A 144,179-nucleotide genomic window follows, 5' to 3' on the forward strand; every position below is an offset into this window, starting at 1 on the left:
CACTAGATTCTATCACTTTCTCAGTTCACTTGACACTTTATCTAGTTAAAAATTTACAAAACCAAGAAACATAAGATAAGTATGCAGCATGTCCAACAGCCAAAGAGGCCAGAGGTCATAAAGAACCAGGCCAGCTCAAAGTATTTTTCACCAAAAGTATATCCTGTTCCTCTACCAGATAACATCAGAAGATAAGAATTATTCTACTCTTAAGATGTAAAAAAGAATTTTAGAGAGAAAGCAATTTTGTTTTTTAGAAGGCAGTAAATCAATCTAGATTCCAGAGTTTTAAAATACAAATCTCCACTTCTCACCCTAGGTCCATCCTTTTATTCATTTCCAATTTTGTAAATGCAGTGATTTTAATATACAAAGAACTCAAACAACTCAACAGTAAAAAAATAATAATTCCTTTAAAAAGTGGGCAAAACACATAAATAGACATTATTCACAAGAAGAAATATAAATGGCCATCAAGCATATGAAAAAATTCTCAACATCACTAATCATCAGGGAAATACTAATCAAAACTACCATGAGATATCTTACCTCAGAATGGCTGGTATAAAAAGACAAAAATTAACAGATACTGGCAAGGATACAGAGTAAAGGGAACACCTATATAGTGTTGATGGGAATGTAAGTTAGTACAGCCACTATGGAGAACAGTGTGGAGAGTTCTCAAAATACTAAAAATAGAACTACCATATGATCTGGCAATCCCACTCCTGGGCATTTATCCAAAGGAAGAGAAATCAGTATACCGAAGGGATATCTGCACTCACATATTTATGGCAGCACTGTTCCCAGTAGTAAAGATATGGAATCAGCCTAAGCGTCCATCAAAGGACAAATGGATAAAGCAAATGTGCTATATATACACAATAGAATAATATTCTGCCATAAAAATAATGTAATCATGTCATTTGCAGCAACATGGATGGAACTGGAGGTCATTACATTAAGTAAAATAAGCCAGGTACAGAAAGACAAACAAGCATGTTCTCACTCATATGCGGGAACTAAAAAAGTTGATCTCTTGGAAGTAGAGAGTAGAATGGTAGACACCAGAGACTGAGAAGGGTGTGTGGGTAGGAGGGGCATATGAAGAGAGGTTGGTTAATGGGCACAAATATTAGATATAAGATATAAATTCCTTTTTTTTTTTTTTTTTTGAGACAGAGTCTCTCTCTGTTGCCCAGGTTGGAGTGCAGTGGCGTGATCTCGGCTCACTGCAAGCTCCGCCTCCCGGGTTTACTTAACGCCATTCTCCTGCCTCAGCCTCCAGAGTAGCTGGGACTACAGGCGCCTGCCACCACGCCCAGCTAATTTTTTGTATTTTTAGTAGAGACGGGGTTTCACCGTGTTAGCCAGGATGGTCTCCATCTCCTAACCTCGTGATCCGCCCACCTCGGCCTCCCAAAGTGCTGGGATTACAGGCGTGAGCCACCATGCCCGGCCATAAGATATAAATTCTTATGTTCCATAACAGAGTAGGGTGACTACAATAAGCAACAATGTATTTTATATTTCAAAGTAGCTAGAAGAAAGGACATAAAATATTCCCGACCTATAGAAATGATAAATACTCAAGGTGACGAATACCTCAAATATCCTGACTTGATCATTCTGTGTCTTACCCATGTAACAAATACTCACCTGTATCACATAAATAGGTAAAATATTATGTAGCAATTAAAAAAAAATTGTATCACAAGTCTTGAGAGTGTAGCCACTCCCACGTTCTTTCTGTTTTTTAGCATCTTATTCCTTCTCTACAAACCAAGCTTCCAAAACTTATCAAATTCTTGGAGCAGTTTATAGAGCAATTAGGAATATAGCATCTCAAGTATTGCCACAGACCTAAGTGCATCATCATCTCTGTGGATGAGGCTCAGGAAGTCTTTGTTTTAAGATACGGAAACTGCTCTTTCAGGCTATTTTTTAAAGATACAAAACAAAAACCCTCTAGGTACTGAAAATGTCCTCTTCCTATAAAAACTATATTCTTTGAATCTCATAGCAGATCATAGTGCTGGAAAGACTTTCCTAAATAGAATTGGCCCACAGAGTTGTGGTTGGGTGAATCTCTATCGAGCATGTCTGTTGGTAGGGCTGTTTATCAGTATGAGTATGCTATTAATGCAACTGCCTGTGTTCACAGATAGGGGAGTCAAATTAATTTCTGAATTGATGAGGTTTTCTAGGCATTTTTATTATTCTTCCACATATTTTTCAAATTTGCTAGAGGATCTCAAAAAGACATGGATGGAAAGAAATGGAAAACAGCCAATGCTCTTCTTCAGTTACATTGTTTTCTGAGTAAGTTAATGAATCTCAGAATTTATCTTTGTGCATTATTCCTCACACTCATATTCACTTTAATTTGTCTTCCAAAAGAATAGTTTTAGAAAAATGATTTATTGCACAAAACAAAAGTCAGAAAGAGACACAAACAAAGTTTTATTACCAAGGTAGGAGAGGGTATCTGGGCAAGAGGAAGTAAAACCATGAGTCTGCATGAAATGAAAAACACCTCCCTTATTCTCATGACTCCATCTTTCAGGCAGCTCCTCTAGTCCACCTTCCCACAGGCTAAGAGAGGCTCTTGAACAGGGTGTCACGTTTTTACACAAGCCCAGGTGAACCCCAAAAGGAGCAAAACAAGATATAAACCGGGCTGTCAAGAACATCCACTAAACTTTAAAGCTCTGTACCTTCCTTCTGTCTTGGGGCCAGACCAAACTTGAGGCTTGCAAACTCCAAGCATCTTTTAATCTTTGCTTTCCAGACATTAGAGGCAACTCACCAACATCTAACCACAAACCAAACTTGAAAATACTTAGCTCTGACCCAACCATGTGCCAGAGTTCCAGATGTCTTTAAAATTAACCTGTTCTCTGAGTCCTCTTAAAGGTCAGTTTCTTTTGCTACCAACTTGCCACTGTGCAGCAATAGCGCCATCTACAGAGCAATGTTAGGAAAAAGGACACCTGGTTAGGTGGAGGTCAAATTTGGGAGAAGGGAGTGGAATAATACATATATTTTTTGAAGTATAGCCCTTTACAGTCTATTTTCCAAATGCATTTGATAGAATAATAATGTCATCTTTACATTTAAAGAGCGGCTTGGTATTTTTCACTTTCGAGAGTTTGTTTAAAAATGTGAAAAAGAAGAGATATAACAATAAACTAGAGAGGATAACAAATTTGGAATTAACAAATCACAATTTATGTAGTACATGGGTCATGGTAAGCTATATAGGGTCCTAAGGCCAGCAATTGTGGTGGTAGCTCCTTGATGCCTTATCTTCCAGATTGTGGCAGAGGAAGTGGCTTCTTATCAGGGCAGTTACATCTCATGAGGGTAATTCCTGCAAATTCAGCCCAGAGCCTACTTCTCCAGCCCTTTTAAAAATCTGATGAGTCACCCCAAAACTGCTAATTAACCTCTTTTTACATGAACTGACTAGAGGATATTCTGTAGCCTTCAACCTAACCCTGACTCTATATGATGACATATTAATGAAATAGATTACTAATGGAATTGAGGCATGAGTCAAGGGGGCCTCTGCTACTGCTGCCACAGAAAACCAAATGTCTCCTTGGGCCCACTTTCCTTCAGAGGCAGCACAAGCAGCAGAAGATGGGCCTCCTCCTCTGTAAGTTTCATTTATGTTCTTAAAAGATTAAAAGTGACAGCTAACCTGTATTAGAACATAGGTGTGATGAGTGTGTCTCCTAGATCTCAAGCCAGTGCTAGGTCCTTGTGGTGGAGCCAGATCTCTTAAGGCATCTGGGAAATGTTGTCTTTAGCTTCCAGTCTGGCTGTCTCAGTGGTAGAGAGCCAGACTTCAGTACTGGCCGTCTCAGTGGTAGAGAGCCAGACTTCAGTACTGGCCTCACATGCTTTCAGCCTGAAAGTTCTTTCTGTAATTCACTAAACTCTCATTTCAAAGGCAGTTGGTTTAGCAAGGGCAGCTGGTAGTGTACAGCAGGGGTCCCCAACCCCCCGGGCTGGGGACCAGTACCTGTCTGTGGCCTGTTAGGAACCGGGCTGCACAGCAGGAGGTAAGCAGTGGGTAAGCGAGCATTATCACCTGAGCTCCCCCTCCTGCCAGATCTGCCGCAGCATTAGATTCTCATAGGAGCACGAACTCTATTGTGAACTGTGCATGCAAAGGACCTAGGATGCGTGCTTCTTATGAGAATCCAACTAATACCTGATGATTTGAGATGGAACAGTGTCATCCCAAAACCATCCTCCACACCCTACCACCACCTGATCATCAACGGAAAAATTGTCTTCCGAGAAACCAGTCCCTGGTGCCAAAAATGTTGGGAACCACTGGCATACAGGGTTTTCCAAACTTCAGTCATTCTTATATCACAGTCAAGGCTAATATTTATAAGATGTTCAACTGTCACTGCTGAGCACCCAGGGGCATGGGAAGAGGGCAGGCCTTAGAGACAGGTTTGACTTTAGATGCTGCACCTCTGTTATCCTGTTTCAGCCTCCACCTCTGCAAATTAAGAATAAAATTGCCTCTCCAGTCAGCCAGTGACTCTGAAGATAATAAACTGGTAGGTATTTTCTAATTTTTCAAAGGTTCTAATATCGTCATTGGGCGCTCTGGAAGTTCAAAGATGATCAAGTTTTGAGGCATTTAAGTATATGCTATTTGATAATTATTTTCAATGGTATATAAAGTATGAAAATATGGGATGTAGTTTATATAATAAAGCCAACATTGGCGTCAGTATAAAAAATGCCAAAACTCCTTTCATTCTTTCAGTTCTATGCTTATAATTTTTACACTTTTCTCTATGTATGTTATACTCCAATAAAAAGTTTGCAATAAAAAATGCAAACTGCAAAGAGATTTTATTAAGATAAACCTGGGACACAATGAGGTGGATTAAGCTAGAGACAAATATATTCCAGAAAAGAATGGGCAATGAATGTAGAGTAGGTATTCAGGTAGAATGAAGAGAACAAGTAAAAGATTTATATAGTTGTGTTCTGAGAGTCTCGGCACAGAGTATTTTTTTAAATCCAAGAGCTTTTTATTTTACGCCATAATACAAATGGATTTAAGTCAAAACAGAAAAATGTGCAATTGTTGGAAATTACCCTTCAGTCAGGTTTCTCAGTTGGCTATTTAACCTAGTGATTTGAGTAAAAATTATAGTTTTTTTCCCCTTTGTTGTATAGTGTATTTCTTTTCTTTTTGTCTTCAAATAAATATTTAATTTTATAATATAATATCATCATAGTTACAGGCATTTTAAATGTAGGTGTTCTTTCAAATGGTTGGAAAACATAAGTACTTTTTATCTCAGAAATATGCAGTGATGGTGTAGAGAGGGGGTTGAAGTGATTTTTAAGTCGAAGATCAAAACATGCAAATACTAGCAGTCATATCACATGAGTTGTATGAAGAAGAATATAATAGAAAGTCTCTAAAAACATAAAAGCTGAAAGAAATAAGAAACATATTTTAAATGTCTCAGAGTCAGATGTTTTCATCTAAAAAGAAAATTACTCTCAAAGTTCGTTTACATTTCTAAGTGGCTCAAGTCATACTGACTAAAATAAATTCTAATTTTAAAATTAGTAAATCTGAGCATGCCCCAGCAGTATTGTCTTGAAATGAATAAAACCAGGGTGGGTAAAAACCTGGATTCTGCTGGTAAAGACAGTCATGGAGGCCGGGCACAATGGCTCATGCCTGTAATCTCAGCACTTTGGGAGACCTAGGCGGGCGGATCACTTGAGGTCAGAAGTTCAAGACCAGCCTGACCAACATGGTGAAACCCCATCTCTACTAAAAATGCAAAAATTAGCTGAGTGTGGTGGCGGGTGCCTGCAATCCCAGCTACTTGGGAGACTGAGGCAGGAGAATCGCTTGAAACAGGAGGTGGAGGTTGCAGTGAGCTGAGATTGCCCCACTGCACTCCGGCCCAGACAGCAGAGTGAGATTCATCTAAAAAAAAAAAAAAAAAAAGACAGTCATGGAAAGCATTTGGCTTTTCCATGACAGCTGTAGCAGAGGTCCCAGGGCTGGCTTCCTCATTCTCCAATGTTGAACAGTGGAACATGGGACATCCATTCTCCTGGCATGGATCATGGCAGAAGTGATCTGGTCCTGGAGCCAGCAGTGGGGATTGGCTCTCAATTTCCTACCCATCAATGTTGGATACTAACTAGCTGGAATAATTTTTTTAAAAGTCTGTTTTGCTTGAAAACACTGGGCAAGGGTATATGTGTCCCGTTGGAGCAAACCGAATCCTAATTAATGCAGGATGATAGAGCAAAAAGTGTTTGAGGAAGAATTGTATCCCATTTTCAGAGATCGAGTATAAAATCAACAATCATGTGCTTTGAATGTCTGAGTAGACTCTTGCCTATTGCTGAGAAACTGAAGGAAATATTACTGCATTTAGTTTTATATGTCTATATAGTAGAATGGCCATTACTGTGAATTTGCAGAGATAAATAAATAAACAAAGCATAATGAGGGAATACTATGAACAATTGTATATAGCATACAACAAATCAGAAAACTTAGATGGAATTAACAAATTCCTAGAAAGACACAAACTACTGAAACTAGCTCAAGAAGAAATAAAAAATCTGAATAGATATATAATTATTGAATAAACAGAATTAGTAATCAAAAAAGTTCCACAAAAAAAAAAAAAAAAAGCTCAGGCCCAGATGGCATCATGGGTGAATGCTACTAAATAATGCAATTTATGAGGCCAGTATTACTCTGGCATCAAAACCAGACAGAAATATCACAAAAAAGGAAACTACAGACCAATATTCCTTATGAATACAGATGCAAACATCTTCAACACAATACCAGAAAACTGAATCCAGCAGCATACAAGGATTGTATAACAAGACCAAGTGGGATTTATCCCAAGAATGCAAAATTTGTACAACACATGAAACTTAACCAATATAATACATATTAATTAAATAAAGGACAAAAAACACATGAACATCTCAATAGATACTATAGAAATATAAGGGAATGTATCCAATTTGATAAAAGACATTTATGAAAAACCCACAGCAAATACGACACTTAGTGATAAAAGACTGAAAAGCTTTCCTCCAAGGTCAGAAACAAGACAAGTTGTTCATTTTTACCACTTCTATTCAACATTGTGCTAGTGGTCTAGCCAGGGCAATTAGGCAAGAAAAACAAGTAAAAGCCATCCAGATTGGAAAGGAAGAAGTAAAACTATCCACAGATGGCATGATATTATATATAGGAAGTTCTAAAGAATTCTTAAAAATCTACAAAAATGTAGCCCAACTTTCAATTCTTTTAGTCAAAAGAAAGTTTGTAATTTGTCTCTTTTATATTTATTTAATTGTGTGTCTAACCTGTCTTTTAAAAAATTTTTGATGTTCCTGGGAAAATCTAGTTCTAATTAAGAAGACATTTAATTAAACCTATACAAGGTATAAATTTTCATAACAGCAAGATATAAATAAATAGATATTGGCAGTAGGAGTAATGAGTGATTCCATGTTTAAAAACTTCCTACCAGCCTAGCACAATGGGCACTTGATGGTTAGATTTACTTTTATTATTTTTTAAATTTAATTAAAGTCAAATAAAGTAATATAGTATGCTTTACTTTTTTAAGTTTTAGGTTTTAAACATTTAACCACCACCATCTTATTGAGCCTTTATATTATAACATCATTCTATACAGAAAAAATATAAGATTCAAATAGATGAAGTGACTTGCCCTAGCCAATTCAGCAAACAAGCGGCAGAGGTGGGAACATGAACCAAGGATATGACCTTAGCCAGTGTTATATCCACTACTCCATGAATGACTAACTAAATAGGGAATGGGAGGGGCACAGGGAAAGTATTCCAGGCCATTGTGAACATCCCTCCACCAAGATTAGCAAGTCCTGCCTTCTTGGAATAAGTGCCCAAGTAATTATCATCCCTGGATAAAGCCTTGGTGATAACCAGTTAATTAATCAGGGCTTCTTCATTCTTCAGTGCTTCCCACACTCCGTGTTGGACAATAGTGTTCATACTCTAACCCAGACCTTTTGTTAATCTTCTATTCCATCTTCCCACTCTCACTACTACAAATGTTTCATTAATGGAGGCCTTCCATCTGAATTTTCAAGAATTTCATGATAAAGAGATATAAAATGTTAGACAAGTTGAGAACTTATTATAAAGTTCTCAAAAGCAATGATTCAAGATCACAGTTTATATATATGTACAATCTTGTTTTCCTACACAACATTCTTTAACAAAGCTTTAGTAAGTATTGCGTGGACTTTAGAGCTGCTGTATTTCTACTGAGCTATATGACTGACATTATTTATAAATACAGAATAAGGATAAACTCAGTGACCCTTTTGGAAAAAATTAGGATACATGTCAATTTAAGTCAACAAATGTTGTACCACTATGTTGTACAAAGCACTGTGCTTTTTTGTATCTCTCTCTTACACAGGTATATATGAATAAACTTATACTCTTTTCCCTCAAAGATTAGTTGTCAAGATAAGACATAAATGCAACTAACTCAATATTGAGCATAAAATAATTAAATAGCATTTTCCTAAGCCATTTGGTAAAGAAAATATTTAATGCTTTTACCAATACAGTCAGTTGGCTTTTTGGGATCTCTTGGGAATTTCAGTGTTCCTGTAGTGAACCTTGATCTAGAACCAGCTTGCTTTTTCTCCCTCCTGTGCCTCACTTTGTCAGCAGAAGGCTTACTGTTGTCACCAGTTGACAGTATTCATAAGATGGCTGCATCAGCACTTACCTAGAGTCCAGAAGGAAGGTGAAAACTTTTCTATCCCAAAGGTGGCAAAAACATCCTGAGACTAATTTTCTTTGGTCAGAATTGGGCCATGTATTTAACCTTAGACTAATCACTATGGCTTACACTAATCATGGAAGATTCCTGGAGCTGGGAGCAGGGACACTTCTAGTCAAACACTGTGGTCTAAGTTGGGGAAGGGGTGATATTCAGAAGGAAATTTTTTACCATAAAAAGGATAGACATTATCAGTATGTAACAAAATAACAAACCACAATTGCCCACTACAGACCTTTAATGCCTTTTAACTATTGCTGAAAGGCATTAAAGGTCTGATATCTACAGAAAAACTTGCAGAAATAGTGCAGTCAGATAAGAGAAATGAACTGTAGCATATCCAATAGCCTTCAGTGGTCCAGGTGGCAGTGTTAAGACAAGGTATTAAGATATAGAACTCAATATTTAGAATAAAAAAGATAAAACAAAGCCCAAGACCTACTAATAAGGGCCTCAGAATCAGAATAGGAAGCTTCGATGGACAAGACAATGAACCAGCAGCAACAATGCACAGCACAGAATCTTGTTTCTTTACCCACAATGGATAAGTTTACCATCGATTAATGAAAATATGATGAATTTCTAAAAAATGCTACCACATATACTCATATATTCATATATTTATGGTTATCCAGATTCTGGTATCGAGAGTAGGCAACATAAAGGTCAGTAGCCCATCCACCACTCATTTTAACAGAAATATGTCTGTATATACACATGCTGTAGGAGGACACAGAAACTATCAAGGTCTAAGACAACAACAGAAGACAGAGCAGGACTAATCAGTAAAAAGAGCCTTAGGACTTTGGTGAGAAGTCGATTCAGGCCAAGCTCTTCAGGAAGAAATGCAGGCAATATTGTTGTGTCCTTCACATAGGAATATGACGTAGGAAACATAAAAATATGTATTTTTACTTGCTTTTCTCTCTCCAATAAATAGTAACATCTTGAAGTGATTCAGCTATATATTTTTACCCTACCCCTCTTTTGACATAGTCATGTATTTATGAAAGATGTACTGAGGACAAGGATGCTATCTATAGTCATGGAAACACAAAGCTTTAATCAGTTCCTGAGCAATCTTAGGATCTAACATTTCTCCTCCTGTATTTTGAAAGCCCCAGTGAGTTTACATTCTCAGAGGACCTTATTACCAGCAAGGCCCGGAGTCCCAAGAGTGAAAAACACCTTCCTCTCCTCTGTCAGGGGTGATGAGGGTAAGGTGGTGTCTAGAGGCCCAGCCACACCAAATTTTCAACTGGGACAGTGATATCAGATGCCCCTTAATCTCCTCTATTTGCAAACGTCTGCCCTACCAATGTGTTCTGTGCTACATCTCATACTTACCTCCTACTGTGTCCAGCCCTATTATCTGTGCCTTACAACATAGATTAACCCATCATATTTACTCATTCCTGTCCATATTCGTTCTCATCTTCCCCACTATCTCCTCCTGTTTTCTCATCATTTTCCCATTATTAAAAACAGAACAACTGTCACATTTTCTGGACAGCACCTCTTATTTCAGTGTTCCTTTTCTGTTCGCCTTCTCTGCTGACTATATTTCCCAGACAAGCCCATTTACTCTTTGGTATTGTTAGAAAATGTTATTAAGATCACATACCTTGGTTGACCACTAACTTGTGAAATCTTACTTTAATCTGGCCCAACTGTCCACTCAGAAACTCTCTCAATCATCCTTTATTTACACATTTCCCATAGTTGACTGTTGTGGACCATTTCTACACAAGCTAACTTTCTAAATACTATCCTTACTCACAGTAGATGATGTTGCTTAAAACAATCTTATTTGAATTTCTATAAAATACTCCCTACTACCTCCAGAAATCTTTTTTACACTATTCTCCTTACCGGGAATGTTCTTTCTTCTCCAGATCATTCCAACTCCACAACTGGTCTAAATCCTTCAAATTTACCATTTCCTTATTGTCTTCTTGACTGTTCCAGGATCTTCTCTAAGTATTCACGGAAATATTTATAACTCTCATTTACACTTATCCTTTGCTTCCTAGTGTTAATTATCTTTTAAAATTTTAAAAGAAACATCATAAATATCCTCCAAGAAATTTTAAGGAGGATTCTGGTGACATGAAGAGGAAATGGAAAGTTATATCAAAAAACCAAATGATTTTGATATAAATAATACAAAATTTGAAATGAAACTATTATGAATTGGGATGAAAAGAGAGTGGATACAAAAAAAAAACAAATTACTGAGCAAGAATATTATATTTCAAAATTCTCCCAGAAGAGAGAAAATTAAAATTCTCCAGCTTTCTTGATTTCATGTATCTATACACATACATGCAAACACAAAATAAAACAAAAATGTAATAAAATAAAAAAGAAACTTTCCCAGAAAAACATTTAAAAAGTTTAAAAAAATGAAAAACTAAGTAAAATGGAGAGAAATATCAAGCCTGTTTAATAAAAATTCCAGAAAGAAAAATAAAATAATTAGAGGGAAGAAAATATTTTAATAAATGGTAAAAACTTTCCAAAAATAAAAATCAGAAATCTCAGACTAAGAGTTCTTACAGAGTACCAAAGGAGCAAAAAGATCAACAACACCTAAACACGTTAGTAAGATTTTATAGAATCTGGAGATTCAATACAATTTCTTTCAAAAATCCAATGTCATTTTCCACAGAAATACAAAACACAATCCTAAAATTTTTATGGACTCAGAAAAAAACTGAGAATACCCAAAGTAATCTTAAGCAAAAAGAACAAAGCTGCAGGCATCACACTCCCTAATTTCAAAGTGTATAATAAACTACCATAATCAAAACAGCATGGTACTGGCATAAAAATAAACACATCGACCAATGTAATAGGATAGAAAGCACAGATAATTGACATATTTACTGTCAATTGATTTTCAACAAATGTGCCAAGAACACATGATAAGAAAAAGACAATCTCTTTAATAAATGGTGTTGGGAAAACTGAATATCCACATGCAGAAGAATGAAATTGGTCCCTTATCTCACACTGTATACATAAATCAACTCAAAATGGATAAAAGACTTCAGTGTAAGACATGAAACTGTAAAGCTACTAGAAGAAAACAGGGGAAAATCTCCATGGTATTGGTTTGAGCAATACTTCTTTTTTCTTTTTCTTTTTTTTCCTGGGCTTAGCTCTGCTGAAGAGGCAATGATTCCTTGGATAGGACTCTAAAAGCACAGGCAGCAAAAGCAAATATAGACAAATGGGACTGTATCAAGCTAAGAAGCTTCTGCAGAGTAAAGGAAACAATTAACAGTGAAGAGAAAACCCAGATTGGGAGAATACATTTATAAACCATACATTTGCTAAGAGGCTAGTAACAAATATATATTGGATAAAACTCAATAGTAAGAAAACAAATAACTGGATTAAAAATGGTCAAAGAATCTGAACAGACATTTTTCAAAAGATAGGATACAAATGGTCGGCAGATATATTTAAAAATTCTCAACATCTTTAATCATCAGGGAAATGCAAATGAAAACTACAGTGAGAATGTCAGAATGGCTATTATCAAAAGACAAAAGTATTGGTGAGGATGTGGAGAAAAGGGAACCCTTGTACACTGTTGGTGGGAATGTAAATTAGTACAGCCATTTTGGAAAATAGTATGGAGTTTCCTAAGAAAATTAAAAGAACTACCATATAATCCAGCAATCTCACTACTGGGAATGGAATATGTCCAGTATGTGGATGAGACATCTGCACTTCCAAATTCATTTCAGCACTATATTCACAATAGTCAAGATATGGAAGCAACCTAAGTGTCTATCAACAGAAAAATGGATAAAATAAAAATGGTGTGTATATGTGCAATGGAATACTATACAACCTTTAAGAAGGACAATTTGTCATTCACAACAACATAGATGGGACTGGAGAACATTATGCTAAGTGAAATAAGCCAGGCACAGAAAGATTAATACTGCATGATTTTACTTATATGTGGAATCTAAAAAGTTGATGTCATAGAAACAGAGAGCGAAAGGGGGTTACCAAAGGCTGGTGAAGAGGGAGAATGATGCGGAAAGGAAAATGTTAATCAAAGGATAGAAAATCTCAGTTACACAAAAGGAATAAGTTTTTATGATCTATTGCACTGCATGGTGACAACAGTTAATAATAATGTACTGAATACAGTAATCCCCCCTTGTCTGTTGTTTTGCTTTCCAGTTTCAGTTACTGTGGTCTGAAAATATTAAAGAAAACTACCAGATGAAAAGAATTCATAAGTTGGAAATTGTTCTATTTAAATGTATGTATACATTTATTTATAATTGTTTTATTTTATTGATAGTTGTTAATCTCTTACTCTGCCTAATTTATAAATTAAACTTCATCATAGATATATATATGTAAGAAAAAGCATGATATATATATATAGGGTTTGGTACTATCTGTGGTTTTAGGAATCCACTGGGGGCCTTGGAATGTATCCCCCATGGATAAGGGAGGACTGTAGTATTTCAAATTTGTTTTAAAAATAGATTTTTAATATTCTTACCACAAAAAATAAATTGGTGAGGGGATGAATATGTTAATCAGCTTTAATCTTTCTACAAAGTGTACATTTTACCCCATAAATATACACAATTATTATTATCAATTAAAAATAAATAAATCAGAAAAAATATAGAATCTAAGACAAACAGCAAGTTTTAAAAGATATCAAAGAGAGGATGTGGAGAAATAGGAACACTTTTACACTGTTGGTGGGACTGTAAACGAGGTCAACCATTGTGGAAGTCAGTGTGGCGATTCCTCAGGGATATAGAACTAGAAATACCATTTGATCCAGCCATCCCATTACTGGGTATATACCCAAAGGATTATAAATCATGCTGCTATAAAGACACGTGTACACGTGTGTTTATCGTGGCACTATTCACAATAGCAAAGACTTGGAACCAACCCAAATGTCCAACAATGATAGACTGGATTAAGAAAATGTGGCACATATACACCATGGAATACTATGCAGCCATAAAAAATGATGAGTTCATGTCCTTTGTAGGGACATGGATGAAGCTGGAAACCATCATTCTCAGCAAACTATCGCAAGGACAAAAAACCAAACACTGCATGTTCTCCCTCATAGGTGGAAATTGAACAATGAGAACACATGGACACAGGAAGGGGAACATCACACACTGGGGCCTGTTGTGGGGTGGGGGGAGGGGGGAGGGATAGCATTAGCAGATATACCTAATGTTAAATGACAAGTTAATGGGTGCAGCACACCAACATGGCACGTGTATACATATGTAACAAACCTGCACTTTGTGCACATGTACCCTAGAACTTGAAGTATAATAAAAGAAAAAAGATATCAAAGAGAAAGAAGATATCTCAGACTGACATCAGAACTCTAAATAGACATGTTGGTATCAAAAAGACAAAACATCACAGATTTAGATGTTTTGAAGGAAATAAACTTAAAACTTATACTTTTTTTTTTTTTTTTTTGAGACAGAGTCTAGCTCTGTCTCCCAGGCTGAAAACTTATACTTTTATATGCAACTAAACCACCATGGAAATATGAGGGCATAACTAACCATGATTAACATATGTTCAGGCACACATGCACTGGATATTTTCTGTTTGCCCACCCTTTCTGCACCACTGTGCTCCGTGTCTGAATCAAGGAGCACCTTTGTCTTTTGATTGTGCTTGAGGAATGAAGACTGCTAGCAGATCAGAGGGAGGAAGGAGTTAGGTCAGCATATTAATGTTTATGAGACTCTCCATGAGGGGTAGCAAAGGTTGGTGGCATTCTTCTACCCAGGACAATAGCACTTACAGGCAGTTCTTTCCACACAATTCTCTCTCTCTCTCCCTGTCTCTCTCATTTTTTTTTTCTCTTCTTCCTCCTCCTTTTCTTTCTTTTCCATCTTCTTGCCTCCCCTTCAGGCCCAGGGGTGGAAAGTGTGCTTTGTTGTTGTTAGCAGCTAAGTACACTAATCCTTTTGTTTTTCTGTATCCTGCTCAAGCCTTTGTAAGGAGTCCCTTTATTTATCTCTCTTCAAATTACTCAGTTTGAATGTGTCATCTGTTTCTGGACAGCATGAATGATAAACATAGCCTCAAGAGGTTAGTCATGTAAGCATACATTAGAAAACATTTTTGAAGAAAGTTTTGTGAAGGTTCCTATTAAACATACAGGCCATAAGGATGAGTAAATAATCTATTTTTAATTTCAACAATCTATTTTCAATTTCCAAAAGCCTTATTAATCCAATTCTTCCTTTTTGTAGCATGCTTTATTTATGGTTTTATAAAGGGAATATCTTATTAAATCTCTATAAGAATACCAAACAATTCCCTTCTAATTTTTTGTCACCTTGAATTATTTGATTATTCTAGTTAGTTTTCTATCTCTTCATCTTAGTTTTTTTCTTCCATTTTTCAGGGTTTTCTAAAATATCAATGATCCTTTAAGAGTGCAGAAATATGAAGCTGACCAAAACCTCTGTACATAGGTTGAGGGTGGCAAGTGGCTGGCTTTGACTTACGGTTATTGTGAATCTGATCATCACACTTGGGCACTACAGTATTCTAGAACACTGAGGTGTCTGCCAATATCTCCCCAGACTCCTTTAATTTCCTTCAAGAAGAAATGCATGTGTATGTTTGGGGTGGGAATGTTAAGCACTGAGAAATAAACACCTTCCTGGTAGCCATTCAATTTATGGCAGAAGATGGAATAGACCGTGATGTCTAACTCTTCTGGAGACATATCATTAATTCTTCCACTACTGTGGTCTGCTCTGGGCAGAGCCTGTGACTTTCTCTCTTTTTCTTCATGATTTCAATGCTTTAATCAACATCTAGGTTTTATCAGGATATTTATTGAAAATTTGTATTCACTGTGGCTATCCTCTCTTTTTCATCATGTTTGTGGATCTGTACATTTGCTATTCCTTTAATATCATTTTGATAGGATCTCAGTAGGGAGGAGAAATAAATATGTTTACATAGTCTGCTATTTTAAGTAAGAAATCATTCCTTAATTATTTTTGAGCCACTCAGGCTGTTGGAGTTTAGAGAACATCTGTTACACTTGAAACGCCTCCTCCCTACAGACAAGAGATATAACTGGGTGCTTCTCAGATGTTCCTCTTCCTTGAAACTCCTTCATTAAAAAATCACCTTTGCCAGTTCATTAAAAATTAATTTTAAAAATAGTTTATTTATATATAAGTTTTCTTAATGGTTTTGTAAACACGGCAGCAGCCAAGGATTCTGAGCCACAGGACTCAGAACACGGGAATCCATTTAATTCTGTCCTCTGGTAATTCTAATGATTCAAATAGGGTCATTTTTTGTCATCTTATTTCATTTGCTTTTATTTTTTTTCTTTTTTTAGATACATCATAATCTCAGTTCTAGAAAACAAAAATTTCTGTGAACAAAGGCAGAAAGGGGCCTGAGATTTAAGCCAGGAAATCCATGTCTGTTTTTAAAGCTATGAATCACCTGTTTTATATGACTTTTGCCAGCCAACCCTTTTCAGTCTGTTCTAGTTCAGAATAGAAAGGATTTTCTTGATCTTGAGATGGAAAAAGACTGGCTAGATCTGACACACAGCAGGAGCTCCAAAAAATATCTGTTGAATAAGTCAATGAGAACAACATACTGTCAGTTTACACTTCTTAATGGATGGGTACGGTGTTTGTTTTTTAACATGTAAAGGACTCCTGTACTCTCCATAAAACCTACAAATATGGCATTTGAAAAGTAGGTGAAGTGCTTTTTTACTCTACTAATAGCAATAACTTTTTTAATATTGTATTTAAAGAGCATGCTAGTCTTACAGATAATTGAATTAAATGGCTTCAGGTTAAACTTTAGGGCAGTAAAGCAGAAAATCATCATAAGCCTACTTTGGCAAGCTGAAAATGTAAAAATAACTCTTTATGGAGTGATAAATAAAGGAATTTTATTTTTATAGACTATATGGAGTAGACCAGGTTAAGCATTAGGGGTAACTTTCTGAATGTGTAGTTTTCACATTTTATTAGCATGACTTCACCTGCCACACATGGCGATAAACATTCTTTGAAAATATAGATCATATGGAATGTAATATCATTTATTTGGTTACTCCTCTACTGTCAGGCACTCAGAATTTTTTCCTATTGTTGAATTATTGTTTCTATTATGAACAACAGAACACATAGTTTTCAACAATTTATTCAATACATTTAAAGGACTTTTGATAATGCACTCTTTGAAAACTTCCCCATTGCTAAAAGATAAGAAAGAACAATTCATAATGATAAAATGGCCAATCATAAAGGAAGATCTGAGAATCCTATGTGTACATGTACCTGATAACATAGCCTTAACATGCTAGCAAAAGCTGGCATCTTTAAAAGGAGAAATAAGCCAATATAAGGCATAGTGGAAGATTCTAACACACCTCTCTCAGTAACTGACAATCTAGGCAAACATGGGACCACAGGTGCAGGAGTGCTGAGTAATGTGGAGCTATGTGCTACCTGTCTGTGCAGTTTATCTGTGCCCTCCTGATCTGTGGGATTCTGGATGTACTATTTCCATTTTATTATGAATTAATTATTTCTGAGACTGCCCATGCTTAACACTCTTTGGGTAAGACAGTACCCAACACATGATAAGAAGTTTTGGCTACATAGTCACTTAATAGTAGCTCACTTGGTCTCTATAGGGGCCAGTAGCATTTCAGGCACTACCTTTTGATGATAAATTATTTGCTGCAAATAGCATGGACTTGCTTCAGAAATACAGTGATAAGCACTATAACTTCTTAACTGGGACCTGTCAGAGGCTCCACATTGCATCTTTATCTAACATAGATACCTTAGTACTATGGAATTTTATGGATCATATGATCCAAGTAACAGACTTTTCTCCCACTACAACCTAAATTATTGAATCTTCTAATTCATATGGTTCAAATGACAGAGCTGCTTTGATTACAACCTTACTGGCTGCAGAGCTCTTTCTAGCTCTGGGATACACTCATATCTAGCAGCCTACCATTTCACCAATAAAATGATCAAAACACGGTTCTCTAGAAAAGAGTATCAAATACAAAGAGGCCTCCCAAGAATTGTACTTCTTTGTTAGTGGTAGGAAGTTCAAGGTACAAAAATATGTAATTTTCTTTGAAAGACCTCTAAAAACTTCACCAATGTGGCATCCTCTAAATCTGTAAGTTTTATCACTGTTATCTCCCACTTTCTGGGGTACATGTTTCCCAATAGCACAGAGTCCTCACTATATACATGTAGCAAGTGTGTGTGTGTACACACACACACACACATACACACACATATATATACACCATATATATATATATATATATTCATAGTATCAGATACAAGTAGTATAATGTCATAGAAGACCAATATTATCTTCTGTGGAATGTCCAGACACTTCATGTTCCTTTGGGCTATCCTGTAAGGTAACAGACAGATAAACATAATTTTTGTTAAGACAATAGAATATACATTGTTGTTTATTCCATGTGAATGTAGATTACTGCTTATTCTCCTTCTTAACAGACATTGAAAACAAAGCATTGACCAGATCAATAGCTGCATAGAGCATACTAGACGCTGTGGTAATCTGCTCCAGTAAAGATACCACATTCAGCACAGCACAGCACTTGGGGCTACTACTTGTTTGTGGCAGTCTACATCATGTATTGTGATTCATTTAGGTTCTGCAGGAATCAATCATATTAGTGAATCCAATGAAGATATGATGGGTATATATGCAGTATCATTTAAATCTCTGAGTGCAGCACCAATCTCTGTTGTTCACCTGGGGCCAAAATATTATTTTTAATTCACTCTCTTGACTGGTGGTGGTGGGTAGCACAGTTTTAAAAGCCTCCACTAGGCTTTTCCTACTATGGATACTCTTATTCTTCGGGTCAAGGAACCAGTATGAAGAGTTGTCATTTTTACATTGCAAAATGAAATTCCTTCATGAAATGTACTTTAAAAAATCAAACTATAACTTGTATACAATAAATTCAGCCTTTTAATGTATGCAATTTAATCAATTGGACAAATGTCTAAAGCCAAGTAACCATTACTAAAATTAAGAGATAACACATTTCTATCATCCAAAAAAGTCACTCTCTTGTATTCAATTGGCTAAACTTAACTACTAACCCATGGCAACCACCTGCCCATTTTTCATTCCTACAGCTTTGTCTTCTCTGGAATTTCATGTAAATGGAATAATAGAGCACATAGTCTTTTTTGGCTGGCTTCTTTCACTCAGCAGAATACTTTTGAAATTGATCCTTGTTGTCCCATGTATCAACAGTTAATTCTTTTTTGTTAGTAAGTCATATTCAATTGGATTGCTTTACCACAATTTGTTTATCCATTCACCAGCTGATAGACCTTCAGGTTGTTTCCAGTTTTTAGTGATTATGAATTAAGCTGCTATGAACATTCATGTGTTTTAATTCCTCTTGAGAAAATATCCAGGAATGGAATTTCTTTTCTTTTTTTTTCTTTGAGATGGAGTCTCGCTCTGTCACCCTTCTGGAGTGCAGTGGCGCAGTCTTGGCTCACTGCAACCTCTGCCTCCCAAGTTCAAGTGATTATCCTGCCTCAGCCTCCGGAGTAGCTGGGACTACAAGCACCCGCCACAATGCCCGGCTAATTTTTGTATTTTTAGTAGAGACGGGGTTTCACCATGTTGGCCAGGATGGTCTTGATCTCCTGACCTCGTGATCCACCCACCTCAGCCTCCCAAAGTGCTGGGACTACAGGTGTAAGCCACTGTGCTTGGCCAGGATTGGAATTTCTGGGTTGTAGAATAACCATTCAATTTATCAGCCAATTGTTTCCCACATAACTATGTCATTTTATATTCCCACAAGCCATGGGAATTCCAGTTGCTCAACGTCCTTGCCAACACTTTTTAACTTTAACTATTCTAGGGGATGTGTAGCACCATCTTACTGTTGTTTTGTTTTGCCATTTGTAATGACTATTGATGTAGAGCAGCTTTTCATATGCTTATTGATTTGTGTTTCTTCTTAGGTAAAATGTTTGTTCAAATAATTTGCCAAGTTTATTACTGAGTTGTGAGAATTTTTTATAAATAATGGATTTGTGGTTTTTACCAGATGTGCTTTGCACATATTTTCTTATAATCTGTGGCCTGCCCTTTCATTTTTATAGCATTACCTTTCAAATAGCAGAAGCTAATAATTTTGACAAAGTTAATTTTATTAATTTCCCTTTATGCTTCCTGCTTTTAGTGCCTTATGAACTCTTTGCCTAAGTTATGGTACAAGGATTTTCTTCTATATTTTATTGTAGAGGTTTTATAGATTTAGCTCTTATGTTTAAGTATATGGTGCATTATGGGTTAATTTTTGTATGTAGTGTAAGAATCAAAGTCCTATTTTTGGTACTTGAATATCCAATTGTTTCAGAACGTTTTGTTTTAAGGCTGTCATTTCCCCCACTGAATTATGCCGCTACCTCAGCCAAAATAAGTTGATTATATATTTGCGCCTTTTCTTCTGGTATCTTTATTATTTTGCTTTTAGCTAAATATCTATCCTTAGGCCAATGACACATTTTCTTGATATTTTAATTTATTGTAAGCCTTCAAGTAACATAGTATAGGGCCTGAAACTAGGTTTCTCTTTTTAAAATGGTCTTGGGACTAGTAATTAATCTTTAATCAAACTAGTATGTATAACACTGGTGTTCTGAACCACACCAAACTATGGCAAAAAAAAAAGGAGCTACCCTTCATAGCATAATCAAAAGGGACATGAACTGTGAATATTCCTCAGAAGGCCATATCTATTTATAGAGTGGAGAAAAGATACTGACCTCTTTTTGGCACAATGATCCATAATGAAATAAAAGGCTTAGAGGTCTGAGCGGTGAAACGTACTTTTTTACTGCTTTCACAAATGTTTTACCTAAATGCTAATAGATGAAAAACAAGTTTTCTGTACCACTCCCAACCCTACCTCCTGGATCCAACAAAACCTTTTCAATTTTCACTCCAAGCACCAGGTAAAGGAAAACCAGATGGATAAAATGAGTGACAGGCAGCCTGTGGCAGAGACAAAAGGGGAAAAAAGCAGATGGCTGAGTAGAAGACAAAGGGAGTAAAAGACTCAAGGGACTGTAAAGTCAGGGAAAAGAGAACAAAAGGCAGTAGTCAGTTTACTTTTGCAAATCCAAGGTGAACTCTCTATGCACTCACAGGCTGTGTTATATCAGTGTCTGGTCTCAACATCCAGATGAGACTCACAGCTTCTTTGGCTAATGGTAGGACATTTTCAGGAACAGATTGGACCACATTTACCTTTTGAACCTTTATAACAGAGCAAAGAGATTATATGTTTAAAGGACAAAAACAGTGTGCTATTACTACTTCTGTTTCTAAAACAGCTTTAATGCAATGTAAGCAAATTTTTTTTAAAAAAAAACCTTTCATAAGATGTCTGGAAATTTTACAGTAAATATTTAAGTTATTACCTAATATCTAAATATTTAGGAATTAAAAGAAACTTCTAACCTTAATAATTACATGGTCAATAACAGTGCTGATTTATCTGTTTTTCATTAAGCCATATTTAGAGCATGTATACACCAAATGTAGAAAGGATTATATGAATATTTACCGACTAAGGATAACCAAAATCCGTGAATCCAATTCATTTTTAATGGTTTAATGTTTAATGATAATCATTGTTTTGCCATAGGGTAACTAGACATGACAGGCAGTTTATATAAATAACCCATAATTAGTCCACTTCAGTAGAAACTAAATAATCAGTCTCTCTCTTTTCTCTTTGTGAATTTTGCAGTGTCATATTGACAGTTTTTCAGAATACTGCACACTGCTTCATCTTTGTCTTTTTCAGGCATGCTTCACTGACACATGTAAAATTAAATGTCTGTATCTTGAAGATCCCAATAGTTAGTTCCTTGGTTACCAAATCTTAAAGCTTTACCTGTAAAATGTCCTATAGGCTCTTAAGCTTCTCTTCCTTTCTATTATCTGACTGGGAAAGTAAGTGCTAGAAAACTGAAAGCAGAATAAACACTTTGGCTGTGAGGTTGCAGCTGGACTTTGGGAAGCTTAGCTGTTGAAAGGAAAATGACAGGGTGCTGTGATGGTGGCCTCTGTATCCATGACATTTGGGAACCAGAGAGAAGATTAAAGAGACAAGGATTGCACTTAAGGGAGGTTGGGGGAAGGAATATGGGTGGGGAACTCTATTTTCTTCCTGACCTAGCTCTTGAGGGTCAGCCTTGGGCACAGTACAATTTCATGGGCTTGGAGTTGATTCACTCCCTCATCTACTAACTACACAGAAAATTCCTTTTATGTAAGAAATCCCATCAGTGAAAATAAGGGGCTTAAAAAGATAACCCTATGAGATAGTTTTGTCTAAATATATCACAGAAATGAGGCTCCCCAAACTTTCTTGTTTTGATTAGAGAAACCAGTTACAACACAGATATGAAGGGAAAGTTGGGCAGGGGTTGGGGAGAGTCTCAGAAAGGAAAAGAGAACACAAAGGGGAGATGTGAGACAGGGGGAGCTTATGCCTCAGAGCTTGAGGCTGCTTTAGAGTACAAAGGGCTTGTCTGCTCATGCCTCATTTTATTCTGGCAGCAACTCCATGAAGTGGAGGGGGCATCACCTCCAGTTTACACAGGAAAACATGAAGGCTTAAAAAGGCGATGTTACTTGCCAGTCATACAAAAAGGCAGCAAGGTAACTGGCAGAACCATACAAAGCTCCAGTACAGGCATCTTCCTCTAAGTCTCATTCATCCGTCACTTGGCTGCTTCTCCCTTTGCTTTGACTTTATGATTGTGGCACAGACCTCATGTGTAAGAGACTGTATTACCTAAATTCAACAGTGGACTAAAAATCACATTACAGCATTGAACTATTAACTTAATTTTCAAGGAAGAAGATATTAGTTTAAGTTATTTTCTTATTCAATCTAGCAATACATAGAAAGTCACATTACAGTGTCTGCGTGGGAGAAAAACTGTTAGCTAAGAACCCTGATTTCTGTACAAGATTTTTAAAAATCTACTGAAATAACCTTAAAAGTATGGTTTACGAATTTTTCAAAAAGATTTTTTTGAGACAGGGAGTATCGCTCTTTCGCCCAGGCTGAAGTGCAGTGGAGCGATCTCGGCTCACTACAAGCTCTGCCTCCCGGGTTCACACCATTCTCCTGCCTCAGGCTCCCGAGTAGCTGGGACTACAGGTGCCCGCCACCACGCCAGGCTAATTTTTGTATTTTTAGCAGAGATGGGGTTTCACCGTGTTAGCCAGGATGGTTTTGATCTCCTGACCTCGTGATCCGCCGCCTCGGCCTCCCAAAGTGCTGGGATTACAGGCGTGAGCCACCGTGCCTGGCCTTCCGTGTCACTTTTTTAAGGCTAGTCAAGTGAAGCAGTGGGAATGAAAAGGAACACAGAAATCTGTTAAGTGGTTGTGATCAATTGGTTGTAAACATCACTGCACTTGGACTAGCCTCGTGTCATTTTTTAATGGAAACATGATTTGTTTTCTTCTTGTCATCATCTTAAGAATAAAAAGAGTATTTGACCTTTGCTCAAAATAATTTTCTCTTTGGGTTACAATCTGAAGGGCATTAATTATGAAGATATTGTTATAATTAATGCCCACTGTCTAAAGGAGAATTCTCAGCCAGTTCAGACCTAAAGAGAGCAAGATGTCGTTTGAGCTTTTTCTTCTCCTCTGTCTGTTCACACAATTTGACTTCAATGTTGCCATCACTGAATGCTTCTCCTTTGGTTTCCTCCACTGGATTCTCTCTGAGGGAAAATTTTGCTTTCTTCTGCATCATCGTAATTCCTGAATTTCCATGCCTTTGTGCTGGAGAGAAGGTTTTATTTACTACGCAATAACAAACTGCAGACAAAACATTTTTTTTGAAGTTTTCATTCATAAATGCATAGACAATGGGATTACAGATGGAGTTGGAAAATCCAATAATTTGCACGATAGCAAAAATCATCTTGATTGTGACATCATCATATTCCTTTTCAAAATTACCTGAAATAAAGTAATATTTTAGAATGTACATTTATTTTAAGGAGTATAAAATAAAACTTCTGTTTGTCACCTGTCAAAGACTTAAACTTGTACAAGTATCTAAAGATGTGAAAAGTTCTCAAGATCGTTTTGGGAGAGGCATCTGATATCTGAATAAAAATAACCTTTGCGATGAGTCTTCACTTAGAGAATCTAGGCTTACATGCATAGCCTGATGTCCAGCATATAGTAGGGGGCTTATAGCATTGCAGCTTGATAACTCCAAGCTTCATGTAAACTGGAAGCAGCAGTAACCCTTCAAATGTTCACTTGCCTTACAGAAAGAAAATCATACTGAGAACCATGGTAAGTCCTGGGTTATCAGAAAGAATATACTGCAGGTCTGACTGTTCAAGTCAGGGTTCTAAATGGGAAATGCTCATAGGATGTCCCAAAGTTTAAATAGCCTAGGGAGAACAGAAGGAGTAAGATGGGAGAGGAATCTCAAAGCTTCGATCTTCTGTAATTATTAAAGATTTAGTCATAGTCATACACAATGACCTACCACATAATGACCTTGTGATCTTGAAGACATGAAAGAAACATATGAAATATTAGGTATTTGATTATCCAAGTGAACAGCGACACATTTCAAAGATTCATTGTCTATTCTAGCAGGAAATGAATGAGAATGTCTACCAAATGAGAATGACAAGCACTCACTGTATTCAGTCATCATATGGACAACATGGAATGGTGCCCAGCACACAGCAAAGAGGGCCACCACTGTCACCATCATAATGACAGCTCGTTTCTTCTTCCTAAACCCACAAGGAAACATTGTATTAGTTAACTTCTCCTTGGCAAATGTGCCAGCTTGATAGCAAAGCTATTAAAGTCTGAGCTTACTTCACTCAAACATAATTTTTAAATTAAGTTCATGATAGGTTATTTGTGGGCTGATTATCATATTTTCCTATTGATATTACCCTCATATCATAAATGTTCTTTGAATGTCTGCTCATTATGGATCTGGCACTCTGCTAGATGCATGACATGGATAATGTCATTAATTTTCCCAATAAGGCATTTGATAGATGCAGAAATCGAGACACACAGAAGGTTAATTAATTTGCAAAGTTAGATGGCTAGTAAAGGCTGTATCTTGGATGTGAATTTAGGAAGTCTAACTTTTGTGACTTCAATATGAAGCTCTTACTCACTTTATATTGAAGACCATTCATGCCTGTGGTAGTAAAATATCAATATTTATAAAATATGGGCCAGGTGCAGTGACTCACGCCTGTAATCCCAGCTCTTTGGGAGGACAGGGCAGGAGAATTGAGTGAGTCCTGGAGTTCAACATCAGCCTAGGCGACATGGCAAAAACACATCTCTACCAAAAAAAATTATGAAATATGGGAAGCTCCAGGGATATAATTAAAATGGATATCTATACGATATATCTTGGGTTTCGTTTTTTGTTTTTTGTTTTTTTTTTTGAGACAAGGTTTACTCTGTTGCCCAGGCTGTAGAGGAGTGGTGCAATCATGGCTCACTGAAGCCTCAACCTGAGCTCAAGAAGTGATCCTCCCACCTCAGCCTCCATGTAGCTGGGACCACAGGTGCATGCCACTACACCCAGCTAATTTTTAAATTTTTTGTAGAGACGGGGTCTCACTTTGTTGCCCAGGCTGGTTTCAAACTCCTGGGCTCAAGCAATCTTCCAACCTCAGCCTCCCAAAGTGCTGGGATTCCAGGTGTGAGCCACCACACCCGGCCTGATATATCTTAAAAATATGATTAACCAGGGCTTCAAACTAATTTTCTCCATGACTTCTGTAAAGAGGATTTACATCTGCAAGAGCTCTACACATTTGCATGGTGCTTTAAGTTTATAAAAACTCATACTCATTATCTCTTATTCTTCTTCTTATTATTTTTATTATTATGGAGATGGAGTCTTGCTCTGTCGCCCAGACTAGAGTGCAGTGGCGTGATCTCGGCTCACTGCAACCTCAGTCCATCAGGTTCAAGCAATTCTCCTGCCTCAGCCTCCCAAGTAGCTGGGATTACAGGCACCTACCACCAAGCCTGGCTAATTTTTGTATTTTTAGTAGAGACAGAGTTTCACCATGTCGGTCAGGCTGGTCTCGAACTCCTGACCTCAAGTGATCCACCCACCTCGGCCCCCCAAATTGCTGTGATTACAGGCATGAGCCACTGCACCTGGTCCACTATCTCTTATTTCAGCATGGCAGCTCTTTCTTTCAAGGAAGTGGGAGGAACCAACTTAACAATAGGTCCCAAGGTGCTGAACATTCTAGGAGCCCCTGTACATTGACAGGAAGGGTTTCTTTATTCAAACTGAGCACTAGAGCACTAGAGATCACTACACACTTGGAGAGATGATAAAATCCCACCAAATCACCAGACTCCTCCATTTAAGGCTTTTTTTGCTTTGTTTCTAATAGTCATTCAGTGTAGGTTATTAAATAAATGATATGGACTACAAGTATCATAGCAGTAAGTCGTGTTTTAAAATTTCTATTAATGAATAAATTCAGAAAGCAAAGCCCTTAGGTAAAAAAAAATCAATAATAATAATTTAAAATAAATAGCATGCTTCAGTTTCCATAGGATTTTCATACAGATCAATCTCATGTCTTTTAGCATTATCCTTGGGTGGGATTAAGTAAGGGTGGATGTTATTATGCTCCTTGTACATATGAGGGAAGCAGGGCCTTGGGAGAGAGACTGATGTATATCTTGTGGCTGGTGAGTGATAGAGAGAGTACCCATAGGACCACAGGGTTCTGACACCAGCCCACAGTCTTCCTACCACATCATGTATGTTCTAAATTCCAAGTCAGTTTCTACCTATAGCTGTAACTTCCCAGTTGATTTGCGAGCTGGTAATCTTGTTGTTTCTTTCAGCCACATGTAAAACTTCAAGAGTTTAAAATCAGTCCATGCCCTAAATTTGAATTACAAAGTATGCTTAGACTAAATTACCTAGAGGTTCTGAGAGCCCTGGCAACCATCCCTTCCAGCACAATTAATTAAAAATAATTTAAAGAGGTGAATATTTCATTAAACAGACCTGGCTATTTTGGACATTTCTTTTCCATGAATCGTTCGAAGCACTGAACTATCCCCAACTCTTTTCTTTATCCAAAGTTCATAACCAATTTTACTGTACAGAATAAGCATCACCATAAGAGGCAGGAGGAAGAGGATGACAAGGATGAAGGTGGTGTAGATCTTCTGGTGCACAGGGCTGGTCCACTCTTCTAAGCAGCAGATGTGTTCCTTTTCATATAGGAAGTCGTATTTGATCTTCATAATAAGAATAATTCATTAAAAGAACCAGTAGTCAGCATCAAAAGAACAGAAATCAGCCAAGTATTATTGCAACACATTTTTTAAGTTCTTTCAAATTTGTCCCCAGCACGTATTTCAAATGAGATACATTTTTCATTGTTCTTTTGCTGTGAAGCATAGTTTTTCCACTTCACTGATTAAGTTCTTAAGAGTTTTATACCATCTTTTCTATTCTAAATGGAATTCAGGTCCATAGCCTGTTTACTTTCATTTATTATTGTTCTCAACTTCTATTTCCACTAGTCACAAGTTTTCAATTGACTGAAAGAGCGCTATATTTGCCAAAGTATATACTGAAAAATATTTTGCAATACATGCTAGGTAGTTTGATATTAAATTATTTTGCTTCTTCAATTGTTGAGATAGATTTTTGACAAGGCATGAGACATCTTTCAATTGAAAAGTACTGAAAGCCGTATTTTGTTATTGCTACTTCATATATTGCAATGATCAGATTGCTTAGAAAGATATTAAAGAGGCAACTGGAAGCTTTTATCCTGAGATGAATGAGAAATTGGGATTCAAACTATTGCCAATATACAAATATTCAGATTGTACCTGCTGGTTTATTCATACTATTTCTGGTAGACTCATCTTATCAGCTCAAAAGTATTATTAACAACAATAATAAATAATAGAGAGTGCTTTAAGGGCTAGTTCAAGAACAAACTAAATATTTAAAGCATATTCAAAAGTCACTTTTTTGGGTAATAGGAATAAAAACGAGAGAATTTATCAGAACCATTATTATTTTAGTCACTGTGGAGCTGAATACTTGGGTCTCAGACATATTTCTGCCTACATTCCCAGGAAATTTTATAACCAATCTTCAATGTGAATTGAATGAGGGAACGCAACTTTTTGGTTACTCACCAAAGGTAAGAAAATTCAAGTTCTGACCTAGGTGTTACTTACAAATGCAACTAGGAATAACACTGAAAAATAATCTCAAGATTCAAACTCTCTGGAAATAGGAAGTTAAAATGAAATTCATTATAACTTCACGGAAGCAAAGCATACAAAGGCCAATGACCAGGGGGTATGGACTGACACATCTAAGAGCATGCTGGACTGGGAGTCTTGGATCAGGTTCACATAGCCCTAGGGACTACGGACTTCCTGACTTCAGCAAAGTTCTGACTATGGACTTCAGCAAAGACTTCCTGAGGGTATGCTCAGATGGTTTTATGGAAAATTTCAGATCTTTGATCTTCAATTTCAGATCTTCTATTTCCAAACATACATTTCTCTAAAATTCCACTGCCTAATATCGTCCCCAAGTTTGAAGTGTCACACTGGGTCTACATTCCCACTTCCTGTTTCATAATCACCCTTCTCCCAAGTTACAGAAATCACATCTCTCAACCAAAATGAATCTTACCACGGGGCACCAAAACAAGATATAATTCAATGACTGATGTCAGTGAAGCCACATTGATCAAGGCATCATAAACGCATGGCAGGGCTTTGTGCTCTTCTCTCTCTTAAATATATTTCTATTCAGGGTAAAGCCTGGCAGAGAAAAAAAGGTATTTGACAGGTGTTGAGAAGTTGTGAATTCACATTTTTCATACAGTAAGGAGGCAGGAGGAATGACAATTTTAACCATCTCGTTGCTTCTATCACCTGAAAATTGACAAATACATCACTCATGAGAGAGAGCCCAGTACAAGTGAAGCAGAGAGCGGCAGTGAGAAATGCTGAAGGCAGGGTGCTTTGTATCATCCCTGTTATAAGTTCAGACTCACTGCAAGCTCAGGACAATATTAGGCAGTGGAATTTTCGAGAAGCGTACGTTTGGGAATAGAAAATCTGAAATTGAAGAGTGGATCTGAAATTTTCCATAAAACCGTCTGAGCATGCCCTCAGGAAGTCTTTGCTTGTCCTAATAGAATTTAGGAGTGAGAAGGTGGCCATGGGATGCCTATTAATACATTTGTTTAATCAGATGTTTTCCTGACAGGAAGCAACTTTGACTGGACTGATCTGTTTGACAGTGAGGACTGGCTTTGCCAATGACATGACATGCATTTTCTACAGACACAATTAATTATATATTTAAAAAATATTTAGAGTATTTTTTAAACATATAAAAATACTTTTCCTATATTAAATAAAACAAAATGCTTTTATTTTATCTAAAAATGGATACATCTGTTTGTTTTCTATGGGCTAGAAATGGACCACACAATTTAGAACTAGAGTGAGTCATTATGAAAGGGCTCCACCAGTCTGGGCTTCCCACTGGAGATAAGGGCAGCATCCGCAGACAGGAGCTGGCATGATCCCTTGCCAGCCGGCTGGAGGTCTCAGTGCTGTTATCTTTGAGAAGTCCTGAAGCAAACAATCAGTCACAGGCAATACCATCACACCTAGAGGGCATTGATTCCAGTGACATCTGCCCCCTTCCTCTCCCCATTTTCCTCATCAGCTTCTGATGAGAGAGAGGCAGCCAATTGTATTGGGGGGCGGGGCGGGGAGAGGAGTGGGGCAGGGGAGAGAAAAAGAAACACAAGGAGAGGAAAGAGAGAAGAAACTGACCATAACTCCTTCACATTTCTAGGCCTGAAAACTATTCACACTGAGGGAAGGGAAAAAATGTAAATTGATTAAATAAGAGTATGGATTTATGTAATTGTATTACTGGACAGGACAGTTTAATAACAGAACTCACACTATTCTTGTGAGTGAAAGTGACCAGAGAAATTTTATTATCTGACTGGAAGAGTTGCTCAAGATTTTTTCATTCATGATATTTTACCAAGAGGACTAAAAGAGTCCTTAGATGCATTTTTCCAGGTAGCAAGGGATAAAATAAAATTACTTTCTGCTCTCACCTATGGAGTCCAGCTCATTCAATAAATTAGTTACATGAAAAAAAGTCGGGTTACTTTTTGAATGTTCTCTTATCTTAGGCTCATTTGTTATCCTTGAAGATGACATGACATGGACAGTAAAGTTTCACATTTGCCTATCTCTACTTTAAAAGATACAAAGGGATAAATCATTTAAAACTTATCTGAGGGGATATGTAAGCAACCCCCTACTGTCTTTGAAAACTCCTGTCTGGGTAGATCACCTATGCAAGACATGTTAAAGTCCACCCTAACAGACAGGCTGGGCTGTCTGAAACCAACTCAGCACTCTCCTTCCTGTGAATCCCCATGCATGGCTGGGCCTGTCTGACAAAGGTGTGGGGAAAGGAGACAGGTTGATTAAGATGATGTCCTGACATGTTTCCAATTAGAATTTCAATGTGTCGATGAATAGGAGGCAGGTAAGAAAGAACTTCTGAAAGTCAACTAAGTAGATAATTTATTACAATTTTTTTACGTGACTTAAAAATAAAAGAAAAACCTAGAGCAATCATTCAACTCTTAAAATGTAACAAAACATTTGGGGACACTGGGAAAAGCATGCTTAGCTTGCAGGAAAATGTAGAAACTGACCTGTGTATTTTTCAAAAATTGTATTTTAAGCATTAGAGTCCTAACAATGTATCAGGAAGAGCTAGATAAAACAGAGAAAATGAACCTTAAAAAATCACTTGAAAGACCTCCAGTGAAATAGCTGAGGTCATACAAATTTGCTGTATTGCTCCTGCAGGAAGGAAAATAATTACAATTAAGAAGGGTGAGAAAATAGTTCAACAGTATGATTATCCATCTCAGCTGGAGTCTACCTCAAGTTGTTGCACGTGCCACATGGGTGATCCTACGATGACTGCCACCAGCCAGACCACACCTGTAAAAGTGTTAAAGTCATCAGAGTATGACTCAGTTGAGTAAAACACATCCATGCATAATTATCTAACAGTCAAGATTCCCTATAGGAGGGCAGCTGTTCTCTGCCCTAGGGCAGTGCCATGGTCTCCCCCAAGGTTCATGCTTCCACTCTTTCACCATCCTCAAAACTGCTGCTGGAATAAACTCCCTAAAACAAGTTTTAAACGTTTAATAGTGTTTCATTGCCTACAAGATAAAACCCTGTTTCCTTAGCATGGCCCATGAGGTTCTCTACCATCTCAATTGCCTCTCTCTCCTCTTTCATTTCTATCCATGCTCTTCACACCGCAGTCCTCTACTGAGGAGCCTGCAGTGCTGGTTTCAGTTCCCGTATCCCAGAATGCACTGTGCCACTCCCTAGCCAGGCTATCCCCAGTGTCTATCTGTGGACTAATTTTCCAGGACGTGACTCAAAAATCACCTTCTCTAGGGAACCTTTGAAGGCCACTACTATTTCCAAATAAACTGACTACTAATTCCTTGTTGTCTCTACATGCCCTCTAATGCAGTGTCTTCGTTGTCCTTACTCACTTCTCAATTTCCTCCAAACTCCTTGAAAGCAAACACAATGCCATGTATTTTTGTGTTTCCTCAAATAAGAGTCCTAGGAAAATTCCTGGCCCTCTGTAGGAGCTGATCCATGTTTGTGGAATGGATGAATAACTTTTAAACATGACATAGACCACTCTCTGTCACCTCTTTTTAAAATCAAATGTACATGTATCTTAAGCACCATAACATGGGCATCACATGTATACATATGTAACAAACCTGTACGTTGTGCACACGTACCCTAAAACTTAAAGTATAATAATAAAAAAAAGAAAACAAACACTGATAACTTCAGAAACCAAAATGCTCTTTCCAAATTTCCTGTCTTCCACAAACTTGTTGAGAGGGATTGCTTTAATGATGTACTCTTAGAAAAGACAAACAGGGATTAACTACGAAGAACAATTTCAACCCATGTGTTTTAACAGACATGGAAGAGGACGGAACCAAGGGCCCCAAATTTGATTTGGGGGAAAAGTTTCCAGCTCAAACTCTGCTTGTTCTTTCTATATTGGGTGGAACGTTAAGAAAACAGTTTATTGCTTTGGGTTTCAATGACTCAATTAAGCCATAATTGGGGTTTATTATAAAGAAACACATAATTTGGTGCTGCCTATAAAAATTCATCATGATCCAATGATACCTGGCAGCTGTAGGACTCACAAGTCTGTCTGGCTGGCTGTCTCTATTTCTCACTCTCTCTTTCTCTTTTCTGTCTCCCTATTACCACACACATCTGTTCTATTTTAATCACATATAGTTATCTTATGTCCAATCATTTTTCTGGACTTTAGTACAAATTCTGGAGGAATTGAGTCTAATTTGCATAGCTCACTGTCCACCTTCCTGCATCCCTGGATGGTTCTGAGATAGAAGGACTAGAGTTAGATGAACAATACTGACACAGTGACCACATCTGGGCAAGAAAGCCTAGAGGATCTAGGCCAAGCTTGTCCAATCTGAATGTGGCCTAGGAAGGCTTTGGATGTGGCCCAACACAAATTCGTAAACTTTTAAAAAATATTATGAGATTTTTTTGCGATATATTTTTTAAGTCATCAGCAATCGTTAGTGTTAGTGTATTTTATGTGTAGCCCAAGGCAATTCTTCTTCTTCCAGTATGGCCCAGGGAAGCCAAAAGATTGGACATCCCCTGTCTAGGTCTAGGCAATCTCAGCTGGAAGGAGGAATGGGGTGTGACAGACAAACACTGACTGACAAGGCTGAGTGACAGTGTGACAAAGCCACAGGAGACATTAGACCACAGTCACAAAAGCCCCCATGGCAAGATGAGTCTAGCTGAGTTTAAAACCTTCTTGTTTCCTATGTCTCTTTTGAGTAGGAACTGCCTTGACTGCCTATTATCAACTATGCTTTGAGATGTTGTCACTCCCGCTACTTCTCTTTCCTTTTAAATAACTCCCCTCCTCCGTGTAATCCTTTCCTTACTTGTTTTCCATCCCCACATGCTGTTTTCAGGTGTTCTGATGTTGGAAAGATGTCAATTATTAAAAGCCCAGAAATCTCTGAATTCTTAGTAGGAAAGATATGACATAAAATTAGAACTAACTAACTAAAACTAACACATTTCTCCCCTAATGATTCAGCTATTATTTTCAAGCTATTTAAAATGACTTTGGCATTGCAAAGCCTGCAGGGGTTCTTTCTGTAATTCCACAGCCCAATACTGGCTAAATTCTTACAGCAGAAATAAATGTTTACTCATTCTTCTCAAGTGAGATATTAGTAAAAATTGCTTTATTTGATTATCACATTAGTTGCTTGCTACACCTCTGATTATTTGCTATATTAAATTCAAACCACTGTGAAGCACACTAAGGTTTTAAACGGCTCAATTATAATTACTGAACAGAGAAATGCTTCCATTTTACTGTGTTAGACCTTGGGGCATTGCTTCAAATTTACCATTTATCATGAGGTATGTGTTCATTGTGATTTGCTGACTCAAGAACAATTACAGCAAGCTGACGATCCAGAAATGCCTAAAGCAAAAGTATGAAGTGGGTGGAATGTGCCTTTGCCAGGCATCCCCAGCACTCAGACCCCACTGTTCTCATGTACCCTGTCACTTTCTACCCTTGTGTACTCACCACAAGGGCAGCAACCCTGTTCTCCACTTTTCTAAAAACACATTTCCTGCTCCCTATCATTATCAACCTGCCTGGCCAGGTGCAGTGGCTCACACCTGTAATCCTAGTACGTTGGGAGGCCAAGGAGTACAAGGAGAGGCTGAGGGGGAATGGCTTGAGCCCAGGAGTTCAAGACCAGCCTGGGAAACATAGAGAGACCCCGTTCGTACCAAAAATTAAAAAAATTAGCTGGGTGTGGTTGTGGGCACCTGTGGTCCCAGCTACTTGGGAGGCTGAGGTGGGAGGATCATTTGAGCTTGGGAGGCTGAGGCTGCAGTGAGTTGTGATCACACCACTGGACTCCAGCCTGGGCTACAGAATGAGACCCTGTCTAAAAAGGAAAAAAAATTGACCTGCCCTTGTTAGCTTAGCTTGGAGTCTTCTTATCTCAAGATGATAATTCCCAGCTGGGCGTAGTGGCTTATGCCTGTAATCACAGCCCAGACATTTGAGACCAGCCTGGGCAATGTAGTTGATGCTCTGTCTCAAAAAAAAAAAAAAGACAGTTCTCAATCTAATGAATGTTAATGTAGCAATGCCACTGACAGGTTATCTTAGATTAGCTGAACGTAGTGCTTAAATATTTAAGATGTAAACTGAAAAAGTATACCCAAAATGATACATTTTCTGTGCTGAGGTCAGCCTAAAAGAGAGATGGTGTGGAGATGAAGGCAAACAGGGAAAGCACTGAAACTCTCAAATTATATTCCAATGCCTACAAGTTATCTTATCTGAGTAGATAAGAAGCTACTCTTCCAGTTTAAAATTAGTTAAACTTATATTCTAATGCCTACAAGTTATTCTTATCTGAGTAGATAAGAAGCTATGCTTCTAGTTTAAAAATATGGTTCTCTATTCTGTAATGAAGAATGTCATTCACACTGCCATTGGCACATCCAGTGGCCTCACCTAGCATTGTGAAAGCCCTTCGGTTGGTGTATTGCCACTTCATTTTAAAAGGATGCACAAGTCCCTGGTGCCTTTCCACAGCAATGCAGGTCATAGTGAGGATTTCTGTCACAACAGCGGTAGACTGGACAAATGGCACCATCTTGCAAATGAAAGCACCTGCAGTAAGGAAATAGGACAAATCATACATCAAAACAAAAAGAATAAAGGTTTCATCTGTGTCTTTGTAATTATCACAATCAGTCCTTTCTGATCCTCTACCAAAAAGTTTGATAATTGTAATTACACTGTAGACACTAAATAATTGAAAACCTTTGCATTGGCTTATCTTTCTCCCTCTAACTGAATTTTATGTTCCTAAATGCTATGCAATTATGTATAATAAGACAATGAAAGGACAAATCAGTATCTAGCCATAGAAACAGTGGAAAAAAAGCAATATGACCTTTGCTTGGGGAAGAGCAAAGTCATTGTAAACTGGCCTCCTGGGCTCTACACTACAGAGTAATCTTTGATTCTCTCTTTTCTTTTGGCTTCCTGTCAAATCACAACAAATGAATAGTTCTCATCAAAGACTCCCATATTTCTTCTTTTGTCATTTCTTCTCCTTTGACTCCCTGTCTAAGACTTTATATATGTATTACACCATTACACTCCAAACTGATTTTACTTTCTCTAATGCAACGGTCTCAAAGTGGTGGCCACTAGGCAAGTTTTGGCCTGAAAACATGCTTTATTTGGTTACATAATAGTTTAAAATATTTGAATATATTGTCAGTCTTTTAAAATGTTTATACTATCTGTCTGACCTCTTTACCATTTGGATTTGTGAGTCTTGGTCTGGCACCTCTGGTCTTGAACCCATGCTGCTTGCTGCTACCAAATTCATCATTCCTAGCTACAAGAGAATCATAAACTCAGGGAATATGAAGTTGGAAGACTCATCAGAGGTTATCTAGTTCTAGTTTATACCAAAAGCAGAAATTCTGTCTTCAACTTCTCTCTAAAATGCTCTGCCAAGCTCTGCTTAAATACAGGTTGAGCATCTCTAATCCCAAAATCTGAAATCTGAAATGATCTAAAACCCAAAGCTTTTTTGAGTGCTGATATGATGCCACAAGTAGAAAATTCCACATCTTCCCTTATGTGATGAGTCACAGTCAAAACACACAAAATTATTTAACATATTGCATATAACTACCTTAAGGCTATGTGTGTAAGGGATATAAGAAGCATAAATGAATTTCATGTGTAGACTTTGGTCTCATTGCCAAGATACCTCATTATGTCTGTACAAATATTTCAACATCCCAAAAAATCTGAAATCTGAAACACCTCTGGTCTCAAGCATTTCAGAGAGGGAATACTCCATGGGAATTCTCCTTGCTTTCACAGCCCCGCTTCAGGTCTTTGCATGGCTTTTCCTGCTCCTTGGAATGCTCTTCCCTGAGATCACTCCCTGACATCCTTCCCTGAAGTCTGCACAAATGTCACTGTGATGGTTAACTCTATGTGTCCAGTTGATTGACTTAAGGAATACCCAGATAGCCAGCAAAACGTACTTCTGGGTATGCCTGCGAGGGTGTTTCCAGAAGAGATGAGCATTTGAATCAGTAGATGAGAGGAGAAGATCCTCCCTTCCCAGTGTGGTTGGGCAGCATCCAATCCACTGAAGGCGCGAATAGAACACAAAGGCACAGGAAGGGTGAATTTGCTGTCTGCTGTAACTAGAACTTACATCTTCTCCTGCCCTTTGACATCAATGCTCCTGGGTGCCACACCTTCTGACTCAGACTGGGACCTACACCAACAGCTCCCCGGGTTCTCAGGCCTGCAAGTTTGAACTGGATCTCTACCACTGGCTTTCCTGGGCATCTAGGTGGCAGATAGTGGATCATGGAACTTCCCAGTGTCTGCAATTGAGTGAGCCAGTCCCTCATAATTAATCTCTCCTAAATATCTCTAAATATCTTATTGGTTCTGTTTCTCTGTAGAACCCTTACTAATATAGTCACTTCTCAATGAGGCTGACCTACTCTAACAATCACATTTGTAATTGAGCCTGTCCCATTCCCTATCTCCTCTCATTCCTCATCTCTTTTGTTCTACTCTTTTCCCATTCTCTTTCACATGTTAACATACTGATATATAATATATATGCTGCTAATTTGTTTTCATTTTTATTATTTTATTACTGTTTTATTATTTATTTACCCCTACTAAAATATAGATAATGCCAGAGCAATAATTTTTGTCTATTTTTTTCACTGATGTATTCCCAGCTTTAAGAATGGCAATACGGTAGGCCATTAATAAATATTCATTGAATTGAAAAGAACAAATGAGTAGGAGGCTCATCACTCCTAAAGGCATCCTGTTCTATTTTAGAGAGGCCCTAATTGGAAAAAGTGCTTTTAAATTCCACTCATTCCTAGCTTTGTTCTCAGAGTCTCAGAACCAACCACCTATCTTTTCCAAACAGTGGCTCCACATGTATTTGACAGAAGCCTTCATGTCACTCCTGTCTTTCCTAGTTGTATCAGCTGTTTCTCATTTGCTATGCTTTTCAGAGTTTTCAAAAAGGTGAATGGAGAAGGGAACCCCCATGGACCATGGCCATGCACCAGGCAGAAGGGAACTCACCAATGTTCAGGATATGGCTTGGCCAAGGCAGAAACTGTGGGACTGTATTGGCTCCCCAAGTCTGAACACCCTCTTCTGTGACTGAAACTGATGCTTACATCAGCCTTCTGTGCTAGACTTTTCAAATGGCTGGCTGCTGTTGAACTTGAAATCAACTCGAAATGAACTGGATCACTTTAATAGACATTTTGTTAACCCAAGACTCCCTTATCTCCTATCCTATCCCTAAGTGGAAAAATGTACTTAGATATCACTCTAGATGCTCCCTTCCCAATCCTTTTTGGGGGCTCCAAATGGCAACCCAAGAACCAATCCCATTCACGTCTATTCCTTGTTGCAGTTTCCCGGAACAAAATCCTGTTCAAACTTAAGGCCTTCTTTTGTTTAGAAAGATGGTTTAGATGCCAACCGTGGGAATTTACTTTCAATGTTAATAAAGTCCACTGTGTTTGAATAGTTACTATACTGTGAATAAATCAGTTTACCTCAAATCCTGGTTTGGATGTGGTACTTGAATAAATGAATATGGGTATAAATTATTAATCTGCATATTTATCCTAGGTTTTTTCTCTTTTCTTGCAAATTTAATCAGAACTTTTTTTATTGAGAAGAACCTTGTACTTTTCAACATTTTATAAACAATTTGGTTGAAAGGAAATGTATTTTAAATACAACTATCCAAACAAAAGAGAATTTTTGCTGCATTCATTCTAGTGTTATCTCATTACAGTGTTATCCATCCCAAATATATTCAGTTTGTATATTATAGCACAGGATATCTGTCAATTGATTCATTGATATCAGTATACACTCTGATTCTGCTTTATATGATCTCCTAGCCACTCTGAGCCTCAATTTCATTATTTGAAAAAAGGGATTAATAATACCCATCTGTCATAGGACTGATGTATTTCATAAAGTGACATAAACACCTAATACTGGATACATTCTTTAATAAATGGCAGCTCTTTCATCATTGGGCAGCCCTATTAAAAGAATTAAGGTAAATATGATGCACTTGGGGCTGACATGTTCTTTGTGGATAAACTGACCATTAAAGAACACCTAATCTAATAACTTTATTTCCCAGAGAAAGACACTGCAGTTCAAAGAAGTTAAATGATGTGCTCAGGTCCACACAGCTATTTATTGACAGAATGAGTCCAGGTTGTCAGACTCCAGTTCCTTCCATTACATCACCCTCACTTATCTTACTGTGCCCATGCTATGTGGCAGTTTTCTTGTCTACCTGCTCATAAATCATCTGTTTAATAACCCACCTGTGAATTTCACACCAAGCTGTAGTATAATCTGTCATCTTACTGTTTTAATAAATTCGGAACGGCATTTGCCCTATTCATTACTTCTGACATTTCTCCAACCAGCTCTCTAAGAAATTACTGAGAGTGTTTCCTTCATCACATTTCCAAGTTTCTTCAATGTTCTGTCATGTAATTTATCTAGGATGTAGATTTGAGTTCTTTTAAAAATAGGTACATGCTCTTTTGCTATCTACTTACTTATCGTGGATATTTATTTTCATTCTAACCATCTTTGCCCTTTTTAATTGAGAGAGCACTTTTCAAGGTCTAGAAGACTAAAACAAAACAAACATTGAAGACTTCTGGTTTTTCTCTGCCCTTCATTAAGCCTATCATCAACCGTCCTTTTCTTTTTCAGCTTCTTGTTCTGGTAATCTCGCTGTTAGCTCTTCAGTCAGCTTATTCTACCCTTTATCTTTCCCAATGTGAATTGTATGGGTCTAAATTATTTGTAAGAATGTGTCTTTTGTGATGTTTCTTCCCATAAATATGGTAATTTTAAACTGGGATAATCCTACATTCCTTGCATAGGGACTGTTTACTTGGGAGGTCCTTTTTTTTCCTTACAGGACAACTAGATGTTAGTATCACAGTTGTGCTTCTTAAAGTTGGCCTAGAATGGGTATTTCTCATATTTTGATTTTCCAGCATCCACCTCACTTCTCCAAACGGCAACACAATTTCTTTTTAGAACATTAACTTTCCCCCACTGTGGGCAGATTAGGTAAGAACTCCTACTTAGGAGGACAAAGCAGTAATAGGTAAGATCCTCTCTAGTGTTGAAAGGTTGAATGCAGATGGAAGAGAGGTTTGGGGTGGTGTGGTCACGTGCTCACCAGATCATAAGTGCTAATAGGTCACTGCTGAGTTATGGCTGCTGACCTCTGAGCTCCCTTGGTCGCTTTCTGTTGTAGGTCCATTTCTTCCGCTTCACACTGATCCTGTGAGCCTTCAACCTCCTTCCAACACGTTCTCTTCTCTTAAGTTACTTAGCTGTCAACTGTTGCTTGCAACAAAGTAGACTTATTTGATATATTTCTCTTTTGCTACCTTATTCTCTGGAAGGTAGGTTTTTTAAAAATGTAGCGTACTATGGGCTATGTTCTCTCTGTGTGTACTGTTAACTCTAAGATTAGACAGTCCCTAGTCTTACTACTACAGTTTGCCTCCACTGCTGCTTCCATTTCTACTATGTCTGACTCTTGAGATAGAAGCTACAATTATTTTATTTTGCCTACTGGATTAGGAACAATTGCTTTGGTTTAATATCTACTGCCTTCCATTCTCAACTTTAACTCATTTATACAACTTTATTGCCCAAAACATGGACCTTTTGCTCTCACTGAGAAAGGTGTTCACTCTCCTATCCACTCAGCCACCACCACACAGAGCAAGTCTTAATTCAAAGAGAAACAAGACTACATTATTTCTAAACATGATGCTTGAAAATTGAAAACAGTTTGGGCAGTGTTTGTATTCACTTTAGTGTGTAACAGTGACTTTAAAAAGGATCTGAATGGAAAGGACAGAATGAAAAAAAACCAGAGTCTTTAACTGTAGAGAAGATTAAAAACATTATTAATTTAGAAAATAGTATAATGAGGTATAATTGCATGAAAGTATCTAATGATAATAACTACTCTGTGAATAATTTGTTCCAAGGTTGTTGAAAAACAATGTGAATAGACACATTGCAGTTTCATAAAGGAAAGGTTACTTGATGCAACCACTATTTGAAATAATGGTCTAACAGATTATAAAACAATCTGGCATGTAATTACCTTAATTTCATGTGGCAAATAAACAAATCATATTCAAACAGTCTATGCACCCTTGTCCCAGTACAACTTGTAGGTTTCTAGTTGTGTCTAATGTGTTTCATAATTAAGCTGCTGCTAATGAGCAAATTTACCAAATCCTGAATCCTATTTCATTCCCCTCAACCACATCCTGTTGTAGAAGAGTAGGAAACAAGTTAAATGTAGTCAAAATTAGAACTGTTGTACAAGTGTGGCTGAGAACCACACAGGACTTCTTCAACTGGAAAGCCCTCCCAGAGAAGATCCAGGCTCGTGGCTCCATCACTGTTCCAGGGAGCACTGTATTTCTACGAGGGTGCTATAGGAGTTGCCTACAGAGAGGGGCAGGCCAAAAGTGAAGAGAGAGAGAGGGCTCCTAGCTTCAGCCCTGCTTCAACTAAAGCAGGTCCAGCTGTATATAGTCTAATTTGCTGAGGTTACAGCATCTAAAGCATCTGAAATTTTAAGGAATATTTTATAAGACCCCAAAGTAGACTCATCCAATATACGCTGGAATATTCTGCTGATTTAAACTGTAAAGACTAAAGATGAGAACCTTAATTGCTAAATATTTTTAAAATAGAGGTATGGCTGGTCTCTTCTAAAATCTCAGCCCTCCCAATAATTATTCCTATTATGCATAACACCATTACAAAGCACTCTAGTGATTATCCTGTAACTTAGAAACTTTCCACTAACGCTCTTATCCATGTAACAGGAGAGAGGGAAAAATTTTATCCAGGGGAAGGAAAACCTGGCTCAGGGAAAAGTGGAAGACATGGGAAGAGGCAGAAGGAGTCTCAGCTTCTGATGAGTGAAGGGAAATGGAGAAAAGTCGTATGGCTACCAGGTGCCACAAGAAAGATCAGTAAAGAGACTGCAGTGGGAAACTTACAGGTGAAGAAGATGAGCCATTTTTTTCTCTAGAATTCTTTGTGGATTCATAAAAGGAGACAGAGGCTACCCTACTGGCCCTGAGGGGGACACTTACCCTACTCTATGTATGTACCACAGTTTGTGTAACCATTCATTCATTGGAGGATATCTGGGCTGATTCCAGTTTTTGACTTACAAATAAAGCAACTGTTTGTGTACAGGTTTCGGGCGATTTTCTTGTCTTTGGATAAATGCACAAGAATATAATTTCTGAGTTGTATGGTAATTACATATTGTTTTAGAAGAAACTACCAAACTCTTTTCCAGAGTAGTATCATCTTACATTCTTGCTGGCAATGTATAATTGATTCAGTTTCTCTGCATCCTCGCCAGCATTTGGTGTTGTCTCTATTTTTATTTTCACCATTCTGATAGCTGTGTAGTGATATCTCACAGTGGTTTTCATTTCATTTCCCTGATGGCTAATAATGCTGAACATCTTCTCATGTGCTTATCTGTCATCTTTATATCCTCTTTTTTTTTTTTTTTTTTTTTTGAAACGGAGTCTCACTCTGTCGCCCAGGCTGGAGTGCAGTGGCACGATCTCGGCTCACCGCAAGCTCCGCCTCCCGGGTTCTCCTGCCATTCTCCTGCTTCATCCTCCTGAGTAGCTGGGACTATAGGTGCCCGCCATCACGCCCGGATAATTTTTTTTGTATTTTTTAGTAGAGACGGGGTTTCACCGTGTTAGCCAGGAAGGTCTCGAGCTCCTGACCTCATGATCTGCCCGCCTCGGCCTCCCAAAGTGCTGGGATTACAGGCGTGAGCCACCGCGCCCGGCCTTATATCCTCTTTAATGAAATGTTTCTTCATGTCTTTTCTCTATTTTCTGAATAGCCTGCCTTTTTACTGTTGAGTTTTGAGAGTTCTTTGTATATTATAGACGCCGGTCCTTTTTAAGATAGGTGCTTTTTAAATATTTTCTCTCAGTTTGTAGCTAGCCATTTTATCTCTTCATATGGGCTTTCATAGAGCAAAAGTGTTTAATTCTGATGACGTTCAATTCATCAATTGTTCCTCTTATGCACTGTGATTTTAGTGTCAGTTAAAAATTCTGAGTACTCTGTCTAGTCCTAAATTTTCTCATTAAAAAAAAAAGTTTTATAGTATTACATTTATATTTAAGTCTACATAATACATTTTGAGTAAAATGTTGTATAAGGCATGAGATTTACTTTAAGGTTTTGTTTGTTTGTTTTGGCCGATGAGTGTGCATTTGCTCCAATACCATTTGTTGAGCAGGCTATCCTTTCTCCACTGAATGGCACCTTTGTCAAAAGATCAATTGATTATATTATGTAGATCTATTTCTGGGTCCTCTATTCTGTACCATTGATCTATGTCTATTCCTCCACAAACACCACATCATCTTGATTATTTTATATACCTAGTAAGCCTTAATATTGGGTAGGGTGATTCCTCTCACTTCGTTCTTCTTTATCAACATGGTTTTAGCTCTTCTAGGACCTGTGTCTATTCACATAAATTTTAGAATAAGCTTCTCTACACTTACAAAAATTCTTGCTCAGATTTTAGGAGAAATTACATTAAACCTATAGATCAATTTTGGGAAAACTGACATCTTTAATATGTTGAATCTTCCAATCCACAAACACAGTGTCTCTCCATTTATTTATGTATTCTTTAATTTCTTTCACCAGCATTTTTGTAATTCTTAGCACACAGAATCTGTACAAATTTTGGTAAGTGTGTGTCTAAATATTTTATTTTCTTTGGAGTAATTTTAGGTGATATTGTATTGCTCATTTCAGTTTCTGCATGTCACCTGTTAATGAAACGGGAAAAGTTCCCTTGTCCCCTTCACAGGGCCTGTGAGGGGTGTGTGGCTCGCTTCTTCAGTGCCCTGCTGCTCAAAACCCGTGGCAGGAGCAGGAAGACGGGCAGGTCACGGGGCTCCGACCCCATGCCAGTGTCTAGAGATGAATGTTTACAGCTCCTGAAGCCCTTCTGGGCATGTGTTACAGGGTGCTCTTTTAGTTTTGCCCTTTGTAGGCAGCTTGTGTTAGTCGGCTCAACTAGACCCTCTGCCTTATCGCAAAGACAGAGGGCTTTCTGTATCCTGGGATTCTTGCCTTGGTGTACCGGAAGAATCGGATCACTTGTGGGCTTGGAGAATGAGTGCAAGGATTTTTACCGAGTGGTAGCTCTCAGCGAGGTGGATGGGGAGGCCAGAACAGGGATGGGGTGGGAAGGTGGTTTTCCCGTGAAGTTGAGCCACAGGCTGTCATCTGACTGCCCCAGCCAAACCCTGCGTTGTTCTGCCGGCTGATGGCCTGCTGGCATCTGCTGGTGCCTGTCAGTGTGCTCATACGCGGTGCGTTTCTCTCAACGTCCAGCTTCTTGTGTCTTCTTCCACTAGCGTGTTCCTTTCGATGTCCAGCTGCTTGTGTCTGTGCCCACTAGGGTCTCAGGGTTTTTATAGGCACAGGATGAGAGCGTGGCAGGCCAGGGTGGTCTTGGGAAATGTAACATTTGGGCACAAAAACAGAAATGCCTGTCCTCACCTAGGTCCATAGGCAGAGACCTGGGGGTGGAGCTCTAGCCGGGAACCATGTCCTTCTCTTCCCAACAGTTCCCTGCCCCTCTTCCTGTATCTTTAATATATAGAAATGTGATTGTGTCTTTATCGTACATGCTGTGACCTTGCTGAACTCACTTATTACCTCTAGATGTTTTTGTAGATTCTTTGGAATTTTCTACATAGAAAATAATGTCATCTGCAAATATACTTTCATTTCTTCCTTTACAATCTGCGTATGTCTTACTTATTGTCCTTGTTTCTCTTAGTGGTTTTACTTTGAGTGCAATTTTGCATAAGAGTGGTGAGAAGCAGACATCTTTGCCTTGTTCTCAATCTTAGAAGAAAAACATTCAGTCTTTCACCATAAAATATGATGTTAGCTGTAGGTTTCTTGTAATGCTCTTATCAAATTGAGAAATCTCCTCTGTATTACTAACTTCCTGAGAATTTTTATCATGGATGGGTGTTGAAATTTGTCAAGTGTTTTCTTTGTTAATTGGTGTAATCATATGATTTTTTTCTTCTTTAGCTTGATGGATATAGTAGATTACACTGATTTTGGAATTTGAGCCAGCCTTGCATACCTGGAATAAATCCTACTTCATCAAGATGTATAATCCTTTTTATACATTGTTGGATTCTGTCTGGTATTATATTGATATTTTGTGTGCCCATATTCATAAGAGCTATTCGTTTGCAGCTTTCTTTCTATTGAACTGTCTTTCTCTGGTTTAAGTGTCAGGGTAATGAAGGCCTCATAAAGTAAGTTGGGAACTATTTCTTCCAATTCTGTTTTCTCGAAGAGTTTGTGTAAAATTGGCATTAATTCTTTTTTAAATGGCAAAATTCTCCAGTGAAATCACCTGGGCTTGGAAACTTCTTTCTTGAGAGCTTTTCAATTACAAATTCAACTTTTTTATTTCTTACATTAAAAAATGTTTTCATCAAAGAATTATGAGCATGTAGTTTAAAATCAGAAGGGCTATAATAAAAAAGAATAGGTGTCTGCCTATTTCCCATAAACCACTTGTTTTTAATTCTACTGCTGGGGGCAATACTATCTCTAAACAAATTGCCTTATACAGATTTTCTTTTGATTTATTGATTTCAGATGATAGATAGAGATTACCTTCTTGGGTAGATGGGCTATTGGTTCACTTTTGTCATTTCCCACTGTTGCTTCTCCCACAGCTTCTAATTTTCTTACAGTTATAACACTGTCTTCAATAATTTATTTGGAAAGGTTTTAGGGGATGTATTTCTTAAATTCTAGCATGTAGTTCCTTCTACTTTGATGCTTAAAGTAATATATTAATGCCCTCTTCATTAGTCTATTAACTTCCAACAGTTTATCTTGCCCCCAACTTGTGAGATGATACCTCATCTCTGTACCTCTCTCCTCCTATTTTTGCATTCTTCTTTCTCCAAGTGTCTTTTATCTATAACTTTACATCTATTCTGTCAAAACTGATAGCTTTTCATTCTGTTCCACAGGATATTAAGTATTCTTCCCTTGGCCTACTTTTTAATTATAAAAGATTAAAACCATAAACAGCATTTTAATTACCATGACTAATACTAACTACAAAGCCAATGTGTACGTTTTAAATACATCTCCCTTTCAGTGACTTTATAGTCAAGATCCTTGTGAATATATTTATGTCTCTAAAGCATACCATATTTTAATCTGCTTTTTATATGGACATAACTTTTTTATAGAGTATTTTTATTTAATTTTTCCTGGAATTTTGGGTTGTATTTCTTTTTTCTAGCTGGAAGAAGAAGATATATCTTCTTCACCACAGTATAGTAGTTTAGAGTATAAGCTCTAGAATTGGGCTGTCTGAGTTTGAATCATGGGTCCATCACTTGCTAACTGTGACCTAAGGCAAATTATCTTACTTCACTGTGTCTTGGGTTTTCTTATCTATAAAATGTAGATGTTAATAACAGTACTCATAGGACTCTTGAAGGATTAATGAGAAAACAAGCCTACTGTGTTTAGGCCAACGTCTAGTACTGTGTGAAAAGGCATTAGCTATTCTTATTATCATCATCATCATTTTTACTATTACATATCAACTTTTAACATCACATATATACTGCTTGGAATCAATTCCAGTGTTTGTTCTTTTAAGACTTCCTTCTAGAAGACCACTGACTTCCAATTTTGATGACTGCAGTTTGTGTTTTGCTTTGTTTTATTTTTAATGACTGCTCTATAGCTGTCATCATTAAATTCATTTTCAATCGATTTCTTCTCTGGTTTCTTTAATTTCATGGCTTCTCATTTCTTGTATTTTACCCATATTTTGCGTAATATTTTTCAAGTAACTTCTTCAAAATAATAAGGAAAGTAAGCTCTTTACATTTTTATATATCTTAAAATGGCTGTAGTTTGACTTAAATTCAACATCATCTGCCTTTAGAATGTTGAAGACCTTACTTTATTGACTTTTAGCATCCACTGTTGGTGCTAACCTGTCTATATTGTCAGCTTGATTTTTGCTCCCTTATAAATATCCTGGTTAGGGCCGGGTGCGGTGGCTCACGCCTGTAATCCCAGCACTTTGGGAGGCCGAGGTGGGCCGATCACGAGGTCAGGAGATCGAGACCATCTTGGCTAACACGGTGAAACCCCATCTCTACTAAAAATACAAAAAATTAGCCAGGAGTGGTGGCAGGGGCCTGTAGTTCCAACTACTCGGGAGGCTGAGGCAGGAGAATGGCGTGAACCCGGGAGGCAGAGGTTGCAGTGAGCCAAGATCGTGCCACTGCACTCCAGCCTGGGCGACAGAGCAAGAAGACTCCATCTCAAAAAAATAAAATAAAATAAAATAAATATCCTTGTTACTATTTGGAAGATTTTATTGATCTCTTTGTAATTAGAAATCTGAAATGTTATGGGGATGTGTTGAAACATGTGTCATTTTTTTACTCTTTTTCCATAGCCCTGCGTGTACCTTTTACATTTGGCAACTCTCAGTCCTTTACCTCTGTGTTTTAATTTGTTCCTTTAAAAAATAACTCCTATTGATCAGATATTGGAATTCCTGGATTGATCCTCCTATGTTTATAACTTTTATATACAGATATAGATATAAATATAGATTTGCTTATTTGCTCCACATTATGGAGGTGTTCTTGTTTTTGTCTTCCAACTTTTCTAATTTATATATAATTTCAGCAATATTTTTACTTTCAAAAGCTTTTCTTGCTCCTAAAATAATTTCTTTTCAGAGAAGCTTGTTCTTGATTTATGAAGTCAGTCTCATCTTAAATCCAGACACATACCCCCCATTTAATATCATAAACCCCTTCCTGAAAATGAGATATTCTATGTGGAAATGTGCCCTCATCACCTATTTCCTATTGTTTAAAAGGCCAAATTAAACATCTAACAGATTTCATTAAGTATAACTGAAACATAGGAAAGCCAGCATTTAAAATATAAAATCTTAAAATATTGGTCCCTGATTACAAAACAATTAGAATGGTTATCAAATTGTTCATATGCATGCTACTCTGTGTCAATAACATGCCCATTTTTCATGGTACATCATAAATATTTTTCTCCAATAAGGCATAGCAATCAGCACACAGCAATTTATACATGCATTAGAAAAATGCAGGTAAAATTTACAGTGAAAATAAGGCAATTACCTGGAATGACCCATTACTCCTGAAGAAAAAAGCAAACTGGAAACTTGAAGAAAGTGGAAAGGGAAGGATGGTTAAAATGTAGTTATTGTCAAGGCCTATATGGAAAGTGACATCACAGGTGAGTTGGATGACAAAAGGGCAATTTCATGCAAGAAAGAGACAGAGATTCTTTGTCATTTTCATCGGGTAGGGACTTGTAAATGATGAATGGATCTTCAGGGGATGCAGGTGTCATTTTAGGATGAAAAACTACAAAATCAAACTTTACTTAACTCTCTTCAAGTTTATGTTTACAGAATTTTTTTGCACAGTATTAGAAGAGTCAGGCACTCACAGTCCACCAAGTTCCAGGATAATATTCTTCACTGTATTTGTTTAGTCCCCATATTATTTTCAGCGAGTGGTATCTGGTGGTTTGATTGAAGGCTCTCCCCGTTATCACTATGATCAACTATTTCAGATTGACATTCTGAACAAGTTTAGTACTTGATTTCTCAGCATGACATTTAAAGAATTCATCAATATCTTTTTCAGTCTCTTCTCAAAACAAGTCTCCTTTGCAAGAGTAACAATGGCAAAAAATGGTTTACATTGAATAAAATGATATGATGCCTCTCTTAGTGTCAACATTCGGCACACGCATCCCTCTGTGAACACTAGACATGCTTTTCAAAACAACTACTTGTGATTTTGATGTATTTGGAAGGTATTTTATTTTTGGAAGGTAGCTTGATACTTTTCCTATATATCATTTTGCTTATAATATTAGATTATTGAGTTTGGGAACATAAACTTTTCTTATATAAATATCAGCTAAAAGGTTGCTGTTGAGTGATATATTCATTGCAGAGGTTTGAGACTTATAAGCCAATACTAATTCCACTGGGAAAATGTCAAATGAGGAGACATTCTTCTGGATATGTTTGTATGTATAAAAATACTAATTAGAGTTTATTTCCAAATTCCCTTCTATGATTAACCATTTCTTCCAGGTTTCATTTATTCGTTTGTTTTGTTCTCCTTTATTCTTGGGCTTAATACCTAGGTGATGGGTTGATCTGTGCAGCAAACCACCATGGCATACGTTTACCTGTGTAACAAACCTGCACATCCTGCACATGTACAATAAAAGAAAGAAGGAAAGACAGCTTTCCTCAACTGTCTGACAATCCTTGGTTGTCCTTACACGTTTTAGAATGGGACAGCATGAAAGACCACTAGCTACTCTGTGTACAGGTAGGAGCTGTCCCCTGGAAACCTTTGACTTAGGATGAGTGGGTCTTGATACTGTGAGTCTCACAAATTTCAGACTTTTAGGTTTTACTTTGTGGGAGCCACAGCTCATATAAATTCTGTAGTTCTCTTCAGAGTGCTTCCTTCAATTACTTTATAAGAACTGTTTGTGTGTATATTTGCAGAAAAAACAAGTTCCCTAGTGTACAATTTTGTCGATACTGGTATTTTTCTTCTAATTTTCATTATTTTAATAGCTACAAATACAGCTTTAGAAAGGTAACTGAGTTGCTTAAACTTTTCACTAATGACAAAAATTAGATTTTCAAATAATAGAATAAAATGAGCCTGGGTTAAACATTAGGACAGTAAAGCAGAAAACAGAAATAATGGGGTTTCATTATGTTCATAATGTTAAAATAACCCATTGTGAAGTAATAATGGAAAGAATATTTTTGTATACCAGGAAAGAAATGGAAAAACTTTAGGCATTAGAAAGAATTTCTTGAATGTGAAGGTAATCAGGCAACAAAGCACATTATAAAGTGAACTTCCTCAGAAATGCTTAATAAAATATTAGGAGTACTTACGTGATTTATGTACTCAGTTGTTTACCAAAGATATAACTCCAAGTTAGTATAAACTAATGTAAACAAAAAAAGCAGAATGGTTAAATAAATTGGGGTATGCCAATATAATGCAAATCATTCGATCATTAATAATATTTCAAAAGATATTTAACAATGCAACCAAAAAATGAAATTAAACAGGAAACAATATATTCATATACAGACATAGACAAACACTAAGAGGTTTCTATTTTGCTAAAAATGTATGTGGGAAAAACTTAAATACACTAAATTTAATGCACTGATGTGATCATCATAATTCTCTCTGGCGGTTGGAATAAACATTTTTTTTGTTTTCTTTACATGTGTTTGTTCTATACATTCATTAGAATGTTTTGGATTATGAGTTAAAAATTCAATTCAACTGGTTTAAACAACAAGGGAAATGTATTATCTAACATAAAAATAATTTCAGAGGTAGGGCAGTAACAGGGTCATAAATGCCACAGCTGAATGACTTCACTACAGTTCTGAGCTCTCTCCGCTGGATTTCTTTATCCTCCTCAGTGTGGTTTGCTTTGTACTTATGATTGCCACTTTGGCAAATAAGATGACTGAAGTATCTCCAAGCACTGCATCTCAAACAAGATTCAAAGACCAAAAGCAGAAAACGAAGTATGTACTTTCTCAAGCCCTTCATAAAAGTAAGGAAAACCTCAGACTTTACGGCAAGAATGTATTACATGCTCATTTAAAAAATCATCATTGGCAAGGGGAATTGAAGTTAAAACACTGGCCTAATTTTTTAAAAGTTATTTTTAATTATAATGAATACATAATGGTTATACATATTTATCGGGTACATGTGATGTTTTGATACAGGCATACAATATGTAATGATCAAATCATAGTCACTGGGGTATTCATCACCTCAAGCATTTATCATTTCTTTGTGTTAGGAACATTCCAATTCCACTCTTTTAGTTATTTTAAAATATACAATAAATTATTGTTAAACATAGTCACCTTATTGTGCTACCAAATACTACATTTTATTCATTCTATTTGTGTTTTTGTATCCTTTAACCATCCCCTCTTTACTACCCTTTCACACTACCCTTCCTCTGGTAACTATCATTCTATTCTATCTCCAAAAGTTCATTTTTTTTCTTTCGTTCCCACATATGAGTGAGAACATGTGACATTTGTCTTTCTGTGCCTGCCGTATTTCACTCAACATAATGTCCTCCAGTTCCATCTATGCTGTTCTGCATAACAGAACTTCATTTCCTTTTATGGCTGAATAATATTCCATTGTGTGCATGTACCACATATTCTTTATTAATTCATCCATTGGTGGATATTTAGGTTGATTCCATATCTTGGCTATTGTGAAGAGTGCTGAAATAAACATGGGAATGCAGCTATCTCTTCAATATATTGATTTCCTGTCTTTTGGATGTATACTCAGCAGTGGGACTGCTGGATTGTATGGTAGTTTTATTGTCAGTTTTGTGAAGAACCTCCATACTGTTTACCATAGTAGCTATATTAATTTACATTTCCGCCAACAGTGTATGAGGGTTCTGCTCTCTCCCCATCCTGGCCCGCATTCATTATTGCCTCTCTTTTGGATGAAAGCCATCTTAACTGGGGTAAGATGCTATCACATTGTGGTTTTCATTTGTAGTTCTCCAATGTTAGTGATGTTGAGCATTTTTTTCATATAACTGTTAGCCACTTGTATGTCTTCTTTTGAGAAATATCTATTCAGACCTTTTGCCCATTTTAATTCAGATTGTTTATTTCCTATTAAATTGTTTGAGCTCCTTCTATATTCTATTCTCTAATCCTTTGTCAGATGGGTATTTTGCAAATATTTCCTCCCATTCGTGGGTTATGTTTTCACTTTGTTGACTGTTTCTTTTGCTGTGCACAAGCTTTTTAGCTTGATGTGATCCCATTTGTCCATTCTTGCTTTGGTTGCCTGTGCTTTTGAGGTTTTACTCAAGAAATCTTTGCCCAGATCAATGTTCTGGACTGTTTACCCAGTGTTTTCTTCTAGTTATTTTACAGTTTTAGGTCTTAGATTTACGTTTTGAATCCATTTTTGATTGATATATAATGGCAAGAGATAGGGGTCTAGTTTCATTCTTCTGCATATTGATAACCAGTTTTCCAGCATCACTTATTGAAGAGATTGTCCTTTCCCTAGTATATGTTCTTGGTACCTTTGTCAAAAATAAGTGACTGCAAATGCATGAATTTATTCCTGGATTCTTTATTCAGTTCAATTGGTCTATGTGTCTCTTTTTCATGCTAACACCTTGCTGTTTTGATTCCTATAGTTTTGCAGTATAATTCAAAGTCAGATCATGTGGTTTCTCCACCTTTGTTCTTTTTGCTTGGGATGGCTTTGGCTATTCTGGATCTTTTGTGGTTCCATATGAATTCTAGGATTGTTTTTTCTATTTCTGGGAAGAATGCCATTGACATTGTGAGAAGGACTGCATTTAATTTGTACATTGCTTTGGGCAGTATGAACACTTAATAATATTGATTCTTCCAACCCATGAACATGGCATATTTTCCATTTTTTGTGTGTGTCCTCTTCAGTTTCTTTCACCAACGTTTTATAGTTTTCATTGTAGAAATCTTTCACTTCTTTGGTTCTGACAGTTTTTTGGTGGAGTCTTTAGATATTTTTAAAATTTCAGATCGTATCATCTGCAAACAAGGATAATTTGACTTTTTCCTTTTCAATTTGGGTGTCATTTATTTCTTTCTCTTGTCTAATTGCTCTGTCTAGGACTTCTAGTTCTATGTTGGAAAAAAGAGGTGAAAATGAGCATCTTTGTCTTGTTTCAGATCTTAGAGGAAAGGCTTTCAGTTTCCCCATTCAGTATGATACTAGTTGTGAGTTTGCCATACATGGTTTCTATCATGTTGAATATGTTCCTTCTATACGCAATTTTTTGAGAGATTTTATCATGAAAGAATGTTGCATTTTATCAAATGTTTTTTTGGTATCTATTGAAATGATCATATGGTTTTTGTCCTCCATGGTGTTGATATGATGTACCACATTGATTGATTCGCATATGTTGAACTATCCTTGCATCCCAGAAATAAATCCCACTTGATCATAATAAATCATCTTTTTAATGTGTTGTTGAATTTGGTTTTCTAGTATTTTGTTAGAGGTTTTTGCATCTATGCTAATCAGAGATATTGGCCTGTAGTTTTTCTTTTTTTGTTGTGTCTTTGCCTGGTTTTGGTTTTGGGGTCATACTGACTTTGTGGTATGAGTCTGGAAGTATTCCTTCTGCTTTGATTTTTTTGTAACAATTTGAGTAGAATTGGTATTAGTTCTTCTTTAAGTGTTTGGTAGAATTCAGCAGTAAAGCCATCAGGTCCTGGACTTTTCTTTGATGAAAGACTTTTTATTACTGCTTTTATCTCATTATTTGTTGCTGGTCTATTCAGCTTTTGGATTTCTTCATGGTTCTATCTTGATAGGTTATAGGTGTCTAGGAATTTATTCATTTCTTCTAGGATGTCTAATGTATTGCTCACAACAGTCTCTAATGATCATCTGAATTTCTGTGGTATCAGTTGTAATGTCTCCCTTTTTGTCTCTTGTTTTATTTGAGTCACTCTCCTTTTTTCAGTCAGATTAAAGGTTAGTTGATTTTGTTTACCTGTTCAAGAAAACTTTTCCTTTCATTGATCTTTTGTGTTTTTTAAAAGTCTCAATTTCATTCATTTCTGCTCTGATCTTTATTATTCCTACCTTCTACTAATTTGGGGTTTGGTTTGTTCTTGCCTTTCTAGTTCTTTGAGATACATTATTAGATTGTTTATTTGAAGGGTTTCTGCTTTTCTGATGTAGGATTTTATTACTTTAAATTTATCTCTTAACACTGCTTTTGATATATCCCATAGGTTTTGGTATGTTGTGCTTCCATTTTCATTTGTTTTAAGAAATTTAAAAAAAACTTAAAAATTTCTTTATTGACGCATTGGTCATTGAGGGGCATACTGTTTAATTTCCAGGTGTTTTTATAGTTTTTAATGTTCCTCTTGTTATTGATTTCTAGTTTTATTCCATGGTGGTCAGAGAAGATACTTGATATAATTTTATTTATCAAAAAAATTTTGAGACTTGTGTTGTGGCCCAACATATGTCATAGCCTAGAGAGTGTTCCATTACTGAGGAGAAGAATGTGTAGCTGCAGCTGTTGAATGAAATGTTCTGTAAATGTATATTAGATCCATTTGATCTATAGTGCAGACCAAGTCTGACTTTTTTTTGGTTGATTTTCTGTTTAAATGATCTGTCCAGCACTGAAAGTGGGGTGTTGAAGTACCCAGCTATTACTGTATTGCAGTCTGTCTATCTCTGTCTTTAGCTCTAATAACATTTGTTTTATGTATCTGGGTGCTCCAAGGTTACTTAATTTTTAAAAAATTATTTCAATCTCTTTGTTAAATTTCTCTGATACAATTCTGAATTCCTTCTCTGTGTTATCTTGAGCTTCTCTGAGCTTCCTCAGAACAGTTATTTTGAATTCCCTGTCTGAAAGGTCACAAATCTCTGTCATTCCAGGATTGGTCACTGGTGCCTTATTTAGTTCATTTGGTGAAGTCATATTTTCTTGATATTTGTGAACATTTGTCAGTCCTGGGCATTGAAGAATTCAGTATTTATTCCAATCTTCACAGTCTGGGCTTGTTTGTACCTATCATTCTTGAAAGGGCTTTCCACGTATGCAAAAGAGATTGAGTGTCATGATCTAAGCCTGTGGTCACTGCAGTCTTATCAGCACTAGGGGGCAGCCTAGAGTACTGCAGACTCCTAGGTACACTGCTCTGATGGACTTCGGTAAGATAAGGAAGAATCCCTGAGCTACCAGACAAAGTCTCTAGCTCTCCTCTCTCTCTCTTTCCCCTAATCAGAAGGATATTCTCCATTATGGGCTGCCTGGAACTAGGGGAGAAGTGATGCAAGCACTCCTGTGGCCTCCATAGCTGGCACTATGCTGGGTCACACCTGAAGCCAGCATAGTACTGGGTCTTGTCCAGGGTCTCTGAATCCTACTGCTTGGCTCCACTAGGGCTGAGAGGGGGTCTATTCTTTCTTGAAGAATATGCCCACGCAATACCTTGATCATACCAGGTTTCCGTTAGCAAAGAATAATATCAAACAAGACCTAAATAAAGAGTTACTCTATACTAATGTACAGGGTGTTTGTATTAGTTTCCTACTGGTACTGTAACAAAGTACCACAATCTTAGTGACTTAAAACAACACTAATCTATATGTTACAATTATGGAGGTCAGAAGTCTGAAATGGGTCAACAGGGCTGTGTTCTTTCTAGAGGCTCTAGAGGAGAATTCATTTCCTTGCCTTTTCTAGTTTCTAGAGGTTGTCTGCATTCGTTGGCAGACAAGAGAGGATCATTGCCCATATGATAATGATAGCATATTATTAATTAAATGCCATGGACCTGAGATCCTAAGAGAGAGCATGAAAGCAAGAATAGTCAAGAACGTGGGAGGTGGAAAGGAGAGAGAGAAAGAAGGCAGTCGAATATTTCTGCAACAGAGATAAGGTAAAATAAAAAAAAAAATTAAAGCCATAACCAGGAATTCAGACCAGTCCCTATCTGCTGATCCTAACAGTAACTACCAGTTACATTTCCAGCAGTTGCTCAAAGGCAGATATTCAGATTCCCTCCCAATTCAACTCCCTTCCCCTACACTGGGAATTCTAAGACCTAGCGCCAGATTCCAGGCCCTAGAAAGCACTGGTCCTTGACTTAGCTATATGTTGGAATAACCTGGGAGCTTTAAAAGAAATTGATATTTAGATTCACTCTGAAAGATTGTGAATTTTAGGGTATGCTTGGGGACTTAAGCTTTTTAAAGTTCCCAGGTGATTTAAATAGGCAGCAAAGCTTAAGAACCACTGGGCCAGAGAATGGATTTGAGAGAGGGCCCTCACTTCAAGGTCTACGTTTCTTAATACTGCTTCCAACTGAAGAGGTTAAGGGGCTTCAGGGGAGAGGATATTCTTTGTCTTTCACTCAGATTTATTGTATATTCTATCTTCTCTTTCATTCACATATTTGTTCATTCACTCACCTATGGGTCATACACTACTCCAGGTTCTTTAAATACAGGCTGTGCAACATATACACTCTCCCACCTCCTCTTCCTAGAAGGAGACTAGACATGAAACAATATCTCACAAATAAATGTAAAATTACAAAGTAGTATTCAAAGCAATTCTCTTTGAATATAGTCAAAATACTTTTTAAAAAAGCAAAAAGCTGGGTTAAAGTTGATTGTGAGATGACAAAAGAAAACCATGCCTTAAAGTAATAATAGCAGGTAATACCTAGAATGTTGTTTATTGCTTATTGTCTGCATTATAAGAGATACCTACACTGGTAGACTGGTAAATATTAACAAGCAGCTCTCCAAGTTAAAAAGGAAGACCTTGCTTTTTGATGTTTGCTAATCTTTCTGATGTAAATACTCCTGCCAGAGCCAATTTCAAAACGACCAACACAATATCAATGAATGTGGAGTTCAGAAGAGATGTACACAATCAGTTCTCATGGGCTGGTACAAACTAGCACAAGCATACCATTGGATATCTGATAATGTTCAAATAAATGATAACTGAAAAGAATTCCAGCTTCCATACATATTTTATTTATTAATTTTTGTTTTGTTTTCTCCTCTATTATTTCTTTGTTTCTGAATCATTTTCTTTATTCTTGACAGAATAGCTGGGGGAAGGGAAGTTTGTGTTTTATAGATGACTCATCTTTCATCTCTTTCCCTGCACTGCTCTCATAAACTTGTGGTGTTTTGCCACAGCATGAAATTGCCTCTTTACTCTTTTCTGCTCTATCTCTTCTTTTGTCCTTATTTATGACATAGGCTTGCCAGAAATGTCCTTGGTCATGGCTGAGCCACACTGATCACAATGTTCTAAGTTATAAAACTAATTTCCACTGTAGGAACATTTCTTGAGCAGTTACCATGTGCTAGGTACTGATCTAATAAGCATTAACACCATCAACTCATGGACTGTCTTGACAACACTAAAAGATAGGTGATATTATTATTTCTGCTTGTATGAGGGATAAATGAGGAATAAAGTAAGTTGTCCAGGGTCACTTGTATATCCAGTAAGGGATGAAGACAAATAGTCTGGCTCCAGAGTCTGTGTTTGTAACCACTATGGAAATGCATCCCCCAAATCCCAGGTTTTCCACAATTAGTGTAGAGAATAGGCCTTACAAAGGAAGTAAGTATTCAAGGTGTTTCAATGGTTTGGAAGCATCAATGTGATCTCTTTTAAATTACTTCATTACCTGCCAGATTAATAGAACTCTATTCTCTACCTATACATATGTTTAGGTTTGGAAGACAGCTGATGTGATGGTTAATACTGTAACTTGATTGGATTGAAAGATGCAAAGTATTGTCCCTGGGTGTCTTTGTGAGGGTGTTGCCAAAAGGGATTAACATTTGAGTCAGTGGACTGGGAAAGGCAGACCCACCTTTAATCTGGTGGGCACAATCTAATCAGCTGCCAGTGAATATAAAGCACGCAGAAAAAACGTGAAAAGGTGAGACTGGCCCAGTCTCTCAGCCTGCATCTTTCTCCCATGCTGGAAGCTTCCTGCCTTTGAACATCAGACTCCAAGTCCTTCAGTTTGGAGACTCGGACTGGCTCTCCTTGCTCCTCAAGCTTGCAGACAGCCTATTGTGTGACCTTGTGATCGCGTAAGTTAAAACTTAGTAAACTCAAATATATGTGTGTGTGTGTATATATATATGTGTATATATATGTGTGTGCGTATGTGTGTGTGTATATATGTGTGTATATATATGTGTGTGTGTATATATGAGAGTGTATATATATATATAGGAGTGTGTGAGTGTATATGTGTGTGTGTATGTATATATATCTCCTATTAGTTCTGTTCCTCTAGGGAACCCTGACTAATACGGCTTATTATCACCATTTTCCTTCTTTTCTATATCTCATCTCTGTAACTTGCATGTGACCCTGCTCCTTTCCCACCTCGTTTTTCTAAACACTATTATTTTTTTCAAATCTTATTGGAGTAACAGTTCTCAAACATTTTTTGAGCAACAGAGTTCCTCTATTATGAGTTAGTAATCTCTGCACATAACACAGTCCAAAATTAAAATTTATTATACACAATGAGTACACAACAAATTTGCTTTCAGTAACTGTGTTTACTACAGTAACAAAAACAGTCAGAGAGCTATGTAGCCCTAGGCATAAATCATATATAAGATGATAGTGATTCTTCTGCTCTGTCACCACTTACACCTTTTAGTATAATCTAATGTAAAACGGTTTGCCTTTGTCATAGGCTCATCTACATACAGACATTACAAGATGGATAAAAACTTAGTACTTTCTTAGAAGCTAACCACAGGTAAATCATTTTTTCAATTAGTTGTGTTCCTTATAAATTGCAAACACCGATTCTTCCAGTTTAGTATTCCAATTCTGAGAGTTGGCTAGAACAAAGCATTATCACTTCGATGGACCAGGATTATGATACTGCTGAGTTCTGATGGGTTTAATTCTCTTTTTAGGTCAACTGTGCTTGCCTGGTTCCCCTGGGTAGCCTGACTCCCCTGATAGTAGTGGTTTTGACCATGATCATCTCACACACACACGTATCCAAAATTTTTACTACAGTAATGCTCTTTGATATTTTCTATTCTACTGTATTTCCATTTTGTAAAACCGCTAATACTGACTCACCAAATGACTTCATGACTCATTCATGTGTTGCAACCCCTACTTTGAAATTCATTGCCTCAGTAGTGTTGCTTCTGCTCCAAAATGAAGCTCAAACTCCTTAACACAGCACTAGAAAGTTCGTCAGAATCTGCATCTTCCCTTTCTTTCCAACTTCATTTCTCACCACATCCCCTCTGAATGCCAAACTCCAGGCATACAGAACTATTCACATTTTCCAAAAAGCTTGTTGTCTCTCCCCAAGCACCTTCCACAACATACACTGTGTGCTGTTTGCCCTTGCATCCCTAGTTCAACATAGTGCCTAGCATGTGTTAGGCATTTAATAAATGTTAGTTAAGTGAGTAAGTGAATGAGGAAATCAACACATGAAAAAAATGCTATGAAAATCTATTCAGAAGAATGTACCGTTACAATAATGTCTCACAGATTTAACTCTGAAAATCCAGCCACATGCTACAGAAAGGAGAAAAAGCACTCAATTTCCCTAATTATAATTAGAGAAATTTGTAATTTATGAAAACCAGGAAAAATAGTTTCACAAAGATTATATTTACTTTGAGGAAATTTTCACTCATTCAATTTGAATCAGATGGATCCAGTCTTCAATAGATAAAGCAGACAAGTAAAAGTGATAGTGTATTACATTCTGTACCCTCCTTGGTATAATGATGATGTGGAAGTTAAGCTTTAATAGCATAGAGTCCTGATTACTGTAGCAACTACTTCTGTGATATTATAGATAATCAGAGAGAGATACGCAGCCACAGTCCATTTGCTAATAAAAAGTGCTCAGTGGTGGCCTACCACTACTGGCCAAAATAATCTATCCCGTGTTCCTCAGAAGCAAAAGCGGAACACAGCAATGATATATTTTAGGCCACTAGATCTCAAACTTTATTGAATGCAGATTTTGATTCAGTAGTTCTGTGATGAGGCCTGAGACGATTCTGAAAAAGTTCCAGGCGATGCTGAAGCTGCGTGTCCATGGACCAGGCTTTAAACAGCATGAAAAGTTGACAACAGATTGAAGAATTCCTTTGCTCCTAAGGAACAATATTTCCCAGGCTAAAATATTTTTTTCACGAGGTAACTAGGCTGCAAGTTTGTAGTATGACAACTTGACCTAACGACATGTAGTACTGGAAGCAAAACCATTTAATAAAAGGAACGGCCTCTTCCTTCCTTTGCCCACTCCCAACACTGCTCCTGTTCCCTTTTCAAATTACAAAGAACCAGTACTATTTATTCTAAAATAAGATATCTTCCAGTTGCCAGTGAAGCAATCACTTTTTATTTACCTCCATATAAGGAACTTTTTAAAAAACAATAACTGCAATTGTCTGCAATATTCTATGTTGCTGCTACCCAGAGCTAAAACATGTTGAAAGATGTGTGAAAGCCATGCAGAGCCCACACAGCTCAGTATATAATTCTGGCTCATAAGCCTCTCACCTAATGATTTTTGTTAGAGATTTTCTTAAGGTTTTTTAATGAAAGATAAGGAAATCCCATTCTCACTGAGTCAGCTTCCCATCTGTCAGTAACATCTGTAAATCAAGATTTTCTGACCATAATCAAACAATATGGGTTGTTTTCTTTTAGTTCTCTTTCTTTTTTAAAAGCATTCTTTTCTGTGTACCCTTATCCAGGAAGAGGGGAAAGCGGGGGAGAGGAGACACATGTACGCAGCTGCTTTTGCTATAAAGTCTTTCTTTGGCATGTTTACCTAAGAAAGTCAAAATCCCAGCAAGTTATTTTGTGGATATCAACAAACTGATTCTAAAGTTTATATGGAGAGGCAAAAGACCAAGAATAACTAACACAAAATTGAAAAAGAAAAAATAGAATAGAATAGAGAGCTCAGCAATCACATAAATATAATAAACTAATCTTTGACAAAGGAGCAAAGACAATAAAATGGAGAAAAGATAGTCTTTTCAACAAATGGCACTGAAACAACTGGACTTCAACAGGAAAAATAAAAGAATCTAGACACTACGAGAAAGACTATTTAAAAAGAAGTCTGCCTAGGATAAAAGCAAATCCAATTTAGATAACTAACCATACTTATCTGACATGAAATACCCATTACTGTTATTGAAATAAACTTGTAAATATATCATGGAGAGCTGTTCTTTCAAAAACTTCAGGTTTTCATAGATAAATGTAAAAGAAACAATTTAACCTCCCTGGAGTCCATGCAAGCCTAGAACATTTTGCATCCTCCAGAGATTTCTTAAAGAAGGAGCCAAAACTAGGACAGGCACAGTGGCTCATGCCTGTAATCCCAACACTTTGGGAGGCCAAGGCAGGCAGATCACGAGGTCAGGAGTTCAAGACCAGCCTGGTCAACATGGTGAAACCCCATCTCTACTAAAGATACAAAAAATTAGCTGGGCGTGGTGGCGCACACCTATAATCACAACTACTCGGGAGGCTGAGGCAGGAGAATCACTTGAACCCAGGAGACGGAGGTTGCAGTGAGCCAAGATCGCACCATTGCACTACAGCCTGGGCGGCAGAGCGAGACTCCCTCCATCTCAAAAATAAATAAATAAATAAATAAATAAATAAATAAATAACGAGCCAAAACTATATTTCCCTTCACACGTCAATCATGCCAGCCTAAAGCACTGCCCTTCCTTACCAACCCTGCTGAAGCAGAGGCCTCATGTGCATCACGTGAACCTGGTCTTTCCCCCAGTCCTTTCCCGATTGAACAATACTGGACCCCAAATCTAGGCCAACAAGGTTCCTTCTTTCTCTTTGGAAAAAGAATAAGGAAATACAATGAGGGTAGAGTTAGGAGATGAATTTAAAAGGATATATAGAAAAGCCATATGGTAAGAGTAAGAGTGAGGGACACAAGGACTATCAGAAAGTAGAAAACCTGAAGACAAATTAACATAACAGGGCTAAAATTTATTAATGTACGAGTTTTCCTAGCTTCTTTCTCTTTCACCCTTCACTCTTTCACTAAGAGAAATGCTTGCTGAATATTTCCCTGTACTGGCCATTTAATTATCTGGATTGTGGGGAATATCAGGATGAGATATTTGCATGAATAAGACCGAATTGAAAGAGAAAGAGAGAGAGGCAGAACAGAAATAAAGGGAATGGTGAAGAAGGAAAAAAGAGAAAAGCCTGCACTGGAGTGGAGAAAAGCAACTAGGCAGCAAAAAAGTCTAAAAGATAACTGGTTGAACTTGTTCATAATCAAGTCAAGGAAGTTTCAGCTGGGGTCAGATTGGGAACTTGGCACAAAGGGGTTGAGGGAGCTTGAGGTCCTGCATTACAAGGGCAGGAATCAGTAGGATGGCTCTGTATGAATACTGGTGTGGTAACACCGTGCCTGCAGTCCAGGGTGGCCTGGAAAGACACTCTACAGTTGGGCACATCTTTCAAAGCATGAGCCTTGCAAAGCATGAAAGAGTTTTGTGGAATGCTACTGAATGTAACAGAAACAACTTGAATGGAATGAGAGAAAGGAGTTCTAAGACATGCTAACTGAAATGTTTAAAAACTTTTTTGAAATACATAATTGAAGATTAAAATTATTTTACATTAGTGCTGGTCACTGGACTGTTTCTTTGAGTTTGACACTGCACCTAGCCTGCTCTATTTGGAGCACTAGGATTTATTCAGCCTACAAGAGTAAAGGGAAAGGTAGAGGATACGAAATAGTAAAAACATAGAATAAACCAAAAGATTAACCACCATAGTAGTAAAAAGCAATTCGATTTAATAAGCAGGTCTTTGTTCACTACTGGAGACAAGTGGAGTCACATTCACGGCCGAGCCCTGGAGATTCAGGAATTCTTTATGCTGAGCTCCATACAGCTGCTTTTTTTTGGGTTCCATTTAAGTCTCCATGAGACCTACTAGTTACTGTCTTTAAATTAAAAAGAGATCCCTCTCTCTATCATTGCTACAAAATAGCCTTGCCATAATTCTAATTATTTTAGGTAAGTTGAATCTTTGTTTCTTACAACCCCAAAAGTAAAACTACAATATTCACAAAAGATAAATACAATCTCATTCTTATACACATCACAAAAAAGAAATATAACTGATTCCTAAAAAGCTGTGGGCGGATCACGAGGTCAGGAGATCGAGACAATCCTGGCTAACACGGTGAAACCCCACCTCTACTAAAAATACAAAAAATTAGCCAGGCGTGGTGGCAGGCGCCTGTAGTCCCAGCTACTCAGGAGGCTGAAGCAGGAGAATGGCCTGAACCTGGGAGGCGGAGCTTGCAGTGAGCTGAGATCGTGCCACTGCACTCAGTCTGAGTGACAGAGTGAGACTCCGTCTCTCTCTCTCTCTCTCTCTCTCTCTCTCTATATATATATATATATATAACCAGTGTCCCTTTCCCAGAAATCCCTGTTTGGATCAGGTTCATATTGACACTTAGATTTTGATACAGTAAAATTCTTCCTCATAAGAGTAAATCCTTTATTGTTTGTAGACATTACAGTAAATAATTTTTTTTAAAACCAAGCATGTAGTTTCATCTGTAGAATAGCTTATGGTTACTTTTACACTTCAGCCAATACAGACTCCTATGACTATGTATGTGTATTAGGGGCCTCTGCATTAGTAGACTTGTGGGCAGGGTTACTTATAATCACTGTGCAAGAGTTCATTTTCACAAAGGTCTATGAGGAAAAGATCATGGCAAATTTTCACCACAGAAATTTGTCTTCCAGGTCTCAAACTAGCACATGAGTTCGAGGGGTGGAACTGCTGAAGGCCCCACTGCACAAACAGGGCTGAAGGAGGTGGTGAAGCATAATTCACTGCAGAAAGTGAAAATCTTCCCTCTGTCAGTATAACCACTGTGGTTAAAAACCCAACACTGAAGCAGACTGGTTGGGTCAAAGCCTGGCACCAGTATTTCCAGTCTATATGAGCTTGGGCATTTTACTTACTATAAAAAAATTAAGTTTTTTTTTTTGAGGCAGAGTCTCCCTCTGTCGCCCAGGCTCGAGTGCAGTGGCGCGATCTCGGCTCACTGCAAGCTCCGCCTCCCGGGTTCACACCATTCTCCTGCCTCAGCCTCCAGAGTAGCTGGGGCTACAGGCGCCCGCCACCACGCCTGGCTAATTTATTGTATTTTTAGTACAGACAGGGTTTCACCGTGTTAGCCAGGATGGTCTCGATCTCCTGACCTTGTGATCCGTCCGCCTTGGTCTCCCAAAGTGCTGGGATTACAGGCGTGAGCCACCACGCCCAGCCAGGATTTTTTTTTAAAGGCTACAAATTCCATCACTTTCTGCAAGCTCTCGAAAACATGATTTTGCCACTTGTCACATCAAGTGGAGGAATCTGTTTCCCTATTACTTGAATCTGGGCCAGTGATGTGACTTGCTTTATCACAGAAGTAACATTTGTGTGACTTTCAATCCTAGGTCTTGAGAGATTCTGATGCTTCTACTCTCTGTCTGTCTCAGAATATGGTGCCTCCACATAAAGAATTCTGGGTATCCTACTGAAAGAGGAAACCATGTGGGACAGAGATGGCCTGTCCCTTGCTGAGGTCACCAGGTAAAACAATGAGCTCCTATGAAGTCACCAGATAGATGGAGCACTGAGAGGACAAGGTGAGACTAGCAGAAGAACCACCCAGATGAGCCAACCTGAAATTGTTAACCTGTAGAATCATGAATGATTCTTTGATCACCTAAATTTTTTGTGGTTTGTTATGCAGAATAGCTAATTTATACACTAACACCTCTCTAAGCCTCCATTTTCTCATCTGTAAAATAAGGATAATATTATATTTGGCACATAGTAAGCTCTATGTTAAGACTTTGGTATCCATTTTCATATTATTATTTCCACTTCTCTGCAGTGCATAGCAAGGCTCTAGTACCCAGGATTGCCCAGATCTCAGCAAGTCTGTGCCAGCATTACAGGAAAGTCAAAAGACAATATTCATACAACTGACATCATTGTTTCACAGTCACTCTCACCCTGATGTCCAAATTGAGGTGCCGTCATGTACCTCTTTAGGCTATGAACTAAACAGCAAGAATGTCAACAAGATAACTGGCTGCACATGTTCATAATCAAGGGAGGTTCTGCTGGGGTGGGATAGGAAGTTAGGCACGCAGGGGTTGAGAAAAGTTGTCTTAAATTACAAGACAGAGGCAGGGGACAGTGGGACTGTTTCCCAGGAACATTGGTGTTGCAATGTTGTGCCTATAGTCTGGGTGGCCTGGAAAGACACATGAGCCTTGAAAGGAACTACAAAATCAGCTTCAGTCCCAATCAATTTTTTTTACCACCACTTTATCCTCCTCTAGAGATGTATTATCGCTTCTGAAATAATGAAAGCAGCACTCTTTTCTGTTTTCTGAGTACAAATGATTAGTTTGAATCCTCATAGTTTGAGCGTAAAAGTAATTATTTTCATGTAAATTGTATTTATGTGAAATAACTACTTTATTGTATTTTATCATAAATAAGTTATAAGGGACCTGGTTTTTACAGTTGCTTTGTAAAAGTGCATACCAAATATATTTGAGATATTACTAACAGTACAACAAGTTTTTTAAAAATTCTCTAACATCCTTATCGTATATAAAACTATTCTATATACAAATGTAGCTAACACTTTAAGGAGCAGAACTTAGAATATGTGAACAACAATTATAGCTTCCTTTCTTTGGATACCTTCTAGGTGCCTGGTCCTTTTGACACCTGGGGTCATTCATTGTCACAGCAACACTGTAAGGTGGGAATAAGTTTTCCTAAGTTTACATATTAGGACACCAAAGCAAAGAGAAATTAAATAATTATACAACAGTCAAACACTATCTTTGCCAACCTACAACATTTGCAGATGTTTCTTTTTTTTTTTTTTTTGGAGAAAGTAGTAAGGATTTTTATTGTCAAAACAAGAGATCATAATAGAAGACACAAATAAATTAATTCTCATAATTTTAGACTCCAGGGCCTGTCTATGGAAAGGCCAGCTTCTTATACAGACAAGGTACTATCCAAAACAAAAAACGGGTATTTGAGACAGCGTTCAAGACAGTAACTGAACTTGTACACAGTGAGGAGAAATAAAAAGGTGGTTTCCCTATTTCCCTCCCTCAGTAAGGTTATGTATTGTATAAAGGGATGAGGCTCATTTTGGTGAAAAATGCTTTCATACAGAAAATTTTGAATTCATTCACCTCCTCCCACAGATGTTCCAGGCCCTGACCTGAACAAGGAAATCAAAATAAGGTAACACCACTGGCTTCACATAAACCTCAAGACTATAATCTAACTGTACCTACCATCTCCTTTACTTTAAAAAAGTTTAAGTCCATTTACCTATAGCAAGTCAGTAGACTGAATTTTCTCTCTTAGGAAGCTTTTAACCAAATTGGAGCTAAATTAATCTCACTTTAAAGTGCAAGAAAGGCTCTGCTAGACTAGTGTTTGTTCTGTGGCATAGAAAGAGGAGCATGCCTCCCCTGGCACTGGCCTAAGAGACCCCACATGAAGAACTGGTTGCAGGACAGTGATCCATTAGGTCTACCAAAAAGCAGGGGGACTCAAGGTTCAGCCTAGAAACAGGGGTCCCTGCCAAGTCTGGTTTTACCTGTATCCAGGTCCCAAACAAATCTTGGGTCCCCTAACTGATAAGGCTGGAGCACAGCACCAGCCATCAACAGGGCCAGAGTCATCTCAGCCAGTCAGTGAGCACCTCTACACCGTGATTTGTCAGTGCTCACATGGATAGTGGTAAGGAATCAAGAAGCCTGGGTTTTGGAACAGCACAAACATTCTTTACCTAGTAAGCAGTGATTGAAGTTCTTACCTAGGGTAAATGATGAAAAAATAGGTAACGAGGTCCCCATACACCACTGCTGAGAATATTTAGTCTAACTTTAAAGCAGTACAAAATGGCTTCTTCCACACAACAAGGGCAAGCTTTGTATCAATATTTCTCAAAAACCAATTATATCTCTAGCTCTAGCCTCAATTTAACAGGTTTTTTACTTAATTTATTTATTTATTTAGAGACGGAGTCTCACTCTGTCACCCAGGCTGGAGTGTAATGGCGTGATCTCGGCTCACTGCAACCTCTGCCTCTTGGGTTCAGGCAATTCTCCTGCCTCAGCCTCCCAAGTAGCTGGGACTATAGGCACCCACCACCATGCCTGGCTAATTTGTATATTTTTGGTAGAGACGGGGTTTCACTTTGTTGGCCAGGCTGGTCTTTAACTCCTGACCTCAGGTGATCCACCTAACTTGGCCTCCCAAAGTGTTGGGATTACAGGCGTGAGCCACTGTGCCCAGCTGATTAAGTTTTTAAATATACCTTTCCTATGTCAAAGCCAAGATAAAAGGGGAGTGGAGTGCAAGAAACCTTCTTTACCAGAATCCCTGGAAAGAAAGGGCTCTAGAAGCCAGTGGGTGTGAGCACATTCAAGTCACGGGGTTTGAGATTATGCGCCCGTGGTGGCTGTTTCTTCCCTTCCGTCACTGGGAATTCCATCTTGGGTGGCTTCAAGGCTGCTGGATCTTCAGACATTCGGTTGGCCTGGGCACGGATCAGTTCCATTGGAGAGGGCTTCTGGGCTCCTCGGTAGGCCTGGGTGGCAAAACTTCCAGAATCATACTTCTGAAAGGATCTTGGTCCAAAGAGGCTCCACTTATCTGACAAGTTTCTGTCCTTATCCCCACTTCCAGAGTCCATGGTGCTAGGATTTGGGCCAGGTAAGGCTGTGGAAGAACCAGAAGTGAACCAGCCCCTGGGTCTCTGCTTAAGTGAAAAGTGAGAAGTGGTGCTTGGGGTGGACAGGGCAGATGCAGGCGGCCTCTCTTCTTTTGCTATCTCTCCACTCTGCAGCTTTAGTTTGTGGAGTGCTTCTGCTACTCTAAGGTACTTGGTCTTCTGAGTGGTGACACCCTTGTGGGGTGTGTAGCCAGCATCCCTCAGCCCTGCCTGTCGCCCAAAATGCTGAAAGCTTTCCTGGGTCTGTTTTGTGATCAGATAATTCATGATGACATGGGTAGCTTTAGCCTTCACCACTGGGACCTTGTCCACACTGTCAATGGCCGATGACAGGGACTGGCAGGGGAGGGTAAACTGGCCTCTCCTTCCTCCACCTTGGTGAGGTGCTGATACTTGCTCTCTGGAATCACTGGCTTCCAAGGGATGCTGCCCATGTCTGATGGAGGAGGAGTCATGGGTGCAGGGTCCTTGAGGGTCTCATCATAGCTGAGTGCCCGGCGGTATATCCCGAAGGGCAGGGACATCTTGCCTAAAGGCCCACTAGCCTCAAGAGCAGGCACTTCTGGTTGTCTTGAAGCCATTGAAAGGCTGAGATCCAGGTGCTTTTTCTATATAGAATCCCTGCCACCACGGTGAAATGATGTGACGACTAAGCTGACAGACGGATGTTAATGAGGAACATAGTCCAGCTGCTGCAAATTAGCAAAGCTTCCCAGGAAGAGTCCATCCAGAGGTTCTGTTATCCTGCTGCCGCGGGACTGCCTGTGGCCCACGGTCCGGCACTGAAAAGGTTCCGAGGGCCCACATCCCCGAGAGGCTGTGGCGCATCTGGATCCAAGCCATGGTGAGAGTGGCAGCGACTTCAAAGGTCTCCAGGACTCACTAGGCAACACTACCCGACGTTTACAAATTTTAAATGCATCTCAATCACACAGGAAATTTTTTTAAAACGTTAACATATTTTCATACATGTATTAAAGGGGACTTTAAAATGAGTTTGCATAAATGAAAATATGTAAATACTATATGCTTCATAGAGAAATCAAATGGGAAATAAGAAGAACTAGATATGCATTATATGCATTAATATTTTTGTGAAAATAAAGCTTGATCTACCTGTATCTTTGTCATATTTTCTGCGGCCACATCAACCACTGGGGGGCAGCATCAAACATTATTTTATAACTTCTCTCCTTGGTCTTCTAATAGGGGAAGCTTTAATGCCAGGCCATGTAACTTATAATCTAGTTAATACAAACACTTACAAAGGATAGAACAGGATTAGAACCCAATATTGTTTGATTCCACAATCCATGTTCGTTTTCACAGCATCTAACTGTTTCTCTATCCTTCTATTTCTCCCAGGATGTAGGAACATGCTGTCTTTTAAGATTTCTATTTACCCTGAATAGCCTACAATCTCTCTGATATGACAGTAAATGTGTTTCTCCAAAACCAAGCTACAGGTAGGACTAATTTAGTTTTGCAAAGACAGATAAAAACAATAAGCACTTACTTGATTACTTCGGAATTCATCCTTAAGAATCTTTAGTTTTAAGACATAAAATGAAACAAATAGTATAGCTTCTGCTGAACTTTTCTTAAAGGCACAGACTGAGAGGGAACTGCCAAGATCAACTTCTAGAACCCCATTCACTGACCTTTCAATAATTCCTTAGCAGAGGGAGAAGGCATATGTCGACTACTAGAAGGAATTGGCAGCCTGGAAGTTGGTCCACTGGGGAGTATATATTAATAAATGAGATGGGAGCCGCAGAGAGAGATCCCAGCACTCCATCCCAGACCAGGAAAGGCAGACAAGGAAGAGCCACTCAGAAGTCTGGTTCAGCTTGATCCTGAGAAACCCAGTGCAGGGCTTGGCCTTATGGGGAGACATATGATCAGGGAGCTTTAGCCCCTGTAAGTTGACTCACTCCACTAGACATAAATGGCCAACTCTGCTAAACATATCTACCCTGAGTACCTTCCTATGGAAGAACTTCATGCTAAGCAGCCAAGCCTTTCCAAGGAGCTTAGTGGCTAACAGGGTCCCAAGTGTCACTACTGCAGTTGTTAGCTTGTCACACTTCCATGGATTCAGTCAGTAAGGAGACAATGAGCATCAATGGATTCAGGAAGTTTATTACTTGCATAGATGCCAAAGGCAAGATCAACACAGGAAGACACTGAGCCTTGAAGAGCAAGATGACTGACAGCACGGGCAATGGGTTGCTCTGCTGGGGAGGAGCAACCCTTAAACCACGGCCAAACAATTGTACAGACTTACACAAAAGACTGTAGCTGAACCTTAAGTGGGAGCAAGGTGGGGAGAAAGGTGGGAAGTCTTACACTCAACGGAAACCAAACGGGAGACAGATGAGAGAAGGTCAGTCTCCCACAAGACAGGGATGAGAAACTGCCTCACAGTGGCTCCTCAATAGGCTTTTCTTCCTGCTGTAGGAGGTATCTCTGGGTGTTTGAATAGGAGTGATGATGGTGCTCCCTGAGGTGCGTGATTAGTTCTATGGGTAAGACAGCAAGGTCAAACTGGCTACAATCCTTCCAGAATTTTCTGCAACTACCAGGAAGTATTCTGTCTCATTTCCTGAGAAAAAAAGTTTTATTTTTTATTCTAGAATTTTTTATTGTGGTAGAATATATATAACATAAAATTTATTATTTTATTCATTTTTAAGTGTATGATTCAGTGACATTACTCACATTCACAGTGTCGTGCAATGAACACCACTATCTGTTTCAAAAACTTTTTCATAACCCCAAACAGAAATTTAAGCATTAAGCAATAACTCCCCACTCCGCCCTCCCCGTAGCCCCTGGTAACACTAGTATCTTTTCTGTTTCTATGACTTTGCCTATTCTAAATAGTTCACATAAGTAGAATCACACAATATTTGTCCTTTGGTGTCTGGCTTATTTCACTGAGCATAATGCTTTCGAAGCTCATCCATGTTGTAGTAAGTATCAGAACTTCATTCCCTTTCATGGCTGAGTAATATTCCACTGTGTGTATACACAGCATATTTTCTATATCCATTTGTCCATCGACGGACACTTGGATTGCGACAGGGAGTTTTAAAGAAAATGTAAGCTTATAGCTCCTGGGGTCATCTTACACACTTGGGCAAAAGACAGCTCAAGAACGAAACCACAACACAGAGGGAAGTGGAGCTGGCCACAGAGGGGGAGGATGATCATTGTTGAAGACCTTAATCCAGTTATGCCTAAAACCAGCCCTAACTCTGAGCTTTTCAGTTGCAGAGGTAGGATATTCCCCTTTTTTTCTTAAGGTAATTTAAGTTGGGCTTCTCTTCCCACAAACAAGAATCCTAATAAATCAACAACTTGTCAAAGAATAGTTATGTTTTAGAAAAGCAAACTAAAAAGGGCATTCATTTTATGCCTCCTAAGCGCACAGTGAAATATTTAAAACTTTCTCACTGCTAAATCCTTTCTTGTCATTATTTTAAATGTAAACAGTTCTTGTCCTAAGTAGAGAGAATCTTTCACATAAATCCTGTTGCTGTTGCTGTTACTGCCACTCTCCCACCTACCAGAAAATTTAGTGACCTATAGCATCTTTTCTTCTCAAAGTGTGCACGTAATTGATTCTAGGAAAGATCAACCAGAGGCTGTCCACGGCATAATTCCTGACTTTATTTCAAACTACTGTCGCTGTTGGACCTCTGTTTAATTTACATCTTTTTTTAATACTTCCTTATTTTAAAAAGACTATTCTTCATCAACAGCTTTTATCATTTCTGTTGACTTTTTAAGCCCCACAATACTGTCGATTTTACACCAATCTTACCATATGTAAATTTCCCCAAGAACTCTAAAATTTCTGAAATATCATAGAAAAAATTATATAACACATGTAACTGATGTTTTCTAGTCACTGATCGAATAATAAAATGGGACTGAAGAAGTTCCAGGTTAAGCTCTCTGTTCTGAATTGGCCCTCAAAATTAAGATCTTTTCACTAAATGAAGTTCAACAAACTCCTTTAATTCATTTCACAATGTATCAGCTCTCAATCTCTAAAAACACACCCTAACATTTCATGTTGTGTACAGTGAGTGCTTTCTTTCTCTGCCTCCTTTCCTTCTAGTTAAATCCTTTCATTTTTCATATAAAGTCAAGCAAAATTCTAATTCTTAAAAAGAGAGACAGGAGCTGTTATAATGAAGCTTGGAGCTTCGCCTACTACCATTCTATTACCCGCCCACATCCGCTACTGTGGCCCTGGGCAAAATAGACTGAAAAACCTTTGTGGTGAGGTGTGCTAATTTATAACTAAAGTTCTATTCTCCAGGCAAGAGAATAATTCTTCTTGTATTTCTTTGTATGTCTTATATTCCAATCTTTTCACCATTTTTGACTCCTTTCCAAATTCATCTTGAAAGACTCTAAAAACGTTAAGGGCTTTAGTAAAGATGCAATAGGATGCAGAAAATGGAAGAACTGCCTCTGAGCTCCTTGTTGGGCTCCAGTTAATATAATCTACTTTTGCATTTTCTAAGCATTCTGACTGCCATTGCTATGTTTTAAATATATAATAGCTATATTGAGCTGGTACATGGGGTAGGCACTATACTTTTTTAAAAAGTGTTTACATCTATTATTTCTTTTAATCTTCATATCAGCCTGAGTCCTGGAGCTGTCAGCATTTACACTATATCAATGATTTTAAATCTTGGCTGCAAATTATAACTTTTCTAACTTGGGGAACTCCTGGTGCTGTCAGCATTTACACTACATCACTGGCTTTCAACTTTGGCTGCAAATTATAACTTTTCTAACTTTGGCAACTTTTGAAAACTCCATACCAATTATAATCAGACCAATTAATTCAGAATCTCCAGGGGTAGGAACCAGGCATCTGTGTTTTAAAAAACTCCCGGATGATTTACTACATGTTGCCAAGATTAAGCATTACCACTCTAAGAGGAATTCTCATATCAGCTGCTGAGAAAATTAATTTTCTGTGTTTTCTTACCCTAATACTCTTCAAAGGTAGTAAAAGTGCATGAATGTGTACTTCCCCCAACTATGCTGCCATTACTTAGAATATATTTCAAACTCCTTTTTTTTGGAATTACTTTTAGTCAATTTGCCAGCCACTGCTAGAAAATTCTTTTCACTGCCCACAGCAGGATTTGGGGGTGGGCTGCAGAGCTGTGTGTGCACCTGAGGAGACCATCCTCCCCCTGGCTGTGCCTGAATCCACAGCAGGATGAAAGTGGATACAGAGCCCAGCAGGATCCTATCAAGGCCACTACTCCAGGCACACCCCAAACACTCCCCATTTCATCTTATTAATGCTTAGTCATAAAGCAGGCTAGCATTAGAACTGATTTTCTATCTCCTTCTGGGAGGTGTTCAGAATTAACATTCCTATGCCTTAAGTTTTCATTTACCTCAGCTACCACGAGTCCCATTCTCCCCCAGCCTATCCCTGAACTTTGGACTCAAACCCATCAGACTGTGAACATCCCCTAATCTGATTCAAGCTCCCTACTTCTCAATACTTGCACTGTGTGCTCTGGAACCCTGACATCTACAAAATGCCCTGCATTCTCCATTACTTCTTTGAATGCTTCCTCCCCCTTCTTAGTCTAATGGAAACTTGGCTTTTCCACAGAAACACAGCTTTCTCAATACCTGCAATATCCCAGTGCACACAGGAAATACCCAGGAAATGCTGAATACAGGAATGACTCATAGTGCCATTAATAATACTTCAGACTTTGGGCAGAGGAACAAGACACCATGAGAGAATGGGGGATGCTGGTAATATATTCATGTGTAAGTGCCAAGTCTTCAGATCAGGTGAAAGACCATGGCTTATGATATTGAATAGATACTATTTCATAATCATCAGCAAAGAAGTGAGAGTCATGCTATAGCCTCTATACAGAAATTGACGATGAAAGAAAAGAGTTGCATGCTAAGCTTCAGTGGACACTTCCTTGCAAAATAAGAGAAAGACTGAGAACTCTCAAAAGGCAGAAAATACAGAGACAGAGACGTAAAGGAAACAAAGAGACAAAAAAGACTAGTTCATGGAAACTTAGAGAAGAGAGTGGCGTTCTGCAGCACTGGTCACAAGCAAAATCAGTTGTTCTGAATTGAGCTGGAAGAAACAGAACATGTTCAGTGAGTGAATTTGGAGGAGCATTTGGACATTGTGAAGAAAAAGATAAAAAGGAGGAAAAAACAAAACAAAATGAGGAAGAACAGGGTGCAGATAAGGATAGGTAAATTTGGTGGCCCTAAGGAGGCAATGGGCAAATCCGCTTCTGCAGTCTAGCCCAGTAAATCAAAGAAGAGAACAGAGACAAAACTTTCCTAAAGGAAAGGGCCATGGCAGAGCAACTCGACCCTCATATGAGTAATAAAAAACTCATAAGCATGTGCTGTTTATAATATTTGGGTGCAGAGAATCGCCACTTCTGCTAGCTCCATGTTGGAAGGAGTCCTGGGGAGTAGAGAGTGAGTCAACTGGTAGATCAAAGGTAAACCGATAAGGGAATGATGGTAAGGTGGATGAAGGGAATTGAATGTCAGCTTGCCTCTATGCTGGGCACACTTAGATGCTGTGGATCAGCTGTATCTCTTTCCAACTTTAGTGTAATTCATGTAAAAACATGTTTGTGGCTACACTTTGCCTCACCTATTATTCATGGTCCCAGCAGTGTACGAAAGAAAACTCAATGTCTTTGCTCAGTGGTGTGCTGGGAAAGCAACTGTTTGATTCCTGGGTTTGTTTTTGTTTTCACTTTTTTAAAAAACAGGCCTAACCAGTAAGTGCTGATTTCCGTGATGTGAATATTCCCACCATGACCAGTTTTAAGGTAACAACATGATGTCCCTGAAAGGGGACCTGAGTAGAGTTGTGCACACTGGGCTCTGTAAGGCAGTGTGGCTGGCTCCAAAGAGACAAGTGTAACTGGTTTGGGCTGGGGCTGGTGCAGGCCATTTTCAAAAGCCCTTCAGGAGATTCTCTGTGTAGCCAGGTCTAAGAACCATTACTTACTTCAAGTAGTACTTAACAAACTTTTTTTTTTCTTATAAAGGCCCGAGCTGACTTCTCCAGTGCTTATCAAACTTTAATGTGCGCGTGAAACAATTCAGAAACTTGTTAAAAAGTAGGTTTTGACTCAATAGGTGCTGCTGGTCCCCAGCAAGAAAGAGGAATGGACTAAAAGAAGAATAAAACAGTCATTCACAGCCTTACCATTGTCAGAAATATTTGAGAGACAGGCAATGTAGAGATGTCACAAACTGGAAGTCCATGAATTATTTGTGACCAAGCCATAGAGATGTTTTCTTTTACCTGATTGCATTTTACTTTTCGTACTTGACTTAGAAGTCAGCATCATAAAAATCTGTATTCCCAGCTTTTCAGAAGGAGAGGTGGAGAAGCAAGAACAACAACAAAAGATGTGACAATCCTGGGCACCACTCCAGCATGCTGCAATCCTGCCCCCTTTAGAGGAGACAGTCTTCCTTTTGTCGCCGTTTCTTCTGGTGATCTTCATTGCTTTGTTTGTGTTTCCTACCTCACCCCTGAAGGAATTTGAGGGGTATTCATATTTTAGGTTTTTACATAACTATATATATATATTTTTTTTCCTCCCCAGTTGCACTACTTTTCTGTCTCATTTCCTGCCATTCCCCACATATAACCTGTGCATTCTTGCAATGCCTTGCATGGTATTCTTGAAACACACCATCTTCTTTCTTCCCTCCAACTTGGCACTGACCCCTATTCTTAGAACACACTCTGTCCTCTGCTGGAAAGAGTCTAAATTATTCTCTGAATTATTCTTCAAGACCCAGCTTGAACATCACATCCTTCAGGAAGCCTTCCTGACTCTTCTGTGCTTATAGAGCAAAGTGGATCCTTTTTCTATCAAATCCTGTTTTTGCTCATTTTGGGGCCATCTCCTATTCTCTGAGGTCCTGAAGGGCACAGATAGACTTTACTCACTTTTGTACTCTCAAGGTAGAATACTTTGCCAGATAGGAGATCCTCAATAGCTTTGTAAAATAATAAATTATGAATTAATTTTTGGCTCTTAGATTACATTCTCTTGAACTTTTCTTCGTTAATTTATCAAGGAAATTTTGCAATGATTATCCTGTCCTATAATGCATAAGTTAATTCTATTTTCATATTGCTCTCTAGCCCCTCTGCAGGCTCTCACCTCTCCCTCGCACTTCAATTTTGGTATTATTTACTCAATTTATAAGATCATTATTTATTCTATAAATCTGGTCCCAGATAAACATAGGCCACCTCCAATTAAACACCCCTTAATAGAATTAATATCTTATACTTTCATGGCATGACCAATATTTTTCAAAGCACTTTTACTAACACACTTTATTCTCACACTAACCCTATAAAATAAATGAGCAATATATTACTCTCCTTCAGTATTTAGAAGCTAAAGTGAAATGTTCTCCATGAAGTAAGAAGCAGGGAGAAAAGAAAACTCGAGAAAAACCTTGGCAGTGCCCAAATAAGCCCTGAGGATGGAAGATGCACCATACAGGCTTTCTTGGCCATCATTCCCCAATATGAACAGGAGCTAAAGATCTGGCTCACTGCACTATTTTTTTTTTTTTTTTTTTTTTTTTTTTTTGAGACGGAGTCTTGCTCTTTCACCCAGGCTGGAGTGCAGTGGCGTGATCTTGGCTCACTGCAACCTCTGCCTCACGGGGTCAAGCAAGCAAGTCTCCTGCCTCAACCTCCCGAGTAGCTGGGACTTTAGGCGCATGCCACTACGCCCGGCTAATTTTTTGTTGTTGTTTGTATTTTTAGTAGAGACGGGGTTTCACCGTGTTAGCCAGGATGGTCTCGATCTCCTGACCTCGTGATCCACCAGCCTCGGCCTCCCAAAGTGTTGGGATTACAGGTGTGAGCCAACACGCCTGGCCAGACTCACTGCACTTTCAAACTTCTCTAATCCCTAGTATTTTACTGAAAAATTGAGACCCAGACATACTAAATTAACATGTATTACAGCCAAAATTGTAATCTACTTCTTTTGATCCCCACCATAAAATCCCACTTTGCATAATTATTTTCACCTTTACAAATGGAGCGATAATCATCCCCAGTACAAAGAAGCCTCATAAATCTGCTTTCACAAACATTTAGAAATGAAAACTCACGTGCTTTTCCCCAAAAAACCAAGTTCTGTAATGATGATCAAAAAATACCCCATTAATTTTATGGAGTTAGTTGCACTGAGCAACTTTAAAATGCCCAAATACAATTACTGCATCAGAGTGCATAAGAAAGTCTCTAATCCATAAATCAATGTCTTACTTTCCACATTGTGTATTACTTTCAAGTCAATGCTCTGTACTCAATGTTTAATGCTTTTTTGAAAATATTTACATTATAGATTGATAAGAATCAAAGACTTTAACATTCTGACTCACTAACAGCAAACTCAGTTTAAGCTAATGGTAAAAAAAAAAGCAATGCTCACGATCTCAAATTGGTAATGGTAGGATGAAACACCCTCCATGAGTTTAAGAGAATTAGTAGTGGGATAGAAATAGCAGAGATTGAAGGCATAATGATCTATTTCTCTTACATTTCTAACCATTTTGATGTGGTCACAAGAATACACCCAACCGTGAAAATGGGGAGGCCCACGGTGCACCATAAGCACTGGTGAGAATACAACACACTACTGCTCATGGGTTTACACCAGGGCATTCTCCAGCTGTGTTCTTGGAAAAGCTGGAGCATCTGGAGAAATATAATGTCTTTTTTTCCAACCTCCACACACTGCTCCCAACTCAGTGACCGCACCTCTCCTCTGTCATTTTTGTTCCCATTATACGGAAGGAGGAGAATGTCATCTCTTCTTTTATAATAGTCAGGAGGGCATCAGTTTTCTGTGTTCCTTCTTCCTGCATGACACTTAATACAGTTTTTAAAAGGACTAGTTCAATATATTTTTTCTGCACATGAATTACATTTGTTTTATGCTCATAGATACAAGAAGCTTTCTGCAAGCAATTGGGAAGTGAGGCTGGAGGCTGGGGCAATGAGGAAATGAGATTTTTAACTTTGGTTTGTTTAGTTATTTGAAATATTTTTATCTCACTTTTAGTAAGAAAGCTAGGGGAGAAAAACCTGGTAATTACGGGAAAGGAAGCTGAAATAAGTGGTGAGGGGTGCGACTTCCCACCTCACTGCTAGGGACCTTTCCCAAGCCTTTCCCCAACCTACGTCTCTAAGCCACAAGGAGGAAGCACTGAAGGGAATCAGAGGCGGCCAAAAAAACTTATATCCAGGTGAACACAGGTGGCGAAGTTCTAAGAAAGAGCACCGGATTCATTTGACAGAGAAGTGTAAGGAAGAGACAGAGAGAGAGAGAGAGAGATGGTGGAGATCCCCTGAAAGGCAGAGGGTTAAGAGAGAAGGAGCGGGGCGCGACTCTTACCCCCCAGCCAGTTGTCGGAAATGTTCTGGAGCATGGTGACGGGAATGCAGAAGAAGGTGATGAGCAGGTCACTGAGCGCCAAGGAGCAGATAAAGATGTTGGTGACGGTGCGCATGGCCTTGCTGCGGGTCACCACGTAGAACACCAGAGCATTGCCAAAGAGCGCCAGGGCGAAGATGAGCACGCCGGTGAGCACGAGGGCCAGCTTGGCGCGCCCCGGCAGCTCTGGGGTGTAGACCAGCGGTCGCAGCCGGTACAGAGCGATGAACTGCTCCCGCGTCAGGTTGTGGTCCCGCAGCAGCCGGGAGAACTGCTCCGGGGTAATGTTGAGCGCCTGCATTGCTGTGCGCTCCCGGGACGCGGGGCCACCGCCCGCTACTGCCTGGCCATCCGCATCTGCCGGGCAGCAAGGGCTTCGGGGGGACCAGCCGGAGGCCGCCTCCCTTCCTCTGCTCTGGAGTCAGGCGCGCGGGAGGGCTCTCGGCTGCACCCCGGGAGGTTCGGGAAAGGAGAGCAGCTCAGGGATCAAACCCACGATAAAGAGGCGGGAAGCCAAAGCACTGGGAGACTCAATCTCAGTGACCAAAAAATGTTCGCGGTTCAAATAAAGTTCTTTTCTTGCTCTTCCCTAAGGCGAGGCGCCGCGACGGTCCGGGGTGCTGGAGCGCCACGCGAGGGTCCCGGCGCCTCTCGCTCCCCGCCTTCTGGCCATGCGATGAGGACGCCGGACCCGCTTGGGGAGCGGTGGAGGGTGGGGCTGAACTCGGTGACGCCTCCCTCACACCCAGCTTCAGTGGCGCCAACGCCGCTTCCCCGCACCCTCAGGGCGAGGGAAGACTTCCCTGGCTCCCCACCTTGCTGCCGCCCAGCGCCTTTCTCAGGGCATGGCCCCAGTCAGGTCATGCTTATATGTGAAACTGGGTATCGGGGGGTTCCACAGTTTCAAGTTTCTCCTCTTGCGAATAATGGGAGCCAGAACTGCCCAAGACAAATAGGGCTTATTTTAAATTATTTTCTGTATTGAAAAATAATTAAGATAGTTAAAATATAGAACATGGGAAATTGCAAAGATAATACAGAAAGATCCTGTGTACCCACCCTTCACCCAGTTTCTTTCATTCATTACATCTTATTTAACTACGGAACAATACAAAACCAGGAATTTGACACAAGTACAGTGTTTGCATATTTTTATCTCAAGTGTAGATTCCTGTAACCATCAGGATACAAACTCTTCTATCACCACAAAAATCTCCCTGGTGCTTTTTATACTCACACCCAGCCCCTCCCTTCACCATCTCTAACCCCTGGCAACCACTAATATGTTCTCTCTTAACTTTTGTCAGAACATTATGTAAGGGAAATCATACAATATGCTTCCTTTTGATATTGAATTTTCTTCGCTTAGCCTAATGCCCTTTAAATCCATCCAAGTTGTTGCATGTATTAATGGCTGTTTCTTTTTATTGCTGAGGCTGTATCACCGTTTATTTAACCATCCACCTCTTGTAGGACATTTTGGTTGATTACCATTTTGAGCTATTACAAATAAAGCTGCTATAAAGAATCATGTACAGGTTTTTGTGTGAACATAGTTTTCCTTTCTATAGGAAATGCCAAAAGGTTTGATTATTGAGTCTGTGTAAATAAGTATATATTTAATTTTTAAAGAGATTGACTACTTTTCAGGGTGGCTGTACAAGTCTCCATCTCTACCATCACTGCATGCGAAGTTACGTTTCTCCACATCCTTGCCAGCATTTGGTTTTACCGCTATTTTTTTTAAGCTATTCTAATAGATCTGTAGTGATATCTCTTTAGGGCCTTAATTTACATTTCCCTAATGGCAAGTAATATTGAACATCTCATGTGCTTATTTGCCGTCCTTGTATCTTCTTTGGTGAAATGTCTTTCCATGTGTTTTGTCCATTTCTAATTGTATTGTTTAGTTTATTTGCTGTTGAAAGTTCTTTTTATATTCTACATACAAGTCCTTTGTCAGTAAATGGTTTGCAAATATTTTCTTCCAGTCTGTAGCTTATTATTTCTCTTCTTAACAGGGTCTTTCACAGAACAGCTTTTAGTTTTAGTGAAGTCATATTTATCAATATTTTCTTTTATAGATAGCTTTTAGTGTTCAGTCTAACAACTTCACCAAAGCCTATTTCTCAAAAACTTTCTCTTAGGTATTTTTCTAAAAGTGTTATAGTTTTACATTTTATGTTTTGGGCTCTCTATTCTGTTGAATTGATCTATGTGTCTATCTATCCTCCACATTCTTGAATACTGTAGCTATATAATAAGTTTTGAAATCAAATAGAGTGATTTCTCATACTTCATTCTTATTTTTCAAAATTATTGTAACTATTCTAGGACCTGTGCCTATTCATATACATTTAAAATCAACTTGTCTATGTCTACAAAAAACATTGCTGGGATTTTGATAGAAATTGACATATTTACTAGGTTGAGTTTTTCAATCCATGAGCAGAATGTCTTTCCATATATTTAGATCTTTGATTTATTTCAAAGGCATTTTACAGTTTTCAGCATGTAAGTCCTGTGCATATTTTTAGATTTGCACCTAAGTATTTCATTTTGGGCGGACATTTGTACATGGTACTGTATTGAATTTCTAATTTTTGGTTCCATGTGTTCATTACTAGTACACAGAAATCCAATTTATTTCGTATGTTGATCTTGATTCCTCCAATGTTGATGAATTCACTTAATTTTATTAGGAGGTTGATATGGTTTGGCTCTGTGTCCCCACCAAAATCTCATCTTGTAGCTCCCATAATTCCCAGGTGTTGTGGGAGGGACCAGTGGGAGATGATTAAATCATGGGGGTGGGTCTTTCCATGCCGTTCTCATGATAGTGAATGGGTCTCGTGAGATCTGATGGTTTTAAAAACAGCAGTTTCTCTGCACAAGTTCTCTCTTTGCCTGCTGCCATCCACGTAAGATGTGACCTACTCCTCCTTGCCTTCCACCATGATTGTGAGGTCTTCCCAGCCATGTGGGACTGTAAATCCAATAAACCTCTTTCTTCTGTAAATTGCCCAGTCTTGGGTATGTCTTTATCTGCAGTGTGAAAATGGACTAATACAGAGGGTTTTTTGGTAGATCTCTTGGAATTTTCTACATAGACAATCACGTTATCTGAGAAGCAAGACAGTTTTATTTCTTTCTTTCTGAACTGTATGCTCTTTATTTCCTGTTTTAGTTGTTGTTTGTTTGTTTTTTTATTTTTATTCTTTATTTTTGCCTTACTGCAATGATTGGAGAACACAGTTAATGTTAAATGGCAATGGAGAATGGAGAATGGAGATCCTTGTCTTGTCCTCAGTCTTATAAGGATGTATTCAGCCTTCTTTCACCATTAAGTATGATGTTAGTTGCAGATGTTCTTTATCAACTTGAGAAGGTTACTCTCTATTCTCAACTTGTTGAGAGATTCTATCAATGGTGTTAAATTTTGTCAAATGATTTTTCTGCATCAATTAATACTATCAATGTGATTTTTTTCTTCAGCTTGTTAAAATGGAGGACTGCATTGATTGACTTTTGAATATTGAATCAGCCTTGAATATTTGAAATAAACCCCATCTTAGTCATGGTGTGTAATTCTTATACACATTGTTAAATTCTATTAGTTAGGATTTTAAAGAATTTTATGTATATCTTCATGAGGGCTATTGGTCTGTAACTTTTTTTCTTTTTGTATTTTTTATCCTGGTTTTGGCATTCAGGTAATAATAGCATCATAGAATGAATTGAGAAGCATTCTCCCCTTTTCTATTTTCTGGAAAAGACTGTATAGAAATGGTATTAATTCTTCTTTAAAAGTTTGGTAGTATTCTCTAATGAAGCCATGTGGGCATGAAGAGTTCCTTACTGGTGTTCCTAAATGATGGATTTAATTTTGTTAATAGTATAGTGATATTCAAATTATCTACTCCATACTGGGTGAGTTTTTTTAAGAATTGATAAATTTCTTTTGAATTTATGTGGTAGAGTAGTTAATAGTATTCTCTCAATATCCTTTGTATGGCTGAAGAGTATCCTCATCTTATTCCTGGTTTTATAATTTTTGCCTTCTCTCTCTCTTTTGTCAATCTAGTTAGAGGTTTGGCTATTTTATTGCTAGTTACAAAGAAACAGTTCTTAGCTGACAACTTCTCTATTATTTTCTCTATTATTTTCTCTTGAATCTCATTAACATCTGCTCTTATCCTTATTATTTTCTTCCTTCTACCTGCTTTCACTTTATTTTGCTACTCTTTTTCTAGTTTCTTGAGGTGGAAACTTTAATTATTGACTTGGAACTTTTTCTCTTGCCTAATGTAAGCATTTAGTGCCATAAATTTCCCTCTCAGCACTGGCTTAACTGTGTCCCACATGTTTTATATGTTATATTTACATTTTCATTCAGTTCAATGTACTCTTTAATTTCCTTTTAAGTGTGTTTTTTGACCCATGGATTATTTAGAAATGTCTTATTTAGTTTCCAAGTGTTTGAACATTTTCCTGCTATTTTTCTGTTTTCTAGTTTGACTCCCTTTTGGTCAGAGAGCATTCTCTGTATAATTGCATTCTTTTAAATTAGTTGAGGTTTGTTTCATTGCCAAGGATATTATCTATTTTGGTATATGCTCCAAGGGCATTTGAAAAGGATGTGTTCATATTGTAACTGTTGAAGGAAACCTAAGGGAAGATGTCCAATCATAACCCATTGTAGGAGCAATGGGTCACATCTATGAGTCCAATTCTCTGGACTAGGGGCTTAAAGTTTGGGTCATAGAGGATGGCTCTCAAATTACATAGGAACCACATAGATGGAAGACATGCCCTGCCTCTCCCTGGTCCATAGTGTTGGGATCAAAGAAGGTCAGCAGCATAGGTGCAGGCTGATTCCAGCCCCAGGTGACCCAGAGAAGAAATCTCAGGGCTTTCTTAGGGCCAGAGCAGGTCTGGTATGACTGTATTTAATTCCTTGTGCTTTATGTAGACATACATTATTGCAGACAGCAATAGTGCTCACCGTTCCCGGTTCTACTCAGCACTCTTCAAAACAAGTAAAGGAGTATAGGGGAACAGGGAAGTGTGAAAAGCAAAGATCAACTCTCACAGTGGCTCCCTAGGATATTTGAAAAGCCTATGAATCCAGATTATTAGAATCGTTCTTTGAAATAATGCATGATTGAAGTTACAGTTTGATTGGAGCTAAGCGTACAAAAAAATGACATTTGCCTTTAAAGTTTTAAATTCTTTTGGGTCTTCCTCCCTCTATTGATATTGCACTAGTCTTCGTTTTCACGACTTCTCTACACCTCTTCAACCCTCATGTCTTCAACCTCGCAACCCACTTTATCTCAACCACTCACTTCTCACTCACCCAATTCTCTACCTGGTGAAAATACCCCTACTAAGGTAGCCCAAGGCTAATCTCACAAGACACTGCCAGTACTCCTGACCTTTCCTTCTCCCCCTAGAAACTCTTCATGACCATTTCCTGAAATACCTGCTTATTGTTTGAAAAACTAGATAAGTACATGAATATTTATGTCTCTATTCAATAACGTTTTTGGATGTCTGCTGCATGCCAGGCACTGTGTTCATCATTAAGGGTAGTATGGTGAAGAAACAGACCCAGTCTTAAGGGGTAACTCCCACAAGGGCACGCAACACAGCTCAGCCTTTGGGGAGCTCATTATCAGTTCAGGGTCAACAAACTACAGCCTGGGCCAAACGTGGTTCACTATCTGTTTTTGTATAGCTCATGGGCAAGGAATAGTTTTCACATTTTCAAATCATTTTAAAAAATCATGAAGAGAATATATTTCATGGCACATAAAATTGTATGAAATTCAACTTTCAGTGCCTATAAAAATAAAAACATTTTACTGGAACATACCATGCTCATTCATCTACATATCATCCTTGGCTGCTTTCACACTACTATGGCACAGTTGCATATTTGTGACAGAGACTGTATGGTTTTCAAAGCAGAAAATATTTATTCTGTGACCCTTTGCAGAAGCAGTTTGCCAGCCCCATCTTGTTAGAGGGGCAAGATGGACAGAAATATTCATAGCTCAAAATAAGGTGACAAGTCCCACATCCACACACAGAAAGAACATGTTCTGAAAATTCAAGTAAAGGCAAATCCATACATGCTGTGTGGGGAATGTGGAGTCTGAATCAAGGCTAAAAGGAAGGATAAATTGAAAAAGAGAAAGGTCACTTGTCTCACAGAGTGAGTAGCCTCTCCAAAGGCACAGAAGTAGAAATGATTATGTTAGAGATAGGGATAAAGCGAGCCAGAAAGGCAGGATTGGCTTCTGATGCTTATTGGCAATTCTCATGACTAGAAAACAACAGTGACAGAGGGTCCATCTTCCAAAATAAACAAGCTAACGGGGTGAAGAAGAATCGCCAAAGAGCTTTCTACCCTCAAAGATAGAAAGAGGGAAGAAAGTATCTGGATAAATACAAAAGGAGAAGCAACTAGTAATTTTATGAGACTATCTTTACTTTATCTTGTCAGTGAAATGTTGCAATAATCAAACTTACTTAGAAAAGATTACCAAATTGTCAGAGATGGGGAGTTCACTAGATGTTTGCTAAAGGTATAAGTAGTCTAAAGGCATAGCATGTGGTGTTTTCCTCACCTTCCTGAGAATTTTGTCTTTCAGAAGGAAAAAGTTTCTGGGAGACTTGGTTTTCTGTTCTTAATTCTGCCCAATGAGGAAAGAGGTGATAGTAAGGTGGAGTGACAGAAGCTTGAGAAGCTGCCAACTCTGAGGGAGATGAGGTAGAACATACTACATATTGTCAGATAGGGATTCTAAGCTTTAAGAAACCAAGTTAATGATATTTAGAAAAGATTGTATGATCTCTTGGCTATAGTTTCTAAAATGTAAGCTGAATAAAGAGGACTGAGGAGCTTTAAAATTTCTGACATCATAGTAGCAGAGTAGCTCAATGAGAAATTTTAAAAAGCAGGAGTAGTAGCCACAGTATGCTGCAAGTCTGCACGGAATCAATATTCTGAACTCTGCTACAGAGCAGGAATTTTATAAATTATATGAGGGATATGTGTGTGTATACATGTATATATACGTTTATTTATGTATACGAACAGATACAAAAATATCTAAAAAAAGTAATTTCAGGAAGCCCAGAACAAATTGATTTTTTATGAAAAGTGCTTTCAGCAAAAGAGAGAGAATGAGAGAGATTACATAATTGTATATATTGGGTATTTTTATCCATGTTAATTACCATAATAAAATACTGGAGGTAACTTACGTTTAAAAAATAATTGCACCTAAAGATTGCACAAAAAAACTGCTAGAACTAGTAAGCAAATCCAGCAAAGTTACAGGATACAAAATCAACACACAAAAATAAGTTGCATTTCTATACACTGACAAGAACAACATGAAAAGGAAATTAAGAAAACAATTTCATCTGCAATAGTATCAGAAACAATAAAATACTTAGGAATATACTTTACCAAAGAAGAAAAAAACTTGCACACTGGAAACTACAAAATGTTGCTGAAAGAAATTTAAAAATACACAAATAAATGGGAAGACATTCAGTGTTCATAGATTGGAAAACATAATGTTGCTAAGATGTCAATACTACCCAAAGTAATGCACACATTTAATATAATCCCTATCAAAATCCCAATTATATTTTTTGCAGAAATAGAATAACCTATGCTAAAATTTATATGGAATCTCAAGGGACCCTAAATGACCAAAACAATTTTTTTTTCTTTGCTTGGGTGAAAAGATATCCAAAACAATCTTGAAAAAGAATTAACATTGGAGATCTCACATTTCCCAGTTTTAAAACTTATAACGGATCTATAGTAATCAAACAGTATGGTGCTGCCATAAAGATAGACATATAGACCAATAGAATCAAATGGAGAGCCCAGAAATAAACTCTCACATACATGGCCAAATGATTTCTGGCAAGGGTACCAAGACCACTTAATGGGGAAAGGACAGTCTTTCAACAAATGGTGCTGGGAAAACTGGGTATTAGTATACAAAATAATGAATTTGAACCTTTACCCTACACATACAAAAATTAACTCAAAATTAATCAAAGACGTAAACATAAAAGCTAAAACTATAAGACTCTTGAAAGAAAACATAGTGGAAAACCTTCATGACATTGGATATGACAATACTGTCTTGGATATGACACTAAAAGTACAGGCAACAAAAGTAAAAATAGATAATCTGGATCACATCCAAATTTAAAACTTCTATGCCTCAAAGAACACAAGCAACAGAGTGAAAAGGAAATCTATGGAACGGAAAAAGTTTTGCAAATCACATATCTAATAAGGCGTTAATATACAGAATATAAAAATAACTCCTACAATTTAACAACGGCAACAACAATCCCCTTAAAAGACAGGCAAAGGACTTGAATAGACATTTCTCCAAATAATATATACAAGTGGGCAACAAGCATGCAAAAAGAGGCCATTATTCATTATTAAGGAAATGCAAATCAAAACCAGAATGAGATGTCACCTTATACCTGTTAAGATGGGTATTGTCAAAAACACAAAAGTTAGCAAGTGTTGGCAAGGGTGTGAAGAAAAGGGAACCACTGTACACTGCTGATTGGAATGCAAATTGATAGCACCATTACAGAAAATATTATGGTGGTTCCTCAATAAAATAGAAATAGAATTATCCTATGATTCAGCAATTCTACTTCTGGGTACTCAGAGTAATTGAAAACAGCATCTAGATGAGACATTTTTACACCCATGTTTATGGCTACATTATTCACAACAGGCAAAAGGTGGAAGCAACCCAAGTGTCTATTGACAGATTAACGGATAAACAAAATGTGGTATACCCATACCATGAAATAATATTCAGCCTTTAGAAGGAAGGAAAGTTTGACATATGCTATAATATGGATGAACCTTGAGGGCATTATGCTAAGTGAAATAAGCCAGTCACAAAAGGACAAATACTCTAAGTTCCACTTATATGAGGTATCTAGTGTGGTCAAAATCATAGGGAATGGTGGTTCCTAAAGCCTGGGAAGAGAGTAGAATGGAGAGTTGTTGTTTAAGGGTTATAAAGTTTTGATTTTGCAAGATGAAAAGTGTTTTGGAGATTGGCTACACAACAATGGACAGTACTTAAATAGTTAAGATGGTAAATGTACAGTATACCCTGTTTATGTTATGTGCATTTTACCACAATTTTTAAAAAGAAAAAATGCAAAAATAATATCTTTTAAACAATACTTGGTCTGCATTGTTTCATTTAATTTTCATAACAATCATATGAGTTAGGTGCCTTTATTAGCCTCTTTGTATAGATGAAAAAGTGAGGCATAGATAATATAATGAAACTTGCTCAAGGTCACACAGCTAAAAACTGGTAGTTTGTTTCTCAAAATTCCAGGCAGTCATTCTCTCAACCCTATACAATGAGGAAAGTATAAACCATGAGGACAAAACAAAAAGAAGGAGAGGGAGAAGGAGACATGAGGTTGGTAATGATGAAAGCTAGGCAGATAATTATATCAGCAAACCTAGATTATGGGACACTAAACTAATGGATTAGAAGACTTAGCTGTCAGCTTCTGACAGCTACGGAGTCAGGGCCAAAAGAAAAATATAAGGGAGAGTTGAAATCCTCATAACCTAAAAAAGAGAGGAAGCATACTGTCAAAAGAGAACAACTTTCTTCGGATTTTGACCTCTGAGAAAAATTTACCACCTTAGCCTTCATACAAGAAACACTGAAATACATATTGCATGGTGTCTTTAATAACCATGGGCTTTCTTTAAACTTGATGACAAGCAAAGTATAATTGCTAATAGCCATTCCTAATAGCAAACTTGATGCAAGCTGTAGGCATAATTCAAGTCATAGTTCATAAAGTGATTTCTACAGAGAGCCAGAATAAGATAATGCAGGTATAGTATCTTGCTTTCTAGTGATCTGACCTGATCAGAGGAAACTTAGCAAATGATAACCCTTCATATTTCATAAACTACTAGCCAGGCTTTGGACAGGAGCCATATGGCAAATGGCTCTAAATTGAGATAAATGGGGTAATCACTATTGTTGATTAAAAAGAGATCTGTGTGCTCTGTACATGACGTGTCTGCCAGTGAGTGAATTCATTATGAAAGCTAAGGGGCTCAGCTGTGTTGTTTCACTGTTCAAGTGAATCCCTACAATTCTGCATGGAGATCAGCAACAGACTGTGTAAGTAAAGCATGAAGAGAATTTAACCAACGTGTCTGAATAATCATCACCAAAAATCTTTTGGAAATCAGATGTCCAAGAAAAACAGTGAAGACTAGACATGGGTAAACTCTCAATTTCCTCAAGAAGGAAAGTGGGGATTTTAAACAGTGAATTTGAGGCCAGCTCTAGTAGACTTCTAGAATGACTTAATAAAGGAGGGAGATTATCAAGACAAGTTTTTTGTAAGAGTTTTGCCAAAGTAGCTACATTTTTTTAAGTATAGCTGGACTGACAGAACAATGGTATACCTGTTGTTGATGAAAATTAGCTATTATGATTTCTTTTGCCAAAAACAAAAGGCAATCTCGAGTTTAAAAGAATGTTATGATTTTAACACTCAAAACTCCTAGGTAGTGTTTTCATTTTCGTTAAAATTCTTATTTTTGTGCCCTCACTATTCTCTACTGGGGAATAATTTTATTTCACAGGCCTTAAGGTTTGTTCTTTCAAATACAAATATTATTTAAGGATTCAATCACTAATGAAGCACAAAAGAGATAATGTAGCTGAATTTTAGAAAGGTCTTCTTAGAATCTGTATTAGTCCCTTTTCGTGCTGCTGATAAAGACATACCTGAGACTGGGCAATTTACAAAAGAAAGAGGTTTATTGGACTTACAGTTCCACATAGCTGGGGAGGCTTCACAATCATGGCAGAAGGTGAAAGGCACATCTCACATGGCAGCAGAGAAGAGAACAGAGCTTGTGCAGGGAAACTCCCCTTTTTATAACCATCAGGTCTCATGAGACTTATTCACTATCACGAGCACAGCACAGGAAAGGCCTACTCCCATAATTCAGTTACTTCCCACTGGGTTCCTCCCACAACACAAGGGAATTCAAGATGAGATTTGGGTGGGGACACAGCCAAACCATATCATAGTCCTTTTATCGGATTTTTGAATTTAAATTGTCACCTCCCTAATGGTTATCTGACTTGTCTACAAGCTACGTATTAATAAGGTTAAGATTTCATATGATATATTGCTGAGTGAATAACATGATGATTCAATGCAATGTATTCAAGAATATATATGCATAGTAAATGAAGAGACAGTAAAGGATTAACATCAGTTTATTTCTAGATGGTATAAGTACAGATATTTTTAGTTTCTTTGTTTTGGTTATAAGTGTTTTCTATTTTTCCTGTAATAAAGATATATATAAATGGAGAAAATTTTGCAAGTTTTCAAAAGTAGCGGTGCCAAGAATGTTAAAATTCAAAATTTTTATAATTGGATATGGACGTGCTTGGAATGTATTTGCTTTTAACTTTTAGCCAATTAGGTTTAGTGGACAGAAATCCTAGCTTCCAGCCTCAGGGAAAAGTCATAAACACATTTTAGGATATCTATTTACTTATTCATCAAATACACATTGTTCCCAAGATATGCCACATGCTATGCTGTATTTTAAGCATAAAATGATAAATTAGATGCAACTTAATCCTGGGTGGCAGAGCCTTTTCAACTTCATATAAAAGACTGACGCCTAATTTTCCTAAGTCAGAAGCTCTCAGGCTTGGAGACACATTAGAATCACTTGGGGAGCTCTTAACACTACCAATGCTGAGGCCCCACCTGCAGATATTCTAATTTAATTAAAAAGTGATCCAGGTGGCACTAATATGCAGCCACAGCCTGCAGAGTATTTGCTGAGTGGGTATTGAACTTGACAGGTGAGTGCTATGAGGAGTGGCGCACAGGGGTACAGGGAAGGATGGGTCTGGGCTGGAGGCTGTCACCGATCATGGAGACGGATGAGGGAAATGGGGTGTGTAGGAAGGATGCACATTGATGATCTAAGGAATTTTGTGTACCTGCTTACAGATTTGTCGTGTTTGAATATAATTTTTAAATGTATTCACTAAAAAGAACCTGGTCACTTTAATAAAGGAGCAGTCTGTGCCAGCCATCCTGAGACTGGTGGGGGAAACTGCTACAAGCCTATGACATAGCTCAGCAATAAACAAACTCCCATGTGGATATAAATAATTTATCACAAACACCAGCACCAGTGGAGAGAAGGCTGCCAAACCTCAGGCTCAAATGGCACTTGGGACGGGTCATGTTAGAAAAGACCCATAACCAGAAATATACTAGAACCAGAACCCCAGAATAGAGAAGGTCACAGGACAAGTCTCAACAGTAAGTAATGACATGAAAAACACCCCAAGAGACTGGCAAATGGAATCAGAGCACCTGGCCATAGGCATAGGGCAAAACTAGGCACTGGGTGTCAAGGAGATCTGTGGTAGGTGGCCAGTCCAGGCTAGGGTCTGGAATTAGGGGCTTGGACAACAGACCCTAGTGGGGCTTAAGGGAATAGGACAAGGCCATTAGATCAGGGCCTGTTCGGAGGCATGTACGTGAAGGTGAGAGTGAAGAAAAAAAAAGAGACACAATTCTTAAAACTAAGATATAGAGTGTGGCCACAGAAATAAGTCAACAGTCTATTCAAGAGTGGGCTAAAGGTCAGACTGTGATCAATGAGTATGTATACACCCACTTTATACTGAGTGTCTCTTGTGGTTCAGGAGTGGTCCCTGGTCCCACACTTGGCTCCACTGGAACCAGCAGCAGTTAAGTGGGTGCAGCTGCAGGACCTCAAAAGGGTTTCCTGTCAGGGAACCCAGCTGGTCATGACAAGGTGGAGTGGCAATAGATTCCAAGAAGTAGAGAGCAATCAGAGGTCACCCTTCTCAGGGCATGTGGCTAGGAGAACCCTCTCTTCCTCCTACCGCACACCAGAAGAAAGCAAGCTCTCTTCCCCGGGTCTTGTGGGCCCATAAGAAGTTTGGGTCTTTGTGGAAATTGGGTGTCAAGAAAGCTGAGGGGGGTAAATTAGGAATGTTGGGAAGGCAGTGAGCATGAGGAAGGAATGCCAGCAACACAGGGAAGAAACACTGGGGAGCAATCTCCAATTCCATGGCAGTGCAGCCACAGGTGAGAGGAAACGAGCTTTATTCTGAGAGCAGAACAACAGAATATAGAAGCAAATAAAGCAGTTATTAATAAGAGTTGGTATTTATTTAGGAAGTTTCATATTGTCCTCTATGTAAAGCACTTAGAAGTGTGGCTCAATCATAGTAAGTGCTCTGTGAATGCCTGCCACTGCTGCTACTACGGCTACTCTACTTAACAATACGAAAATTTAATAGGAGTCAGAATAGCATAGGGGTTAACAGCCATACTGACAGCAAAAATCATGACCCTGTCACTTATAATATAGGTAATTTTAGACGAGTTAATTTTTGCCCCTTATTTTCATCAACTGTAACATGGACAAAACAATAGGGTCATAGTGAGGATCAAATGAGGTTATATTCATAAAATGCCGATAAAATGCAGATATTGCAGATAAAAGAAGACATAGTAATAGAGCCAATGTAAAACAATAAAACAAATACTCCCTATTATGTCCTGTTATAATAATGGGATCATTTAAAAAATCTCCCTGTAAATCAGTAGTTCCCACATTCAGCTCCATGTTGGAATTGTCAGGGGGAACTATAACAAGTATGATACGTTAATCTCAACCTGTGAGATAGCGATGTAACTAATTTGAATGTAGCATAGGCATCAGAGATGGTAACAGCTCCCCAGATGACTCTAATGGGTAATTAAGTTTGAGAGCCCCTAATGTATAATAAATAATGACTCCTTTGCTTTAAATAATAGTTTTGTTGAATTAAACAGATAATTTTTATAACAAAATAATCAATGAGTCTAATCTATCTGCTAATGGCAGCTAATCAGACTACAGATGTATAACCAATGCGGAGAATCAGCTTTGTGGCCTGAATTTGGGAGGTGATAGTGTTAAATTCATAATGCTTGTTCTATGGATTCTCATACTATAAGAAGGACCATAAAAATGGTGCAAACCTATAAATAATTGCTGAATAGATGGAGCAAGAGATTGATTGAGCAGATGTTTTGTCAAGAGAGCCACAGGGGAAAAAAGGCTGCTCTCCTTAGAATGGTGCATGTGCTCATGCACATTTTAAACATATTAGGTCTGTGTTACTCCCCTGAGTTGGTTTAGGATGAGGGTAACACGTAATTACTTATATTTCCATGATAGTGTATCCTACACACCGCTAGTTTAAACAGACATTCTCCCTCAGGGCCACTTCTGAGGTACTGCTACAAACGCAGTTACTAATGCTCCATTTTCCAGAAAATGCCAGTGCCGTAGAATGGAAAATCAGTTTCTAATTCAGTCTGAATAGCAAATAGTTCTTCTGCCAAAGGGAGTGTTTTGCCTATTAGCACGGAACAATCTGATGACTGCAGAAAGACCACAGCCACGAAATAGCAGGCAGACACAAGGTGTTCGGATTTGAGGGTCAGGTGTACAGAATTCCCGACATTAGTGAGCAAGGCAGGCAGCCAGAATTTCGTGCAGTGTTTTGGAAGGAAGCAATCTTTTCTGAAGAAATTTATTGCATGATGCTTGAAGACCAAATTTGAAACAATAGGGAAAGGCAGAGACATTTTTTATAATCTGTATTAGAAACTCTGAGGTGAGAAGTAACCAATGCATTGGACAGGGAAGAGATTTTAGCCACACTGGATAAAGGCTATCACCAGTTCTTTAATGTGAAGGTGATAGATATGATTTACACCCACTGAATTATCTTCTGTATGGGCCTGTATTTCTATATCACTCAGAAGAAGCCCAAATTCACTTGGCTCTTGGGGTTAGGACCTAAGGGCTAATGGAACCACCTGGTGACATCTTGCAACCAAAGTGCTCTGGTTTACTGGTGACAAGCTTTGTCTCTCATGGGCCAGTGACTATCTCAGCAGGTTTAGTGGCAAGACACTGTTGATAGCACATCTGAGAAAATCAGGTGCATGATTAAATGTATGTAATTCTCATCAAAGATTATATATAGAGTGAGATGCAGTAAATCCATGTCAGAGGTGTCTTGGTACAACTGACTCAGATGCCCAGGGTTTGCATCCTGGCTCTGCCATCCTCTCACTGGGGAAAGTTGGATGCAGTTTCTTCATCTGTAAAGTAAGACCAAAAAAATACTTTCTCTCATGAATAGTGCCACAATATTCACAGTAGCAAAGACTTGGAACCAACCCAAATGTCCATCAATGATAGACTGGATTAAGAAAATGTGGCACATATATACCATGGAATACTATGCAGCCATGAAAAAGGATGAGTTCACGTCCTTTGCAGGGACATTGATGAGGCTGGAAACCATCATTCTAAACAAACTATCACAAGGACAGAAAGCCAAACACCACATGTCCTCACTCATAGGAGGGAACTGAACAATGAGAACACTTGGACACAGGGTGGGGAACATCACACACTGGGACCTGTCATGGGGTGGGGGGCTGGGGGAGGGATAACATTAGGAGAAATACCTAATGTAAATGATGAGTTAATGGGTGCAGCAAACCAACATGGCACACGTATACATATATAACAAATCTGCACATTGTGCACATGTACCCTAGAACTTAAAGTATAATAATAAAAAAAGCCACAAAGATAGCTTTAGAACTATGAATATGTATGCACACCAAAAAATGCTACCACGTACTAATAAAGCATTAAATTTAAAAAAACTTTCTCTCAAAAAGGTGTTATGAGGATTAAATAAACTCATACTTGCAAATAATCTAGAAGAATCCCTTCTATATTTAAATTCCTTAAATTTACTTAAGAAGCTATAGAAATGCTTCGTAAGTAAATTTTCACAAAGTCTCAAATTAAAAACTCCCTTCTGACTTTATTATGTATAGACATCTGAACCAGGGACACCTATTTGATAATTAAAGTCCCAAATCTGGCATTCAGAAGTAGAGGAAATAAGCCTTGCTTCTTGCAGGAAAACATATTGCCAGAATTATTTCTGAGTGAGAGTTGTGTGTAGGGAAAAGAAAGAGAGATCAGACTGTTACTGTGTCTATGTAGAAAGGAAAGACATAAGAGACTCCATTTTGAAAAAAGACCTGTACTTTAAATAATTGCTTTGCTGAGATGTTGTTAATTTGTAACTTTGCCCCAACCTGGAGCTCACAAAAACATGTGTTGTATAAAATCAAGGTTTAAGGGATCTAGGGCTGTGCAGGACGTGCCTTGTTAACAAAATGTTTACAAGCAGTATACTTGGTAATAGTCATCCCCATTCTCTAGTCTCAATAAACCAGGGGCACAATGCACTGCGGAAAGCCGCAGGGACCTCTGCCCTTGAAAGCAGGGTATTGTCCAAGGTTTCTCCCCATGTGATAGTCTGAAATATGCCCTCGTGGGATAAGAAAGACCTGACCATCCCCCAGCCCGACACCCGTAAATGGTCTGTGCTGAGGTGGATTAGTAAAAGAGGAAAGCCTCTTGCAGTTGAGATAGAGGAAGGCCACTGTCTCCTGCCTGCCCCTGGGAACTGAATGTCTCGGTATAAAACCCGATTGTACATTTGTTCAATTCTGAGATAGGAGAAAAACCGCCCTATGGTGGGAGGTGAGACATGTTTACAGCAATGCTGCTTTGTTATTCTTTACTCCACTAAGATGTTTGGGTGGAGAGAAACATAAATCTGGCTTACGTTCATGTTCAGTCATAGTACCTTCCCTGGAACTTAATTATGACATAGATTATTTTGCTCACATGTTTTTTGGTGACCTTCTCGTTATTATCACCCTGCTCTCCTACTACATCCCTTTTTGCTGAAATAATGAAAATAATAATCAACAAAAACTGAGGGAACTCAGAGGCCGGTGCCGGTGCAGGTCCTCTGTATGCTGAGTGCCGGTCCCCTGGGCCCACTGTTCTTTCTCTATACTTTGTCTCTGTGTCTTATTTCTTTTCTCAGTCTCTCGTCCCACCCAACTAGAAATACCCACAGGTGCGGAGGGGCAGGCCACCCCTTCATTGTGTTATAACAGCCACTCAACTCAGGGGACATCCAGGATGACAGTGGTGCAATTTAAGAACCTGTGGGTGTCATTTGCTATTACTCTCCTGTATCAGGAAATAGACTATAAATACATTCCTTTAGGTTCCCTGAATGCCAAATAGCACATGGGATTCATCCATTCATCCTGAAAACTATATCCAGTGTTTGCATTTGTTTGGCTGCATGATTGGTTTGTTAGTTTGCTTTTTTGAATTTGTGTTTAATGTTTAGATCTTTTACAGTCTGGGAAGAGACCCACAGATTAGCCATGAAATTGCAGAAGTGTATTCTTTTCAGTTTTCTGTGGTTGGCAAGCTCAGGGCAGAGATGGCTCTTTTGATGATGGATGTTGGCCAGTGTCCACCAAGGGAAAGAAACACTGGCTAAAGTCCCACAATCTTAGTGGGCCTGTATTTCTATATCACTCAGAAGAAGCTCAAATTTCCCTGAATCTGGGGGTTAGGACCTAAGTGTTCATGGAACCACCTGGTGACATCTTGCAACCAAAGTGCTCTGGTTAACTGGTGACAAGCTTTGTCTCTCATGGGCCAGTGACTATCTCAGCAGGTTTAGTGGCAAGACACTGTTGATAGCACATCTGAGAAAGTGACAGATCTTCACAGCAGGAGAATGGCTCTAAGCAGCTTCTCCAGCTATACCTGCCTGGAGAAGGAGGAAGGGCAGGCATGACAGCACCATGTATTCTGGGTGACATAAGCAACTGACCCCTCCTACTAGTGTTTTAAAGGTTTCTTCCTTTTTAATGTGTACAATACAAGTGTTAACAAGAATCTGAGTCAACATAGATGCCAGAATTTCTGGAGACCTTTCCAGAAGAGCAGGTGACCTGGAGCCCCGCCATTCCATAGTGGATCTGCTTTCTCTCCCTTCGCTCTTCTCTTTCCAGCTAGACTTAACAGGGTAGGTTTGTGTTAAAATAATCACTTAGAAAATGGAGCTTATATTAAGAAAGCAGCTCAAAATTTACCTTGTTTCATTAAAAAAAAATCAGGGAGTAAATTCTCCAGTTTGAGCTGTGAATGAATGCTTTGGTGGCTTTGAAGATGCCAGTTCCAATCAGTCTACTGTTTATCCCGAATGGGACCCAAAGCTTAAGAAATCAGGCCTATTGGAGATTGTGCTATTTATAATGCCTAGCCCACCCCAATAAGCTTTATTTTCTAGGCACCAAATTTCCCTTTTATGTCATTATCCACTGTCTGCAGTTAATTATTGAGCTCCTACACCACTGGAAGGACAACGGGAACATGCAACACATCACTTTTTGTATAATGCTCAATGCCCTGCTTCTAAATCCTAAACAAACCATCATCATTTTAAGTTAGCAAGTTCCCATTCTTCCTTAGAGAATGCTAATTTGTGTGGACTGAAATAATACAGTGGAAAATATTTGCACAATAGCATGTTTTTATCCTAATTTTATATTTTGCTTAATTTTACAAAGTAGCTAATATTATCAAATGTAAGTATTTATAATGAAAAATATGGCATTATTAGCTTAATATGTTGCTTAGTTTTACAAAGTAGCTAATATTATAAAATGTAAGTATTTATTTATTTATTTATTTATTTTATTTTATTTTTTTTTTTTGAGACGGAGTCTCACACTGTCACCCAGGCTGGAGTGCAGTGGTGTGATCTCCGCTCACTGCAACCTCTGCCTCCCGGGTTCAAGCGATTCTCCTGCCTCAGCCTCCCAAGTAGCTGGGATTAGAGGCATGCGCCACCATGCCCGGCTAATTTTTTGTATTTCTAGTAGAGATGGGATTTCACCATGTTGGCCAGGCTGGTCTCGAACTCCTGACCTCGTGATCCACCTGCCTCAGCCTCCCAAAGTGCTGGGATTATAGGAGTGAGCCACCATGCCTGGCCATGTAAAATGTATTTATAATTACACTGAGAAAATGGCATTATTAGCTTCTTGGCTTTATAGACATAAATATATTTTTATTAAAATATATATCTATCACTTTAAGTTATAAAACATGTCTGGATTCTCTGAAGGTATTTTGGAACACAGTCATCAGCATTTATTGATGTTTCTAGGTTCTATATATGTCTACCACAGTATCTTATCCAATACTTTATATAATGTTTAAGTTGCTTTCATATGCACTGTTATTTTCATCTTCATATCTGCCCTGTAAAGAGGGAGTCAGGCATTTTCTACATTTTCATGCCTACTCATTAAAGGTATCGCTTCTCAGTGAGAGGTGTGACATTTGTGTTAAACTTTAATTCTAAAATATATGTTAAATGTTAATTTGAAGATTGAAGTAAAAGAATAAAAGCCTTTTTGTAGTCATGCTTTCCTTAAGGATTATATTCATTTGAATCGAAGTATCATAGTAATTATAAAACACAATGATTCTTTGCAAAAATAAAACATTTCAGTATAGAATGACTATCTGTTATTGCTTACCTACAAATGTCCTAATCGGTTGATTTTTAACTTATTTCTAAATATAGAGATAGTCTAACAAAAGCCAAGTATTTGCAGTTTGTAGAAAAAAAAGAGTAGGAGAAAACGAAAAAACATGGCTCACATTGAAAATGATTGTATTTTAAGGCAAATTGGTAAAGTGTTTTGAAGCCATGTATATGGAGCTTGACTAAAAATACTTTATTACCTTTTCTTTATATGTTTACAATTTTGAGTCATATTAGAAAGACTGACTTCATTTCCAAGAAATGAATTTACCCATGTGTTATTCTGATACTTGTATGATTTCATTTTTAATGTTTAGATTTCTGATCAATTTGAGATTTAATCATAGTGTAACCTTTTCTTTTTCTCAAAAGCTACCACTTGTCCCAAACTCACTAATTAAAAAGCTCACCTTTATTAAGTACACAGTCATCAAACATTGTATCCATCTTCAGCATTCACTGACATTGTATGCTTCTATATATGTCTACCACAGTTTCTTATGCAATACTTTATTGTGTTTAAATTGCTTTGTACCAGGGTCTACTTCATATGTACCTGGGTCTACTTCTTGGCCTTGCCCTTTACTCTGATGTCTGTCTGTCTTTTCATGTGTCTATATCCATGATTTTAATTATAGAGGCTTTACGATTTGGTATCTGCTAGGGCGAGTCATCCACTTTTAAGATCACTGACCAGCTTCCATCCCAGCTCACCCATTCCTTTTTCTCGACACAAGCATTCAGGCTGTGGCTGCATATTAGCACCATCTGAATCATTTTTTAATTAACTCAGAATGTCTGCAGGTGGGCCCTGAGCAGTGGTGTTAAGCGCTCACCAGGTGATTCTAATGTGTCTCCAAGCCTGAGAACTTCTGACCTAGGAAAATGTAGGCCTCTAATATTTATATGAAGGCAGAAAGGCTGTGCCATCTAGGATTAGGTTGTATCTAATTTACCATTTTATTCCTAATAGGTAACATAGCACGTACTATATCTTGGGAACAGTGTATATTTTATGAACAAATAAATAGATATTCTAAAATGTGTTTATGACTTTTTCCTAAGGCTGGAGGCTAAGATTCTTGCCCACTAAACACTTTTAACTAGAAAATTTAAACAAATACATTCTAAGCATGTTCACATCCATCATAAAAAAAAAAAAACATTAAGGTAGGGAGACAGTGTCTTGTTCCTGGCTTTAGCAGGAATGCTTCTGATTTTCCCACACTAATGAGAATCTGGCATTATCCATTGACTCTTAGTTCACTAATGTGTCAGAAATAAGTATTAAATTTGGTTTAATATCATTTCAGTATCTTAAACTTTTTCCTTTGATGTAATTATATAATTGATTTTATTAATAGATTTCATAATATTGAAAAATTATTGCAGAATGAAAGACAACCTACTTGGTTCATGATTGTTTAATGTTCTAGTGTATTCTGTTTGCCAGCCTTCTATTTTAGGAGTTTTCACTAACATTTGAGGAAAAGGTTTTATCAGGGTTAAGTGTCAAAGTTAAACTTTTCTTGTAAAAATAATTTGGACATTTCCTTTTATTTTATTTGAAAAGTTTGATTCACATTTGAGCTATGTGGTCTTTAAAGATTTAGTTTAATTCTTCCGTAAAACCATATGGACCTGTTGCTTTTTGTTGGGGTGGAGAGTTGCTGATACGGTTTGGCTGTGTTCCCACCCCAACTCTCACCTTGAATGGTAATGATCTCCACATGTCAAGGGCAGGGCCAGGTGGAGATAATTGAATCATGATGGCAGTTTTCCCCATACTGTTCTAGTGGTAGTGAGTAAGTCTCACAAGATCTGATAGTTTTATAAATGGAAGTTCACCTGCACATGCTCTCTTGCCTGTTGCCATGTAAGATGTGCCTTTGCTTCTCATTTGCCTTCTGCTATGATTGTGAGGCCTTCCCAGCCATGTGGAACTGTGAGTCCATTAAACCTCTTTCCTTTATAAATTACAGTCTTGGGTATGTCTTTATTAGCACTGTGAGAACAGACTAATACAGTAGCTCTTTCATAATTTTATCTACTTTCTAATTTTCTATGAAAACTGGCCTTTTGAACTTTCTGTCTCTAGAGGGGTCAATTTTGGATACATTATGTTTTTCTAGGAAATTTCCCACTTTCTTAGGTTGTCAAATGTATTCACTAAGAGTTGTGCAAATTGTTTCTTAGGAAATTAGAGATTTTTTTCGATGGTTATTTCCCCCTTTCATTTCTTTGTGTATTTATTTTTTTTCATTTTTACTTGATTAAGAAAACTAATGATTAATTTCCATTGTAATTTTTTTCAGAGAACAAGATTTATTATATATTGTTGCATGTGTTTGGTTTATTGTGATATTCTTTTTTACTTTTATGAGTTAAATGTTTTACTCTTGGTTTTATTGACATAACTATTGGAGGCTTTAGATTTTCTTTTTAGTGCTTTAAGGATTCAGATATGTCAATTTTTTATTTTAACTTTGTTTTAGAAATTCTGTAGTTTGGGATGTATTTGCCTTTTGACCCCAAATTTTTTTTGTTTTTATTAATAATAGGTTGGTGCAAAAGTAACTGAGGATTTGCCATTATTTTCAATGACAAAAACCACAATTATTTTTGCACCAACCTAATCTTATTGCACTTTGTGATCACACATTGTTGTTTATAACTTCTGCTTTTTTGGAATTTTATTATTTTCCTATTGCTGCCATAACAAATTGACACAAAGTTAACATCTTAAAATAAGACAAATTAATTTTATTACAGTTCTGTAGGTCATAAGTTAAGATGAGCTTGGCGAGTTCTCTGCTTGAGGTCTCACTAGCCTGAAATGAAGACATCAGCTGGCCTGGGCTGATGTTCTGGGGGAGAATCTGGTTCCAAGCTCATTTAGGTTGGGGACAGAATTCAGTTCCATGTGGTTATATGACTGAGGTCCCCATGTCATTGGTGGCTAGAGGCTAAAAGCCAGTCTTTGCTCCTGGAGGCTGCCCATATTCCTCCTCATGCTTTCTTTCCATGTGGCTCCTTCCAGCAATAACAAGGCAAGCCTCTCTTAGGATTTGAATCTCTCTGAATTCAATTTCTGCCTCATCTCCTTAACTTTACCTGGAGAAAGTTCTCTGCTTTAAGTGCTCATGTGATTAGATTGGGCACACCCAGATAGTTCCAAATAATCTCCCTATTTTAAGGTTTACAACCTTACTTACATCTGCAAAGTGCCTTTGCCATGTAATATATTCACAGGATCTAGGGAATCGTGGCATAGACAGCTTTTGGGGGTCATTCTGCCTACCACAGGAACTTATCAAGGTTTCCTTTTGGACCTAACACATGGTAGAGTTTTTAAGTAGCCCATGTGCACTAGAAAAAGAAGGCTTTATTCTCTTATTGTTCAAAATTATATATATATATGTATATATGTATATATATGTATATATGTATATATATGTATATATGTATATATGTATATATGTATATATATGTATATATGTATATATGTATATATGTATATATGTATATATGTATATATGTATATATGTATATATGTATATATGTGTATATATGTATATATGTATATATGTGTATATGTGTATATATGTATATATGTGTATATATGTATATATGTATATATGTGTATATATGTATATATGTGTATATATGTGTATATATGTGTATATATGTATATATGTATATATATATATACACATACATACACTCATAGGACCTCCTTTGTTCATTATTTGTTAGGTCTTCTATATCCTTACCTAGTATTGTCCATTTGACCTGTCTTTGGACCAAGAGTAGTATGGTACAGTCTCTACCTTTTAGAGTTTTTCTGTCTATTCCTTTTCAAAGTTTCTGCTTTATATAGATTGTGTCTGCATTAAATAGTGCATAGATATTTATAATTTTATATCTCCATTGTAAATGGCAGCTTTAACATTATAAAGATCCTCCTTTTTCTTTATTAATGATTTGGCTGACTTCTACCTAGTTAGATTTCAAGACTATAAACTTAAACTCTACTCTCATTTGCATTTGAACAGTACACTTTCTACCCATTTACTTTTAGAGTTTCTGAGTAATTTCATTTTCAGTGTATTGTCTGTATGTGGCATAGAATTGTTTTGCTTTTAAGCTGATCTTATTTATTTTAATAGGTAAATTGAATCCATTTGCATTTATAAATATGATCAATATTTTTAATCTCTATTTTTTCAGTTATCTTATGTTGTTTTTCCCATGTGTCTTTCATTAAATAGTTTGTTTTGTTTATTCTATTTTAAATATTTTGGTTTAAATGTGCATAGTTTTGTACTAATGACTTTTAGACTAATACTTTTAAATAATCTGTAGCCTTCCTTTTTCTTTACTTAGGCTTTTATTATTACATTTATTAGCTTTAAAAAATATCCTTTAACTACTGTCTATTATTTGTGCACCATCCATGAGCTAATTTTGTCTTCTCCTTTTCTTTCCCTTCTCCTTTCATTTTTTAGTTTTTAAAGCATATATTGATAAGCTTTTATTCCACATTTGTTTTAATCTAAATTCTCATTAGATTTCTGTAGAAGGTTTCCTGATCCACTATGATGACATTCATCTTCTAGTTGATTCCTTAAAAAGAACATGTAGATGAAATATAGCCTTGAGTTCTTGGATATTTTTCTATGGCCTTTGTCTTAGTCTGCTCAGCGTTGCTATAAAGGAATACTGGAGACTAGGTAATTTTTAAAGATAAAAAGGTTCATAGGGCTCGCAATTCTGATGTCTGAAAAAGTTGTACATTTGCATCTAGGGAGGGCCTCAGGCTGCTTCCAGTCATAGTGGAAGGTGCCAGGGAGCCAGCACATGCAGAGATCACATGGTGAGAGGAAGCAAGACAAGGAGGAGGGAGGTATCACTCTCTTTTTAACATTCAGCTCTCTCAAAAGCTAATAGAGTGGGAAATTATTCCTGAGGAAGGGCATTAATCTATTCATGAGAAATTCATTCCCATGACCCAAACACCTGCCTTTAAGGTCTCACCTTCAACGTCGGGGATCAAATTTCAACATGAGGTTTGGAGGGGACAAATAACAGCTTTAATACAAACCTTTTGCCTCCTTTAGTATGTTGCTGTTGAAAAGCATTCTTACAGCAACTTACTTTTCTTTCCTTTCTAAAAGACTTCATCTATTTGCTTGGAAGCCAGATAATTATTTTTGTCTTTGAGACCCCATTGTTTTACTATGATATGAATCAGAAATGAACTTCTGGATCATTATCAGGTATTTAGTGGATACAAGGGTACTTTCAGCATGTAAATGTAATGGTGTGTGTCTGTGAGTGTATATGTGTGTGTTAGAAAAGATTTCAAATATAGTTTTAAATACAGTATTCTTTCTAATTTTATTTTTTCTCTTTTTAGGAACTGAAATTATATATTATATAATATGAACAGAATCTTCTTTCCCCATATGCTATATGTCTCACTTTATTTTATTACTTTTCTTTTCTTTTTTTGTCTTTTAAAAAATTTTGTTTTTCCATAGGTTATTGGGGTACAGGTGGTATGTGGTTACATAAGTAAGTTCTTTAGCGGTAATTTGTGAGATTTTGGTGCATCCATCACCCGAGCAGTATACACTGCACCCTATTTGTAGTCTTTTATCCCTCACCTCCCTCCCACCCTTCTCACAAAGTCCCCAAAGTCCATTGTATCATTCCTATGCCTTTGTGTCCTCATAGCTTAGCTCCCACATACCAGTGAGAATATATGATGTTTGGCTTTTTTCATTCCTGAATTACTTCACTTAGAATAATAGTCTCCAATTTCATCCAGGTCGCTGCAAATGCCATTAATTCATTTTTTTTAATGACTGAGTAGTATTCCATTACGTGTGTGTGTGTGTTTGCGTGTATATATAATATATATATATAACAGTTTCTATATCCACTTGTTGATTGATGGGCCTCTGGGTTGGTTCCACAACTTTGCAATTGCGAATTGTGCTGCTACAAACATGTGTGTGCAAGTATCGTTTCCGTATAATGACTTCTTTTCCTCTGGGTAGATACCCAATAGTGGGATTGCTGGATCAAATGGTAGTTCTACTTTTAGTTCTTTAAGGAATCTCCACATTGTTTTCCATAGTGGCTATACTAGTTTATTTTCCCAACAGCAATGTAGAAGAGTTCCCTGATCACTGCATCCATGCCAACATCTACTGTGTTTTGATGATGGCCATTCTTGCAGGAGTAAGGTGGTATCGCATTGTGGTTTTGATTTGCATATCCCTGATCATTAGTGATGTTGAGCATTTTTTCATATGCTTGTTGGCCATTTGTATATCTTCTTTTGAGAATTGTCTATTCATGTCCTCAGCCCACTTTTTCATGGGATTTTTTTTTCTTACTGATTAGTTTGAGTTTGTTGTAGATTCTGGATATTAGCTTTTTGTCAAATGTATACATTGCAAAGATTTTCTCTCACTCTGTGGGTTGTCTTATTTACTCTGCTGACTATTCCTATTGCCTTGCAAAAGCTCTTCAGTTTAATTAAGTCCTAGCTATTTATCTTTGTTTTTATTGAATTTGCTTTGGGTTCTTGGTCATGAAATCCTTGCCTAAGCCAATATCTAGAAGAGGTTTTCTAGTGTTATCTTCTAGAATTTTTATAGTTTCAGGTCTTGGATTTAAGTTCTTGATGCATCTTGAGTAGATTTTTGTATAAGGTGAGAGATGAGGATCCAGTTTCATTCCCCTACGTGTGGCTAGCTAATTATACCAGCACCATTTGTTGAAAAGGATGTCCTTTCCCCAATTTATGTTTTTGTCTGCTTTGTCAAAGATCAGTTGACTGTTAAGTATTTGCTTTTATTTCTGGGTTCTCTATTCTGTTCCAACGGTCTATGTGCCTATTTTTTTTTTGAGACAGAGTCTCACTCTGTTGCCCAGGCTGGAGTGCAGTGGTGAGATCTCGGCTCACTGCAAACTCCACCTCCCGGGTTCAAGCGATTCTCCTGCCTCAGCCTCCTGAATAGCTGGAACTACAGCCACACACCACCACACCCAGCTAATATTTGTAATTTTAGTAGAGACGGGGTTTCACAATATTGATCATGCTGGTCTCAAACTCCTGACCTCAGATGATCCACCCGCCTCAGACTCCCAAAGCACTGGGATTACAGGCATGAGCCACCACACCTGGCCTCTATGTGCCTATTTTTATACAGTACCATATAACAGTCACCACTGTTTTGGTGACTATGATCTTATAGTATAGTTTCAAATCAGGTAGTGTGATGCCTCTTGATTTATTCTTTTTGCCTAGTCTTGCTTTGGATATATGGGCACTTTTTTGGTTCCATATGCATTTTAGAATTGTTTTTTCTCATTCTGCAAAGAATGATGGTAGTATTTTGATGGTTATTGTATTGAATTTGTAGACTGCTTTTGGCAGTATGGTCATTTTCACAATATTGATTCTACCCATCCATGAGCATGGGATGTGTTTCCATTTGTTTGTGTCATCTATGATTTCTTTCTGCAGTGTTTTGTAGTTTTCCTTGTAGAGGTCTTTTGCCTCATTGTTTAGATATGTTCCTAAGTATTTTATTTTTGTTTTTGCAGCTCTTGTAAAAATGGTTGAGTTTTTTATTTGATTCTCTGCTTGGTTGCTGTTGGTGTACTGAAGAGGTACTGATTTGTGTACATTAATCTTGTATCCAGAAACTTTGCTAAATTCTTCCATCTAGGAAGTTCTAGGAGGTTTCTGGAGGAGTCTTTAGGGTTTTTGAGGTAAACGATCATATCCTCAGCAAACAGCAAGTTTGACTTCCTCTTTACAAATTTGGATGACCTTTATTTCTTTCTCATGTCTAATTACTCTGGCTAGGACTTCCAGTACTATGTTGAAGAGGAATGGTGAGAGTGGGCATCCTTGTCTTGTCCCAGTTGTCAGCGGGAATGCTTTCAACTTTTCCCCATTTATGTTGGCTGTGGGTTTGTCATACATGGCTTTTATTACATTCAGGTGTGTCTTGTATGCCTTGTATGCTGATTTTGCTGAGAGTTTTAATCACAAATGATGCTGGATTTTGTCAAATGCTTTTTCTGCATCTGTTGAGATGATCATGTGATTTTTGTTTTTAATTCTGTTTATATGGTGTATCATGTTTGTTGACTTGCGTATGTTAAACCATCCCTGCATCCCTGGTATGCAATCCATCTGATCATGGTGTGTTACCTTTTTGATACGTTGTTGGATTCAGCTAGCTAGTATTTTGTTATGGATTTTTGCATCTATGTTCATCAGGGATATTGGTCTGTAGTTTTCTTTTTTGGTTATGTCCTTTCTTGGTTTTGGTATTAGGGTGATGCTGACTTCATAGAATGAATTAGGGACAGTTTCCTTTTTCTCTTTCTTGTGGAATAGTGTTGAAAGGATTGGTACCAATTCTTTTTTGAATGTCTGTTAGAATTCTGCTGTGAATTCATCTGGTCCTGGACTTTTGTTTGTTGGTAATTTTTTTTAGTACAATTTCATTCTTGTGGCTTGTTATTGGTCTGTTCAGGGTGTCTAATTCTTCCTGATTTAAGCTAGGAGGGTTGTATTTTTCCAGGAATTTATCTATCTCTTCTAGGCTTTCTAGTTTATGGGCAAAAGGTGTTCATAATAGCCTTGAATGATCGTATGTATTTCAGTGGTGTCCTTTGTAATATCTCCCATTTAGTTTCTTAATGAGATTATTTGGATTTTCTCTTTTTTTTCCTGGTTAATCTTTCTAATGATCTATCAATTTTATTTATCTTTTCAAAGAACCAGCTTTTTGTTTCATCTATCTTTTGTATTTTTTGTTATTGTTTCAGTTTCATTTAGTTCTGCTCTGATCTTGATTATTTCCTTTACTCTGCTGGGTTTGGGTTTTGTTTGTTTTTGTTTGTTTAGTTCTTGAAGTGTGACCTTAGAATGTCAGTTAGTGCTCTTTCAGTCTGTTTCATGTAGGCATTTAGGGCCCTCTTAGTACCACCTCTGCTGTATCCCAGAGGTTTTTATAGGTTGTTTCATTATTGTCATGCATTTAAAGAATTTTTTAATTTCTATCTTGATTTTGTTTTTGACCTAGTGCTGATTCAGGAGCAGGTTATTTAATTTCCATGTATTTGCATGGATTTGAAGGTTCCTTTTGGAGTTGATTTCCAGTTTTATTCTACTGTGGTCTTAGAGAGTAATTGATATAATTTCAATTTTCTTAAATTTATTGAGGCTGGTTTTATGACCTATCATATGGTCTATCTTGGAGAAAGTTCCATGCGCTGTTGAATAGAATGTGTATTCTGTGGTTGTTGGATGAAATGTTCTGTATATATCTGTTAAGTCCATTTCTTCCAAGGTATAATTAAAATCTATTGTTTCTTTGTTTTCTGTCTTGATGACCTCTCTACTGCTGTCAGTGGCGTATTGAAGTTCCCCACTATTATTGTGTTGTTGTCTATCTCATTTCTTAGGTCTAATAGTAATTGTTTTATAAATTTGAGAGCTCCAGTGTTGGGTGCATATGTATTTAGGACTGTGGTATTTTTCTGTTGGACAAGGCTTTTACCATTATATAAGGTCCCTCTTTTTCTTAACTGCTATTGCTTTAAAGTTTGTTTTGTCTGATATAAGAATAGCCACTCTGCTCGCTTTTGGTGTCCATTTGCATAAAATACCTTTTCCCACCCCTTTAAGTTTATGTAGTTCTTATGTGTTAAGTGAGTCTCTTGAAGGCAAAAGATAGTTGGTTGGTAAATTCTTATCCATTCTGCAATTCTGTATCTTTTAAGTGGAGCCTTTAGGCCATTTACATTCACAGTATTGAGATATGTGGTACCATTGCATTGATCATGCTATTTGTTGCCTGTGTACCTTGAATTTTTGTTTTTTGTTTTTGCTTTTTAAGTTGTATTTTTGTTTTATAGGTCCTGTTTGATTGATAATTTGAAGAGGCCATTTCGATGTGTTTCTGGGGTTCTTTTCAAGATTTAGAGCTCCTTTTAGCAGTTCTTATAGTGGTGTCTTGGTAGTGGCGAATTCTCTCAGCATTTGTTTTTCTAAAAAAGACTATCTTTCCTTCATATATGATGCTTAGTTTTGCTGAATACAAAATTCTTGGCTGATAATTGTTGTGTTTGAAGAGGCAGAGGATAGTGCCCCAATCCCTTCTAGCTTGTAAGGTTTCTGCTAAGAAATCTGCTGGTAATCTGATAGGTTTTCTATTACAGGTTACCTGGTGCTTTTGCCTCACATCTCTTAAGATTCTTTCCTTCGTCTTAACTTTAGTTAACCTGATGACAATGTGCCTAGGTGATGATCTTTTTGTGACGAATTTCCTAGGTGTTCTTTGTGCTTCTTATATCTGGATGTCTAGGTCTTTAGCAAGCCCAGGGGAGTGTCTCTCAATTATTCCCCCAAATATGTTTTTCAAGCTTTTAGATTTCTCTTCTTCCTCAGAAACACTGATTATTGTTAGGTTTGGTCATTTATAATCCCAGACTTTTTGGAGGTTTTGTTCATATTTTCCATGTTTTCTTTTCTTTGTCTCTGTTGGATTAAGTTGTTTCAAAGACCTTGTCTTCGTGCTCTGATGTTCTTTCTTCTACTTGTTCAATTCTATTGCTGAGACTTTCCAGAGCATTTTGCATTTCAATATGTGTGTCCAATGTTTCCTGAAGTTTTGATTGTTTTTTTCTTTATGCTATCTATTTCCTTGAATGTTTCTCCTTTCACTTCTTGTATTGTTTTTTGGATTTTCTTGCATTGGGCTTTGGCTTTCTCTGGTGCCTCCCTGATTAGCTTAATAACTAACCTCCTGAATTCTTTTTTAGATAAATCAGGGATTTTTTCTTGATTTGGATCCATAGCTGGTGAGCTAGTGTGAATGTTTGGGGGTGTTAAAGAGCCTTGTTTTGTCATGTTACCAAAGTTGGTTTTTCTGGTTTCCTCTCATTTGGGTAGGCTCTATCACAGGGAAGGTCTAGGGCTGAAGGCTGTTGTTCAGATTCTTTTGTCCTACGGGGTGTTCCCTTGATGTAGTACTCTCCTTCTTTTCCTAGAGATGTGGATTTCTGAGAGCTGAGCTGCAGTGATATCTCTCTTCTGTGTCTAGCTACCCAGCAAGTCTACCCAGCTCCAGGCTGGCACTGGGTGTTGTTCGCACAGAGACCTGTGATATAAACAGTCTACGGGTCTCTAAGCTGTGGATACCAGCACCTGTTCCAGTCAGGTAGCAGTGAGGTGAAATGGACCTTGTGAGGGTTCTTAGCTTTGGTGATTTAATGTTCTATTTTTGTGTTGGTTGACCTCTTGCCAGGAGTTGGCGCTTTCCAGAGAGCATCAGCTGTGGTAGTATGGGGAGGAACAAGTGGTGGGCAGGGCCCTAGAAATCCCAAGCATATATGCTCTTTGTCTTCAGCTACCTGGTGTGGATAGGAAAGAAGGACTGGGTGGGGGCAGGGTCAGGCATGTCTGAGCTCAGACTCTCTGTGGTGGGTCTTGCTGCAGCTGCTCTGGAGGTTGGGGGTGAGGTTCCCAGGTCAATGAAGTTGTGTACCTAGGAGGATTATGGCTGCTTCTGCTGAGTCATGCAGGTTGTCAGGAAAGTGAGGGAAAGCCGGCAGTCAAAGGCCTCACCCAGCTCCCATGCAATCCAAAGGGCTGGTCTCACTCCCACTGTGCCCCACTAACAACCTTAAGTCTGTTTCCGGGCAGGGGGCAAGCAGGGTTGAGAACTTGCCCCAGGCTGCCTGCCTCCCAGCTATGAAAAAAAAGGACTATGGTTCTTCCCCCACCTGTGGAGTCTGTACACCAGATTCATGCCCTCCCCCTGAGTTCTGGCCAGCAGGCTTCTCACCCAGTTCAAATTGTTACAAAGTTCAGCTGGAGACTTCCTTCTCCCTGTAGTGTTTTCCCCTGCACCTCTGGCTGCTTTTTCAAAGGATCCCTATGATGCCAGCCAGGAATGGCCTGCTTGGGGACCCAGCGAGTTTCCATAGCCTTTCCCGCTGCTTCCTCTATCCCTGTATTCTCTCGGCTCTCTCAATTGACTCAGGTCGAGGTAAGATCAGAAATTTCTCATGCAAACTAGACCTTCAGTTTCTCCAGTTGCGGGGGCGGGTGTGTTCAGGAGCAGAGGCTCTCCCTTCCCTACTTTGGCAGTTTGGGCACTCACAATATTTGGGGTGTTGCTCGGGTCCTGCAGGAGTAGTCCACTTCCTTCAGAGGGTCTGTGGGTCCTCTTGGGATTCCTGGTTTGTTCTTGCAATTGTTCTGGAGCTAAAATTTATGATGTGAGCTTCCACACACTGCTCTATCCATCCAAGTTGGAGCTATAAGCTAGTCATGCCTCCCATCTGCCATGATGCTCCTCTGCTTTTCTTTATTATAGTTTAATTCTTTAAATATTTTTTAAATAACACAATATTTGTACATATTTATATGGTACAGGGTGATATTTCAATTATACAGTGTGTAATGATCAAATCAGGGTAATTTGCACATCCATCACCTTGAGCATTTATCATTTCTTTGTGTTGGGAATGTTCAAAACTCTCTCTTCTGGCTACTCGAAAATATGCAGTAAATTACTGGGGGTTTTTTTAATTTTTATTTTTATAGATTTAGGGGTACAGTGCAGTTCTGTTACATGGATATACTGTGTTAACAGTGAGGTCCAGGCTTTTAGTGTAACCAATGTACATTGTACTCATTAGGTAATTTCTCATCCTTACCCCTTTCCTACAGTCCCACCTTTTTGCATCTTTCATGTCTATAATTCCACTCTCTACATCCATGCATACACATTATTTAGCACCCAATTATAAGTGAGAACATGCAGTATTGAGTTTCTGTTTCTAAGTTATTTCACTTAAGATAATTGCCTCCAATTCCATCCATGTTGCTGCAAAAGACATGATTGTATTCTTTAATGGTTCAGTGGTATTCCATGATGTGAATGTGCTGTATTTTCTTTATCCAATCATCCATTGATGGGCACTTAATTGATTCCATATCTTTGCTATTGTGAATAGTGCAGTGATAAGCATATAAGTGCAGGTATCTTCTTGAAATTATGATTTCTGTTCCTTTGGGTAGATACCCTGCAGTAGGCTTGCAATTATTATTAATATAGTCATGCTACAATGCTACAAAACACTTGAACCTATTCCTCTTATCTACCTGTAATTTTGTATCCTTTAATCAGCCTCTTCCCATTGTCCCCAACACCCTTCCCAGCTACTTCCCCGTAACCACTATTCTGCTCAGTATTTCTGTGAGATCAACTTTTTTAGCTTCCGCATATGAGTGAGAAAAATGCAATATTTATTATGTGCCTGGCTAATTTCACATAATGTTCTCCAGGATCATCCATGTTGTTACAAACGACAAGATTTTGTTCTTTTTAAAGGCTGTATAGTATTACTTGTTCATTATGTATATATACCATATTTTCCTTTTTTTTAAAACATTTTTTATTTCCGTAGGTTATTGGGGAACAGTGGTTATTACATGAGTAAGTTCTTTAGTGGTGATTTGTAAGATTTTGGTGCATCCATCACCTGAGCAGTACACATTGCACACAATTTGTAGTCTTTTATCCCTCACACCCTTCCCACACTTTCCTCCTGAGTCCCCAAAGTCCATTGTGTCATTCTCATGCTTTTGTATCCTCATAGCTTAGCTCTTACTTATGAGGGAGAACATATAATGTTTGGTTTTTCATTCCTGAGTTACTTCACTTAGAATAATAGTCTCCAGCCTCATCCAGGTGGCTGGGAATGCCATTAATTCATTAATTCATTCATTTTTATGGCTGAGTAGTCATTCATCATATATACATACATATACAAATATTATATATATATACACCACAGTTTCCTTATCCACTCATTGATTGATGGGCATTTGGGTTGGTTCCATGTTTGCAGTTGCAAATTGTGCTGCTATAAACATGCGTGTGCAAGTGTCTTTTTTGTATAATGACTTCTTTTCCTCTGGGTGGATACCCAGTAGTGGGATTGCTGGACCAAATGGTATTTCTACTTTTAGTTCTTTAAGGAATCTCCACATTGTTTTCCATAGTGGTTTTGCTAGTTTACATTCCCACCAGCAGTGTAGAAGTGTTCCCTGTTCACCACATCCATGCCAATATCTATTATTATTATTTTTTGTTGTTGTTGTTGTTGTTTTTCTTTTTATTATTATTATTATTATTATACTTTAGGCTCTATGGTACATGTGCACAACGTGCAGGTAAGTTACATATGTATACATGTGCCATGCTGGTGCGCTGCACCCACCAACTCGTCATCTAGCATTAGGTATATCTCCCAATGCTATCCCTCCCCCCTCCCTCCACCCCAAAACAGTCCCCGAAGTGTGATGTTCCCCTTCCTGTGTCCATGTGTTCTCATTGTTCAATTCCCACCTATGAGTGAGAATATGTGGTGTTTGGTTTTTTGTTCTTGCGATAGTTTACTGAGAATGATGATTTCCAATTTCATCCATGTCCCTACAAAGGACATGAACTCATCATTTTTTATGGCTGCATAGTATTCCATGGTGTATATGTGCCACATTTTCTTAATCCAGTCTATCATTGTTGGACATTTGGGTTGGTTCCAAGTCTTTGCTATTGTGAATAATGCCACAATAAACATACATGTGCATGTGTCTTTATAGCAGCATGATTTATAGTCCTTTGGGTATATACCCAGTAATGGGATGGCTGGGTCAAATGGAATTTCTAGTTCTAGATCCCTGAGGAATCACCACACTGACTTCCACAAGGGTTGAACTAGTTTACAGTCCCACCAACAGTGTACAAGTGTTCCTATTTCTCCACATCCTCTCCAGCACCTGTTGTTTTCTGACTTTTTAATGATTGCCATTCTAACTGGTGTGAGATGGTATCTCATTATGGTTTTGATTTGCATTTCTCTGATGGCCAGTGATGGTGAGCATTTTTTCATGTGTTTTTTGGCTGCATAAATGTCCTCTTTTGAGAAGTGTCTGTTCATGTCCTTTGCCCACTTTTTGATGGGGTTGTTTGTTTTTTTCTTGTAAATTTGTTGGAGTTCATTGTAGATTCTGGATATTAGCCCTTTGTCAGATGAGTAGGTTGCGAAAATTTTCTCCCATTTTGTAGGTTGCCTGTTCACTCTGATGGTAGTTTCCTTTGCTGTGCAGAAGCTCTTTAGTTTAATTAGATCCCATTTGTCAATTTTGGCTTTTGTTGCCATTGCTTTTGGTGTTTTAGACATGAAGTCCTTGCCCATGCCTATGTCCTGAATGGTATTCCCTAGGTTTTCTTCTAGGGTTTTTATGGTTTTGGGTCTAACATTTAAGTCTTTAATCCATCTTGAATTGATTTTTGTATAAGGTGTAAGGAAGGGATCCAGTTTCACCTTTCTACATATGGCTAGCCAGTTTTCCCAGCACCATTTATTAAATAGGGAATCCTTTCTCCATTTCTTGTTTTTCTCAGGTTTGTCAAAGATCAGATAGTTGTAGATATGTGGCATTATTTCTGACGGCTCTGTTCTGTTCCATTGATCTATATCTCTGTTTTGGTACCAGTACCATGCTGTTTTGGTTACTGTAGCCTTGTAGTATAGTTTGAAGTCAGGTAGCGTGATGCCTCCAGCTTTGTTCTTTTGGCTTAGGATTGACTTGGCGATGCGGGCTCTTTTTTGGTTCCATATGAACTTTAAAGTAGTTTTTTCCAATTCTGTGAAGAAAGTCATTGGTAACTTGATGGGGATGGCACTGAATCTGTAAATTACCTTGGGAAAGATGGCCATTTTCATGATATTGATTCTTCATACCCATGAGCATGGAATGTTCTTCCATTTGTTTGTATCCTCTTTTATTTCCTTGAGCAGTGGTTTGTAGTTCTCCTTGAAGAGGTCCTTCACATCCCCTGTAAGTTGGATTCCTAGGTATTTTATTCTCTTTGAAGCAATTGTGAATGGGAGTTCACTCATGATTTGGCTCTCTGTTTGTCTGTTATTGATGTATAAGAATGCTTGTGATTTTTGTACATTGATTTTGTATCCTGAGACTTTGCTGAAGTTGCTTATCAGCTTAAGGAGATTTGGGGCTGAAACAATGGGGTTTTCTAGATATACAATCATGTCATCTGCAAACAGGGACAATTTGACTTCCTCTTTTCCTAATTGAATACCCTTGATTTCCTTCTCCTGCCTAATTGCCCTGGCCAGAACTTCCAACACTATGTTGAATAGAAGTGGTGAGAGAGGGCATCCCTGTCTTGTGCCAGTTTTCAAAGGGAATGCTTCCAGTTTTTGCCCATTCAGTATGATATTGGCTGTGGGTTTGTCATAAATAGCTCTTATTATTTTCAGATACGTCCCATCAATACCTAATTTATTGAGAGTTTTTAGCATGAAGGGTTGTTGAATTTTGTCAAAGGCCTTTTCTGCATCTATTGAGATAATCATGTGGTTTTTGTCTTTGGTTCTGTTTATATGCTGGATTACATTTATTGATTTGCATATATTGAACCAGCCTTGCATCCCAGGGATGAAGCCCACTTGATCATGGTGGATAAGCTTTTTGATGTGCTGCTGGATTCGGTTTGCCAGTATTTTATTGGGGATTTTTGCATCAATGTTCATCAAGGATATTGGTCTAAAATTCTCTTTTTTGGTTGTGTCTCTGCCAGGCTTTGGTATCAGGATGATGCTGCCCTCATAAAATGAGTTAGGGAGGATTCCCTCTTTTTCTATTGAGTGGAATAGTTTCAGAAGGAATGGTACCAGCTCCTCCTTGTACCTCTGGTAGAATTCGGCTGTGAACCCATCTGGTCCTGGACTTTTTTTGGTTGGTAAGCTATTGAATATTGCCACAATTTCAGCTCCTGTTATTGGTCTATTCAGAGATTCAACTTCTTCCTGGTTTAGTCTTGGGAGGGTGTATGTGTTGAGGAATTTATCCATTTCTTCTAGATTTTCTAGTTTATTTGCATAGAGGTGTTTGTAATATTCTCTGATGGTAGTTTGTATTTCTGTGGGATCTGTGGTGATATCCCCTTTATCATTTTTTATTGCATCTATTTGATTCTTCTCTCGTTTTTTCTTTATTAATCTTGCTAGCGGTCTATCAATTTTGTTGATCCTTTCAAAAAACCAGCTCCTGGATTCATTGATTTTTCGAAGGGTTTTTTGTGTCTCTATTTCCTTCAGTTCTGCTCTGATTTTAGTTATTTCTTGCCTTCTGCTAGCTTTTGAATGTGTTTGCTCTTGCTTTTCTGGTTCTTTTAATTGTGATGTTAGGGTGTCAATTTTGGATCTTTCCTGCTTTCTCTTGTGGGCATTTAGTGCTATAAATTTCCCTCTACACACTGCTTTGAATGCATCCCAGAGATTCTGGTATGTTGTGTCTTTGTTCTCGTTGGTTTCAAAGAACATCTTTATTTCTGCCTTCATTTCGTTATGTACCCAGTAGTCATTCAGGAGCAGGTTGTTCAGTTTCCACGTAGTTGAGTGGTTTTGAGTGAGATTCTTAATCCTGAGTTCTAGCTTGATTGCACTGTGATCTGAGAGATAGTTTGTTATAATTTCTGTTCTTTTACATTTATTGAGGAGAGCTTTACTTCCAAGTATATGGCCAATTTTGGAATAGGTGTGGTGTGGTGCTGAAAAAAATGTATATTCTGTTGATTTGGGGTGGAGAGTTCTGTAGATGTCTATTAGGTCCACTTGGTGCAGAGCTGAGTTCAATTCCTGGGTATCCTTGTTGACTTTCTGTCTCGTTGATCTGTCTAATGTTGACAGTGGGGTGTTAAAGTCTCCCATTATTAATGTGTGGGAGTCTAAGTCTCTTTGTAGGTCACTCAGGACTTGCTTTATGAATCTGGGTGCTCCTGTATTGGGTGCATATATATTTAGGATAGTTAGCTCTTCTTGTTGAATTAATCCCTTTACCATTATGTAATGGCCTTCTTTGTCTCTTTTGATCTTTGTTGGTTTAAAGTCTGTTTTATCAGAGACTAGGATTGCAACCCCTGCCTTTTTTTGTTTTCCATTTGCTTGGTAGATCTTCCTCCATCCTTTTATTCTGAGCCTATGTGTGTCTCTGCATGTGAGATGGGTTTCCTGAATATAGCACACTGATGGGTCTTGAGTCTTTATCCAATTTGCCAGTCTGTGTCTTTTAATTGGAGCATTTAGTCCATTTACATTTAAAGTTAATATTGTTATGTGTGAATTTGATCCTGTCATTATGATGTTAGCTGGTTATTTTGCTCGTTAGTTGATGCAGTCTCTTCCTAGTCTCGATGGTCTTTACATTTCGGTATGATTTTGCAGTGGCTGGTACTGGTTGTGCCTTTCCATGTTTAGCACTTCCTTCAGGAGCTCTTTTAGGGCAGGCCTGGTGGTGACAAAATCTCTCAGCATTTGCTTGTCTTCACCATCATCAAAGACCAAAAGTAGATAAAACCACAAAGATGGGGGAAAAACAGAGCAAAAAAACTGGAAACTCTAAAAAGCGGAGCACCTCTCCTCCTCCAAAGGAACGCAGTTCCTCACCAGCAATGGAACAAAGCTGGACAGAGAATGACTTTGATGAGCTGAGAGAAGAAGGCTTCAGACGATCAAATTACTCCGAGCTACGGGAGGATATTCAAACCAAAGGCAAAGAAGTTGAAAACTTTGAAAAAAATTTAGAAGAATGTATAACTAGAATAACCAATACAGAGAAGTGCTTAAAGGAGCTGATGGAGCTGAGAGCCAAGGCTCAAGAACTACGTGAAGAATGCAGAAGCCTCAGGAGCCGATGCAATCAACTGGAAGAAAGGGTATCAGCCCTGGAAGATGAAATGAATGAAATGAAGCGAGAAGGGAAGTTTAGAGAAAAAAGAATAAAAAGAAATGAGCAAAGCCTCCAAGAAATGTGGGACTATGTGAAAAGACCAAATCTACGTCTGATTGGTGTACCTGAAAGTGACGGGGAGAATGGAAACAAGTTGGAAAACACTCTGCAGGATATTATCCAGGAGAACTTCCCCAATCTAGCAAGGCAGGCCAACATTCAGATTCAGGAAATACAGAGAACGCCACAGAGATACTCCTCGAGAAGAGCAACTCCAAGACACATAATTGTCAGATTCACCAAAGTTGAAATGAAGGAAAAAATGTTAAGGGCAGCCAGAGAGAAAGGTCAGGTTACCATCAAAGGGAAGCCCATCAGACTAACAGCGGATCTCTCGGCAGAAACCCTACAAGCCAGAAGAGAGTGGGGGCCAATATTCAACATTCTTAAAGAAAAGAATTTTCAACCCAGAATTTCATATCCTGCCAAACTAAGCTTCATAAGTGAAGGAGAAATATCTATTATTTTTTCATTTTCTGGTTATGGCCATCCTTGTAGGAGTAAGATGGTATCTCATTGTGGTTTTGATTTGCATTTTGCTTATAATTAGTGATGTCAATCATTTTTTTGTATAGTTGTTGGCCATTCGTATATCTTCTTTCGAGTATTGTCTGTTCATGTCCTTAGCCTGCTTTTTCATGGGATTGTTTGGTTTTTTTCTTGCTAATTTGTTTGTTGTAGATTCTGGATATTAGTTTTTTGTCAAATGTATAGATTGTGAAGATTTTCTCTCACTCTGTGAGTTGTCTGTTTACTCTGCTGACAGTTCCTTTGGCCATGCAAAAGCTCTTTAGTTTAATTATGTCCCAACTATTTATCTCTGTTTTTATTGAATTTGCTTTTGCGTTCTTGGTTGTGAAATACTTGCCTAGGTCAATATCTACAAAAGTTTTTCCAATGTTATCTTCTAGAAGTTCTATAGCTTCAGGTCTTAGATTTAAGTCCTTGATCCATCTTCAGTTGATTTTTGTATAAGATGAGAAATGAGTACCCAGTTTTATTCACCTACATGTGGCTTGCCAACTATCCCAGCATCATTTGTTGAAGAGGGTGTCCTTTCCTCACTTTATGTTTTTGTTTGCTTTGTCAAAGATCAATTAGCTATAAGTATTTGGTTTTATTTCTGGGTTCTCAATTCTGTTCCAATGGTCTATGTGCCTACTTTTATACCAGTACCATGCTGTTTTGGTTACTATGGCCTTATACTATAGTTTGAAGTCAGGTAGTGTGATGCCTCCAGATTTGTTCTTTTTGCTTAGTCTTGCTTTGGCTATGTGGACCCTTTTTTGGTTCCACATGAATTTTAGGATTTTTTTTCTAGTTCTGTGAAGAATGATGTTGGTATTTTGATGGGAATTGTGTTGAATTTGTAGATTTTTTTTTTGAATACGGTCATTTTCACAATATTGATTCTACCCAACCATGAGCATGGAATGTGTTTCTATTTGTTTGGATCATTTATCATTTCTTTCAGCAGCATTTTATAGTTTTTCATGTAGAGGCCTTTTGCCTCTGTGGTTAGGTATGTTCCTAAGTATTTTATTTTATTTGCCGCTATTGTAAAAGGGGTTGAGTTCATGATTTGATTATCAGCTTGGTTGCTGTTGGTGTATAGAAGAGCTACTAATTAGTGTACTTTAATTTTGTATCCATACACTTTGCTGAATTCTTTTATCTGTTCTAGGAGCTTTCTGGAGGAGTCTTTAGGGTTTTCGAGGTAAATAATCGTATCATCAGCAAACAGCAACAGTTTGACTTCCTCTTTACAAATTTGGATGACCTTTATTTCTTTCTCTTGTCTAATTGCTCTGGCCAGGACTTCCAGTACTATGTTGAAGAGAATTGGTGAGAGTCGGCATCCTTGTCTTGTTCTAGTTGTCAGAGGGAATACTTTTTAACTTTTCCCCATTTAGTATTATGTTGGTTGTGGGTTTGTCATAGATGGTTTTTATTACTTTCAGGTGTGTCCCTTGTATGCTGATTTTGCTGGTGGATTAATTTTTTGATATGTTGTTGGATTTGGTTAGCTGGTATTTTTTATGAATTTTTGCATCTATGTTCATCAGGGATATTGCTCTGTAATTTTCTTTTTTGGATATGTCCTTTCCTGGTTTGGGTATTAGGATGATACTGGCTTCATAAAACAAATTAGTGAGGATTTCTTCTTTTTCTAACTTGTGGAATAGTGTCAATAGGATTGGTACCAATTCTTCTTTTAATGTCTTATAGAATTCTGTGAATCCATCTCGTCCTGGACCATTTTTATTGGTAAATTTTTTATTACGATTTCAATCTCACTCTTGTTATTAGTGTGTTCAGGGTATCTAATTCTTCTTGACTCAAGCTAGGAAAGTTGTATCTTTCCAGGAATTTATCCATCTTCTCTTGGTTTTGTAGTTTATGCATCTAAAACTGTTCATAGTAGCCTTGAATGATCTTTTGTATTTCTGTGGTGTCAGTTGTTATATCTTTAGTTTTGTTTCCTGTGAACTTATTTGGATTTTCTCTCATCTTTTCTTGGTTAATCTTGCTAATGATCTATCAATTTTATTTATCTTTTCAAAGAACCAGCTTTTTGCTTCATTTTTATCTCTTGTATTGCTTTTTTCTGATTTCAATTTCTTTTAGTTATGCTCTAATCTTGGTTATTTCCTTTCTTCTGCTGGGTTTGGGTTTTGTTTGTTTTTGTTTTAATAGTTCCTTGAGGTGTGACCTTAGATTGTTTGTGCTCTTTTAGACTTTTTGATGTAGGCATTCAGGGCTATGAACTTTCCTCTTAGCACTGCCTTTGCTGTATCCTAGAGGCTTTCACAGGTTGTGTCACTACTGTCATTCAGTTTGAAGAATTTTTAAATTTCAATCTTGATTTCATTTTTACCCATTGCTCAGTCAAGAGTAGGTTATTTAATTTTCATGTATTTGCATGGTTTTGAAGATTCCTTTTGGAGTTGATTTTCAGTTTTAGTCCACTGTGGTCTGGAAGAGTGCTTGATACAATTTCAATTTTCTTAAATTTATTGAGGCTCGTTTTATGGCCTATCATATGGTCTATCTGGGAGGAAGTTCCATGTGCTGATGAACAGAATGTATGTTCTTCACTTGTTGGGTAGAATATTCTGTAAATATCTGTTAAGTCCATTTGTTCCAGGGTGTATTTTAAATCCAATGTTTCTTTGTTTACTTTCTGTCTTGATGACCTAATGCTGTCAGTGGAGTATTGAAGTCTCTCACTATTATTGTGTTGCTCTCTATCTCATTTCTTAGGTGTATTGGTAATTGTTTTATAAATTCAGGAGCTCCAGTGTTAGATGGATATATATTTAGGATTGTGATAGTTTCCTGTTGAACAATGCCTTTTATCATTATATAATGTCTCTTTTCATCTCTTTTAATTGCTGTTGCTTTAAAGTTTGTTTTACCTGATATGGCTACTCCTGCTTGCTTTTGGTGTCTATTTGCATGGAATGTCTTTTTCCAACCCTTTACCTTAAGTTCATGTGAATCCTCATATGTTAGGACTCGTGAGATAAGAATTGGTAAATTCTTATCCGTTCTGCAATTCTGTATCTTTTAAGTGGAACATTTAGACAATTTACATTCAATGTTAGTATTGAGATGTGAGATATCATTCCATTCATTGTGCTATTTGTTGCCTGTGTAATGTGGTTCTCTGGCTTTTTTTTTTAATGTATTTTTGTTGTATAGGTCCTGTGAGATTAATGCTTTAAAGAGGTTCTGTTTTGATGTGTTTCTAGGATTTGTTTCAAGATTTAGAGCTCCCTTTAGCAGTTTTTGTAGTGCTGGCTCGGCAGTGGTGAATTCTCTCAGCATTTGTTTTTCTGAAAAAGACTATCTTTCCTTCCTTTATGAAGCTTAATTTTGCTAGGTACAAAATTCTTGGCTGATCATTATTTTGTTTGAGGAGGCTGAAGATAGTGCCCCAGTCCCTTCTAGCTTATATGGTTTCTGCTTAGAAATCTGCTGTTAATCTCTTAGGTTTTCCTTTATAGGTTACCTGGTCCTTTTGCATCACATCTCTTAAGAGCCTTTCCTTCATCTTAAATTTAGTTTACCTGATGACAGTGTGCCTAGGTGAAGATCTTTTTGTGATGAATTTCCCAGGTGTTCTTTGAGCTTCTTGTATTTGAATGTCTAGGTCTCTAGCAAGGCCTGGGAAGTTTTCCTTGATTATTTCCCCAAAAATGTTTTCCAAACTTTTAGATTTCTCTTCTTCCTCAGGAACACCAATTATTCTTAGGTTTGGTCATTTAGCATAATCCCAGACTTCTTGGGGGCTTTGTTCATATTTTCTTATTCTTTTTTCTTTGTCTTTGTTGGATTGGGTTAATTAGAAAATCTTGTCTTTGAGCTCTGAAATTCCGTCTTCTGCTTGTTTGATTGTACTGCTGAGACTTTCCAGAGCCTTTTCATTTCTATAAGTGCATCCATTGTTTCCTGAAGTTTTGACTTTTTTATATTTATACTATTTCCATTAATATTTCTCCCTTAACTTCTTGTATTGTTTTATGGATTTTCTTGCATTGGGCTTCACCTTTCTCTGGTGCCTCCCTGGTTAGCTTAATAACTAACCTCCTGAATTTTTTTTCAGGTAAATCAGGGATTTCTTCTTTGTTTGAATCCATTGCTGGTGAGCTAGTGTGATTTTTTTGGGTGTATTAAAGAGCTTTGTTTTGTCATATTACCAGAGTTGGTTTTCTGGTTCTTTCTCATTTGGGTAGGCTGTGTCACAGGGAAAGCCTAGGGCTGAAGGCTGATGTTCAGAGTCTTTTGCCTCACAGGGTATTCCCTTTATGTAGTACTCCCCTCCTTTTCCTAGGGATGTGGCTTCCTGTGAGCTGAGCTGCAGCATCTCTCTCCTGGGTCTCGCCACCCAGAAAGCCTACTTGGCCCTGGGCTGGTACTGGTGGTTGTCTGCACAGAGACCTATGATGTGAACCATCTGTGAGTCTCTCAGCCATGGTTACCAGCACCTCTTCCAGTGGGAGTGGCAGTTGGGTGAAATAGACTCTGTGAGGGTTCTCTGCTTTGGTTGTTTAATGCAATATTTTTGTGCTGGTTGGCCTCCTGCCCAGAGGTGGTGCTTTCCAGAGAGCATAAGCTGTGGTAGTGTCGGGAGGAAGAGGTGATGGGCGGGGTGCTATTACTCCTGAGAGTATAAGACCTTTGTCTTCAGCTACCACGGTGAACAGGGAAGGACCACTAGGTGGGGGCAGGGCTAGGCAGACCTGAGCTCATACTCTCCTTTAGTGGGTCTTGCTGTGACTGCTGTGGGGGTTGGGCGTGAGGTTCCCAGGTCAATGGAGTTATGTTCCTCAGAGAATTATGGCTGCCTTTGCTGTGTCATGCAGGTTGTCAGGGAAGTGGGGAAAAGCCACCAGTCACAGGCATCACCCAGCTCCCACACAACCCAGAGGGCCGGTCTCACTCTTACCGTGTCACCCCCAACAGTACTGAGTCTTTAGGCAGTGGGGGAGCAGGGCTGAGAACTTGCCCCAGGCTACCTGCCTCTCAGCTGCAAAAGCAAGTAGGGCTTTCATGCTTTCCTCACTTGTGGAGTCTACACACCAGATTCACTTCCTCCCTCGAGTTCTGGCCAGGATACTTCTTGATCAGTTCAAGTTGTTACAGTTCAGCTGGAGGTTTCTTTTCCTGTCACCTTTTCCCAGTACCTCAGGCAGCCCACCCCAAGGACCCCTGTGAAGCAAGGGAGAAATGGCTTGCTAGCAAGCCTACAGGGCTTTTCCTGCTGCTTCTTCTACCTCTGTATTTTACTCAGTTCTCTAAATTGACTCAGCTCCAGGTAAGTTCAGAATCTTCTCCCATGATCTAGACCTTCAGGTTCCCCAGTGAGAATGTGTGTTTGGAGGCATATTGTCCCCCTTTCTCATTTCCACACTTTGGACACTCACCATATTTGGAGTGTCTCCCGGGTCCTATAGGAGCAATCTGCTTTCTTCAGAGGGTCTGTGGGTTTTCTCTGTTTTCCTGATTTATTTCTACAGTCATTCTGGAGCAAAAGTTCACAATGCAAGCCTCCACATGCTGCTCAGTCCATCTGAGGGGGAGCTGCAATCTAGTCCTGCCTCCCATCTGCCATGATCTCTATACTGTATTTTTTTAATATAAATTTGTCTGTTAATGAATACTTAGGTTGATTTCATATTTGTGCTACTGTGAATAATGCTGCAGTAAATAGGAGTGAAGATATTGCTTCAATACCCTGATCTGCTTTCCTTTAAATGTATATCCAGTCCTGGGATTAATGGATCACATGGTAGTTTTATTTTTAGTTTTTTGAGGAATCTTTATACTGTTTTCCATGGTGTCTTTACTAAGTTACATTCCCACCAACAGCGTATAAGTGTCCTGTTTTCTCTGCATCTTCACCAGCATTTGTTATTTTATTTTTTATTTTTTGTCTTTTTGATAATAGCTATTCTAACTGGGGTGAGGTGATCTCATTGTGGCTTTTATTTGCATTTCCCTAGTGATTAGTGATGTTGAAAATTTTCATATACCTGTTAGACATTTGTATGTCTTCTGGAAAATGTCTACTTAGCTCATTTGCCCAGTTTTTAAATTGGATTTTTCTTTTTTTCTTTTTCTTTTCTTTTTGCTATTATTTTACTTCCTTGTATATTCTGGCTATTAATTTCTTGTCACTAAATAGCTTGCAAATATTTTCTCCCAGTCTTCAGTTTGCCTCTTCCCTCTTTTGATTGTTTCCTTTGCTGTGCAGAAGCATTTTAGTTTGATATAATTCCATCTGTCTTTTTTTTTTTTTTGCTTTTGTTGCTTGTGTTTTGAGCTCTTATTCATAAGTTGTTTTTTTTCCTGGCCTTTGTCCTGAAGCATTTCCACTATACTTTCCCTTAATTTTCTAATTTCCAGTCTTACATTTACGTCTTTTGAGTTGATTTTTGTATATGGTGAGAAAGATGGATCTGATTTCATTCTTCTGAATGTGGATATCCAGTTTTTCCAGCATCATTTATGGAAGTGACTGTCTTTTCTCCAATGTACATTCTTGGGACCTTTCTTGAAAATCAGTTGGTTGTAAATGTATGGATTTATTTCTATCTTCTCTATTCTGTCCCAATGGTTTATATGTCTGTTTTTACAACAGCATCCTGCTATTTAATTACTATAGCTTTCTAGTTCATTTTAAAGTCAAGTGGTATGATGCTGCCAGCTTTGTCCTTTTTGTTCATGATTGCTTTGGCTATTCAGAGTCTTTTGTGGTTACATACAAATTTTAGAATTGTTTTTCTATTTTTGTGAACAATGTCATTGGTATTTTGATAGTGATTACATTTAATCTGTAAATTGCTTTGGGCAATATGTTCATCCTAACAATATTAATTCTTCCAATATGTGAATATGGTATGTCTTTATTTTTTGTGTGTCCTTTTCAATTTCTTTTAACAGTGTTTTGTAGTTTTCATTGTAGAGATGTTTCACCTCCTTGGTTAAATTTATTCCTAGCTATTTTTTTTACAGCTATTATAAATTGAATTGCTTTCTTGATTTATTTTTCAGTTAGTTTATTATTGGTATATAGAAACATCACTGATTTTGTACGTTACAACTTTACTTAATTTGTTTATCAGTTTTAAATGTTTTTTGTTAGCCTTTAGGCTTTTCTACATATAAGATCATGTCATCTGCAAACAGAGACAATTTGATTCCCTCCTTCACAATTTATATGCTCTTTATTTCCTTCTCTTGCCTTCATCTTTAAATTTTTTTTCTCCCCATCTTCTGTTCTTTGCCATTCTTTTCGTCATATCTTTTCTCCCTTGGGCACTTGTAATTAAGTGCTTATTTCTTAGATGTTTTTGTCTTTCTAAATTTCTTTCCTGAGTTTTGTCAGCATGTATTCATACCTTGTTTTTACATTTCTATTTCTGGCCTTTGAATTTATTATTTTTCTACTCTTTCATATCAGCAATTGCTTGTTCAATAACATTAAACGACATTTAAATTTATGTTGCAGTGTTGCTCTACTTCTTCCTTCTTCTCTTTATCTATCTCTCACTTTACCAAAATGTTTTGGTAATTATTTTCTGCTTCATAATTATCGGAAATTACAGTGGGTACTTGAGTGGTATTTTGTTTGTTTGTTTGTTTGCTTGCTTGTTTCTGTTCATGTTTGTGTAGCAACTGTACAGACCAGAACAGCAAGGGAGGAGTTTAGGTGATTAACTCAGTTTTTCTATTTCAAGAGTGCCCTCTAATGTTGCTACAGCGAAGTGCAGTTTCTTTAACAAACAGCTCTTTTTTGTTGTTGTTCTGCATTTTTCTTAGTTTTGATTCTATCTTGTTTTGGTAGAATATTTCATCTTAATCACTTTCTTCTTTTTTTCTCTTCACCATCAAACATTCAAGGAAACCTTCTGTTTCTGAGAAGCCTACTTATCCCAGAAACAATATCTTCCCGTAATAGTTGTCTATTGCCGCAAACAACCCCAAAACTTAATGATTAAAAATGATAGTTTCTTTGTTTATGATTTTCTGTGATATCTGGGCATGGCTCTTTTGGGGCAACTTGCCTCTGTTTCTCATGGTGTCCACTGGGCCTATCCATACAGTGCAATTTGGGCTGGAAGATCCAAGATGGCTTTGACTCCTTAGCTGGGATGGCTGGAATGCCAGGGCCTCTTTCTCCTGTGGGACTTTATCCTACAGGATAAAGACTTACTAATTCTCCTCTACTCTCATGATTTTTTTTTTTTTCCCAACACGGAGTCTCGCTCTGTCGCCCAGGCTGGAGTGCAGTGGCACAATCTCCGCTCACTGCAAAGTCCGCCTCCTGGGTTCACGCCATTCTCCTGCCTCAGCCTCCTGAGTGGCTGGGACTACAGGCACTCCCCTACCACGCCCGGCTACTTTTTTTGTATTTTTAGCAGAGATGGGGGTTTCGCCGTGTTAGCCAGGATGGTCTTGATCTCCTGACCTCGTGATCCGCCCACCCGGCCTCCCAAAGTGCTGGGATTACAGGCGTGAGCCACCGCACCCAGCCTCCTCTCGTGATTTCTAACTGAAGGTCATTTTTGTCTTAATGCAGTCTCTAAGAGGAGAGCTGGATTTCTTTACATGGTGCTCAGAACTCCAACAGGGCACAGATGCAAGCTGTAGAGTCTTCTAAGATATAGCTTCAAAAGTTATATAGTCTCACTACCACATTCATTTGTTCAAAGCAAGTCACAGTGCAAACCCAGATTCAAGACTCTACCTCCTAATGGGAGGCGTGTCAAAGTCACATTACAAAAAAAAAAAGACATGAGAGATTGGAGAGTTGTTATAGTTACCTTTGGAAACAATCTATCATGTTTCTCCAGACTGATGCCTCTAGTCTCTAGTTCCATATACTTTATAAGCTTTTTATTTTTTGTAGCCCTTGCCAAGTTCTACGAGGACTCAGACCTGTTTCCAGTATTCTTTTTCTAACTTGAAGTAGACTCTGTAGGTGAACCCTAATTGATGTTATCCATCTTCTGCTACTGCTATGACCCCATTGTACCTGTGTTCTCCCTTTTGTGTCATTCCTACTTGACTTCACTCAATCCTCAGCTCCACAGCCGACTATACTGCTCTTGGATGATTACTTCCACTCTCAAAAATAAATTGAAGTTTATAGAATTTATCAGTTATGCTACAAATGGCTTAGTTATGTAGCAATAGGCCATTTCTCTTGCCATAGATATATAGGTAGAGACAGATAATATACGTATATACATAGATGGATCGATAGATGGATGGATAGATAGATAAATGATAGGATACGTAGTTGGGAGTTTCAAATTTAGGCAGCTACCGTTATCCTATCTTGTCTTAAAATTGAATCCTTATAGTTACAAATCTGAGATAGAGGATTTGCAATTCCACATGTCTTTAAAAATGTGTTATATCTTATATTTAAGTGCTACCTTAAATATTCTAATATATTAAAAAGCTTTATATTCGAGGACTGTGCAAAAGTATATGCAGAATTTCCAGGCTATCTTTGGTTTAGATTCCCCCTAAGGTTAAGGTTTTCTTAGAGGTAATAGGAAAAAATTTAAATGGACGTAAGAGCAGAAGAGATTTTCACCAAAGGTTGTCTGGGTTTTTGTTCAGTGAATGGACATATTATCTCCTTCCGTCAAGTGACGCCAAAATGCTTTCCAAGTCTTGGTCAATCACTAGCATGGCAATAAGAAGGAAAAGATATCGTCCACAGATGATCCTGGGAAAGGCTGTTACTTGTCCAGATGCCCTGCCTGAAAAACAGCATGGTCTTAAGAGCATTTTAATGCCCAAATACACTTTAAACATTTTAATTGTTCTCTTTCCAAAATTAAAATTGAGAAACATATAATACCTAGTAGATATTACTGAATACTATATACATTTTAAATTTCCAAATTCTTTTTGCCCACAAGACTTTATTAGCAACCTTAACCCAAGGTTTTAAGAATTTTCCAAACTAAATTAATTGTTCTTATTCCAAAGATGAAAATGCAGTGCACCCAGCAATCAAGTGGTACTAAGTAAGTGGAGAAATAATTTTTTTCTCTACTAAAGTCCTGCAGGTAGCAACTGAACATCTACTAAGTGGATTAAAGATAATCTGTTATTTTTCCTTATCTAGGTAAAAGTTGAGAGATTGTCTTGCCTAGAGAACAGAAGGCAATGTGGTTAACCTCTCAAAAGTAGAGAGATTGTCTTGCCTAGAGAACAGAAGGCAATGTGGTTAACCTCTCAAAAGTAGAGAGATTGTCTTGCCTAGAGAACAGAAGGCAATGTGGTTAACCTCTCAAAAGTAGAGTGTTAGCCAGGCAGGTATTATAGATGCAGTTTCTTTAATTGTTAACAGTGGTTTACTTTTCTTCATTATAACTAAAATACCTTCTTACTCAAACTGTGATTGATAAATCAGCAGCATTGACATCATCTGGGAGTTTGTTTCAATTGTAGAAACTCAAGTACTGTAGAATCAGAATCTACATTTTAACATGATCCACAATTGATTTCCAGTCACATTAGAATTTGAGAATCATTGGTATAATTTGTTCTTAAAAGACCTGACCCTTTAGTTAACCACATAAGAAAGATATCTGTTACAGCAAGATTATTACTCACAATTTATAATAGATTCAGATTTTTTTTGAAATAGTAATGAATTCCACAAATTGCATACCACTGAAATGAAAACTATTGTTAAAAATATACAAAGATCAAGAAGAAATAGCCTTCACCTGTAAAGAACATACTAAGTAGAACAAGAGCTTTTTAAAATTAGGGATATAATCCCAAAACAAGGCACTTAGAAATAATTTCTATAAGAGATGCATAGGCTATAGAAGCAGCACTGAGGAGGTCAAGGAAGACTACATAAAGGAGTTAGCATTTGAACTGGTCTTTCAAGGATAGAGAGAATTAAAGGTAATGATGATGAGCAAAATCTTAATAGGGAGGAAAACCCAAGAAATTTATCTAAAATACAGGGTACTTATAAAGGGGCATAAACTAAAAGCTAGGAAGGTAGGATAAGACCAGATATGTTGTGGGCCCCTTCTCAAATTTAGTCCTCTCTTCTCATGGTAACAATCAGCATCCAAATGTGCAGGGTGTTTAAAATGTAGTTTGTACATTGTAAAGGGGGAGGTTTTAGAACTAGACCAAGGTATAGACCAAATCTTAGTTTCGACTTTTGTTAGATATGGGTCCTTAGTGAAATAATTTGAACCTCTGAGCCTCATTGAACATCGGTTATATTAATTCATGCACATAAAACATTCAGCATGATGCCTGGTACATAATAATTACTTGATAACATTATTCTCGCCTTCTGGGTTTTGGCATCCTGCCAGTTTTATCACCTGCCAAGTAGTGCAGTAAATATTTCATGTCTTCATTAGTTTTGCTCTGGAGTTATAGAAATCCCACGTGAAAATGAAATAATAGCAAAGAATGCATCTCTATCTCTCCGACAAAATGTGCTATAGCAATTCTTTAATCAAAAGTAATGAAAAATGCCTTAGATCTTAGATAGAGAATCATGTTATGTTAGAAGTTCTAACTATCATAAAGCATTAAGCCCCAAAGATGATTTCATCTCATCTATAAAATGGGAATAAAAGCCTACTTTTCAAAGTTGAAGGAAAGATAAAATTACATATATGAATTTTTATATCATTCAGTACAGAGCCTAGCATATAGTAAACATTGCATAAATGAGAGCTATAATCAATAATAATAATTACTATTTTATCAATAAGCTAGATAAGTAGCTCTTATCCCAGTTCCACTTGAGTGCATCCCTTTTAATGCTGCTTAGTAGAAAAGTAGAATGGAACCTACAGAAGTGGACAGTGTTTAAGTTTTCCTGTCCATTCAAGCCCTGCAACTCTTCACTGGATGACTTTGAGAAGTCTCTTAAAATTCTTTTTTGCCTCTCTACTGAAACCATCCTTGACAAGATCATGAAGTGTCTCTGCGTCAGCAAATCTAATCACTGAGTCTTGGTCCTCCTCTCACTTGACGTTTTGGCAGGATTTGATAAAGCTGGTACTCTCTCCTTGACACACTTTCTTTTTTTTATTTTAATAGCTTTAAGGATACAAGTAGATTTCAGTTACATGAATGAGTTGCATAATGGTGAAGTCTAGGTTTTTAGTGTACATGTCACCTGAACAGGTACATTGTACCCAGTAGGTAATGTTTTATCCCTCATTCCCTTCCCACCCTCCCCACTTCTGAGCTCCAATGTCCATTATACCACTCTGTATGCCTTTGCATACCCATAGCTTAGCTCCTACTTATAAGTAAGAATATGGGGTATTTGGTTTTCTATTTCTGAGTTAGTTCACTTAGAACAATGGCCTTCAGTTCCATCCAAGTTGCTGCAAATGACATTATTTCATTCTTTTTTATGGATGAGTAGTATTCCATGGTATAAATATACCACATTTTCTTTATCCATTCGTTGGTTAATGGCCACTTAGGTTGATTCCATATTATTGCAATCGTGAACTGCCTGACATACTTTCTTAAAGCTTCAGTGACATCACTATTTTTCTTGGTTCTTCTTCCACATAACTTGCTGCTCTTTCTACCACACTTCTGTGAGCACCTCTTTTCTTAACTGTTGATGTTGAAGTACTCTAGGGATAGGCAGCACTTCCTTTATCTTCTCTATCTACTACCAACTAACTCCGTGCTGATTGTGTTCAGAGCTATGGCTTCAAATGTAATTATAGCTAGATCACTACCCAATGTACATCTGTAGCCCTGGCCTCTCAAGTGAGCTACATACTTATATCCATATCCAATATCCTAGCCTGATTTCCAGGGCTGCTATAACAGATTACCACAAAGTTGGTGGCTTAAAGCAACAGATATTTATTCTCTGACAGCCCTGAAGGCCAGAGGTCTGAAACCAAGGTGATGGCAGGACTGTGAACCATCTGAAGGCCATAGAGAAGAATCCTTCTTGCCTCTTCCAGCTTCTAGTGACTTCAAGCATTCCTTGGTTTGTGGCTGCATAACTCCTATCTCTGCCTCTACCTTCACATGGGCTTCTCTTCTCTCTTGTGTCTGTGTCTTCTCCTCTCTTGTCTCCTTGTCATTGGATTTAGGGTTATCCAGATAATCCAGATAATCCAGGATGATATCATTTAGAGATCTTTAACTTAATTACAACTGCAAATATCTTTTTTTTTTCAAATAAGGTTATACTCATAGCTTACAGAGATTAAAATGTGGGCATATCTTTCTTAGGGGCCACTATTCAACTTACAACACAAATCATCTGCAGACTCTACTTACAAATATTAATATAACCCAATCCCAACCACTTCCACCATTTTCATGGCTTCCAATCCAGTTCAGCCACCATCATCTCTTGTCTTTGCATGCCTACATAACTGGTCTCCCTGCTTCTGCTTCTTCATAGTCAATTCTCTCTTCATTGCAGAGTGGTCTTTCAAAATGCAAATAGGATCACGTCTCTTTCTTCCTCAAATTTCTTCAATACTTTCCTATCATACTTAAAATCCAAAGTCCTCACCAAAGGCCTCCAAGGGCCTACAGGCTCTGGCCCCTCCCCAGCCCTCCAAGCTCATCTTCTACTACCATCTTCCTCTGTCACTCAGGCTAAGCCATGGTGGTTTATTGCTCTTCCTTCGCTACCCCAGGTGTGTTTCCCCTGGAGCCAGGGATATATTCTTCCCCCCAGACTCCCACCAGTCTCTCTCCCATACTTCTTTCAGGTTGCTGCTCAAATAGCATGTCTTCAAAAGACCCTCTCTGAACACTCTTTCTTTCCCTTTTTTTTTTTGAGGCAGAGTCTCACTCTGTTGCCAGACTGGAGTGCAGTGGCGTGATCTCAGCTCGCTGCAACCTCTGCCTCCTGGGTTCAAGTGATTCCCCTGCCTCAGCCTCCCAAGCAGCTGGGACTACAGGCACCCACCACCACGCCTGGCTCATTTTTTGTATTTTTTAATAGAGAAGAGAGCTCACCATGTTGGCCAGGATGATCTCAATTTCTTGACATCGTGATCCCCCCACCTCAGCCTCCCAAAGTGCTGGATTACAGGCGTGAGCCACCACGCACAGCCTCTGACCACGCTTTCTAAATGACCTCATCTGATCACCCCCTATTGCCTTACCCTGCTACTGTTCTGTGTAGCACTAATCACTACCTGCCATTGTGTGTCCCCTTTACCATCCCCACTATGTCTCTTTCTTTAGAGCTGAGGCTTTGTCTTCTTCACCTCTGTTTCCATAGTACCTATAGCAGTCTCTGAAGAATCACAGGTATTGAAAAACTATTTGTTGAATGAATAAATGAAAGAACAGTTCCGACAAAAGGTCAAAAAGGCAGGAGATTTTTGGGTGCAACAAAGGCATACTAATCTATAACATACTTTTCTTCATGTGTCTATTAATTTAATTTTGAATTTACATAAGAGATAAACTGGCAATTCCCCTCTTTTTTCCTATTCTTTTTCTGTAAATAAGGCAATAATATATCTTAGGTATGTGGCGCACAGAGAAAGCAAAAGGAAAACTTCAGGTAATTACCTAATTCAAAATAGAGGCATATTTGTCATTTCAATTATCTGAATATTTCACCAATGTTTTGGAGAGGCTTAAAATATTTCAGTAATGGCTTGAGTTGCTTTATAAGCACTACCTTAGAAAAGAAAGTATTTGTTAATTAACATGCTTTTTCACCTACCTCTCTTCTTTTATGTCTTTTATCAGTTTTCATTCATCCAGGATTGAAGCATCACAAAAGAGGGACTCCTCCCTATTTGGACAGTTTAGTTTGCTTTTATTCCTACAAAAAGTGGTGATCTTAAGGTTACATGAGTCATTCAAGAACTAAGTCAGCACATGCATGCAAGCAGTGTAGTGTTCATTCTGGACATAGAACCTGACATTTAGAAGTCTTAATTTTCCCTGCTCACAGCAATTAGTTTGTAACAGGGCTACCAGTGTTCTTATTGTAGATTAATTGAAAATTTCTCTGGTGTTGCAGTGGTACTTTCATGGTAGGTCTGTGCTAGATAGATAAAAAGGGGTCTGGAGCCAAGATGAGGCTTGCAAATCTGAGAAGGTACACCCTTGACCTACCCCCAGTAGGTAATCTACCTCTGATAAACACTACAGTCTTCTAGAGCACAGTTTCACCTGTAGGTTTGTTTTTGTTTTTTCTTTCTGGTGATGAGCAATTTAAAACTTTTATAAGAAGTTTTTACATAAATTTTAAAGATAGAATCCAGATTTCAAAGATATACTATACCTATAGTGGACCTCAGAATGCCTAAACTGTGGAGGGCACCTTTACTCTCCTCTGTGGGAAGGAGTGTTTCCACGGAGACATTTCAGCAGCACTGGGAGATAACACTATGTTCCAGAAGCGTTAGTCAGGAGCACAATTTCTACCTGAATTTCCACTCTAAATGGTTATCCCATTCAAAGCTTTGAGTTAGTGTATACAGAAAGTTATAATACACCTGCCCAGTATCCATAATCTGAAAAGCAATTACAATCAGAACAAGTAACAATTGACCAAGAAGCAATGGACAGAGATAGACATTTTAGAGCTGAGAGATGCTGTTCAGAGGTTCTTAAATGGTACTTCTTTAGAATCTCAGTTTTCAGCACATTAGACAAAGTAATTTAAATCTAATGTTGAACACTGACATTTTTTTCAGTGCAAAAAAATACTTAGCCAGAGGATAAAATCTTTGGAATTTCAAGCTTTCTAAAGAAAGCAATCGCCGGGTGTGGTGGCTCATGCCTGTAATCCCAGCACTTTGGGAGGCCAAGGATGATGGATCACGAGGTCAGGAGATCGAGACTATCCTGGCTAACACGGTGAAACCCCGTCTCTACTAAAAATACAAAAAATTAGCCGGGCGTGGTGATGGGTGCCTGTAGCCCCAGCTACTCTGGAGGCTGAGGCAGGAGAATGGCATGAACCCAGGAGACTGAGCTTGCAGTGAGCCGAGATCGCGCCACTGCACTCCAGCCTGGGAAACAGAATGAGACTCTGCCTCAAAATAAATAAATAAATAAAATAAACAAATAAATAAAAAAGAAAGCAATCATTTTCGGTAAGTTTTTGGTCATGTTTTCAAACTTTCATCTGCTACTGTTATCCTATGACTAATTGAATGGATGTGTTCTATTATTTTCAGTGACTGTTATTATTATTGTATAACCTAATGTTTTCTGCTTGTAAATTTGTTACCTATTCATTTTATGAAATTAAATAAATATGTATTCCACAAAATTACACTGACTTCCAGCATTGCTACTGTCTGAATAAGTTTGAGAACAACTTATCAAGTCCAGTTACCTTGTTTTTTGATTAAAACTCAGATGTTGTTACACAGAAAGAAAAGTTATAGAAAAAAGCTAAGATTAGAATCTGGGTCTTCCACCTCAGATACTATGTTTCTTTCATTGTTCTTGATATACTGTGGACCATAGAGATTTTATTTCTTTTGCTAGATGTCAAACATACTATATGATGATGGCCTATTGTGCACAGAAAAAGTGGAAACATATACAAAGATACAATTACCTAAGAAACAGTGCTGCTTTCTCTGGATAATCCACAGGCAAAAAGTAAGCAAAGTTTAGACCTGGCAGCCCACTGATTAAAAAATCAAAATAAAACAAGTATAACAATTTCATGGTAATGAGAAGAAAAGAACATTCTCACACTCGCAAGTACTCACTCCTGCTATGATATTGGTTAGAACAGTCAAGGCAGCCAGGGATGAAAGAAGGCAAGACAAACAGCTCTGAAGGAGCAAAAGGACACCAATGAGTTCTTTGCTTTCCCAAATTAAAAAAAAAAACCTTACTCTCAAAGAAAGAAAGAATATCTATGCATAATTGTGGAGCACGTAACAAAGATTGGGGTCAGAGATTAACTGGAGCCTACCCTCATCCTCTTCTCTAGGTCAAAATTTGGGACTTTCTTCCAGCAATTGATCAGGAATAAGAACAGGATGTAATGCTGAGAGAACCCTAGTCTGAGACCAAACTGAGTCAGGTCACCTAGCTTTAGCAGGGAACTGCCATAAGCTAGTTTTGTAAGTAAAGGCAATTGAGCTCCCTGAGCTTCCATTTCCGCATCTGAAAAGAAAAATGTTTTTAAAATATCTATCAGATCTACAGTCTAGAAAGGGATAAAAAGAACCTCATCTCATTTCTCTTCCCAAAAGACATTTCATCATTTCCTTCTGGCTAAGGGCAACAAAGTCTATTGTTTACTGAACTCAATCGATGGAATTTTATTGATACATAATATTTTTACATATTTATGGGGCATATGTAACATTTTGTTACATGCATAAAAATGTGTAATGGTCAAGTCAGGGCATTTAGGGTATTTATCACCTCCAATATTTATCACTTCTATGTGTTGGGAACATTTCAAATCATTTCTTCTATTTTGAAATAAATGATACATTGTTGTTAACTATAGTCACTCTCCTCTGCTATTGAACATTGGAAATTATTTTTTCTGTATGACTGTATGTTTGTAACCAATAACCAATCTTTTTTAATCTCCCCACTTCCAGCCACACACCCTTCCTGTCATCTGGGAACATTCTACTCTACCTCTATAAAATCAACTTTTTTAGTTCCAACATATTTGTGAGAGCATGTGATATTTATCTTTCTGTGCCTGGTTTAGTTTGCTTAACATAATTACCTCCAGTTCCACTCATGTTGCTGCAAATGACATGATTTCATTTCATATGGCTGAAAAACATTCCATTGTGTATATATACCACATTTTCTTTATCCATACGTTTGTCGATGGACACTCAGGTTGACTCCATATCTTTGCTATTGTGAATAACACTGCAATAAGCATAGGGGTGCAGGTACCCCTTTGATAAACTGACTTCCTTTCCTTTAGATAAATACTCAGTAGCGGGATTGCTAGATCATATGGTAGTTCTATTTTTTAATTTTTAAATAAATCTTTATGTTGTTTTCCATAGTGGCTGTACTGATTTATATTTCTGCCAACAGTGTATAAGTGTTCCCTTCTCTGCATCCTCATCAGCATCTGTTTTTTACCCATCTGTTTTTTACCCATATTGTTTTTAACAATAGAACTAATTTATGTTCATACCAACAGTGTATGAGAGTTCTCTTTTCTCTGTGTCCTTGTCAGCGTTTGTTATTGCCTGTCTTTTGAATAAAAACCATTTTAATTAGGTGAGATGATATCTCATTGTAGTTTTGATTTGCATTTCTGATGATCAATTATGTTGAGCATCTTTTCATATATCTGTTTGCCATTTGTAAGTCTTTTTTTTTCTGAATAGGAATGTCTATTCAGATCATTTGCCCATATTTTAATCAGATCATTTGTTTTTTCCTATAGAGTTATTTGAGCTAATTACATATTCTGGTTATTTATCCTTTATCAGACACAGTTTCACCTTAGCATTTGGCTTATGATAAGGATCCTGTCCAGCAACCACCATGAGAAACATTTTGTCCCAAACTCAATTCTAAACTTCAGGTCAAAGCCCTAGGAAAGAAAACTGGATCTAAGGGATCCAGAGGCAGATGACAATAGAAGTTAAAAGGCACAGTGCAAGTAAACATGGCTGATTCCTGCCAATAAAGCCAAACCCAAGCTTCCTGTTTCATGGATAAAGGCCATGTTAGTATCTGTGGCATAAATGAGGTCTAGGGAATTCAAGGCTACTGACACCAGGAGAAATACGGTGTATGTGGGTAAGAGCAGACGACTCCCCCCTTCTAGGCCCCCCTGCTTCATGGGTGCAAGTCACTTTAACACCCATGGTGGCACCTGCCAAGTTCGCTGGGACTTAGGAATGGAAGAGGGAAAGAGGATACTCTTCCCTCTCTCCCTCATGTACCCTGGGTATCTGCTAGGAAGAGAAGGGAACCAGGGATACCTGCTCCCCTCTTTCTAGATAGGAAGCCATTCATCTTCAGTCCGTACCCCTTTCAAATGCATCCTGAACCCCTGGGATTCCTTTGAAAAAATGCCTTCTTTTTTCCTTTCTCCTTCTCAGTTCTCTCTTCGCCGATAAATAATTGCTATGTATACACATATATCTGAGTGCTCAAATATTGCTTGTATCTCTGTTTAGATTGTTATATCCTCTTGCTTACTTGATTACTTTATCATGATATAATTACCTTCTTTGTCTCTTTTTACTATTTTTGACTTAAAATCTGTTTTATCTGATATAACTATAGCTACTCCTGCTCACTTTTTTGGTGCCCATTTACATGGAATATCTTTTTCTACCTCTTTACTTTCAGTCTATGTGTATGTGTCTCTACAGATGAGGTAAGTTTCTTATAGGCAGCACATAGTTGGGTTTTTTGTTTTTCATTTTGGTCCATTCAGCCTGCCTGTATTTTTTTTTTTTTTTTTTTTTTTTTTGAGACAGAGTCTTGCTCTGTTGTTTGGCTAGTGTACAGTGGCATGAGCTCAGCTCACTGCAACCTCCACCTCCTGGGTTCAAGTGATTATCCTGCCTCAGCCTCTGTAGTAGCTGGGATTACAGGCACCTGCCACAAGTCCCACCTTTTTTTTTTTTTTTTTTTTGTATTTTTAGTAGGGACAGGGTTTCACCATGTTGGCCAGGCTGGTTTCAAATTCCTGACCTCAGTGATCCACCCACCTTGGCCTCCCAAAGTGCTGGGATTACAGGCATAAGCCACCATGCCTGGCCAGTGTATATCTTTTAAATGGAAAGTTTAATCTGTTTACCTTCAAGGTTATTATTGATATGTGAAGGCTTATTCCTGTCATTTTATTGTTTTCTGGTTGTTTTGTATCTCCGTCGTTCCTTTCTTTCTTATTGTTTATCATTGTAGTTTCATGGTTTCCTGTAGTGATAACATTTGAGTTCTTTTTATTCCTTATTTGTATGTGCTCTACCAGTGAGTTTAATATTTTTGTGTGTTTTTATGATGGTAGATATTGTTCGTTTACTTCCAGATGTAGGACTCCCTGAAGCATTTCTCGAAGGGCCAGTCTAGTGGTGATATATTCATTCAGCTTTTGCTTATCTAGAGAAGACTTTATTTCTCCATCATTTATGAAGGATAAATTTGCTAGTGTAATATCCTTAGCAGATAGGTGGTTTTCTTTCAGCACTTTGATTATATTATCACATTCTCTTCTGTTCTGAAGGGTTTCTGCTGAGAAATCTGTAGGGTCTGATGATAATTCCCCTAAGAGTGACTAGACACTTTCCTCTTGCTGGTTTTAGAATACTCTTTTTGTCCTTGACTTTTGACAGTTGACAGTAATGTGCTCTGGAGAAGGCCTTTTTAGTTTGTATCTATCTGGTCACCCCTGAGCCACCTATATTTAGATGTCTCAATCTCCCGCTAGACTTTGGTTGTTTTTAAGCTATTATTTCAATAAATAGGCTTTTAAAAATCCCTTTGGTTTTCTCTTCGCTTTAAGGAATACTAAACATTTTTATATTTGGTCATTTTATGGTGCCCTATATGTCACATAGTCTTTGTTCATTCTTTTTAACTCTTTTTTCTTTAATTCTGTCTAACCAGTTTATTTCAAAAGACCTCTCTTAAAATTCTAATATTCCTTCTTTCTTGATGTAGTCTACTGTTAAAGCTCTCAAATGTATTTTTTATTTTATTCAATAAATTCTTGAGTTCCATAATTTGATCCCCCCATAATGTGAAATTTAGCCACTTCCCGAGCTAAAAATGTCCTCCACTTTCATCAACAACAACACAGCCATCCAGGAGCTGTTTGAGCGCATCTTGGAGCAGCTCACTGTCATGTGCAGGTGCAAGGCCTCCCTGCACTGGTACATGGGTGAGGGAATGAATGAGATGGATGAGTGCACTGAGGCTGAGAGCAACATGAATGACCTGGTGCCCAAGTACCAACAGTACCAGGATGCCATGGCCAAGGAAGACAGAGAGTTTGAGGAAGAGGTGGCCTAGAGCATTCTCTTACTGGGTAAAGGGTAGAATCGATGTGAATTCTTTATTTACTCACAATGTGTTCTATGATATCCATGTCTCACTGTTTGCACACTTGCTGTGTGTTCATCTCTATGAAAGCATATATATGCTTTATGCATATATATATTTATAAATATATGTTGATCTGTAGCCTTGTCTTGCCACATAATCACTAGAAGTATTTACAGCATCAAAAAAATTATTCTGTGCTCTGTTTGCTCATTCTGATAATGGTGATAGAGATTTTTTTTCTTATCTTCCATGATGTGGCCTAGTTTGAAGTTGTTTCTAATTTATTATCCATAGCCTTCCATGACATTACACTATTTCTTCTCAGTCAGAATTGACTGAAGCAAACAGAATTTTCTCTAGCCAGGTTAAGCAGGGAGGGATTTACTACAGAGTATTAAATTACCTGCAGAGCTACTGTGAAAGCTCAGAAGCAAACTTAAGATTGATGTTTTAGGAATATCTTCAAAAACATAAAAGGAGACACTGTCCCTTACACTCATTAAGCCACTTGTCGAACTGTGAAGGTGCCATCTATTGACTCCAGAACTAAGCCCCCATTGCCACAGTCAGGAATCTAACAATAAAAATGGCAAAGCTATGATCAGGAAGCTGCCCCAGTGTCAAAGATACTACCTCCAGATGGTGCTTAAAACAGAAATGACATATGAAACATTAGAATCTCCCCACTTTACTTCTACTTTCCAAATCTCACATAAAAGCATCTAATTGGTAAAACCCAAATCGTATCCAGAATCCTAGTTGCAAGAGTATGGGAAAGGTAATTTTATGTTCCAGCCTCTGAAGAAAGAATAGCATACTAGACTAACATGAGATGGAGCTATACCCCATTGGCTACTTAACACCCAGCACATCCTTCTACCCACACTTAACACCACTAGCAACAGCAATGTGCTCCTACCTAATGTGACAACACTATGTTTCACACCTATGAAAACAATCTCATCTTCCCCTGTGAAGAGAAGACCCAAAGTTCCATCAGTAACTGCATCCATCCAGTCACCACTGGGTGACACTCAGTTCTTTCCTAGTTCAGTTACCATACTATTTGGACATCCTGTGCCTGTGGCCAAAATGATAAATTTGGCAATCATCAACATACTGTGTATCAAAGAGAAAAGGAAAAAGAAGGGGAAGGCATGTACAAAATATATGCTTCCTTTAAATACTTTCGTGTATATTAACATAATACATAATAAAGCATATAAGTAGCTACCATGGACCTTATTTCTGCAACTGTTCACAAAGTTGTAGCTGACATTTATAACCTCCTCCACTACCGTAATCAGGAAGCTCCCAGGATCAGGAAGCAGCCTGTTCAGGATGCTACCACCAAATCTAGACTTCCACATCCTTCATGGCTGGGCTCACCAGCAGCAACTGCAGGAACACAACCTTTACATCACTTTCATCTTCCAAATCTGGCAGAAATTCATCTGCTTTGGGAAATTCATCTAAAACAGCAGCTTCCGATGAGAAAAATGTAGTTTCTAACTTTCTAGTTTCTGCAAAACAGGATAGATATTTGAGATAGCTACTGAGTGACAATTTATCATATCCATCATAGAACTCACATTATTTCACAGACTGTCCTTCAGGCTCTTATCCGCTCTCCAGATTTCAAATATAAGTCCACAAACCCTTGAGGACAAAATGGTTTCAAATTTAGATTATCTTTTTTGGATTTTAGAAATCTAAAACACTGTATTTACTGTATATTACTAACATTAACATTAGGATCTGGGCAGCACCCCATAAGTGATCACATTAACCTTCCTACAACAAAAGGTATAAATAATCATATTATTGGGATAAAGATTAAAAATACCTTAACTTAGCTCATATCAGGCTTTGCTTCAAATGCATTTGCATGAAACTTAAAATCAAAATCACTTGGATTTTAGGGCTTTTGAGATTTGGAGTTGTGGATAAGGAATTATAAATCTGTACCAACTATTATTGATAATTCCCAAATGTGTATTTTCAACCCTGAGTTCCAGATCCATATATGCTTATCTCTGCTTTCATTCTCGTCCCCTGCCCCCATATAAACCTCAACATTCTTCAAACTGAAATCAAAACCCAGTCTTCCTCAAGTGTTCCCTGACTCAATGAGAGCCACCAATATCTACCTATTATTTGAAGCCAGAATCCTACATGTCATCCAAGAAAATCCCTCTCTCTCTTATCTACACACGGAGTTAGCCACCCAGTCCTGTCCATCTTACTGCCTCTCCAATATACTGCCTTACCTCTCCAATATACTGACTGTTTCCCAACACCACAGCCACCTTTTCTGGTCACACCACTGTTATTTCTAGATAATTTAAGACAGCTTCCTACTTCCTTGCCTCCCACACCCAATATCTTTTCTCCAAACAATAACACAGTGACCCTGTCACTTCCCAGCTTATAACATTTCCTGTCTCCCTACCAGAGACGGTTTCCCTCAGGAAAAAGTCCCACCTACCAAAAGTTGTTTGAGAGACCCTTCCTTGCTTGCTGCTGCCCCCTCACAGTCTGGGCTCCAGCCATACTGCACTCCCTGCAGGAACCTGAGTTCCTCATGCAGTCTCCTACCTCAGATCTATTTCTTTGTCCTGGAACAAGCCTCTTGGCTTTGCCAGGCTAATTCCTACTCACCTGTCAGGTCTCCACTTGGAAGTCACTCTCACTGAGCAGACACTTCCTGACATATAGCTCCCAGACGAGAGCTTTATGTGTTTTCTTTTTTTTTTTTTTTTTTTTTTTTTTAGCATTTTTTTTTTTTTATTATTATTATTATACTTTAGGTTTTATGGTACATGTGCGCAATGTGCAGGTAAGTTACTTATGTATACATGTGCCATGCTGGTGCGCTGCACCCACCAACTCGTCATCTAGCATTAGGTATATCTTCCAATGCTATCCCTCCCCCCTCCCCCCACCCCACAACAGTCCCCAGAGTGTGATGTTCCCCTTCCTGTGTCCATGTGTTCTCATTGTTCAATTCCCACCTATGAGTGAGAATATGCGGTGTTTGGTTTTTTGTTCTTGCGATAGTTTACTGAGAATGATGATTTCCAATTTCATCCATGTCCCTACAAAGGACGTGAACTCATCATTTTTTATGGCTGCATAGTATTCCATGGTGTATATGTGCCACATTTTCTTAATCCAGTCTATCATTGTTGGACATTTGGGTTGGTTCCAAGTCTTTGCTATTGTGAATAATGCCGCAATAAACATACGTGTGCATGTGTCTTTATAGCAGCATGATTTATAGTCCTTTGGGTATATACCCAGTAATGGGATGGCTGGGTCGAATGGAATTTCTAGTTCTAGATCCCTGAGGAATCGCCACACTGACTTCCACAAGGGCTGAACTAGTTTACAGTCCCACCAACAGTGTAAAAGTGTTCCTGTTTCTCCACATCCTCTCCAGCACCTGTTGTTTCCTGACTTTTTAATGATTGCCATTCTAACTGGTGTGAGATGGTATCTCATTGTGGTTTTGATTTGCATTTCTCTGATGGCCAGTGATGGTGAGCATTTTTTCATGTGTTTTTTGGCTGCATAAATGTCTTCTTTTGAGAAGTGTCTGTTCATGTCCTTCGCCCACTTTGTGATGGGGTTGTTTGTTTTTTTCTTGTAAATTTGTTGGAGTTCATTGTAGATTCTGGATATTAGCCCTTTGTCAGATGAGTAGGTTGCGAAAATTTTCTCCCATTTTGTAGGTTGCCTGTTCACTCTGATGGTAGTTTCTTTTGCTGTGCAGAAGCTCTTGAGTTTAATTAAATCCCATTTGTCAATTTTGGCTTTTGTTGCCATTGCTTTTGGTGTTTTAGACATGAAGTCCTTGCCCATGCCTATGTCCTGAATGGTAATGCCTAGGTTTTCTTCTAGGGTTTTTATGGTTTTAGGTCTAACATTTAAGTCTTTAATCCATCTTGAATTGATTTTTGTATAAGGTGTAAGGAAGGGATCCAGTTTCAGCTTTCTACATATGGCTAGCCAGTTTTCCCAGCACCATTTATGATAGTATATCTAGAAAACCCCATTGTCTCAGCCCAAAATCTCCTTAAGCTGATAAGCAACTTCAGCAAAGTCTCAGGATACAAAATCAATGTGCAAAAATCACAAGCATTCTTATACATCAATAACAGACAAACAGAGAGCCAAATCATGAGTGAACTCCCATTCACAATTGCTTCAAAGAGAATAAAATACCTAGGAATCCAACTTACAAGGGATGTGAAAGACCTCTTCAAGGAGAACTACAAACCACTGCTCAAGGAAATAAAAGAGGATACAAACAAATGGAAGAACATTCCATGCTCATGGGTAGGAAGAATCAACATCGTGAAAATGGCCATCCTTCCCAAGGTAATTTACAGATTCAATGCCATCCCCATCAAGCTACCAATGACTTTCTTCACAGAATTGGAAAAAACTACTTTAAAGTTCATATGGAACCAAAAAAAAGCCCGCATCACCAAGTCAATCCTCAGCCAAAAGAACAAAGCTGGAGGCATCACACTACCTGACTTCAAACTATACTACAAGGCTACAGTAACCAAAACAGCATGGTACTGGTACCAAAACAGAGATATAGATCAATGGAACAGAACAGAGCCGTCAGAAATAATGCCACATATCTACAAGTATCTGATCTTTGACAAACCTGACAAAAACAAGAAATGGGGAAAGGATTCCCTATTTAATAAATGGTGCTGGGAAAACTGGGATGCAAGGCTGGTTCAATATACGCAAATCAATAAATGTAATCCAGCATATAAACAGAACCAAAGACAAAAACCACATGATTATCTCAATAGATGCAGAAAAGGCCTTTGACAAAATTCAACAACCCTTCATGCTAAAAACTCTCAATAAATTAGGAATTGATGGGACGTATCTGAAAATAATAAGAGCTATTTATGACAAACCCACAGCCAATATCATACTGAATGGGCAAAAACTGGAAGCATTCCCTTTGAAAACTGGCACAAGACAGGGATGCCCTCTCTCACCACTTCTATTCAACATAGTGTTGGAAGTTCTGGCCAGGGCAATTAGGCAGGAGAAGGAAATCAAGGGTATTCAATTAGGAAAAGAGGAAGTCAAATTGTCCCTGTGTTTTCAAAGCAACTTACATATCCCTTCCTTCCCGGTGACTAAGCTGTATTCGCACATCCCCTTTGCCACTCCTAGCTTGTCCCCTACCTTGGGTTGTACCTTCTGGGAGAATAAGGGCTGTATTTTCCTCATGCATTGTTGTGACCAGTGCTTGCCATATAGTAGATGCTCATAACTATTTTAATATTGGTTATAATGACAAAGGAATATCTTTCCTCTGTTGTTCTTTTTCCACCCAACTCCAAATTCCTCTGTCCTTAGAAAAAAAGGAAAGAAAGTAATGTGTTTGAGACACTCAAATTACATCTCAAAAAAACCCAAAAATATAAGATGAATAAATCAATTACCAAAGTAGCCGCTTACTTCTCCCTCTGAGATACATCAGCATAGAGATGAAGGCTGACATAAAAGCTTTGGTAAGAGGAACACAGAGAAAAAAATCTGAGAGAAGCAGCTGAAGAAATGTTCTGAATCTCAAAATAGCAAGTAATATGGGAAGACAGGGTGAAGGAAACTGCAGGAAGAAACATCACCTTTTACAGTCATAAAATTACATCAAGGCCAGCCTTTGAATGGCCAAGGGGAGCCAGGGGCTCTGAGAAGCTGCACTGGGACTGAGAATAGGCAAGCCTGCCGCAGCCTGGCTGCAAACTGCTCCTTCATGAGCCTGGCTGGGAGGAAAACTATTTACACATGGGTGGTGAAGAAAAGAGAAAATCTCAGAAAGGAGTCTAGATGATTCTTATGTTTGGGAGGTAGAATTTGAGAGAAAGAAAAAGTTTCCAAAGAAATTCATAATCCTATTTGGAAAAATGTATCTGTGAATTAGAATTTTAACAAAACATGTCTTGACCCCACAGAGGGTCTTCCTTTTACATCCCCTACATGTTTAATAACATGTTACAGAGGCATTAAAAAAGGTGCTGGGTGGTAACCTGGGAGAATGAAAACATTGTCTTTAATTCAGGATTTAATGGGTAATTTTTGGCTTAGATTTTCGTTATTTTTAAAGTGTTTTCAATAAAGTAATTATCTTTTTTGTTTTTTAAAAAAGAGTATTAGATAACTTCAATGTTTCTCACTTTTTTTTTCTTTTTTTTGAGACAGGGTCTCACTCTGTCACCCAGGCTGGAATGCGGTGGCACAATCTTGGCTTACTGCAACCTCTGCCTCCTGGGCTCAAGCCATCCTCCTATCTCAGCCTCCCGAATAGCTGGGACTACAAGCATGCACCACCAGCCTGGCTGGATTTTTTATATTCTTTGTAGATGCAGGGTTTTGCCATGTTTCCCAGACTGGTCTCAAACTCCTGGACTTAAGTGATCTGCCTGCCTCACCCTCCCAAA

General features: G+C 38.0%; 1 protein-coding gene and 1 pseudogene across 1 annotated transcript; both read right to left on the bottom strand.

Moving 5' to 3' along the window:
• Positions 1-22,725: 22,725 nt before the first annotated feature.
• QRFPR (pyroglutamylated RFamide peptide receptor) lies at positions 22,726-78,241 on the bottom strand. Its single transcript, XM_002815103.4, has 6 exons — positions 77,530-78,241; positions 34,759-34,917; positions 31,045-31,106; positions 27,082-27,317; positions 24,702-24,799; positions 22,726-23,999 (listed from the first exon to the last, which is right to left on the bottom strand). Exons 1-6 carry the CDS (start codon positions 77,867-77,869, stop codon positions 23,599-23,601), a joined length of 1,296 nt encoding a protein of 431 aa, XP_002815149.1. The 5' UTR covers positions 77,870-78,241; the 3' UTR covers positions 22,726-23,598.
• On the bottom strand, positions 66,653-67,652 carry LOC103890493 (putative monooxygenase p33MONOX; annotated as a pseudogene).
• Positions 78,242-144,179: the final 65,938 nt, after the last annotated feature.

The sequence above is a fragment of the Pongo abelii genome, chromosome 3 (genome assembly GCF_028885655.2).
Source record: "Pongo abelii isolate AG06213 chromosome 3, NHGRI_mPonAbe1-v2.0_pri, whole genome shotgun sequence".
NCBI classification, from domain to species: Eukaryota; Metazoa; Chordata; class Mammalia; order Primates; family Hominidae; genus Pongo; species Pongo abelii.

Coding starts and splice junctions, on each gene's coding strand:
- QRFPR (XM_002815103.4), bottom strand. CDS start 77,869: ATGCAGGCGCTCAACATTACCCCGGAGCAGTTCTCCCGGCTGCTGCGG. Junction 34,918..77,529: donor TTCCGACAACTGGCTGGGGG/GTAAGAGTCGCG, acceptor TCCTTACTGCAG/GTGCTTTCATTTGCAAGATG. Junction 24,800..27,081: donor GAAATGTCCAAAATAGCCAG/GTCTGTTTAATG, acceptor TTGTGGGTTTAG/GAAGAAGAAACGAGCTGTCA.